Source organism: Pholis gunnellus (genome assembly GCF_910591455.1).
Source record: "Pholis gunnellus genome assembly, chromosome: 8".
NCBI classification, from domain to species: Eukaryota; Metazoa; Chordata; class Actinopteri; order Perciformes; family Pholidae; genus Pholis; species Pholis gunnellus.
This window is the reverse complement of record NC_136534.1, coordinates 9,996,695-10,139,453: the sequence shown is the minus strand read 5'-3', so window position 1 is coordinate 10,139,453 and position 142,759 is coordinate 9,996,695. Positions and strand designations below refer to the sequence as shown.

At 44.0% G+C, this 142,759-nt stretch overlaps 7 protein-coding genes across 9 annotated transcripts in view; 3 read left to right on the top strand and 4 right to left on the bottom strand.

Annotated features, from left to right (window-relative positions):
• LOC306700508 (kelch-like protein 38) overlaps positions 1-3,103 on the bottom strand; it is a 3,682-nt gene extending 579 nt beyond the window's left edge. Inside the window, exons 1-5 of the mRNA XM_079165539.1 lie at positions 2,977-3,103; positions 887-2,107; positions 629-770; positions 365-470; positions 1-146 (exon numbers count right to left, since the gene is read on the bottom strand). The exon at positions 1-146 is cut by the window's left edge and continues 579 nt beyond it. Of these exons, the coding sequence (XP_079021665.1) occupies positions 1-146; positions 365-470; positions 629-770; positions 887-2,106 (1,614 nt within the window). The 5' untranslated portion in view covers position 2,107; positions 2,977-3,103. The remainder of the gene's footprint in view (positions 147-364; positions 471-628; positions 771-886; positions 2,108-2,976) is intronic.
• Positions 3,104-24,964: 21,861 nt separating this feature from the next.
• lratd2b (LRAT domain containing 2b) lies at positions 24,965-27,307 on the bottom strand. Its single transcript, XM_079164178.1, has 2 exons — positions 27,152-27,307; positions 24,965-26,842 (listed from the first exon to the last, which is right to left on the bottom strand). The coding sequence occupies exon 2, from the start codon at positions 26,632-26,634 to the stop codon at positions 25,825-25,827; it is 810 nt and encodes a 269-aa protein (XP_079020304.1). The 5' UTR covers positions 26,635-26,842; positions 27,152-27,307; the 3' UTR covers positions 24,965-25,824.
• Positions 27,308-29,898: 2,591 nt separating this feature from the next.
• nsmce2 (NSE2 (MMS21) homolog, SMC5-SMC6 complex SUMO ligase) lies at positions 29,899-33,796 on the bottom strand. 2 transcript variants are annotated; one of them, XM_079163967.1, is made up of 6 exons: positions 33,430-33,796; positions 32,635-32,747; positions 32,181-32,334; positions 31,092-31,183; positions 30,753-30,859; positions 29,899-30,607 (listed from the first exon to the last, which is right to left on the bottom strand). In XM_079163967.1, the coding sequence occupies exons 1-6, from the start codon at positions 33,542-33,544 to the stop codon at positions 30,544-30,546; spliced, it is 645 nt and encodes a 214-aa protein (XP_079020093.1). In that variant the 5' UTR covers positions 33,545-33,796; the 3' UTR covers positions 29,899-30,543. The 2 variants fall into 2 exon arrangements, with proteins under 2 accessions (XP_079020093.1, XP_079020092.1); XM_079163966.1 differs by having other exon boundaries at positions 29,899-30,283.
• Positions 33,797-33,969: 173 nt separating this feature from the next.
• washc5 (WASH complex subunit 5) lies at positions 33,970-46,204 on the bottom strand. 2 transcript variants are annotated; one of them, XM_079164102.1, is made up of 29 exons: positions 46,169-46,204; positions 44,807-45,083; positions 44,415-44,560; positions 44,107-44,191; positions 43,794-43,894; positions 43,090-43,282; positions 42,745-42,897; positions 42,477-42,590; positions 41,863-42,034; positions 41,542-41,669; positions 40,744-40,873; positions 40,235-40,347; positions 39,490-39,656; positions 39,133-39,208; positions 38,830-38,940; positions 38,210-38,350; positions 37,724-37,804; positions 37,440-37,541; positions 37,166-37,345; positions 36,883-37,007; positions 36,458-36,620; positions 36,188-36,290; positions 36,020-36,099; positions 35,812-35,915; positions 35,544-35,673; positions 35,332-35,428; positions 34,877-35,030; positions 34,637-34,724; positions 33,970-34,335 (listed from the first exon to the last, which is right to left on the bottom strand). In XM_079164102.1, exons 2-29 carry the CDS (start codon positions 44,990-44,992, stop codon positions 34,279-34,281), a joined length of 3,480 nt encoding a protein of 1,159 aa, XP_079020228.1. In that variant the 5' UTR covers positions 44,993-45,083; positions 46,169-46,204; the 3' UTR covers positions 33,970-34,278. The 2 variants fall into 2 exon arrangements, with proteins under 2 accessions (XP_079020228.1, XP_079020229.1); XM_079164103.1 differs by having other exon boundaries at positions 46,064-46,202.
• A 7,953-nt stretch (positions 46,205-54,157) lies between these two features.
• LOC306700553 (exostosin-1a-like) lies at positions 54,158-84,803 on the top strand. Its single transcript, XM_079165593.1, has 11 exons — positions 54,158-55,171; positions 73,267-73,360; positions 75,952-76,059; positions 76,367-76,486; positions 78,179-78,311; positions 78,949-79,067; positions 80,022-80,117; positions 80,545-80,634; positions 80,819-80,979; positions 81,073-81,244; positions 82,013-84,803. The coding sequence occupies exons 1-11, from the start codon at positions 54,219-54,221 to the stop codon at positions 82,196-82,198; spliced, it is 2,232 nt and encodes a 743-aa protein (XP_079021719.1). The 5' UTR covers positions 54,158-54,218; the 3' UTR covers positions 82,199-84,803.
• A 3,147-nt stretch (positions 84,804-87,950) lies between these two features.
• Positions 87,951-95,833, top strand: LOC306700334 (double-strand-break repair protein rad21 homolog A-like). Its single transcript, XM_079165328.1, has 14 exons — positions 87,951-88,079; positions 89,464-89,652; positions 90,074-90,203; positions 90,498-90,597; positions 90,696-90,802; positions 91,015-91,212; positions 91,324-91,449; positions 91,710-91,835; positions 92,041-92,264; positions 93,092-93,245; positions 93,374-93,519; positions 93,822-93,998; positions 94,261-94,344; positions 94,834-95,833. The coding sequence occupies exons 2-14, from the start codon at positions 89,509-89,511 to the stop codon at positions 95,023-95,025; spliced, it is 1,908 nt and encodes a 635-aa protein (XP_079021454.1). The 5' UTR covers positions 87,951-88,079; positions 89,464-89,508; the 3' UTR covers positions 95,026-95,833.
• A 529-nt stretch (positions 95,834-96,362) lies between these two features.
• On the top strand, positions 96,363-142,298 carry LOC306700299 (eukaryotic translation initiation factor 3 subunit H). Its single transcript, XM_079165290.1, has 8 exons — positions 96,363-96,500; positions 103,577-103,733; positions 122,674-122,841; positions 126,333-126,432; positions 129,130-129,279; positions 136,258-136,378; positions 141,385-141,517; positions 141,980-142,298. The coding sequence occupies exons 1-8, from the start codon at positions 96,399-96,401 to the stop codon at positions 142,072-142,074; spliced, it is 1,026 nt and encodes a 341-aa protein (XP_079021416.1). The 5' UTR covers positions 96,363-96,398; the 3' UTR covers positions 142,075-142,298.
• The last annotated feature ends 461 nt before the right edge of the window (positions 142,299-142,759 follow it).

Below are 142,759 nucleotides of genomic sequence, written 5' to 3'. Positions count from 1 at the left end.
ATTGCCGCTGATGTGACGTCCGCCTGTGACGTAGACTTTGTTGTTGAGGACGGTGGCAGAGTGGTGCATCCTCCTCTCCTTCAGGTTGGCACACTTGATGAACCGGTTGGCCTTGGTGTCGTATGCGATCATTCTCCTGGTGTAACCTGTGACAAGGGAGGCATTCATTTGAGAGGGGCGGCCCGTGTGATTCAAGTAGAATGCCCGTGATGCATTCTGATAAATAAATCAATACGGAATTACAGCAGAATGAATATGGTTCTCTTTTTATGGATTCCTTTCTCCTTTTCTTAGCTGAATCAAATGTGTCAAGTGTATGAGCTTTAAACATAAACATTGTTTTGTTAGCCTTCATATTGTCTACCTCCAATGATGTAGATTTTGTCATCCACAATGGCAGCAGGAGCAGACACATTCTTCACCGTTCTGTTCTCCATCTTAGACCACATGTTCCTTGCAATGTGATACACCTACCGAACGGGAGAGGAGGGTCAGGGTGAGGGGAAATAGATTGAGTGAGTGAGTGAATGAATGAATGAATGAATGAGAAAGAATATAGACGAACGAACGAATGGAGCTGCAAATGAAAGAAAACATAAACCGTGATTTAGTGATTGAAGAGCATTACCTGTATTATTCTGACGGGGTTCTGCATGGCGTCCTCTCCTCCAAACACGTAGATCCTCTGGTTAGAAGCAGCCACTGCAGGGTGCAACACAGCCTCAGGCATGGGCGCCATAGCCTCCCATTGGTTGAACATACTGTTGTACCTGATAGCATTATGGAGAGATGTGTTGTTATTTCCCACGTTTGAGTGTTTAGTTCTGTATGCGTTGTGGGCTTTTACCAAGACAGGCTTTTGTTTGATAATTATGGTCCAACTCACCTCTCCGCGCTGTCCTTCAGTCGTCTGTCAGGCCCAAGGCCACCCAGGACAAAGATGAAGTGGAGGTAGGAGACACTTTGGTGGGCAAAGCGTGGCGTCAGCATGGGCTCTACTGTCCGCCACTGGTTGGTCTTGAGGGAGAGGGTGTAGACGGTCGTGCTGACTTGGCAGTTCTTTGTGTTTGTGGTCATGCCTCCGATGACATACAAGACACTGTGAAGGGCGACATAGGAGGCTTTATACAGACGAATGGGCAGCTTGGTGAGCTGCTGCCATGTCTCGCTCCTTTCATCGAAGACGAGGGCCTCCCTCGAGGTCTGCTCGCTGTTCTTCCTCCCTCCTACCACCACCAACATGTCGTGGGAGGAGTAGCGCCTCGGTGCAACCCAGAGAGGTTTGAAGTCAACCGCTGTGTCACCAACGCATTTCGTGCTGACGGAGAACATCAGGCGTCGGACCGATTCTATGAGCTCGGCGCAGAGGGTGGAGGACTGGATCAGGGGGTCGTTGGCTATGAATTGAAAGAGGTATGTGGGATGGATGTGCCGGAGGCGAACTTTCTTGAAAAGGTCACTGATTGCACCACGCCTGGATAAAGGATCATGGTGGATCCAAGCGACCAGTGTCTCAAAGACCTGCTCCTCCTCCGCGTAAAGACCGTCATCCTCCAGGTATCCCATGAGCTCTGGCAAGGAGAGCTCACACAGATCCTCAGACGCTGACACGTCCGAGAAGCTCTTCATGGCCATCTCCTTTGCTTTGCCCCTCAAACTGTTACAATTCAGGATCTCAGAGAGCCGTATCATGCTCAAACAGTTGTCAGGGCTCAGTTGCTCCTGAAGGAAGCTCGAGCAGGCCTCAAAAAGGCGGCCATATTGTAACATGGATGCCGCCTGCATCAGAGGCAGCACGGTGTCCATGCTGATACTGACGAGTCCTGTGTAAACATAGTCAATGACACTGCTCAGAATGGCCGATGTGATGCCCTGTAAATCAATCTTAGTCTGCTGTGTCTCTTTGAAGTTGTTGCAGAACATTGCTCTGAAGTAGGGGCTGCTGGAGACCAGGACGTTGCGATGGCATGGGATCTCTGTGTTATCCGAACACAGTGTCACATCGGTCAGGATGTTCTCCTGTCTCAGTCCGTTGAGCTGCAGGAGCAGGCTGGAGGACTGCTCCTTGTCTTTGTAGTGGAAGATCTTGACCGCTGGTCGGTCCATGCTGAGGAGAGACCATGCTGTTATTGTCAAATCAATTGTTTTGTTTTTTCAAATCAAGATTTGTATTTATTTTTTAATGTAAGCTCTTCCTCCATCAACTTGTTTAATCAGACACATACTCTAATTCTTGTTCAATCATTTTAGCTATAATGTCGCTCACTGAGTGTAAAATAGGGATTAAAAGCCATCACATGAGTGAATAGTTGCTCAACACACTAATGTGGTGTACACTTTACCAAAACTGGATTAGATTTTAGTTTAGCTTAGAGTTTAGTGCAGTAGTATAAGGATTTTGAGAAAAGGTCCCATTTTATAAGACATCTTAGAATTGATTAAAATCCCCAGAATTTACAAAGATCAAGTGAAACGAACACATTACCGCCCAACCATGCTACTGGAATTAGATTCAATACAGTCCTGTGGCATGTATCCAACATTTTGTCCTACAAATATTCTTGGTAAGCTGTTACCAAAACTGTTCAACTCATAACACTCTAACTTTATTATGTGATCATCGCCTTCAAGCCCCAGGCATCCTACATATAGGGCTTATAGACGCCTTATTATGAAGACCAGTTGTCTCAGTAGATTACCCCAGAAACACCTGCACAACTATTCATTGTCATGGAAAAAGTGGTGCATGTGACTGCAGCTCTTGCAATCCACTGCATGCATTACACATCAGTGTAAAATAACGGATACAAATGAACTAGTCTGATTGAAAGCAAGAAAATACAGAATGCCAATTTTAACATAGTGCAAAAAGAAAAAAAAAACTCTTTTGTTTGATTCATATTTGCATTGAATTTATCCAAAGCCATGACAACAACATACATAAGACAACAAGCCTTAGAGGAATACATCTCCTACCTGTTCCTCTTCTCTCTCTTTGTATGTTGTGTGGTTGCCCCACTCTGTTTTCGAAAAGCAAGATCTCAAGAGAAAATCTGATGCGTTGACATTTTCCTGTACTTTCTTCCTCTTAGCTCCTGCGTCGATGCTGTGTGACTGTGACATCCAAAGGGGGCTGTCTCTTTGTAGGAGCGTGCTGCGTACTGTTTGTTTGTTATGGTCTCTTTCCACGAGGCCTCTGTGTACATTCCTCCCCTAAAAATAGAGCGGCTCTTTGGCAAAACGGCTGCAGACTCACATGTGACTCGTCAAAGAGGTTTTCTCAGTATATGTCTGACTCCCCGCCTAATCTTTTTCCTTCTATTTCCCTATGACTTTCTTTCCCTCTTCCTCTTATATAATGTCACTTCAGTTCTCCCTGGTCTGATCTCTCATTTCTTCTCTATAACTTCCACTCCTATTCGCTTCATCATCTCCATCGCTGTCTGCCAGATGATTGTAGCAGTAAAAACAGCACTGATACACCGAACACCCATTTTGTTGGCTGCTCACACTGTCGGCCCGGCTGGTTGAAAACACAGAGATGCAAAAACATGATTAGGTTACTGTAGAAGCAATTCAGAAACAAAGTAAAACAACACATGTGAAACAGTCAAGCCTTGACTACTGGAATCACAGCAAAGTCAACAGACTCAAGCTACTCAGATTTACCAAGAGGCTTGGGTTAATGGAGTAAAATTGTTGCGCTCTAGGCTATGTGACGCACTGCTAAATATCTTTGGCTTCACTTTTACAGACGGCATTCATCCTTTTAGCATAAGGAAACGTGCTGATTTAACTACACATCCACAACAGATGCTTGCGTTTCCTATGCTTGTATTTGTTCAGCTCACTTCAGCCTCATTTGCTTCATTTGCTCCCTGAAACAGATCAATCACCAGCCTTGGTGGAGTGCATCCCACAAGGTTCAGGTTTCGTAAAAGCTGGAGAATCAATGCTTGCTGGTCTGTTTCATAAACGTGGCCACATAAAAACAACAAAATTAGAGTGCATTTTCAGACGTCACAGAAAGCAATGTGACATGTTTTTCTTGTACTCTGGCTTGTTTACAGAGCTCTGCGAATCAGACATAAATAGCTGCTTGAGCTTCGACGACCGCTATTGCAGTTCAATGTGGATTGCGCAACAAAAACACGAGCTTAAACCACAAACCATGCCACCCTTCTTCTGTGGACAGTTTGTCATGTTGTTGTTTGTGTGCTACACTGCAGCAAATACATGCAATTTAACTATGAAACTGCCAAATGACATGTATGTGTATGTATGTCCAGGCAGACTGAAAACTGAGTTCACCATATTCCCACATGTGACGCGATGAAATCAGCCGTCATGTAGGCAGCAGTCAAAACTAAACAGCTCCATCTAGTGTTTGTGTCTATAAAATGACAGTTTGGCAATTGTGAAAAAACGGGTTCCTTTTCCAATTAACTCTGGCATTTTAAGCCTTTTAGAGTGTAGTCATGGGTTTGTTTCCAAGTAAAATGCACAATTAATAGGTCAGCTAAATTGTAAGGGAATACGTTTTCTTTTACCATGCAACAAAATGTCACAAATTAATATCTGCCCTTCTAGCGTGATATTGGCATTAAAACTATCTCATCGATCTGTATAGTCAAGGGCATAAGCTTAACTTGTTTGCCCAGAGGACAGCGGTGTCATTTTATAACTCACACTCTCGTATTCAAAGCTGTGATTGCATTCTTTAAAGTAAAGCACATTGTCTGCTATCTCTGTTCCTTCACCTTGACAGAAAGGACTCATTAATGTCTGCCTCTAGGCAACAACTTATTAAAAGTTAAAGCTGTGGCACACAGTGTGCAGCAGAGCATTTTCATGCAGCAGCATAACTGTTGCCACCCACCGCCCGGTGCTGCATCTTCATATCACCAAATGATTATCTTCTCATAAGCACATGGTCTAATAGAGCCTATACCCGGGGGATTTAGATCTTGCTGATTGGTATGTGTGTGTGTGTGTGTGTGTATGTGTGTGAAGGGCAGACAGCTCTCCTTGGTCAAATACAAGACTATTTGAAAGCAACATGGACAGTGAGTGCAGTTTCTCTTACTTGACTTCATTTGATTGCACTCACTCGGTACAGGGCTGCAGGTTTTTTTGCAAATGGAGCCCTTTTTTTTTACCACTTAAATTTGAGTAGTATTGAAATAATTTTAAATGTTCCATGATACATGCACTAAAATAAGCTCAGAGCATTGGCTTTAAAGAGGAGAAAGGTCCCAGATAATGATTCCCTTTCATCTCAGTTTGCTCAATGAAGGCCTTTTTATATATTTATGAAATCAATGTGAAAGTGAATGAAACGCTTCGTATCAGTGCTGATCAGGGCTATTCCACAGCCCAGAAGGGAAGAGTTAAACAAATTCCACAAAGGTTTCATGTAGACTGCCAAGGTTTTTTTCGCCATCATTTAATCCAGCTCTACAAACACGCGGAAAAACAACAGTGTTTTCTGTTTGACTCAGTGTGGCGGTTGTGAGTTTACTCCAGATTGAATCTCTTTCTCGTTGTTCTGATAAATCTGAGGCTTGGTCTGAACTATAGTAGTTTGTCACTTTGTCATATCTGTTGAGATAACGTGCCTTGGCCCCGGGGCTTCGATTCTCCGCTTGACTAAGCATGCTGAGACGTAGAGTCCAAACAAGCCTCGCTTCTACGGCAGAGTCCAAGAAGACTCGCCAGGACTTGGGATTTTTTATGACTTTTGCATGAAAAATGTTTATTGATTCTAACAATGTCAGCGTAAATGGATTGTTATCCGAGCCACACACGGTCAATGTAAAGCTTCATAAAGACCTGCCCCCATTAGGTCAGGTTCTAGTAAGGCCATTAAAGGTGCAATCCTTACAATTTCAGTTCTGGTTGATTTGGTGACACCTGTGGTTGCTGTTGGTGATGCTAACAATGTCGTAATAAAACAACGCAGAGTTTATTCACCACCAGGAAGTCAGTTTAAAGAGCTTTTATGTCAGAAACAGCGACAACAGAGGAAGACGTGCAACACTCGCAACTTGTGTTTCGCAGTAGTTTTACTCAACGCAAATATGTTTCTCTTCAAAATGACGGGGACTGACTGTTTTGCTCTTCCAGATTATGTCATTACGCGAAACATCATTCCTGTAAATCTCTTGTGTGTTTTCGCACCATTTGAATCCAACACAGGAATGGCGGACTGCGCCACTGACGATGCAAAAAAGTTAACTGAGGAGTGTAAATGTACATAGCAGCCATCAAAAAGTAGTTTGATATGATGAACATCTGAAGGATTACAACTTTAAGTTTAAGATAAATATCCTATTCTCCTGTACAGTTACATTTTTGCTGTTTAAAGATATGTATTTTATGTGTAGGTGCATGGCGACTGTGAGTTGCTGAGTCACAAAGCTGACATGGCTCATCCTAAAGTGTTAAATGACCCGATGGTTGGTCTTAATTTGACTAAACTTGTATATCCCATTAGTGAAATAAACATCAGTTCAAGTCAGGCACCGACTGACTGGTGTGGATTGCACAGACATCTCTTCAAGAAAACTCTTATGCCATGATGTAACTGAATCATGTGTGGGATTGTTATGTGACTTTAAGAAATGAGGAATTCAATCTGAATTTAAGTGTCTCGCTGATACTCCTTTCAGACCAACTTACATTATTGTATCCACTAGGTGTCAGGCCAACGTTATGCAAATTTAAGGAGTGAAAAGTTGTCCCCTGTGACTTCCAGGAGGAAGCTATCAAGGCTAAACTCACAGTCAGTCTGTAAACACAACAGATGCATAAACTGGTGATATATTACTTTAGCTATTTTTAGGCCAGCACAACAGAATATCTTCTAAAGATACACCGACAGAAAAATGAAGCTATTATTGCATCGGTTGTTTTGTTTATTGCTACAAACAATGCACTTGAGGTGTGACATTTATAATGGCCATTCACTCAGCCGCAGATAGCCAAAACAATTGAAACAGACAGTGAGAATCATGTGATAACCTCTTGATCCTTGAGCTGTGGGGTGTTACTCCCAAGTGCAAAGAGATCCATGCCAGGCAGCACGGAGAGCAGCAATCTGGCTTTGATGGAGAGACGTCCACGTTGTAAATCAACAAAGAGCGAGGGGAGGGCGGGGGTGAGGGAGGTTTGAGAGGAGTAGCCCACAGAGACAAAGAAAGAGAGAGAGTTGGGTTCTGTATGTTCACACATGCCCAAGCAGGGATGAGGTCTTAAAGGGCTTACAGTTAGCTGCTTAAAATTCTTCTGATGTAACCAACACATGCAGGACATGTTATTCGGAGAGGGAAAAAAAAAGTGCTTTGTAGCAACAAAAAAATGTGGAGGTGGAGGGGGAAATGCTTTGTGTTTACTCATCGTGCCCTCCACTAGCTCTCCCAAGGTTCCTCTCTTGTTGGTAAGGCGGCCATTCAGTCGTCGCTGCTGTGCAATCTGACAGCCTCCTTTTATGCCGGCTCTAATAGAGTCAGATAGACTGTGGGGGTTAGTGGGTGGTGTGCGAGTGGAGGGGGACCTTTTTGGATAATGCTTGTGCCTTTATGTGCAATATATGTTGCTACATGTGTGGGAGGGAGGCGATGTGTGTGTGTGTGTGTGTGTGTGTGTGTGTGTGTGTGTGTGTGTGTGTGTGTGTGTGTGTGTGTGTGTGTACAGCAGATATTGATATTCCGCTAGCAGCAGAAGCTGAAGCCAATGTCTTTAAAGTGTCAGCCCTCAGCAGCCAGCCAGGTGTACCCGAGGTTCAGAAGAGAGAGGGCGATCGACGAAAGGGAGTAAAGCGAACACCGGAGCAAGAGAGGAGAAGAGAGAGGCCATGAAAGACAGCAGAAATACAAAAGCAGAGGAGACCGACAGAGATAGGAGTGCTACGGGGAGGAAGGGAGAAAATATAGAGAGAGGGGACGAAGAGAAAGAACGCTTTGGCTGGGTTTCTGGAGGTGAAATTACTTGCATGTCTTTGAAGGCCTCTATGGCTGTCTGTACCCTCTGTATTGTGGCCATCGGGCAGTCAGACAGAGACACAGATGAACACGAGGGGAGCGGTGGATCCAGGGACAGACAATCAAAATGTCAGGTTTCAAAACGGAACAAATGAGCGGTTTTCAGGTTCAGCCAGGGTCTGTCATAAAACAAAAGAGTAATTCAAAGCGTGGTTCGCCATTAAACAGACCACCAATCAAAGAGGCTGCTAGAGTTTTGATTGTGGCTCTCTTTACGCCCTACTTTATGGTGTTTTTTTATTTTCATTTTGTTTTGGCCTTTTGTTTCAAACAGCAGCTAAACATAATAATTTCAGTTGTATATTATTTTTGAAAGGTAAATAAAAGGCGTTTGTTAGAGCACCAACAAATAGCACACCTCTCTACAAAGATGGTAAGACGCTTCTTATGGAGGAGAAGGATTTCCTTCCTTATCACTGTTTCAGGTATGCAGGACTACCTTGTTTAAGCTTCCCCAATTAATGATTATATGTTGGCAGTTGATCAAATTACTATGTGTAATGCCAAAGGGGTTAAAGAATCATCACCTGACTCTGCAGTTCCCCTCAGTGGTTTTAGTGTATTTCAGTCCATTGTTTTGGTTTTAAAGTCCCCAACCTTACTTTTCTGATTCAGGCAGTTGTTTTCAGCAAAAAAAAAAGCTCTAACAAACTATTTTCCTTGCACCACATAAAGCTAACAGACAAAGTTAGCAACTAGCAAGTAAACAACGGGAGCACTCAGCAGCTAAAGAGCCAGATATCTTCCACAGGAGTTGGTGGTGACCAAAAACTAAAAGGAGAGTGTATATTGGACTTAAATTTGACGGGACTCCAAATGTGTCTGCCCAACTGTTTTCCATTACATTTGTTGTTTCAACTGTATGAGGTGAAGAAACGGTTATTCTGGTTTAACCTTTATTTATCTGGGGAAGTCTTTTTTTAAAGCTGCAGTAAACACTCACAAAGTGTACATTCACACCTGGAAGCTGCCCAGTGCAACCGCAATCTGACCTGTTGGTCACTGAACTGTTAATGGATTGAGGGACCCGCTCAAGGGCCCCTCAGTGAGGGGAAGCATTACTTGCTAATGTAGAGCTCAAAGAAAAAAAACCTCTTAATGCCGCAAGCTCCCAGCTCAGGCCGACCATTTATGATATTATTGAGCTTCTCTCACTATGCTGAACTTCTCATCCGCATCATCTCATCCATCGTTTCCTTCAGGTTCCTCTTGGAACCACGTTAGCATCATTGCCCGGCGCCCTCGTCTCCTTCTATGCCTCCCCATGTCCTCCTGGGAACCTGTTGCACTGCTCCTCTCCTCCCTCATTCCTCTCGCGCTCCCTACTCTTTCCTCCCACACATTTCTAAACACAGTCCATGTTAATGGAATGTACTTGAGTAGCAGATAATTCAGCTTGTGGATGATGACTGTTCTGACCTTGTCTAAGATGGTGTTTTTTTTTGTCAAGCCACATCCATTCAGTGCCTGTGTATGGATTCACTTAAAAGGAACATCAGGGGCTAATCACCTAAACGCTGATAAGGCTTCTTAGAATAAAAAAAACATTCCAATGAATGAAGCATGCCTCTTTCTTGTGAAAGTACTCTTCAGCCCGAAATCTATTTTGTACACACGTATCTTTTTTCTGGAATTGTCTGAGTGTTGTTAAAGGTAGTTCGATATGAGCATCCAAATACCATCCTTTACATTTGATAACAGCTGAAACTATTACAAAACAATTTAAAGAAAGGCCCCCCCAAATGTTGTTGTGTTCTTTTATGTTCAGTGTCAGAGTCCTTGGCGTCAAGTTTGTTTCATTGAGTGAAGCCAGCTTAGTGTACTACCAGCGGAGTTACATTTGCAGTCTTGTCTCATCTGCACTCTGGTCTAGACTATTTCCTCCCGACCTCCAAGTGTGTAACTGAGGAATGAGTTACTAAGGGAAACAGCACAGATAATTGCTATCTATCGACCTAATTTTTGTTAGAATATCTGAGTGACATTTTCTGCGCTGAGCTGAATGCGAGTTTTCAATAACACGCTTTCATTTTTCCATCAAACATGTTGAGCTAGCCGAGACCTCGACCTCTTGTTGACAGATATGGTTTTCACTAACATGTTTGCATTGCCGTTCAGTTCCTTTTAGCCACTAGACGTGATCTATAGTTTGCATGTGCATTGCAAACAGAAGGAACATTGTTTGAATGGGTTGTTCAGCATCACCGATAAGAGGCTTACAGGTTGAGATTTTCTGGTTTAAACTCTTATACAATGACACAATTCTTTGCCTATTTGTTACTGAGGGAAACATCTTTACTCCTTTTATTCTTAAGAGAAAAATTAGAAGGTCGAAAAATAAAACTTCACTACATGCTCCAGTGGTGTGGCGCTCTCCCTCCTGCGTGGGCGAACCAGCAGTTGTGTCAGTGGTCAGTGAAAGAGGAAGGCCTCCCCCTTGTTGCCACAAATTATCACCATTGTCCGTGTTTTAAGGTTAATAGAAAAACAGAGCAACACCGGTCCACTCTAACATCTCCCCAGTTAAATATGAATAAATGTGAGTACCGGGGCGTCGAGCATTATTAAAAACGATCAGTCAGTCGGATTGCAACTCACACTCTCGCCGCACTGCTGCCAGCCTGAAGCTGGATGTGTCTCTGTGGATCCCCTGATATTGAATAAAGACGTGCCACACTCACAGAAAATAGCTATGCTTTAATATGCAGCAGCAGTAGAAACTTTCCTTCCCCCCTGAAGGCATTAGATTTGAGTGTGCCATATCCCGTTGTTCAATGGCCTGGTCTACATGGCAACAGTCCAACAGAGATGAGAAGAGGCTTGTCACTGGATTTGAGGGAAGGTTGAGCAGACCGTTATGCTGCACAGGTTGTGTCTTTATTCCTACGTCTTCTGCTGTCTTCACACATGTGTTTTCAGTGACACTTCTGCTGTTAACTGTACAGGTTTTAATGCAAATGTGTGTCGTCGTGTCCAAACTCAAAACTATAGGATTTTACTTAATAATGGCAAACCTTTAGTCGGATAGCAACCACGGAGAATGTTGCCAAACACGAAATAGCCCAATCAGAGCCTTGATCTCGACTGTTCGTCATAAAAGCCCCTTTTTGTCCATATAATTTGATCAGAGCCTCCCATGTAGCTGAATACGAGTGAAAGAAAAACAAAAAAACATTGGGTCTTGGGTCACACTTCCTGCTTAATTAGCATACGTTATAACTAACTGAAATGAGATTTCGTTTTTGTCAGCTATCAGCTGTTGCGTGTCGAGCTGAGCATGCAGAACTCATTGCTCTGTCAAATTAAATCATACTACTCAGAAGAGGGGGGAGGGGGGAGGGGGGGGGGGGTGTATTGTCAGGTTTGAAGCAGGCAGGTGGACCCAAAAGCTGAGAGGACAGGTAGGCTGGTGCAGTTTAAAGATGTGTTACATAAAAGGCTCACAGTCAATAAGTCCAAAGACAGGCAGGTAGAATCAGGCAGGGAACTGAAACAGCAATGATGACAAAGACAAACTGACAAAAGACAAGGGGAGCACCTATACAAGGACAGGAGGGAGATGACGAGGGCCAGGTGACAGCAGGGCTAACGAGCAACAGGTGAATCTCATAAGGGCGGGGCCGACAATCACACAGGCAGGAAACAAACCAAGGCAAGAAGTAAAAATGCAAGAGGAGAGAATGAAAACAGAGTAAATGAAAACAAAAAACTAATTTGAACTGCTCACTTTAGTAAAAAAGAAGTTTGAGGCAGAAAACAGTTTAATTTGACAACACTGAATTCTGAAGGAGCCTAACCAGTGAACTGTTGATACAAGATGATGTATAGCAATATAGTTGTTAAACTGTATGAAACTGACTAGAGCTATGCTCAATAAGAAAAGCACCTCGCTGAAAACCTATTTAAACCACTGGTTCCCAATTTCAACCCACATCAGTGCTCCATGGAGCATTTGTTTCCAACCAGCCAGTTAATTGCATTGTCTTTGTGTCCCAGGCCTAAAGCAGTCCGTCATTAGCTGGCCAAAATGAAAAAAACAGCAGGACCAGCATTAAAGACCAGTGATACAAACACTAACTGACTCTCCCTCGCTGACGTCTCTCTTTCTCTCTCCCTTCTCCCGACCTGTGATCCTGTGATCAGTTGTCCGGGCAACAGCACTGGCTACCGTTCCGCCACGTGCACAGTGCTGCCGGGTCAGGATGAAAGTGCCGGGAGGGGGCGATGCAAATCACCTATTGCACCCCACTGGAGCTCTCCATAGAGAGATCCTGGGCGTAAGCCTGGCCCGAGGTTTTTCTCCCAACGCAGGTGCAACACCTTTGTGTGTTATTATCGCTCTGGCATGAAAGATCTCTGCCTTGCACATAAATAAATTAAAGTAATTCCAGACCTGATATGTGTTTCACTTAGATCTTAGATGTGTGTTTACAGTCACGGAGTATCATGTACGTTTTTGCTTTTTTTTTTGTTGCTTTGTCAAATTAATATTTTATCAATACAGGACTTGATTTTATTCCATCCACAAATCAACGCCTTACAAGACACATTGTAACTGTTTCGAAAGCCAACATATTCATGCTATTTATGTATCACAGAGAGCACAGGAGGAGGACGCTTTTGGAATGTGGAAAGTTGAGTGGCAGGGAATGAATATGCGTGTACATGTACTTTACATGAACTGTGACTGCACAATCGTGTGCCACTTCAGGGCAAATACACACACATGTTATCTGCTTTCTTACATGGCATCAATAGCACCCATCGGGCTCACTTTTGTTGAGGAATTAGCTCATAGCCTTGTGCACTGCAGCTCTCTGGCTCCTCCGTAATCTCTCCTGCAAACTTTGTGTGAACTCATGTGCACATAATACCTTCATTCAGGAGTCAATGGCATGTGGAACAACAGCACAAAGGAGAGTTTCTGAAATGTTTTTGTGGCAAAATAAAAAATACAAAAGATGCTCTCCGTATACGATTTCCTGATACTGTGGCAGGGGAGAAGACTCTCTGGGTGAGGACCTTCTCAAGATAGGCGTATTATATCTGGACACATTGTTGAGAATATATGCAGAGAGTTGTTGCTGTAATTACACGTCACATTCCCCTTTTTGAATGTGGATTTTATTTTGAATCAACATAACCATCTGTCTGTCTCTCTGTCTTAATTTTCTGAATCTGAATCCTCTCTGACTGTGATCATATAGACTGCTGCTTTTGGTCGTCAAACACAAACAGATGCATGGTGCCTGATAGAAATTATAAACTCTTGTCAACAAACAGTACGTTCCACTTTCCCCTCGGGGATGGTTAGAGTATATTTTCCTCCAACAAAATGGCACCAATGAAAAAAATACAAAATAAATCTGTCATAGAGTAATGACTGAAATTACATGTCTTGTGGTTTAAATAAAAGTGGATACATAATTTGGCAATTTCTTTTTCAATGAGCTGGTTCCTCAGACGTGGCGCCGTGAGTGGTTTTATCTGTTCGTGCACAGGAATATATTGTGGTGCTTGTGTATCACTTGTACAAACAGAGAGAGTGAACATTTGGAGTATGATGGAGTGTCTGAACCGCCCACAGTACACACAAATTATCAAAACCCTTCAGGGCTTCTTCTCTGTACTCGTATCATTTAAATAGCTTAAACATTACAGGACTGTGAATGCACTTAATGTCACTCTGAAAGGAACTTGATGAGTTCAGCTCCCTCTTCGTCTCCTCTCCCACTGTGGTCTATTCAGCAGAATGTGATATGACACCTGTACTGTACCAGAGTTCCCACTCTTTGCAAACTCGACTCAAGCTGATTTAATTTCTGTGAATACTTTTTTTTCCCTCTCCCGCTGCACTGTCACTGCCAGACCTGTAAATACTCATCCTGACCTCGAATAGCCCGACAGCCCTCCGAGATAATCCCGCAGCCTCGCTGAGGAGTGGAGGAACAGTGTAGAGAAATCCGCTGGGAGAGAGTGACTGTTGGAAAATTCACACTGACTTCTTCTTTTGCTTATTTATCTTTGTGACAGTGGGTCCAGAGAAGGGGATGACAGAGAGAGAGAGAGAGAGAGAGAGAGAGAGAGAGAGCGGTGTGGTGTGTTGGCCCTGCGTGTTAAAGCGAGAGGCTGTGATCATGAGTGGCAGTAGAGAGACAACAGTGAAGGAAAGGGACGGCGGGGCCTGTGACAAGAGCTGTAATGGTAATGCATGTCACATCGATGAGGCCACGCCAAGGGAAGTTGGGAACGGGGGTCATCTCCACATTCCGTCTCCCAGCAACTCTGCTCGGGGCTCTTACTCCAATTTTCACTGCTATCATTTGTTTGGTCCTTCTCTGTCTCTGTATTCATCTTTTCCTTTTACCCTAATCTTTCTCTGTTTCACTGTGACTTTTCTTTCCTCTACTCTTTCTACAATGGACACTATTCATCCGTCACCCCTGTCTTTGTCTCTCTCCTCTCAGTCTCTCCAAACTCCTTAAAATTCATTACTTCGTTCTGGACTCTAAAGTTTTTCAAGTTAAGGAAGTGAAGCCAGGTTTAAACGCAGCCCCTTTATTAAAGCTGGTGTAGGGAATTTTTGGAGAGTAAACTAGTGTTGTATCTAACCCAAAGAAATCCCAGCCCCTCCCCTCGGGCCTCCCTCCAAAGCCACTCCCACAAAAAACATAGAGGAGGCGTCCACAAGAGAGCGTTGAGGAGAGGAGCGCAGCGTACCTTTGTCACCGCTAACTGTATTCAACTATGGCGTGTCTCATTCAAATGCAAGAAAACACCTAATATTATCATAATGAACGTAAACGTGAACATGGCTATTGTTGGGAAATTTTGTCTGTCTAGACTTGTGAAAGACTGCGGTCACGCCCAATGATTGCACTGGCATATAGTGCGCGCAGGTACACAGACATGTGGGCAGAAAGGCAGGGTAGGCCATTCATGGACAGGCTTATTACAGGCATTGGACATGCAATTTTGTTTTCTGCAAATTCTTTGCAAAATGAGAGGTTTTCTAAAGGGAATCTCGTGGTCGGAAACACTATTCCTTTTGCCCACAGGCACCGCCAAAATCAACACACAATGAAAGTTCCTCTTAGCATCTTTACATTTGTTTAAAACGTTTAAAACGAAGGCTCTTTACTTGTAACACAGTGTTCCCTGTATTATGTTATTTCTGCTTTTACTAAAACTTCTCTCACGCTACTGGTGATAATCTACACCCGTGTTGTCTCTCTGCAAGTACCCTCATTTCCACAGAGCGCCAGACGGGGTGGCATTAGTCTGGGTGGGCGACACCAAGGTGTCCAAACTCTCTTTGCGGCCCACTGCTCCATTGAGCTGCACAGAGGAGCTTAGCAAGAAAGGAAAGAGCGCTAATCATTACCCACATCCACACCCACAGCCCTTCCCTTTCCTCTGCCCGTTCCCACCTCTTTCCTCTCATTAAAATAAGTCAGAGAGAGCTAGCCTGCATACTGATGCTTTGTTAAGCACTCTTAATTGAACTTGAGGATTCTTAATGTGCTATCATTCAATTTCTTAGTCTGTGTGCTCTCAGCTGCTTCGGCCTTCTGTCCTGCATTTATCGCCACCTCCTCCACTGCCCGTTCATTCAGCTTTTGGAGGAAGGGCTCTGTGTCAGATTTGTAGTGTGCGGGCATGGAGGAAAAGGGCATTGACTCTTTATACAACAGAGGGAACAAAAGCGCTCACTTGGTGCCAGATGGGAGTTTCATCATCAGCCAGGAAAGAGAGAGAGAGAGAGAGGACGGGAGAGAAAGGAAGCCGTGTGAGAGAGCAAGAGAGCGAAATAAAAAAAAAAAGTTATTGGAATATATTGGGCAAGGTGACATCAATAGCATCGCAAGCAGGGGCACAAATTAGCCGGGCGAGAAGCAGCGCAGCATGGGAGCCGACAGCTGGGGCCCCGCGCAATGCCACCAGGGGATTAGCGGGGTTTCAGGATCTGACACAGAGGGGATGAGCGTCATGGGCAGAATAAAGAGCAACGCGGGGATTAGAGAGCTTCCCGACACTCCACCAACACTCATGAAAGGCTTAAAGGGCTATAGATATCATTAATGAATGGACAGAGAGAGAGACAGGGAGAGGTTGGTGGGGGTCTTTTTGCTTTTATTCAGTCTGACCCCCCTACCTTGCCACTGTGATTTTTAATGATCATACATTCCATGTGCATACATTAAAAGGCAATGAGCGGCTGGCTGAAGAGGCAAACTGCCTGTGTGTTGATCACTCAACATAACACACAGCGCACCAGACAGAGATGGCGGGCGCTGACTGGTGTACGTTCAGTCCATGCCACCCTCTGAAGATTAGACCTGAATTATTCATCTGAAAGTCGTGGTGAAAATGCCGAACATTTATTTGAGTATACGCTTTTGTGTGAGTACACTGGAACAACAAGATAGCGTACATTGTGATGTGCGAGTGTGGGTGTGCTGCCGGGATATGTGCAGGCATCAAATTCTGCATTCAGATGCCGGGCATGGGGTGATTTGAGGGGCCACAAGTCTGTGTCTTGTTTTATAAAAAGGAAATTGCTTAGTTTTTTCTTATAAGCCGACCATGCCTTTGGACAGGCTCAGCCCGTCTACACAACCGCTGCAGGGATTTGACACCGAGATAACCTTTGTTCCAGTTACTCACAACACTCCAAAGACAAACTCGTGGCGTTAGCCTAATGTGATTTTGGAAAATGCCATGCAGAAGTGAAAGTTTGCAGAATATCATCACGATCTGTGAACTTAAAAAAACCCCGCGTGCAGCCTTTTCCATGATAATGTCATTGCCTCTGAGCCAAATGGGATATCCTGGACAGGAAGGCATGGGGAGATAAGGCGGCCCGTTGTTTAGGAACATGGCGTTATCATCTTCCCCCTCGTCGCCGGAGCTCTGTGTGTAGCTCTAATGGAGTCTTTATAGTGACAGAGCTAACCACTTATCAGCGGTTCGCTGCCGCAGATCAAGAGCACAACTGGATTTGCTGAAGGGGCGGAATGCTCTTTGATGAACTTCAGTCAAAGTTTAATGAAAGTAAATCTGCGTCCATAATAAGGCCTTGGCTTGCTCCTTTAGCAGTATCCCAGTCTGTGGGTACAGGATGGGTGTTTGTGGATGGAAGTATTCTGTGTAAAATACAGCCAGAGCTCTGTTTATCTGCTTGTGTTTGTCAATCCACCAGAAATAGATATACAGGGTCGTGGACTTTGTCACGTCTGGGGATAAAACAAAAAGATCCTACAAGGAGCCTTTTATGATTATTTTCTTCTTTGCAGCGTGGACTTGGCGACTCACATCCAAGTTGTTTTGGAAATGAATCCTTTGGTGTGCGGGAGTCCCTGCCTCCCACTGTGGGCACACACACAAAACTGCGTCCTGAGTCCTGCTGCATCAGAGGAGCCACACCTTGTCCTTGTGTGCGGTATCCTACCATTGTCCTTACAGAACCCCTGAGAAGGGTGTGTGTGTGTGTAGGTGTGTGTGTGTGTCGTCTTCCTCTGCCCTCTGAACAAACATATAGTGAATAACCTGTTGTAATATGCCTGAGGAACAAAGAATATAAAGCTCTGTATAAGAAGTTGTTTTAATCTACTGTACTTCTTATATCATGATTGATGTTACACAGAAGAGCCTTGTTGCAATTATTGTTGTTCTGTACTCTTGCTGTGGCGGCACCGCGTAGGAGAAAATAGAGACAACATTAAAAAAAAAGAAACTCCATTGCAATACCAATAAAATAGCCGTCTGTAATTGCAATGATGATAGTGTAGGCGATTTCTTTTTCTCAAACGTTTTGATTAGAAAGCCACCTTAACAAGGTGTGGAAATTTCAACGCTGTCACGATTAGGCTTTGCCTCTGTGTTCTGTGTTTTTCTACCCTCCTCACTCTACCTGTCAGTCACTCCCTCAGCCTATTCCCTTCACCTGCCTCTGATCACTAATCAAGCACTTCCCCCTCATCAGCACAACTCCTCTCACCTGTTCTTCCCCCTACATAAACTCCTGCCCCTCAGTCACTCCTTGCCAGATCCTTGCAATGTCTACCCGCCCGTTTGGCTTGTCCTGTTCCCGGGTTTCCCATCTGTCGTCCCTGTCCTGCTGGAATTTCCTCCCTTGTCTCTTGTCTATTCCGTGGATCTCCTGCCGTGTCCTGTAGGTCTGCTTGGATTGTTTTGTTCATTAAAATTACTTTCTTCACACTACACTGCCTGGTCTGCGCTTGAGTCCTCCACCATGCCCCGTGACAAACGCAGCTTCATTGCTCCTTTGTTGTCAACACACTTTGTTAGAAATGTAATCGGGAGTTTTGTTGACAATAAACCTCAAACTCAGACCTTAAAGTGAAGCATTAGTATTGCTTCGCAGCAGACACTCGGACTCGGGGAGGCAGTGGTGTAGTCATTACCACCTCCCAATTTCACATTGAGATTTTAATCACCGGCTACAGTATTTCTGATTGGTGTGTGCGCGTGTGAATTGTGTGTATACACATATATCCGGGCACACAAGGGGGGTTTGTAATACATCTTCGTAATTAGTCTCATAATTATAAGGCAATAAACTGCAGTACACATGGGAGACTGATCCATCTCTGGGATACCGCAATTACCCTGCGAAGATGTGTTGCTGTGACAAATCTCCAGAAGCAAAGTAGAGCTCTGCACCTTTCCGTCTGAAACAACATGCACAACACAGGCTTAGTTCAGGTTTGTGTTTACAAATGCGTTTGCACGGAGCGTTTGGCCTGGTCATAGAACCAAGTTATTCCCCCCATAAAACATCAGCCTGATTTCATTTTAAATTCCAGTCCTGTTGCCACCTCTCGCTCTCTTTCTGTACATTTTATTTTCTTCCGAAAGGCTGTCTAGACTGCAATCTCTGAAATGCTGATGCACAACAACTCGTCTTCGAGCTCTCGTCAATCTGGTCGATGTGGCGATATCACACGGCCACTGAGTGAGTCTAAATTGGCTTTGCCTCCATTAGCTTCAACAGGGCCTCATTATCAGCAGCTAACATCTAGCCTGCAGGGCCGGACCTCTGCTGCTCTGCCACCCATCACGCACACACTTACACACACATGCACAGACTCACAGGTATGCACGGGCACACACATACAGAGATGTTCTCATTGCCTCTCACGCTCACACCCTGTAATAATTCCATTTCCATGTCTTTGATTAAGCCAGCAGGACGTTTCAGTTTGCTACTGAGCACACCTGCTTTCATAGCAGACACCCACAAAGGATCACGGGAGGCTCCTCAGCTGGAAATAGAATAGGAAATCAGAGCCGGGGTGGTGTGACGTTTCGTGATGACTGCATGACGGTAGACATTATTGTCAATGTGAATGATCGTCCCCTCCTCTGTATTTGCACAGCAGTAAAACAGAAACAGGTTGATTAAACACATGCCCGGTACATGTATGTGCACAGAGCAAAGGTTAAGTTTGCTTAAATTCACACTCAACTACACACAGAAAATGTCACTTGCTGTAACCTTTTCTAAACAGCGTGCAGACCTTTTCCATTCAGCATCAGCGGTCACAGTCTGAACATGGACGTCATGCTTGCAAGTCATCCTGCAAAATAATGGATCAGTGGTCCTAAATCTAGTTTTGTGTTTGCTTGTGGTTGTACTGTAGCATGTCAATGTCTCTGGTCAAAACTAGTCGTGTTTTATCATCAATTAACCAATAGGCACTTTTTAAATCAGCAAGGAATCTTCCATTCATAGATCAATTGTTGACCTTGTTTTCAAGGAATAGTTGAACATTTTGGGGAAATATGAGTATTTGAGTTTGATGAAAAGATTCATATGACTACACTGGTGCCAGTTAGCTCAACTTAGCTTAGCATAAAGACTGGAAACGGGAGGAAACACATGGCATTCGGCTATGTCCGAAGGTTACAAAAAACCGCCTACTAGCACCTCTAAAGTTTACTAGTTAACAATTAGCTGTTTCCCTGTTTTTGTTATGCTACACTACAAGCCGAATGTCTTCTGAATGCATATTTAGCCAAAGTGTTATACCACTCAAGGCTATTGTAGAACAAGCCTGCTTGTGGACTCCTCTAGACGCTTGATAACGATCATGACTCTGTAGTCGGTCAAGTGTTTCGTAGCAGTATTTGCTCCACTGCTTCTCATACTGTGTGGTGCTCAGGAGAACAGGACTTCTCTAAACCACCTGCAGTCCTCTAATATCTGCAATTCATTAGAAAGAATGGGGCACAGTTAGCACAAAAAGCAAATGTCAAAAAGTCTGAGTCATGGACATCATCGGGGGTCAACTGAAACTACTTAAAATAAGAACAGCAGAATAAAAGCAAAAAGGCAAACAAGGAAAGAGTGTGTCCAGGAAGAGCGGTACAGCATGAGGGCATACCTGATTTTGTTAATTATTATTATTGGTGAAGGACATAAGAAAATCCAGCTCTGACCCTGACAATTAAACTCACTGCACAGGAGCAGCAGTGTGGAATTGAAATTAAAGAAGAGCATGAACTGTGATAAGCACTAATTTGATTCCCTGGGATCTGGGAGGAAGTTTTGTAAAGACTGCCGCGAGGGTAGGCTCTATTAATTGCCAAAATCACTGTCGGGGGATTATGACTCTTGCTGCCAGGTGCAGCACACTCCAATCACAAAACTGACACTTTTCCAAAACTGTGGGACTACTTTACGAATGTTTTCATGAGTCTAAAATACTATCAATGTACTGTATGTATGATTTTATATATATATACATTTATAGTCTTTCTATTGATCTCTGAATATTTTAATGTAACTCAAGCTAAACTCTCTGTAAAGTAGTCAGATACTAAGGCAGAACAGAAGAGTTTTTTTGTGAAAGGCCTACAACTGTATAATTGGCATAATTTGACATAGCTTAAAAAGTAATTTTGCAATTAGCCAGCAGAGCTGAAGATGCAGGGCAGGATTCTCTGTGGTGACTCAGGATAAGACGAATGTTGATAACTATTGAATCAGCCATAAATAATTGAAGTGACAAACAGGTCGGAGTGCTTGAAGGCAACAAATCTCGGTTCAAGTATGAGGTTTTAATAACCACTGTGGTCTCTGTTGCCTTTCTCTCGCCCAGGTCTCAAGCCTCCCATCCCTCTCTTTCTTTCTTTTATTCGTTCATTCATCCATCACCATCCAAAGGAACAGGGTCAGTTTATTGAAGCTTCCCGCGGGCTCTTTCTTGCTGTCTGGCTCTGCTTATGTAAACCAGACAGGCCTGGCTGACCGAACATGACAGCTCAAACTGAAAGAGGGCCTGACTCCATTCTGACGAGCACAAATTCTACACTCTTCCTCTCGTCACAATGATCAAATCAAAGATATTCTTAGATTGTCTTACAAAGCTATCCTTACACATGATGTCTTGCAGCTTCACCCGGCCTGACTTGCTACGTTGGTATTCTTGTTTCCTTTGTTATTTCGTCGAAAGCATCATGATGTCTTTAAACTGATCATTCAAAGCTCAGCACTTCCCCCAGTCGTAGCTGTTAACAGAGGCTTTACCTTCACATTCTGCTCAGTCCTACCAAACCACATGTGTCAAGGAAAGTGAAAGAAACCACAAAGGAAGGAAGGGAACATTAGTTCCCGTCTGTCTGCGTGGCAGCATACAAACTAAATTCAATTGTTGTGCAGTTGAAAGGTAGCAAGGGCAGCACAAACAGTGCAAAACTAAGTTATGGGAGTGTTGCTTTGAAAAAGGAGAGCAACGCTACAACTCCATAGAGCTGGGAAGGAATGGACTTTGCCATTGTGCAGCTGAAAAAACAAACGGTCGTCCCACGCCTGGACAAGAAAGAATCACAGTCTGAAACGAAACAGTAAACACAGTTCAGTCCAAGTCAAACGGCGAGTCCCATGCTAATGATTGACCACATGCAAGTGGATGGCGCAAGAAGTAAAGTTTACGGTGAAATGTGGAAGAAGAAGAAAACAAAGTTGCATGAGTTGCAGCACTGTGGATCAATAATTGCTAATGAATGCAGTGCCGTTAATTTTGGAGTTTCATTACACTCGCTCTAATTCACAGGAAATGGAACTGTCTCTCCAAACACAAGCATAAACATGATTCAGGTGAGTGGGCAGTTAAATTGGCCTGACAAACATAAACCCCGCAGCACTCTGCTTCTGTCTATAGTGGATGTTTTTAATCTGAGAAAACAAATTCATATTTTTTTTTTTAAGTGAACTGTTGACATGACTGGAAAGTGGCGAGTATCAGACTCTGCTGTTCATCAGTGCTGGCACAATTTGGATTAAAAAAATAATGGTTCAATCTAAGGGCAATCTGTTTTCCTATCTTATCTTACAAGTTCACTCTCTCTCCCAACAGCCATTCATAAATCCTATTCTTTGCTGCTCAAAGAGGAATCCTATTGGCAAAAACCTTAGCAGCTCATAGATGCTGTTTGAGTAGCAAATAAAACTGGGAATCTATTAAAATCCCTAAAGTGAGATTCATATTCTAAATAGTCGAGCACATAACCTGAGATTGTCAAATGTCCTCACACTATCCATCTCTCAGCTCCACAGTGTTTTTGTCCCACACGGATAACAATCTCACTGTGGCTTAAAGCCACGTCCAAAATACACACTCCCACTTCCTGTAGGCCTGTCAGATAGAATCTCCTCATAAGCACACTCCTCTAAAGTTCAGACATGTTTGCGGGTTGGAAGAAGTTGTTAGATAATGACATTCTGTAAACACAGGGTGGGTTTGATTTGAGCTCTGGCTCGTCCCCAACTTCTGTAAAGTTGCCAGTTGTGCCTGAAGGGTGTGGGCTTTCCTCCAATCCTCCACGGGAAACATGACAGACTCGCTGGCCAAAAGGCTGATATGAATGAGCCAATATGTCAAACCCAAAGCTTCCCCATGGTTTCACACGTTTTTCTGTGTCGCGGTAAAAAGATCTCTCTCTCTCTCTCTCTCTTGCAAGTCGCATCTAATCGAGTTGGGCTGCAGATCACGCTGGTGGCCTTTTTTCTGGAGTCATTAGAGTTTAATCAGGAATGCACTGGCTCAGCTTTCTTGGGCTACTGGACTGAATGAAAGACAAGCTAAATAAAAGATAACCCGTGGAGTTTTCATGATCGGGTCCCTGTTTTGTTTGGTCTGTTTTCACGCGGTTCGGCCGCTCAACAGTTGATGTAGTAACAGCTGTTATCACGTCGCGTCAACAAAGGCGGCGTAGGAGGTGACTGCAAATGTTTTATGAGGAAGAAAATACGTATGCTAGGCCTCAAAGACACACACTTTGTATTTTGGTGAGCAACACTGAAAGTGAACAGAAGCTTTTGTGTACAGGAAACTCCACAGGGCAGCTTTAAGAGTTGACAGAAAAGCGGCACAATAAAACCATACTCCGATTATTATTAATTCAGCTCACAGCTTGGTGCCTTTTTCTTCGCTGAGAGTTATTGTACCACTTTTTTTTTATAGCTTGGGAAATCATAGACAGCACACAAATGTGTGGAGAAAGAACCAAATTGAATAATGCTTTGTCTCACATGATGAAAAATGGGAGTTCATATTCACTATTGTACTCTACTGGAAGCTGCTTTAACATCGTGGGCTGTGACAAATGCTGCTCGGAATCTGTTGCTGCTAAAAAGAAAAAAAATATGACTGATTATCATAAATATACCTCCCATACATACACACACACACACACACACACACACACACACACACACACACACACACACTTTAGATTTCATCACTGGGGTAGACCGTAGAGGATTGAAGAAATGGTAATGTGTCCGGCAGCTTTCCTATTCGGTACTAGTGCTGATGATGATCCTGCTTTGGGTCCAGTGGGACCTTACCTGCAGCAAAATGACTACAGTATTATCTCCATGCAAATATTACCAGAGGAAAACAAACAGGCCAAGTAACTCATGGCTGGCTATGAGCGAGTCATCAGCTTCCTCTGAAACACAGAGCACAGGGGGGGGGGGGGGGGGGGGGGGAGAAAAAAACAAGATGTCTCACGGTTCAAAACAACCTCAGAGCCTGCTGTAATTTCCGTTGCAGCCTCTGTATGTGAAAGTACTGTTAAGTGTTTCACCGGCTTTCATTGTTTGCCACTACTCACACATTGGCATTTAAAATGTCAGAGATATCTACATTTTGACCTGTTGTGAGCTGATAAATAATTGACATTCCTGGCCTGTTTCTCATCACAATTTAAAGCTTATCAAGTTATATAAACTGGAATTTTATAACATCGGATATATATATTATGCTTTTTTTACACAGTGTATAGAAACTGAATGGGGATGTGATTTGGCCGAGTTAAAATTAAGCCCATTTTGACCAAAATGTAATTTAATTCCAGCGGAAGGAGAGAAAGCCAAATACTGTCGAGGAACATTGTGAGCCTGCGGCTAAACTTTGAAAAAATGACTTTATCTTCAGTCAGCAGAGGTGTAAACAAAGCAACATGTCCAGCACGGCTGGAACACAACTTAACACAAGCTCACAAACCTGATGCGTGAGTAGTTTGGGGAGCTGCTTGCTCGGAGGCAAATATTTAGATCAAAACTAGCAGCATTAACCGCTTTAACTGTCGGGCAGCCCACGCTCTCCACCCCAACAAACAAACGGCAAACCTGGGATCTTACTGGTTGAACAGGTAGAGCCGTGGCTCCTCTGGGGTGTGAAGTGATGGTGTTGTTGCTTTCAAAAGAGTCTGTGCAGTGAAACACAATGCTGGTGTTTAGGATGTGGTGAGCTCATATAAAAACCTCTCCTACTTTTCCTGAGATGTATGGTTTGACAGTATTTATTAGCATTGTACCAGAAGTGCCATAAATCATTTAAAATGTTAAAGTTGCAATCCTTTGCCCAAAAAAAAAGAAGAAAAAATAAAACTGTTCAAATATATATTTATTTCCATATTCCTTCATACAAACATCTTTTTTTGCTCCAAAAAATAAACTGTTGACACGGGTGAATCAGTCAAAGTGCAGTCATAGCTGTGTCCACAAAGTGGTCAAAGAGTGGGTAAAGCTGAGTGATGATTGGATAGAAAGCAATAAGAAGGGCACCCCCTCAAGGTTGGCACACAATAACAAAAAACAAGCATTCGTCTCTCGTCCAATCTGTATTGATCGCCATCACCTGAGTCGTACAGGACCGAGGGCTTTCAGCACTCTCGTCAGGTACAAGTACATTGGAGAGGTTTTGCTCCTCTGTGCAAAGATTCATTGGACTAGAAAGATAATTATGGGCAATTCTGACTTCATCCCCAAATGATTAGACTGCAGGTGCAGCTCCGATGCAAATGTATCCATCATAGCAAGTCACTTAATCTTGGGGGTTGAGTGTGTCAAAATCACATTTTTCTTAGGAGGGAGGACATTTGCCACTTCCAATTTCCATTTCGTTCCGCAGCAAATCAACATGTGGGGATTTTGTCTTTAACCCTCGTGATCTGCTTTGCTAGCGCGCTTGAGAGTGAAACAAGTCGGGGCCTTTCCTCTCATTTTGGAGGAAGCAACTGTTCAAATTGTAACTCCCTGTTTGGATTGTGATTTGTTTGCAGTGTGGCACGGTGCAACAAAGCCCACGGGAAAAAAAGCAAAACTGTTATTTGCTCCCTCAAACAACACACGGGTTTTGTTTTTCCAGCATGAAAAGTGTGAATGTGTCTCTCCCCCCCCCCCCCCATTGAACACCTCCTGTAAGCTAAAGCTCCAACCAGCACCAGGTGACCAGAGCATCCGCTGTCAGTTGACAAAACGCTCCTCTTTGTTTTCATGTGTTGCGTTCAAGTGGTTGGCCAGCTCTTGCGTCACAGCATCTTTGCCGATCTGATCGTTCCTCCTCTTCTCCATGATCACGTCCTCCAGGCTTTGAAACTCCAGGACGTGAGTCTTCTTCTCCGAAAAGAGCAATTTCAACCGGTACGGCTGCTTGCCTATCCGTATCTCCCCTCCGATTTTAAACTCCCGTTTGCCAAAGCGGCACCAAGCGGCAAAGCACTCAGAGTTTCTCCAGTACAGCTCTCGGTCCCTCGACCCAACGTGGTCCAGGGCGTTGCGCACGATCATCTCCGGCGGGAGCGCGCGGTACCTGTAGAGGCCGTTCACTATCCTGCCTTTTTTGCCCTGGCTCACATCGGTGAGAAAGTTGTTCTTTATCTCGGCCCTGTGCATGTGGACCACCTGGAAGTCCCCCACGTACACGGCCCAGTGGGGATACTGTCCGGTGGCCACGAACTCCAGCAGGTCTCCCGGTCTGCACTTGTTCAGGAGACTTTCCGCAGAGTGAGTCGCGGCTCCGGCGTTCGTCTCGTAGACGCACTCCTCTCGGTAGTAAATCGCGCACTCCAGCTCGTCCCGGGGGTCGAAGGGCTTCTCCTCGTGGCTCACCGCGTGGCGGTCCAAATTGTCCTCCTGCTCGTCGTCGTCGTTGGAGAAAATGTACGAGACGCCGATCCGCGGTCCGTCGTCGTCTTCCGGGTCGAACCCATTTGGGTCAGACGTTGGCACCTCTGCGTAAGTCAAATGCGTTAGTTTCTCCACCTGGTTCCCCATAAAGGTGACAGGTGGATGCTGGGAGGTGGATTCAGACGAACGCAGAAACAGGATCCACCTGTTCTTTCTTCAACCAGGGGAGGAGAGACGGAGGGTTTAAGGCGCAGCGTTGTGCCGTGTGTCAACTAAATCCAAAGCAGTGAAGACGGACACCAATAATCCATGTCCGGCTGGGCACGTCCTCCAAACGAACGCCAACTGCGCCGACCTGTACACAAATAAACAAGACAGAAGCGTTAACAAAGAACTCAGAGAACTACTCTGCGCTGTTTCTACATTCCCAACAGGTGTGACCTGACACACCTGTTGGCTCACAGTTTCCCACATAGGCTACTACTCACCGGATATAACTACTGCTACATTCACTTCTTACACCGCCTCAGTAGCCTACTGTTTGACATCACCTACACTTCTGCCGTCATGTTAAGTCTCTCTCACCGGTATACCCCACCACCAGTCCGGTTCATCTTCTACAGGTCAGTCCACAGTAAAGTCTCAGGAGAGCAGACGGACTCACCTGCAGTTCGGCTCCTGGCAGCAGCTTTCTCACGCGCCCCTGTCGTCACATCGGTAACAAAAAAAAAAAAAGCAAAACAGGGTTTCAGACGGCGCTGGCGGACGCTCCTTCCTGTGCGCGGAGGAGGCTGTTGTGTGGTTTGCTCTGCTGTACTGTCTGTCTGTTTGTAGTATGAACCACAGTGTTGCAGCGAAACTCACCCAGGACCCAGCGACTGCTGGGAGGTGCATTTAAAGCGACAGTACGCCTTTTATTCCTCTCTCCTCTTTTACATTATTCAGTCTTCACTTTACTTTACATAAGTAGAAACAAATCTACCATATGAGATTATTATGAGGTTATTGAAAGGAGTTTATCACTTCTTTTTTTTTATTAATTAATTTAATCAATATAGTGTAATACATGTTATGTGTTCAGTATACAGTATACTGGATGAAAATACAACAAAAATATGTTTATTTATATAAATATATTTTTTCATTGCAACCCATAATATGGAGATGTGGGATGTTATAGGGATACATAATTTAAAAAACAAACAGAGTTCTCATTACAACACATACACACTGAAGTCAACGTGTGATCAATACAGTGATTTTTTTTGAAGGGGGGAGAATAATCACAAATGGTCCAAAACATACAGCATGGAGCATACAGTATATCTGGATTATACATCAATATCTTTGATAAACACGTTTATAGCCTACGGAAATAAGAAAATAAAAAATGTATTCAGTAACAATGCTCCCTTGAACTTGAGGTTGCGTCATTAACAAAAACAACCCAGATATACAATCAAATACAGACTGACTTTAAAGAGTTAAATGATGCTTTCTATATAACTTTGCACTGGATTTGGACATTTTTCCTCCAAACCTCTTGAGCTATAATGATCTACACATCACTGATGCCAGCGGGGATATCGCAACAGAAATGTTAAGTATCTCTGAGATTCACTCTGCTTGCATTGAACTTCACAGTAGACCTATTTTCTTTCCAGCAGACATTTTGACGTGTCATTGTAGCAAAAGCACAGGTGTTGCTAATTGCCATCAACAATGTCTCTGTCCTTTCTAAATGTCCCAGTAAGTCAACTTGCTCCCTGAAAACCAAGGCAGCTAAGTGAAATTCAGCACTCATTCACTTTATCATTTAGACCTGAGCATTTAACGTGGCGACGCGTCAACATGGCAGTGAAAAAGGAGGATATTCCAAGTTTGCAATTAACAGTACAAGTAGGACCACGGGACTCTGAATGCAGGATTAATCATGAAAGTAGTAGTTACATCAGGTACAGTAGTGTTGAACATTGTTTTGTGTCTGTGCACAATTCACAGTACTTTCTCACTTGCAACCTTAACTGTGGTGTAAAGGAAATAGTTGTATTTACTTTAGAGGGGGAAGTCATGAGGGCAGTGTGTCAGCAGTACAATGAACCAGACTCTTGTTTGGATTTAGCCCCAGAAAGCAGTGGGGACAAAAGCATGACACCTCAAATCAAACCAGAATTTTGGACCACCGACCGGTCTGATCTGAGCCGCGCCGTTCTCCCCCTTCTCCATCCACCCTCTGCGCCAGGACTCCTGAGCCACAAAGTGAGACTACGTTCACTTCCTGCCAAAAAGGGTAAACCCCTCCTTGGACAAGCCAGCTATTGAGGCTTACACAGTGTCTCAGGCAGCCATTACACATACTTCTTGGAGCTTTTGAACAGATGAATGTGAATTCCTGATCAAACATAACCAGAAGAAAGCAAACATCTATGGGGAATTGATTGGGTTTTTTTCCCCCCTCAGTGGTGCATGTCTGTACAATATTGTGATTGAATTTCTGAGGATATTTACAGCTCTGCCTCCCTCCAAAGAAACAGCTCAATGGCTCTGCCGGTGATACGGCGAATGCAGTGCGGATGCTTGTTTGCGTGCACTCTCCACTAATTGAAGTGTTGTTGTTAAATTACCTGTGACTTCACATGTTGTGCAGTAACCACGATTAGCTTCGCAGAATGCTAATTCACAACGAAGTAGAGTGGAGAAATGAATGAAGATCATTTGTTGCCGGTTAATATCTCGATGGGCTAAATGCTCTTAGTGCTGCGTGACGTACTCTTCGGAGGGGCAAGAGCAATTAGAGATTTTTTTGAAAATGCGTGATGCAAGGTTATTAAAAGATTAGCTTCACCTAGTTTCATCTCAACACAGCCTTTTGTTTGTTTCTCTTTTGGAACAAAGGCCCTTTACAAGGAGCGAGAGCAGGCTGGATGGAGAGATTTAATCACATAAGTGCAAAGTGCATTCCTGCAGATGTTTGACAACGGTTTGTTAATGGCTCATTCAAATAACTTTTTTTTTTAAGGAAATGAATTTAGTATCTCCTGAAGCTTAGCTTTTACTTCAGTTAGAAGAAACTGTTATTTTAATAAGGAGGATCACAAGTCACATTAAGATTAACATTTTTAAATATGTAAAGTGCATACACTTCTATATGCTCGATGATGAGCAAAGACTAAAATGAGCACTTCCTGGATTCATAGTTGCCAGTAGAGGTCACAACGCTATTAATAATCCTCCATCACACCTGGAATATACAATTTATAATCCAGAGATGAAAAATGTATTTCTGAACATAGATCCTGTGTCCTCATGCAAACACTGCTCTCTTGTGGTTCTGTCAACGTACTGCATAGTGTTACGATGATACAAACATATCTACAGTCACTCCCAATCACAAATGCAACTTTGGCCGTATTCATTTATCAAAAGGTCTGCCGCTTTTATTTACATAAAAAAAATACTCCAGTTGAAATACAAACAAATCATCACTTATTAAAATCTAATTTGCCGGATGGCAGAGTTTTCCTCAGGTACAAATCTCTGAGTAGAACTAGTTTCAACCGACGACTGATGACAACAAGTGGCTCATAAATACTGCCAACAACATACTCCTTCCTAAAATGCAATTAATTCCCTTGGCACGGGGTATATTATTAAAGATTCTGCCACTAGAAATGCAAAACAGTACTACGTGCGGCTGCTGTGTCTCTTTTGGCTCTGGATCTTTCTCCTCAGCATCTGGTCAGGAATCAGATCCGACTGCCTCACGTCGGTGTTCCCACAGCCCACCACAGGACAGCTAGAGGGCAGACAAAGATCGCTTAAAAGGCCGTCTAAACGCACAAATAGAATATGCAAATTCGCTCCAATGTGAGCAAGCGCGAGTTAAAAACATCTCTGCATTGATACCGACAGGCACTTTGGGGAGGATGAGGATAAAGTGCGGTTACAAGTGCAACAGCATTTCATCAGTCAAGACACCTAATCACAATACGGCCCCTTTGAGCATTGCTGCTATAATTGTGCATGGAAGGCGTGTGCGGTGACCACAGTCGGGACTCAAGACGATAGGACGGTGTCTTTGACGACAACAGAAGCCGGCGCTGGGATTTCATCAGAGTTCCTTTAGGAGCAGCCACATTTAAATTCATTCCGACATCAAAGCAGGATAATAAAGAAAATGTGAATTAAGGCCGACTGCTGGTCTCAAGGCAGCACGCCAAGTTGTTTACTTACAAAACAGTCCTCCAAGGGAGAGTGTGTCTTACCGGCATTTCTTTTTCTGGCCTTGTTTTGCTTTGATCAGGCCCAGTATGGCAGCTTCATCATAGTGGTGGTTACACTTCTTATTCTTCATCGGGTTCACCATTTCCACCTTCAACACAGATTCACAGCGGCGTTATCAAATGTTCAGCTGCTAAAACATCAACATCAAGGTGGTTTCCTATGTCTTTGCGACACTGCAACTAATACTGTATGTTGTTGTCAGAGATCAGGTAGGGTTGTAATAAGATGCAAATGTTTTGAAATAAGAAGAAAAAAAAAAGCATTCAACTGGAATATGTAAACTGGTAGAAATAACACATGAGCAGGCTGCAGCAGTCTACCTGTGTGAGTGGGCAGGTCAAGTTGACTTGGCTCTGTGTAACAGCGACGTCTTCATCGAGCTCCTCCATGTTCTCCACCGACTCTTGGTTGGCTGAAAACACAACATGCAGACGGTGAGCTTCCAAATGTCCGACCACAGTAATAAGTGACGTACTGGATGGATGACACGGTGGCCGGAGGTTCTACAGCGAGAAGGACATGGATATGGCTGAAACTATATTTATGGAATACAGAAACGTGGTAATAAATTCAGAGCTAATTCAGCATGTAATGGAATGCCATAATGATGTAAGAAACACAGCCGTATACATTTACAGTAGCACACATAGCCTAGAGACATTACACCAACAGATACATGTATGTAAGAAGATATGCTCACACAGGCATCCAACACACACACACACACACACACACACACACGAAGCAATCTCCCCTTTTTTTAAAACATGAATAAAGTTCACTTTATACAGTGTGCTCTTCCAAGCGTTGATGCAATGGCCAAGCCAATAAGGTTACATATTCCAATTTTTAGACGTTAAGAGAGCAAAATGTAAGCTTCATAAAGTATCCCTCCGTGCGAAAAATTTGGTGATTTGACACTCTTAAAGTGAACAAGAATGATGGTTGATGAGTTAAGGCTTCACAGAATACATTATGTTGACCGTACATTAAATGATCTCATAGTCTGGGTTTTTTTTCCCCACAATGCAACTGTTGGGAATGAGTCAGACTGGGGAAATAACATTGGAACAGAGAACCTCAACATATGGCCTTGCCCAAGCGTGGCTACGTTTTTAATATGGGGTATAATAAGGACAACAATTAAAAAGCCGAAAATAACAGCTACAGGGTGACAGGCAAAGTTAATTAATCAACAGTGAACAAAGGGAGTTGTGCGTTTTAAAATTCAGCTAATTATTCTAAAAAAAAAAAAAAGGACCCCTCCCAAGACTTCTCTCTGCTCGGCTGAGCAGCCCTCCTGCAAGCACAGCTATGATCAAAGTTTATTAAAAGTCGTGAATACATTGCGTTGAGTCCAGCAGTGCATACATTTTGGATTATTTCTCCCATCTCTCCGGGCCCCTTACCTTGGTTGAGAGAGTTCTTCATGCTGTCCATGAAGGCCATTACCTTGGGGTGACTCTGCAGCTCGGCGTCAGAGAGTCTGGCTATTCTCTCCGCGAACTGCTCCTTCACTTTGGCCGACAGGCTGAACATGGCCTCGGGCTGCTGTGTGTTAACCTACACAAGCGGAAGTAGATTAGGCCGTTTCCTTGACCTTTACAATTAGTCAAATTCAGTGTTTTCCCTGACATTTAAAACCAACACCTTGACATTAAGACTTGCCACTCAAAAAAAAAAATCGGTGTGGACGCAGCGAAGCGAGAGCTCAATGACCTGACAAAGAACCACTCGTCTATACGCACTTTTTGTACATCCAAGCCCTTATCCCGGTGATGCATCTTGAAGCTGACCCGATCCTTTAGTATAAGGGGAAATGTTTTCCACTCATGTGATTAGACGGCGGCGGGTTGCTCTCACCTCTGATGTGACTTGTTGCACAATGTCAACAAAGTGGTTGATTTCTCTGTCCAGCTTGGCACACTCCAGAATCATGGCCTCCATCTCCTTGATGCCCGGATTGTCCCCTTCATCTGTAACATAACCGCACACACACAGAGTGATGGGCGTATTCAGATCATTTACTCGAGTACAAGTAGTAATACCACACTATAAACGTACTACATTGTGTGCAAAAGTCTTGCATTGAACATCTTTATGTTAAAAAAAAAAAAAAAGATGTATTAGCAACAGATGTATCAAAAGTACAAATATATACTCATCATGCAGATTGGCCCCTGCAAGTATATTCATATATTCCAGAATTATTATTATCATTGATGCATTAACATGTATCTTAGCTGGTCACGGTAGAGCTAATTTAAACTACTTATTACTGTTGGGTGGTTTAATCTATTCTAATGCATCACATGTTATAACCCTATGATGGATTTTGCTTGTAAATTATTTATATTTTAAGTACACAAAGCTATAGATGCCACATAAATGTAGTGGGTTAAAAAGTACAATAACTCCCTCTGAAATGTTGTGGAGTAACGTTAGCATTAAATGGAATAGTAAGTAACTTTCCTCAACATTGTAACGTTACTCCAAGTACTGTAACGTCATGTACTTTTCATTACCACTACTGGAAATACACTTGTTCAATCAAAAATAACGTTACTATCATAGCCAGGTACTTTGGGAATGTCCCTGGTGACTGTAACGTTAGCGTTACGGTAGACACAAACAGGCTAATAAACGTGTCCTCTTTACCCTGTGTTTCCGCCAGGTCCATCGCCACATCGGTCACTACGTCCATTCCTGTCCCGATGTCCGCCTGACACGACTTCAGACTCGACAGTGTTCCGTGAACGGCGCTCAGAGACATCACGATCTTATATCTACTGAGACCACCGACTAACTGCAAGCGACCCAAAGTTGAGCTGCGTTAGCCTCGCTTGCTAAAGTTTACGTCCTAGCTTCTGGTCTGGTTAGCCTAGCTAGCTAGCTAACGTGAATTGACGAGCTACTTCCGGTATGAGTGTGAAGTAGCAGTGTCTTTATCTGTGTCCGTTTGTTGTACTAATGCTATTAAGAAGATAAGCAACCGTGAAATGCATTACAAGAAAACACGCAAATCACCCGCGAAAAACTACAACAGTAGCTACTACAGCCAAGATACTTCCAGGTTTGTTTTTGTTCTTTTCAAAATAAAGGCCTTGACCAAAAGATCCACTTATCAACTGAAGAGAAACAACACAAGATATTATGAACAATCGTATTTATTACTAAATATTATTTGAAAATGGCACAAAGTGATAATACATAAAGTAGGCAAATAAGCTATTTAAATTTTATATCTATGTACAATCTATTATTAGTGCATTAAGACATTAATGGTCAATGAAATGTGTAAATGTGTAAGTAAAACAAGCTTTTTCATGGTAGACATTGAAGCACAGTCTGTAAATAATAAAATGAATAAAGTGATTTTTTTTCTAATTTTGCTGCTTCAGTTTAGTTTTTACACACCTATGCTTTTCCTAATGTGACAAGTCAAAATGTAAAACGTATGGCAACAAAAGCATAGTGGTGCATGACGAAGATGCTTCATCCAGATCTTCACAGTATTGTTCTGAACTCATCAAAAATGAAACTGGGCACATGGGCTTCGGCCACCTTAAGAATACAGGAAAAAAGGAGAAATATACATTACTATCCCACAGTACGTAAAAATACAAGACAAAGTGCTCAAAACATGTCTATAGTCTTATTCAGGGCATGGTGCTTTATGATAAACTTTCTCACAGCTGAAAGGTAGTACATACATAATAAAGGTATTACATTACAATACAGCTGCTCAACATATAAGGGTAGAACTGTCAGAAATCAAAGCTACCCGCAGTTTATATCAATTGTTATAATTTACCACATTTGAACAACCTTACTATCAGCAATGCTAAGGTCAAAGTTGGCCTACCTTGCGTGACAGTTTTGTGTACTTCACATAGTCTTCCAGGAACATCAGCGCACCCACCACATCAGAAGGCATGTCAGGGATCTTCTGACTATAATGGGGTCAAATGTAAACTCAAACGTGAGTCCATAAAGCCATAAAAAGGATAGACTTCATAAAAGTATTCGGATCAAGCAAACAGAAACAACATTTTAAACCACACACACACACAAAAAAAAAATGTAGTCAAGTCTGACTTGTTACCTTGTGCACTGCTCCATGATCGAGCGGATGAACTGACCGATGAGAGACAAGAACTGCTGTGTGTATCTTGAGTGAAACTGCTTGAGCAGGGTGAGCACGCCGAGCACTAGCGGAGGCCAGTCAACTGGATCTGTGGCTTTCTTGCAGGTCATTCCTGGGAAAAGTCGAGCGGCCATTTACATGTTTGATGCAGCCTTACGTACCAAGTCCGGCACACTGACTGTAAAATCCACCACATCACTCATCACTATTATAACAAGCATCTGGTGGGCTCACAATCCTTAAACCTTCGGGTTTAAGGATGAAAAACTACATTGAAACTGTAAGAGGTGCCTGTTATACCATGTGGGCACACTGGTTTGACCTGTTGCACTCACGACTGTACAACTTAATAACTCGTGAACCACGGTGCGATAAAAGCTGTAACATAGTAAACTGGAGAAAAAAAAACATGCCTTGGTTTTTGTTGTACTGAAGTTTAGGCAGGTGAGCGATAATAAACAGGAAGTTGATGATGGGGAAGTACGGAAGGCGCTTTGTGGTGATGTAGATCTGTGAGAGACACAAATGCAAGAAAAATGGTCAGACAACGACAGACACGCTTCAGTTTGTGGTGGTTTCTGAAAAACAACTATTATTTGTCAAACAACGCTCATTATCTCCGGACCTTGTTGAGTGGGTTGTGAATGCCGGCGGCCTCCAGGTGGGCAGTGATGTCATACAGAAGAGTGTTGTCCTCTTTAGGGTAGGGCAGCGATGGATCCTGGTAGTGAGCTTCAATGTCGGCCAGCAGAGACCTGGCAAGGGCACAGTAAGAGTTGATTTCAATTTTAATCAGGAAAAATACACACCACATATCTTTTTAACAGTCATTGATATACTACCAGTACTTGGCAAAATAAATGGTCATAATAAAGTGGTGAGACTTGACTGACTTGTTGAGGTTTTCCAGGGCAGCAGCCAGGTGTTTGGAGTCAAACTTGCAGGAGTAGTTCAGCTCATTAGCGATCTGCTGTCTGAGAATCTGCATCTGACCAACCTACAACAAACAGAGTGGCAGGTAAGCACAGGACGAATATCTAAATTAAAGTAATCAATAATCATTTTCTATTCACACCATTAGGGAACATCATGGACCAGTACCTTCATGATGGCCTCCAGGTATGCGCCCCAGATCTTCTGGGTTTTGCCCACAGCGCTCGCGTACACTTTGCTGGCATTACCTGTTGCATAAAAAAAACAAATTAATTCTCCTTCAGGAATAAAAAAAGACGCTGGCAGGTTGAAGGATTTCCGATAATGAATACCTACCCACGATACCCTGGATCGGGTTGACAGCACCCAGCATGGCTTTGAAAACATCCACCGCAGCTTTGTCCTTCAGGATTGTCCTCTGAATCCATATCAGGAAGTTCTGATGGGAGAAACACGTTGCTAACGGTGCAAATATATTCAGGTATGCATAGTGTATGCATTAAAGAAAGCCCTTACACACCTGGATTCATTCATTTTTTTGTCCCCGATAAGAGCCTTAGGGTAGCTTTGTTGCACAGCCTGAGAGCTTTATTGTATGCTAATTACCTGAAGTTCCTTGACAATCATGAAGCAGAGCAGGCGGTCTAGTCCATTGAGGCCAAATGTACCCAGAGTGTTCTGGATCTCAGAGAACAGCCTGTTGTTCGTGACCTCGTGGTGGCTCCTCAGGTCGTACCAGGTGTTCAACTGGTCGATGTAGCACGTTACCCTGTAGAAAGGACCAATGTTTGTCAGGGAGCTGAGGAAGACTGCAACATTCAGTATCTACGCACATGACAAAAGCTTGTTTCTTCATCTAAAACTCAGTTGTTCTGAGAAAGAAAAGCACATGTCCCCACGTACACGGGTTCTCCTTTATCTCTTTTGTGAGGCGACATCTGTGAACAGCAGACGTGGTCAAATAACTTGCCAACAAGACTTTTTAGCACATAAATGTAAGTTACTTAGTTCTTATATTTGAGGAGACATACTTGGGATCCGTGATGCGGAGGATCTCTCTGCAGAGACGGCCGATGAAGGTGGCAGACTCATCCACGGAGGGAAACTTTGGGATGGGGATGTGGGTGGACTGGTGCACGCTCTGCCAGTCCTGGATCTGATTGGAAGCAAGGAAAGAAACCGGACGAATCAACTCCCCCGTTACTGACGAATACGCAAACGACCAGAGCGTTTTCTTATTGATTGTTGGTGCACTGGTCAGGGATGTGACCAGAAACCCGCAAGAAGCGTGCTACTGTGTTGAGCTGGGCTGACCTTGGTCCTGAGGAAGCTGTTGCATTCCTGTTCCACATTGTAGTTGATGATACGGGACACCTCCTCCTGCCAGATTTTAAGGCCGTAAATGCTGACGTAGTCCTGGATGTACTCAAACGACCTGTAGAACCCATCCATGGTGGCCGCCATGTCCTTCAACTTGGGCATCAGCTCACTAGGCTGCGAGAGAGGAAGATTCTTGTTTAGTCTCATCGCTTTCATTTTTCACTGCTGTTATAAAAGTATTCAGCGATCAGCAGATCTGAAGTCTGACTTTAGCCCTGAGGTTGAAGATCAATCCTTTGTGGAGAGCGTAAGCTACCCTCTTCACCAGCTCCTTCCTGATGCCATCCTCCAGAAGCTGCTTGGGATCCACCTAAAGCATCACAGTGTGTTGGAAAAGTAGAATCCAGTTACTTCTTCTTCAGCTGCACTGAGGCAGATGTAGACAACATATCCCTGCCTGCATGTTGTAACAACAACTAAACGTCTTTTAATATTCCATCATAATGCTAAAAGTAGGAAACCAAGTCCAAATAGCTGTGTCACATCGTCTACCTTAATGATCCCAACCAGAGTTGTCTTCATCATCAGGATCCCCTCAGTGAAAATGGAGATGTCATGGGTGAGTTTAGCCACCTGTAATCACAAGAAGCAGAGGGATGTTTAGTATAAAGAGAGATGAACGCCAGCTGACGGTGTACTTAACCTGCGTAAATAGAAATGTTCCATGCTGCTTCGTTTAAAGTTTCAATTTGAAATTCTACTCAAAAGTTCAACTCTATAACGATCACGTTTGAGTGACATTTTTTAATTCTCAATATCAGCCTAATTAATGCAATTCAAGTAAGTCTCTGAGCCTTCTTTTCTAATTTGCATTCACATCAAATGAAAAGTAATTTCAGAAACGCCAGCTTAGTATGATTACTGCAGCACACAAGCTTTATTAGCTAATATCTAAAGATGTTTTCTCACGACTTCAATGACATTCTGAAGCACACTCCAGGAGCTACGTGCACATTGTGAAGTGAACGGTTGTTTTACTTCATAGCGAGCCCCGAGCTGGGAGTAGTCCTTCAGCTTGTCCTTGTCTAGCCGCGTCGGCACCTCCATGATGTCGTGGATCTGAAGCTTGATGATCTTGGCCAGAGAGGTGAACATGCTCTCTGGGATGATCTGTAGCACCTGGAAACAAGAAGATAAAAAACCCAAAACTGAGCACCAACATGAATCCAACACCTTGTACCTTTGAGGGGTTTGTTTTTAAGACAAGAAGAGTCGAGACAAGTCTTCAAAAGCAGATGGTGGACGGTGCTGGAAATGAAAAATCTTGTGTACAGCTAGTAGGAGCCAGTCCTCCAGCATAAAGTAACATAGGATGTGGATGATGACACCAGAAGGCGATAGCATAGACGTCCACTAAATTGCCGTTTTGGGGGTAGATTTGCAAAACAGATGGTTGTAGAAACATTAATCATGACCGCAGGTGTTTCTGCAGCCGCCACAATAATTTACAGCATGCGGAGCTCATTTGTTAAAGTCGTGAAAGAGTTTTGAAACAGTGTTCATTTGTGATTGCCACAGGACATGTCAAAGACTCACGTCCTCTCTGCTATAAATCTTTGTAAGCTCATAGGTGGCAACATGACTTTATTTCACTGTACCTTTCGGACATAAGCCACCAACTCTCCAGAGTAGAACTGTGAAACACTCAGCAGGTCAGCGCTGTTGGCCTGGTTGATCCGCAGCAATGGAAGGTCCAATGCAGATGCCAGCTGGTCACACACACACACACACACACACACACACACACACACACACACACACACACACACACACACACACACACACAATCATTATTTTAACATCACAGGTAGCTCTTCTCCAAATCAAGGCAATCAAGTTTTGGGAAGAATTGAAGTTGTTATTCTTTTGTCTTTGTGTGAGCGTGCGCACATGGTCCTAACCTTCAGAAATGTAGCTCTCAGTTTGGTGACCATGGACGGGTTGACTCGAATGCTCTCCTGCATAATCAATGTGAAGCTGCAGAATAAAAAAACAAACAGTTGAATTCCTCTGTAGAGACGCCTGCAACACTGTGTTCTTCTTGGCGGTTCATATTAAAAAGGTAAGCAGACTGTCTCATTGTCTTTGAGTGACAATGTCAAAGACACATCTGTCCCTATATTTATGTTGTTGAGGAGCTTTTCACTGAACCGTGTGTTCTCAAAGCTTAATTTCCTGCTTATTCGCGTTTGCATTGCCATCTTCTTCTTTCCCGGGATTTCTTGGTATGGCTTTACTGTTTATCAGGATGTACTGACCTGTCAATTATCTGCCATGCGTAGGACAGGTCTCCAACTATCTGCATAGTAATGAGCACTTCTTCTTTGATGTTGATGGTGCGGATCATTTGGTGCAGAAACTTCCTGGTGTCAGCCAGGAACTGACAGATCTGCAGGTTTGACTCCAACTGGTGGAACTCCTGGACCTGAAGACCAAACAACCAGCACTGCAGTCACACATCTGTATCCGATGGGTGGGAGGCACTCGCCTGGCAGTCTTATTTTCTCCATGTCTCCATTGGCCTCTATTCAACTTCTGAGTACATTTTGGTGCTGGCTAAGAAGAAGGACGAGCTTATTGTGTAAACAGTTTTCAATAGCTGTAAAAATAAACACAACCCAGTGTTTATGTGTAAATCATATTTGTTCCATTTCGTATTTTACGAAAAGAAAATGAGGGCATGACAATCCACCGTGACAACAATACAAATCTATTATGTACGTCTCTATTTATATGCATTTCATAGCAGTTTGTTTTGTCTCTTTAATCTGCTACCGTTTGCATACATTGTTATTGGATCCACTTATTAGCTATATGCAGGAAGTCAAGGCTATCAGACTAACTCTGCAATATAGTACCAAATTATTCAAATAATGTTATCAAATTCAAATTATACGGTCAGAAGACTTCAATGAAATTTTAGCAAATCAAATCTGGACGCTCAGCACTGTCGGTCTTATGTGAAAATGTAAAGCCGGGGTGAAATGCCTTCATGTCGCTCACCTCAACGAGAGCCTGTATGAGCTGAACCGTCTTCCTCCCGGCAGCCGTGGAGTCCTCGTAGTTCAGAGACTCGATCTGCTTTGAGATTTCTCTGAACCAGGCCTGCAGGTTTTCTGCGAGGAGCAATACAGGTGTGTGGTGCGGGTGGAGAAAGAGTGTTATCAGTATTTCTCACAAGTGGTGGTTAAAAAAAAAAAAAAAGGGTCTTTACTAGAGCTAGAGTCGCAAAACAACAGAAGTTTGACTGATGTAAATGTAATCCGCCTCTCCCTGCATGCGTGTCCTTGATGCATTTCTCCCTCTATGTGTCCCTGCCTCAACATTTGACTTTGAACAGCTTGAAGCTTAAACTCATTTAAGCATTCTGAGTTCCAACACTGAGATAATCCGCCGCATTCAGAGCATGAAACGCAGCACGGCTGAGGTTCTTTTAGTCGGTACCACTTCTTCGCTGTGTGTGTGTGTGTATGTAATCCTTTCACCTTATCCATCCTGACAGTGCAACTCACCGTTTTTCTCCACTCTGGTAAGAGGCTTGACGCCAGAGAAGACTTCGGCCAGCTCAGTCATTCTCTCTGACCCCTCCTTCTGGAAGCTCTCCCATTTGATCTGCTTCTCTGACAGCATCTGCTTGAACATCTGGAAGAGGGACGGGCACAGACGCTCAGTCGATGTGGAGGGATTAGTCGGACGAGATGTGTAATGAGAACATTAAATTTGCGTCCTCTCCTAATGATAGACCGGCTAGCCATATGTTGTCTATGCTAATAGACGACAGCGGGGACGCACCGAACGAGAAACACAGTTGGCTGGATCAGAGGAATTATTCTGGTATTCATTTCACACTTTCACTCTGGCTGGAAAAAAAGAGAAGCGCTCGGTATGTTTGACAGCAGCTTGAAGGCACGATGAGCAGGATTTGTGGTTGCGGTTTGTAAACACAACTTTCAAAGTTGGCCCATCCTCCCCGGCTCAACGAGGGTCGCGGTGCTCGCCAGTTTGTGAAAGTCAACCCCAGATTCTCTCTCATTTAGGAACGAGCTTTGTCCCCGTGGTGTTTTTTTGGCATTGTGTCCACCTTTTTTCGTAGCTTCCTCTTGGATGCGTTCTTACAATCTAGCACCTGGTGACTACGTTTTTTAATGGATGTCGACAGCGGTTACATTGTTTTTTAAGGAAAATCCTACTCATTGTGTCTTAAACAACACCGTGTCCATCCTCCTTCGTTGAACATCTTCCATAATATTAATGACAATTTGCTCTCGACTCTTTATCTTTCCATGTTTTCCCCGTCGTCGTTCGCTCACCTCTTTGAGTGTGAACTCAAACTGAGCAGTGTCCAGCAGCAGCTGGAACAGGATCTTGGCGTTGTACTTGGAGTCGTTGAGAACTTGGTCTTTGATCTGACGCAGTCGCTTGTTGTTTAGGTCATAGGCTGTGAGAAAAGAATTGGAAATGAAAGACCTATTTTTTAGAAACATAAGAAAAAGTCACAAAGTTGGAAGTCTGCAACAAACATATATGAACTTTCCAGCTCGCACCAACTAGAAAAGGACAAAAGTGAAATTTGCTGCATAAATGAAGTAAAACATACATTTCTTACAATAAATTCTACCCGACGTTCTCACCTGACTCTGCTAAGTGCAGCATCAGCCAGCGGATAGCGACGTTGCAGTCCCTCAGACAGTTGAGTAGTTTGGGAATGTTGTCCAGGATGATCTCCTCCCTGAGGAAACCTTCTTTTAGCAGCTGCTGCACTTGAGGCCTCAGGCTCTCCATGCTCGCTGCATATCGAGAGGCCTAAACACACAGCGATGGTGGAGACATGTGGTTAAAAGTCATTCATTCACGCCCACAAGAGGCCTTTAGGAAGCATGGCAATGTCTGCAGATGACTCACTAAACAAGGATTACTTGGCTCCCTCCTCCTGCTATGGGTGCAGAGTTCTTCATGACTACGATGCATCTTTGTTAGAGCCCGTGCTTCAATTTGAGCTCATCTGCATTCGCCGACTTTTCCCAAACTTTTCAAGATAAGTTTAAAAATGTCTTTTCTAAAGTCACTGATTTGATTAATACCCTCGTGTTTCAATTTAAATTCTGGCGTCGCACTGGATGACTTGCAAATTCTGCAGACGCAGTTATCAGTACCTGCATACAATAGTGTGTCACACTGAAGGACTGTAACTTGGCAAAGCTGAAGGCTGAGCGACATTGAAGCCAATCCAACTTTTTTTTAATACCTGCTCTTTGATGTTGGCAGAGTCAAGGGTGTAGTTGAGCGCGATCTTGGCCGCTTTGTACGGTTCCCAGGCCTCCACCAGGTTCACTGTGATCCCCATGTAAATACTGATAACCTGAGGACACACACAACACATACACTTCAGTTAGAAAAGCCAAAACCCACCACAGTACACGGCATAACATTCTTGTTACGTTGTTTACATTCAGCTCTCGTCTACTGGCATGACATTATTGGTGCAGATTCCCACCGTGTACCAAATGTCTTACCCAGTTGTCAGGGAAGTACTTGTCCACTATCTCCCTCATCTTGGCCTGCTGGGTGTGCAGTATGGAGGGGCTGAAGTAGAGGCAGACATAGAGCATGGCGGCCTGGTTAGCCAGCGCTGTGCTACGATGCTCTGGTAGAGGGTACGCAGACACCTGACGGGACAGGAGGGGAAATGTGCTTTTTAGGTCCCAAACATTTCAAACAGTCTCCTAAAAACCTACAACAGGACATTTTCACAAAAAAAGTGAACTCAAATATTAAATAAACTTAAACTCTAATTTAAAGTTTTAAAATTATTTTTAGCAAAAGTTTAAAGTTATGCTCGGCCAAATGTTGTTTCTCACTTGGTTGTATATGTCGTCCGAGCGCAGCCTCCCAATGACCATGCTAATGAAAGTGGAGCTGATGGGAACTCGTTGGAAGTAGCTCTCCGGGTAGTTGGCCGGCCGCTTGGATCCAGGCTGACTGGAGTAGCCGGTGCTGCGCAGGAGCTTGCAGATGTCATCCAGGTTGGAGTCGGCCGATGAGCGGGCAGCGCTGAAGGAAAGGGGGGGGGGGGGTTTACAGACAGAGGCAAGTGAGGATAAAGGTCGCATGCTGCTTGTTGTTATCACCGGTAAAGCATAATGTGATGATTGAATAATTTTGCCATAAAGAACTAAAATGATCAATTCAGATCAATTCTGTGTGTATCCCGGCATTGCGGAGATGAAAATTTATTCAAGTATGAACATTATAATTATAAAGAAACAAATATTTTGACGTAAGATAATGTCTGAAAACAGTAGAAAGGAGGAAAAATATCCCATTTCAAAAACATAAAGAGTTGATATTGAGAGGCAGAAAGAGAGGGATAAACAGAGATCAGGTACACCAACGATAACGTTCATATTTTAAGCAAATCCACATGAGAGTCACGCAAAGTGACTCAACTTTGCTGTGAGCGAGGCTCACCGGCAAACGAGTGGATTGAGTCCATCGAGCGCGTGAGTCAGCGAGACGGTGTCGTGAATGTGTGTGTGTGTGGGTGTGTGGGTCACAAGCGCACCTGTATCTATAGTAGGAAACAAGCATCCTCTCTCTGACCTCGCCTTCAATCTTTTGGTCAATAACCAGCAACATGACTCCATAGAGGTAGAGAGCCTCACACTGGGGGGGGGGAGAAAGAAAACATACACAATCAGCTCCCTATGTGTCGTTGTCGGTTAGTTTGAATGCGTTTCGGATGGAAGTCAATCATCAAAGCGGCGAAACAGCCAATTCATTCTGATATGACCTCATCACAGATACTTAGAATATGCTAGCTTGTTCGTGTAACGTTAGAAAAATGAAAAAAACGAATTTGCATGTGTGTTACTTACTAAAAGCTGTTTTCCATCCTCATTTAGAAGCACAGTCTCCAGAGTCTGCTGAATATAAACACCCTCATGTAGGTCATCCAAATATCTGGAGAGAGGAGAAAATTCAATAATAACATCTTGTAATACAGTCTTCATCGTGTTTCGTGGTTTAAAAAGGATGAGGAAGGGGGAGGGGCTTTGAATCAAGGTCGGGGACTGTGTTTTTGTTGTTTCTTTCTATAGGACAGCTCAAAACACAATTACTCTTAAATTGACTGAACTGAATGTGAGCTGAAAAAACAAACCGAAATAGCCTGGTCTTGTCTTACCTGTTAAGATCCACTATGTATTTGTGGACACTCTCGAAAGCCAGATAGAACCTCGACAGAATCTCGATGTTGTTCTCTCTGAACTCTTCATCCAGGTCTTGAAGCTCAGGTTTGGCTTCCAGCTTCCCCTCGTAATACTCTGGACCCTGGCGGAGAAGAAACGTCTTGAAACTCAGGAGGAACTCACTGAGGAAACTCAATCGATACTCAAACGATACATGCTGATGGATATACGGTTATTTTAACTGAACAAATATATATATCCACCTCCTTTTAGTCAACCAAATGCACATGGAGTTAGGTTGTCTCTTCAGCACTTGTATATTAAGCTTTAGACACTATAACTAATTGTCCAAGGCCCCAAAAAATGCATGCCCTGATCACATCCATACCTTAAAGTAGCTGAAGTCACAAATAATGTCTCCATATTTCTGCTGGTCGCTCTTGTCCTTGAGCCTGAAAACTGTCGGGATAAAGTCAGAGAGGCGCAGGAGCTCGGCAATGATGGCATTTCCTCTGGAGACTATCCTGAGGACGGCCTGGCCGCACAGGTTGTTCTCCGCCAGGAAGTCCACCATAGCGTCTGGAGGAAGAGGAGGAGGACGGCGCACGAATCAGCCACACCGTGACCCTGTGTTTGGCAGCAGACTGGCTGCTCGAATACTCCAGCTGGGAAAAGAAGAAGGAAAGGCAGGATGTTCGAAAACAGCAGGTAGTTCAATTCAACACCTTTTGATGCAGTTTTTTCATCTGGACAGACTAGTTTCATCCGCCCTGCTCAAGTGTCTTTGAACAAGTCCATAAATGGCATCATCCAGACTGATGCTGGTTCTGACTTCTCCTGACAAATGCAAAGATCAGGTTCAGGAAATAGCTTATTACATTAGTATTACCGTTACTTAGCAAATGTCTAGTAATATCACATACAGGACTGTCTCAGAAAATTAGAATATTGTGATAAAGTTCTTTATTTTGTGTAATGCAATTAAAAAAAAAAAAATGTCATGCATTCTGGATTCATTACAAATCAACTGAAATATTGCAAGCCTTTTATTCTTTTAATATTGCTGATTATGGCTTACAGCTTAAGAAAACTCAAATATCCTATCTCTAAATATTAGAATATCATGAAAAAGTATACTAGTAGGGTATTCAACTAATCACTTGAATCGTCTAATTAACTCGAAACACCAAGGGGTTTCCTGAGCCTTGAAAAACACTCAGCTTGGTTCAGTAAACTAAATCACACGTATGGGGATTATCACAATATTCTAATTTTCTGAGACAGTCCTGTATATCTCTGTGTATGAAAATGGAGGTTTTCTCACTGGGAATATACCGCGACAAGCATTTAAAGTACTTTAATGCATTACAGTTACACTCATTCTGACAGGTTTTAACGTTAATCCTGTAATGTCTGCGTTGGTACCGTTTTAACACGCTGAGGTTTCACAATTCCCAGGTTCCTTGAAGACACATCGACACACATTGAGAATACTCGTTTAGCTTTTAATGTATTTGTTTGGTTAAACGGAAGAATTTGAGGAATGTAGTCATTATATGGTCATGCTAACGTTAGCATAGCCTGCTAGCTACTTTGATTAGCCTTCAATGCTGCAGACGACCCGACGTGAAAAGATGCAACATACCGTGGTAAACAGAACCTTTTTGTCTTTTCTTTTTTTTACACCTGTGTGATTTAATTTAAATATCCGGACATTTTAAAAGCCATAGACTGTTGCAAAAGCACTCGCCTCTTTAGATCTTCTCTTCCCTGTTTACTTCCTCATGACCAACCACATGACTCTGCCGGTGGGTGTGTTTGATTCTGTTCACTCAGCGCGCCGGAGGAGAGCGGGGTGTATGACTTCCACCACCAAAAGTACATTTGCTTTTTTTTAGAAATCAGTGTTTTGCTCTCCATCTTTATTTGCTTTTTTTAAAACGATCATAACCTGATGAACCGTTTGAAATGTCTTGCGGTGATAACACACGCCAATGTAAATCAAAGATATTTATATCAGCCGAATCTAAAAACTCTTTAAATTCCGTTCCTCAAAGACAACATGGGTCTGCTGAGGTGGGTACTCCTTCACTGGACACCCAAGTCATGAAACTCAGCTAGGGGTACATGTTTCTCTAGATGGCGACAGAGATCCACTATAGCATCCCTTTCTCTCTCTCTCGCTGCTGCCTCGCTGCAGTGAGTGTAGTGTGCTGTGAGTGCAGATTTCTGGCTCCACGGGGATGCAGTGATTTACGGGGGTCGAGGAGTGAGAATAAGCTTGAACTGAAATGAAACCAACCTACTGTGGAACACCTTAGAGATAAATCCAAGGCCACGAAACATAACACCCTGTAGCCGTCAGTCCACAAATTTAAATAAAAGTATTTTCCTGGAGGCCTCCGAAGGGACTTTAGTGTCCCCTTAAAAAGCAAGCCCATCATTATTCATCGTCATCTGCACAATGAAAATCAATTTGGCTGGAGGAATAATGAACCTTGCTTGTAAACACCGGAGTCTACCGCCCTGCCGTGTCTGACAGGGCCCGCAGACACTGACAGCCACCTCGTGGTCAACGTGGATGAATAAGCACAAAGCCCTCATGTTTCCTTCAAATTCTGATTGAATTGGACTTTTAGTGCCAATACGTCTAACATGCTGGCAGGCACTTCCTTTAAGCAGTGTGAACCAGAGGTTAATAACAGTCATGTGGAGGGAGCTGTTTGTTTGACCTGCCAGCTTCCATCACAATCCTGAACCAGTTGATGTGTCGGTGTGAGAGATTGTCTGTCCTCACCATTCAACGTTCATGTGGTGAACATCTTTTGATGCAACACTGCTGCGTAGTTTTGATTGCATTTTAGCTTTGATATGCAAATCATTTTTTACAGATTATCTTCATGACACTTTTACTTCATTCATGAGTGCAGCGTGGTGATTGACGGAGCCTTGGAGGCCGAGGGTGCGACATACGGCAAGGTGAGCTGCGTTTTTACGTCCTGAATAACGTGCTTCTTATCTTGCCGAAGCCACCGGAGCGCTATTATTTCTATGCATTTTATAGTGAGGAGGAGGGAGAAAGACGGACAGGTGCACTTTAAATTCTCGCCTCCTCATTGAACCGACAAACTTGTCCACAAACTACACACTGTGTCCCCGTGGCCGCTGGATTTATTACCCGTTTACCATCACACCAAGGTCACATTCTCAGCAGCACCTGGGTCAGCTATATTGGCTTCCTGGGAAGCATCATGATAGGTTTTCACTAATGAGGTCTGATTTGATTAACCTTCTGGTGCCTTAAGGGTTTTCTCGACTTGTTATCTTGATTGGTGTTGTGAGGAATCTCACTTGAGAATGGCTTCTGTTGGGAAATGCTAGATTGTTTGTGATGAATCAAATGCATGTACACTGCAACGGTGCAATCTTATCCCAAAGAGCGATAATCCGAACGCGCCTTGTATTCATTTAGCCATCGACTAAAGAGTGACCAAATGACCCTCATGTCTCTAGCCATTAAGAGCATTGATGGATCTCAGTTCTCACTCCCTGAGTAGCCTGGCGGCCGCTCACTGTTGTCTGGGGTACTTATCGTTTGCCAGTGAAACCCTCGAATTGGCTGACAAATGATGATTGCCTCTTACCTGTGAGCTTCTTAATGTGCTAACAAACTCCCCTTTAGATAACATTTTCAAGTGACTCTGAGGTTTATAAACGGGATGTTATGATCATTATTCAGCAGCTGTAATTGGATGCATTTAAAGTCCCCCGTGTGCATCTACAACACAAGGTGTGTATAGGTGCTTTAGCAAACGTATACACGCCTGCGTACATGTGTCCCCTCAGGCCCCGTGTGCCCTTTATTAGCAGCAAGTTGACTCCATTCAGCTTGGCTAGTGATTAAAGCTTTTCATGGCGGGAACTTTCACACCGCTGTGAACCATGTGAGGTGATTAAAGGCTGCTCAATTTGTAGTCCAGTCCCACTGCTATTCCTCCTCATTGATCTTTTTCAGGCCCTTGAAGTGAGATCCGCTCCTCTCATCGGAACACGACGGGACACACTCTCTGCCTGCCTGTCTCGGCAAATATTTCACAGACGTGTATCAAATCCAATCACCAGCTAAAATTAGCTGCCATGTACGGCTGGTATTTAATAACGCTTATGTGATTAACTTTGTTGTGTTTCTTTTGATTGTGATATGAATTTAATTACGCTCTATTATGTTGAACAGTATATCAAGCAGCGCTCCATAAACGACGTGCTCAGAGTGCTGACATTTATACGATGCATAACTCAAGAGGAACAAATGTTACGGCCACGCGTGATTCTCGTTTTAACAAAGAGCCTGGGACCTCATTATGCTAAAAGCTAACAACAGCATGCAAACCTTGCTGACAATGCCACGGCTAACATGCTGATGTTAAGCAGGTGTACCATGGTCATTCTAGTATAGCGTGTTAGCGTGCCAAAATGTTCCAAATGGCAAGAGGCTGATGAGAATGTCACTAGTGTTGCAGGTATCTGGTCAAAAATGTCCTGAGGGGAAACATGAATGTCTACCAACATCGCCACGTTGTACAGATTTTAAAGCCCTTTAAGATACATTTGTTATTTTAGGCCCATGTAAATTATACCGACTTGACTTGACACCCTAGAAGAATGTGTCCGCTTTCAATTTCCACCCCAGAAAACACAGCTACAACACAGCTACAACACTTTCTCACACTGCGGAGAGACGCAGTAAAGGCCAGGGGAAAGGGTTATTACATCACCGATGCGAGATGCCAAAACACTTCCCACAAGCAGTTTCCAATCTAACAAGTGGTTTCAGGACAAATAGAAAAGACTGATTGTGGTAATGTTCTGATATCAGATTTGATCAAGCAGCAGATGTATTTTTATTGCAGGTCATTACTGCTGCCATACCTATTAGCATACAAATGGTTTCTGGGCCTATGGAGACCTAAAAGTTATTGCATGTGTAATTGAACCAGATCTCTGCTCTGTGATTGAGATGTTCCAGCACACACACAGACACACACACACACACACACACACACACACACACACACCCACACACACACACGTTGCCGTGCACACAAGGTGGTGAGCATATTGTGTGTACGCACAAATGCGCCCACTCACAAGTGCTTTTTTTTCTATTCAAGTACAGAGAAAGTAGAAGATGAAGAAAAATAGGACAGAGGAATATGATCATGTCATTGATCAGCACAACACATTAATCTCCTGTAGACTGTTTGGACACAGTTTGGTTTATGAATAACACCTCAATGATGCAAACAGCTGATTGATAGATGTAACAGATATGATCCTGAAATCCACTGTTGAACGGATGAGTCTGGGGGATTGTGAATGCAAGGAATCCGTATTTTAACAAAACTATTGCATGCAAATGAACAAAAAAGGAAATTAACGAAAGTTCTGTTTCATTTTCTGCTCAAGGATGTCTCTGCCTTCTTTTCATTTCCAAGAAGGATTTAACAGGGTCATAATGGGGTGGGTGCTTTTTAGTGCTGCCGCTCAATTTTATGTGACAGGTCGTTATGACTGCGGCACGTCACAGGAATTATTGCTGGGATCAGTAGCAGACGTTCAAAATCCAATTGAGTCGAGAATTCATTGTGTTTCCCGTATGTCAAATTTCTGTCGTTGCCCAGAGAATTGTTTTGTTGCTGCTGTCTCCCGTCCTCAAGACGCGACTTCGAAAGCTGCACTACATGTATGCATGCGCTTCTGTTTTTTTCGCATTGTTTAGTTGTTTGTCATGTTTTTTTTCTTGTGTGCAACCCTGTGTTGTATAACGACAACACATTTGAATGAGCAAATGTTAGCATGCTTGATCGTACCACTCTCATGTCGTCCGTTAAATGTGAAGCTACGGCCAGAAGCTGGCTAGCTCCACACGACAACTGGAATCAGAGGGAAACAAATAGCCTGGCCCTGTCCAAACTGAACAAAACAATCTAGTTTGTTTGATCCGTAGGCCGCTAATTGGTTTAGCTAAGCTAACCGGCTGCTGCTACTTTATATTTAATGCAAAAACATGAGAGTGGTATTGCTCTTCTCATTTCATATTCAGCATGAAAGTGAATAAGCACATTTTCCCAAATATCAAACTGTTCCTTTACTAAAAACTCTGTTCGGGGCTACAGTAGGTGACTAGAGAAACTATATCATCTCCATGACTCATTCCCACTAGAGGAAAGGTGCCAATCTCCAATTAGAACCTTGAGGGGGATCCTACCGGCCCTCTGCACATCAAGACGCTGGCAATTCCATTTGTCTCGTGCACCTTTCATTTCACTGTTAGTCCTGATGCACTCGGATTTGATTTGTGCATTTCAGCTTCAACAAAGATGGATGAGGCTCCTCACCAAGGCTGTCAGTCTCAGCCAGGACTCAGGAGGAGACATTGAATTACCACATCCAAGGCTGCGCTCTACATGAAAGAGCCACACACATACACAGCATTCACACATACACAAAAACTGTGTGTGTGTGTGTGTGTGTGTGTGTGTGTGTGTGTGTGTGTGTGTGTGTGTGTGTGTGTGTGTGTGTGTGTGTGTGTGCCTGTATGTGTGTACTCACGCATATGTCTGCACGGTTCTTGCAAATATCACAAGTGTATATTTTTGCGAGTGGAATTTTTCAAATCTGCACCGCATTACAGATATTAACAAAAGTTAATGACCTCAAAATGTGCGAATAAATCTCCATTTGGCTGTTTAGTTGCTCGGCTGGCTGACTCGCCGGCTGGCTGGGATAGCTATGCTGACCTGGGTGCATCCAAATTAGATATTGGCATGGTTGCGTGTGCTACACAGTGGGAGTGCTGCTCTGGCTAAGTCACCCTGCTGCTCTAAATCTGGCCAGTGCTCAGCTCAGCAAACACAATGCAACAGCAGGGAGAGCGCATCTCCACAGTCTCATTAAGCTGCAGATAATAGCGAGGCAAAAGCAGAACCCGCACAGATGTTTTTTGTTTTTTTTTCCCTTGGATCCTACATTGTTGTTGATTTGTCATTACACTGTCATTTGTTGGTTTTGAAGTGAGGCATCCAAAAACGCCTACTGGAAGTGCAAAAAATAAATTTCAGTCTGTAAAGTGAAGGACTGTCACAATTACGCATGGGTAGACCACTTTAAAGAGCTTCAATTCAAATTCAGTGACATATAAACAAAGCGCATCTGATGATATAGTGGCAAAAGCTGAGGAACATCCATACTCACATCACTCACCAGTGCCCCCCCCCCCCACACACACACACACACACCCCCACCCCCACACACCCCATCGTAAATTAGTTAAGGGGATGAAAGTGAGAAGAGGTGGAAAGAATGTCAGAGAGGAAAAAGGCAGAAATGGGGTGAGAGAGGGGAGACAAAAGAGAAAAGGAGGAGGTAGAGAACGAGGAGGTGGCCATCATATGCCTCCATGTCTTTGATCAGTGGTCCATGGGGAACTGAGGCAGTGCAGATAGCTGGTCCACAGCTCCTGAGGAACGCAGCTACACATTCCTCCTTGCTCTTTCCCCGCTTCTGCAAAATCACTTCTAGTCTTTCAGACCACAGCAGCTGTGAAAACACATCATGGCTTACTACATGCCAGAAAGGACCTGGCTAATGCACTGTGGTGCCATTGTCCTGCTGGTCCTCATCCACTGGTGCAATTCCTCTCAGGGCAAACTCGTTCTTATTTAATTATAGTCTTTTTCTATTCAGGCAGAACATTTTTCATTTCTCTTGTTGCTAATTTCTCCCAACGGAAGGGTCAGAGGTCATATTCAGCACTGGTATGACTCAGGGGTCCAGCGTTTTGCTCACGTTGATGAAGAACCAGTGCACCTAAATATTGCAGATATCTTGGTTTTTGTTCAAACGATATAGCCAATCTCTCAGCTGCAGAATCCCCCGTTAATCCAGGGACCTGAACCCTAAATCTCTTTGAAGCATGGTCTCAGTCCACCAGCCTCTGCCGGGATAATTTATGGTAACAGTGCAGCAAAGGGTAGTGCTGCCCTCTACAACTGCAACTGCTAATAGTCTTCTGCCTTTAAAGTTAAACAAAACCACAAACAACAAGCATTGGAATACAGTATTTTAAGCTAGACAACATTAATTATGCACTAGGTCAGCCAATAACGCCATGTTAAAAAAGTGCAAATAGAAGCTGTTTTGAATTAGGCTATAGCCATATACCCAGATTTCTTTTTTTTTTTAACAATACACACCTTATATGAACAACAGTAAAAAGCAACCGTAATGCTTCGAAGTGTACCCTAAAAGTGTCCTTATGGGCATTTGCTGAATTTGCGTATAACAATCCAAGAGCAACTGAATTTACACTGAAAATAATGTTGTGATTTATTTCAGAGTTAATTCTTTAATTCAAAACTATGACAGCCATCTTATTAAATGCCAACATGCATGAAAAGTGCTAAAAGAAAACTTAATCTGCTAATGTCGATCTAAAGCCAATAAATGGACCTTGAGGTGACATTTGAATGTATGTTACTGACTGTTGAAGTTATTTAATACTTAAAAAATCGAATAAATTCAAGAACACTCATTTTCTCATATGGTCTAGCAAGGTTCAATAGGCAAACCACAAACCTCCGCTCATATTTCCCTCTGGTAAATCAGTGCGGGGACTATTCTTCCTCTCCCCTCTCTGGATGTGAATGGGTGCGCAGGAAGCCCCGCCCGCCCCGGGTGTGACGCGAGCCAATGGAAACGCACCGTGCGCCGTGGAAGAACGTCACATCATCATCATCAGTCGTTCTGCTGGGACTGCTGTCCGGGCTCTGCTGCTTGGCTTGCAGTCTCCACAGTAGCTCTTGTTTTTGTGTGTGTGAGCCACCACTTGAACACTTCACACGACCGGAGACATTAAGGGACAAATTAGCCTGTCGGCTTCGTGGGAAGAGCGAAGAACACGTTGTGGACGAATGAAGAAACCTTGTTTCAGAGGAAGAAGACAGAGTGGCTCCCTGACTTTACTTCCAACCAGCGTCAACGCTACTTTGATGCAGCCGCTTAGCTAACAGGCTAACTGGGAATGTTTTCAGAAATTAGCCTAGTCTGCTAGCTTGCTAGCTAGCTAAATCGGATGGAGAGATTTGCTGTAGAGATTTAGCAAACTGTAATAATGATATGTTTTTATCTTTCGGTACATTAAGTGAAAGAACCGTGTGGACGTCTCGAGCCGGGTATGTTGAATGTTTAGGGCTCCAGTGCCCGCTTGGTTGCTAATTTCCAGAAGGGACAATAGTTAACTGCCCAGTCAACAAGTCTGGTACACACTACTGCTTTGACATCACTCAGGGAGTTTGTAACGTACTCTTTTTGTGCAGTGTTGTTATCAGTTGTCACATGGTTCTAGTTAGCTAAACATGGACGATGTGGTAACAATTAGCGTTGTGTAGCACAGTGTAGGTGATGTTGTACAAAGGAGAGTGGGGTGCCACTTTAACGTTAGATCCCCATTTCTAAGTGAATCGAGTCACTGCTGCACACGAGGAACCGATGTCACTTAGTCGATACAACTACTGACGAGGAGGCGAGGTTGGGTGAACATTATAAGTCGCCCACATGCTTTGGATCAGGTCCCGGACTTGTGAAAGGCATCTGAAGCAGGAGGTGGGAGAAGTGAGCGCGCGACCCTTGCAGCCCGTGGGAAGATGGCGGAGGAGCGCTCCCGCAGGAGGTGGTGAAACCAAAAACTTGCAGACTTCTCGGATTTATCGCCACACATCTTATCTCAGATCGGAGGACACATGCAGGCCAAAAAACGGTACTTAACTCTGTTCTCCGCCGGCGCGTGTCTCATTCTGTTGTTTTGTTTTGGGGGGATACAAGTCCCGCTGTCCCGGGGGGGTCCCAGCCGGCGCGATGACCGCAGCCTCACCGGCTATCGTCCCGGGGCGCGGTGGCGTCACTTCCCGGGGTCCCTGCGGCCCTTCAGCACCTGGGAGCAAGACCGGAGCGACGATCACGATGAGCACATATCTCCCAGACAGAAGAGGGACGCCAACTCGGGCTTTCTCAGCGGGAAAAGCTGCAGAATGGAGTCCTGCTTTGATTTCTCCCTGTGCCAGAAGAAGGGATTTAAAGTGTACGTCTACCCGCTGCAGAAAGGGGAGAAGATGTCTGAGAGTTATCAGAACATACTGTCCTCTATCGAAGGATCCATGTTCTACACGCCTGACCCGGGACAGGCGTGCCTGTTCGTCCTGAGTTTGGACACTCTGGACCGGGACCAGCTTTCGCCCCAGTATGTGCACAACCTGAAAGTAAAAGTCCAGAGCCTTCATCTGTGGAACGGGGGCAAAAACCACATCATCTTCAACTTGTACTCGGGCACCTGGCCGGACTACACGGAAGACCTGGGCTTCGACATCGGCCTCGCCATGCTGGCCAAGGCCAGCATCAGCACCGAGAACTTCAGGCCCGGCTTTGACGTTTCCATCCCTCTGTTCTCCAAAGAACACCCCAGGACGGGAGGGGAAAGGGGCTACTTGAAACATAACACCATTCCCCCATTTAGGAAGTACATGCTTGTTTTTAAGGGGAAGAGGTACCTAACAGGAATAGGTTCAGACACCAGGAACGCTTTATATCATGTCCATAACTCTGAGGACGTGGTCCTCCTCACCACCTGTAAGCACGGGAAGGACTGGCAGAAGCACAAAGACGCCCGCTGTGATAAAGACAACGCAGAGTATGACAAGTAAGTACTATCCAGTTGATTTCCCAGCAAGAGTGTCTCAGTTCACACCATCCGGTCGCAGTATGGGTCTGTTTCCCTTTGTCGTTATACTTCCCAGAGATGAGGCATTATGATGAGACTATTTACAAACAAACTGTCTGAGGGACCATCTAGGTCCCACCTTTCCCCTCATCTAACCCCTCTTCATTTTGCACATCTGATTTTCTCAACAGCGATTAAAAACGCTTCAGTGGACACGAGTGATTTGTTGCTTTTAAATAGTCCTCATATCACATGACTTTATTTCCCAAATTACACATCACGAGGCCCGGCTGAGTAGATTCCTGTATTAATGTAATTCAATTGATATCTCCCTCTGTCGACAGCCTGCAGCGGTGGATAAATCTGCTTCTCTTGCTCTCAAACGTCGGTGTATTACGAGTCCTCTCTGACAGGAAATGTCAAAACAAAAATGCGCACAGATAATGTCTAATTTGCTACAACTCTTAACAAGCCTGAAAGGTTATACATTCCTCAGTAGTCCCCCGCTCCTCCAGAAGGCAATGTTGCACCGCTCCATTGCCTCAGAAAATTGCTCCGTGGTCACCACCCTGTACTGCAGTTAAGCCACGCTTGTTTTCTGTGCCCAGATCTGACGAGCAAACCGGCGTCTGTCTCCCCCCCCCTGCTCTGGCCAGTGGGATTCATGTCGTGCCCCCCCCCCCCCCCCCCCCCCCAGACTGTGCCGTGTTGTCACTGGTGGCTGTGTGGCGCTGGGTGTTTGACCGTGGCTCTTCGGAGTGGATTAGCGGGGACAAAAGCGCTGGTGCCAGTAAGGGGAAGCCACTCGGGGCCCCTGTTTGCTCAGTCATTTCCCAGACCAACCCAGCCGCATGAGCCAGGAATGCCCCGGCCCCAACCCGTGTCCTCCGTGACCCCTCCGTTGTTTTGGGGGGGGGCCTGTCGTGCTTGACCCCCTTGTCGACCCTTTTATCTAGTGGTCAGTTGTTCAGTTTGGGTAACAGATTTCAATGTATGTTGGAAGGGGTCTGATGTGAAACCTGCGTGCAACATGGATTACAGTGAGAGTGAGGTGTTTTCTTTCCGTCTCCAAATTTATAAACTGGTTCTGCTGCGTGTTAATATCAGCATTGATGCTCGGGGGATTCTCCTCTTTGTGTGGGTAGGTATCGGCTTATGAGGTTCATTCGTTGGCTCAGCAGAATAACATTCTCAGTATCACTCTTAAGACATGAGCTATCTGCTCTCTCTCTCTCTCTCTCTCTCTCTGCCAGGGAGTGATTTCACATTTCACACAGTGAGATGGGTGGCGTCAGAGTCGTATCCCAGAGGAGGAATTAATCCTCCTGTCATTAAGTAGCATACGGGGAGAAAACGGGCTTCGGGTACCTCGCTAGCCCTCGACGGCTTAGCTTCTTTGCATGGCTGCAGTATGTTCGGCGGTTCTCAGTCGGTGCATCCTCAGTAAGCCACATCGCTATCAGTCAACAGGCCTGGGTTTGATCCCCATGACACTGGGGAATTCCTGTTCAATTAAATCAAATGAATATACTGATCCGTGCCCCTAGTGCTGGTAGAGGCCTAACATTCATCAAAGTCAGTGTGGCACTTCAACTAATATGGTTACAGAAAGTTGTGCACTTAAATGGAGAGGAGCGTACACTAGTTTAAGCCCATCTGTGACTTTTATCTTGCTGCAACACATTTCAAATCTTACTGACATTATGATCAAGTTGGCCAAAAATCATGTCTTTTGGACTTTCCATCATTCAGTCAGTAACACAAAATAAGGCTGCACATACAGATAGAATACCGCCGACAGTAGCAGTAAACTATGCTGGTTAGAGTGGATACTCACTACTGAGTCATAATTTAAAGACCAGCGTTTTCACAACACGTATTTTCTAATGGTTTGTGTACATGTAAGAAGTGAAAAGTGCATCTCTGAGCCAGATATTATACATTTTTTATGAGAAGTTTGTTTGGAACGGATCTTGTAAAATATATCTTGCAATGTGCAGTGATTTTACAGAACACAGTTGGGACTCGTGTGCAATAATAGCCCGTTCTAAAATGTTACCACCAGTGGACTTTGCTTTTATACCTCTTGGTGTCCAACCTGTTTTATCCCTTCAGATTTCTTTGTATTGTAGCGGAAGCTCCAGATGCGGTGGCTCCCATAATATCAAGTGCCAATTAATTGCCTTTTTTTGGCTCTAGTCAGCAGCACAGTGGACCAATCAAATCCTATCGTTGCAATGCGGTTTCTATGAAGTCTGTTTGGACTAAAGGTTGGGTTAGGGTTCTCTCTTATTTTAGGGGGGAATCCAAATGGGTAACATTACGTCTGACAGAACTGATTCATCAGTTCCCGACAGCGAAATCATTGTCGGTCAGTAATCGCATCCAGACCCACGCTGGCTCCATGGCCCGGCTTGGAGCTGAACCGGGGGCTGAGACTCAGAGGGTGGGTGGGACAGTAGTCAAGGAAGCCAGTTGTCAAGGAGATCAATATTTGCTTTCGGGTCTCTGACTTGTACTGTGCTGTAGACGACACACTAGTGCGATCAGGCTGGTTGCAGCAAGCTGCAAATTGGGAAAATAGCAAATGAGCTGAGCCCAATATCTTCCTGATTAAGCAGCTGTTTGTTGGACGGACAGGGTTAGACTCAGGTTAAGACATTACCCAATTTTGTATTAAAAAAAAGTCAAATATTTTAGCAGCTGTATGTGCACTACATTTATGCTTACTCCACACTATATCATCTCCCTTACACAAAGCAGAGATTAGAAGTATAGCTTCAGATTTTGCTTAAATGCATATGTACTGTTGGTAGTACTGAGCTCTCCATGCAGGTTAATGTGTATTTGTGAGTGAGTTGTATTGTCCCTGTGGGTCAGACAGTACAGTCTGTGGTCTAACTGGGTGGAAGTAATAGTTTCTGTGCCCGGCTGCGGCCCTTTTGTGCAACAAATCCCTCTTATCCTCTCCCACTGACAACACGGAAGTTGTGACAGACTGAATGCAGCCTCTCGCCATAATTGCCATGTAACGGCCATGTCTTTTTGTGTACCACTGAAGTGTTTATTCTCCAGATGTTGGCTTGGAATGTGTATGGGTTTTTGATATACTTTGTGTGGACATGTGTTGCTTGTTTGAAGGGAACATTTGTACATCTGTTACATTTGGACATGGCATTGCACGGTACACTGTCTGATTGTTCTTGTTTAGTTGTAATTTTAGTGTAAGCCCAATTCTCCAATCTTGAGATAACATGGTCTTTTGACAGCTTAAAGGTCTAGTGTGTGGGATGTGCTTGTTTACCTGTGATGTCACACTGCTTTTTATTTTCTTTCGGCCAGTGGGTAGAGTCAACTTCATTTGCTTCCCTCCCTCTCCACCACACTGCCTCAGACATCTGCACTCAGCCACTGTGTGTACACAGGTCTGTGATACAGCCAAAGGAGAGAAGAACGGTTCCAGCAGGAGGCCGGTCAGATGCAATTTTAAAACCTCCAACTGAAAGCCCTCTCACAGCTTGTTTCCAATTAAGAGGCCCTGCCAAGCGAGAGAGTACAAGATGGATAGAGGGAGGGATGCAGAAGAGTGGGAGACGAACTGAGAGTGAGTTGGGGGGGTGGTATAGGAACACAAGTAGCAAGACGGAGGGACGAAGTAAAAGCAAGAGAGCAGCAGCAGAGCGGAGGAAAACAGCCAGACACCCAGCAGTGCGAGGTGAGTGCAGTAGCTGGCTGGGTGCTGCCGCTGGTCCGCTAGGTGTATTTATAGACTTGCAGGGTTTTAATCCTCAGTATTGGCCAAAGCCCCTGGCACAGGGCTGCCGGCCAACCTGATGCAGGCTTTACAGAGCTTGGGCAAAACGATAATCGGGGTTTTTCTGAGTAACTGAATATTTACTAGTTTGCCACCTTTTCTCAGATTGCTTCTAAACAAAAGTGGCACTTAAACATGCAAATATTACAGCGGTCGTTCAGATGACCGACATGCATGTGCGTCCTGTGCATGTACGAGAGATAGAGGGCTAGGTCCGTGTTTGTCTTCCAGGAAATGTCACAGAAGCATAAACGGCTACAAATGGCACTGCTTGACAAAGGTGTGTGTTGCATTGGAGTCTCGGTAAAGACAACAAGAGAGGGCGAGGCAGCACATAAAATACGATCGCACGAAGTGGGTGAAATGTCTGATTCATAAAAGGCTGAATAGCTAGCCAGAAAGCTCTTTCACCGACTGCCTCCGCTACTTATTTGCTCACCGTACACATTCCTAAAACTGCAGGCCCTGTTTGGCCAGAATCCCATAATGACACACCCGTGGGGCCCAACTGGCTCGGTGCATCAGGGCTCTTTAAAGTCTGTGATGCAGTGGTTAATTCCGTGTCTTCAGTTTGTGAACGGACACCATTTTTTTTTTTTTCTTTTCTGGAAGGCTTCTTCATTCGCCGTCCTTTATGACTCCGCTCGGCCACTAAACCGTTGACAGTTGGCCCTGAATGATGCAGCAGGCAGGGAAGGAGGCTGGTGAACCACAAACCTCTCCACACAGATTATATGTTTGCACTCTGCCGACGCAGGCCGAGAAATTACATTTACACGACCGCACGGTCATTTTGGGAATGGCCAGTGTTTTAAATACTGTTTCATGTGTTGTTGTTGTCCAGTTTCTGTATGAAAGTGAAGACCTTTAGATGCCAACACGCGTTGACTGTACACGAGGGTCCAACAAGTAAACTCAAGTCCCTTTGTCACACAAGCAATACTGAAGTGGCTGTTGTATGTGATATGTGTATCTCCAATACACAGTGTTGTCAGTTTGGTCTGTGACTGGGAACACCTTTTTATATCTTCTGTCTGCTGGTGTTCATCTTTTGTAATGATCCAGACAAAAGAACAGGAACCGTATGTCAGTATTCTTGTTTGCATATGACTTTTAAAGTAGTAATATAATAGTTAAGATTCTTTCACGATAGCAAACTACATATTTCACTTCAGCCTGTGGCTGATGAATACTGTCTAAGAGGGGATTTATTCATCCTACAGGTCTAATGGTCCTGAGTTGAGGGAGTGAAGGGCTAAACTAGATGGATGATGCACAGTTGCCTATAGAGCCGGGGGGGTTAGGGTTAGTGGTAAGTGATACCTATGGAAACAAATGCAGGAAAGCAGATAACAGAGTAGCCAGGCTATCACATGACCGGCGTTGTTGTTCTTCATACCGGCCTCATGTCGTACAAAAATGGCTAAGCTGACTTCTGAGTAAAGACGGGGGCGGGTGGGGCTGACCTATTGATTTAAAGCTCATCCTGTTCACCCTCAACATCATTGGTTCGAGGTAAGCCGATGACTTCTGCAGAATATCGTCACCTTCGGTCTTACTTTCCGTAAAGAAGAGATGCCGTGGATGTCCTCTGAGCTGCAAATATACAAAGATTTAGAGTTTTAGATGCTTCAAATGATCATCAGTAAAGCAAAGTACACCAAGGGAATTTGATTTTGTGTTTGCTCTCCTGTATGAGTTACAGATATCTTCAAAGTTGCCTTCTTATATAGTTGGTGTGTATGTGCTGATAGACGTAGTATTTGACTGTTAAAAGGGAGAAAGACTCACTGTATTATTTTTGGATTACCTGATGTACTGTAAATCACAGCTTTTCCCATTCATCAATCATCTTTTGTTTTCACGTGATGCCACAGACAGACAGACAGACAGATATATATATCTCTGCTTAATCCCGGAAACTAGAACTGTTTTTCCCAGAAGCACGCAGTCGACTCGCCGTCTCATTTTTCACTGCCAGGATTTATAGAGAGGGAGGTCGAGGGTGAACAGAGGGTATTACCATCAAAGTTCCCATCTCATCACTCAATAGTTACGACCGGTGCCTGTGAAGTAGCTAGCTCTACGTCACCTTGACTTCAGCTCTCGGCCAGTCACTTGGTGTGACCTGGTACGACCTAATTCAAGCAATCAAAATCTGGCAACTTGTAGCAATATTATTGCGGTCATTTTAGTCTTGTGTGCTTTAGTGGAACTCTCTTTCACACTCTTTCTCTGATTCAAATGCTTTGCCTTTACCTTTGCTTGAATGGGCTTCAGCCGCACTCTCTCTTTGGAGGCAACTTGTTCATGACAGAGGGCAGCGCCATTTGTTTGCTACGCCTCGTCTCTCTCTCTCTCTCTCACGTCCGGACAGGATGATGTATGCCTCGGCCTTGGCAGACATGTGCAGGTGATGCTGGGAGAGTGGGGACGAGGAAAAAGGGGGACGTCCCAACGTGGGCCAGACGCAGAGTGCGGTCCATTCCAAGGAAGCGCTTTTTTTCTGTCATCGTGTGGAGGCACGTGTCACAGTTTCCGTGCTGCTTGACAGATGTGTTCAAGTCGGGCCGGACGGAACGCTAAGGCAGGGGAGTGGATCTAAGTCGAAAAAGTGAAACGTATAATGAAACACAAGCAGCACTTCATGGTGATTGAGATGATGAGAAGGGTAGTAACAGAGATTGATCTAAAATCCATTTTTATTTTATTGTGTCTTGACACTTTGGCCTGATTAGAGAGGGCATTTCCAGACCTCAGGCAGCTTTTTTTCGTACGTTTGCTTCAGTGTTAAAGCTGCTCTTGTACCTACACCTCAACCCATTGGTCTCGTCCAATGATATGAATAATTTGATCGGTTGAATTGTGTATGGGGAAGAAAAAGTGGACCAGATCTTGAAACTAAGTGTTATAAAATATGATAAAGAATCTAAAAAATGACTAAATAAGTAAATCCCACGTTAATATTTGATGGGTTTCTTTAACAAAGCCATCTGAAGTGCCACCGATGGAGCAACTGAGGACAAAGATGTAACTTTCTGGAAGTGATCCATCACTCAGCACGCCGGTGTTTGCGTGACACACAAGGCACATTTAAAGTGCTTTCAAACACTCCGATAAGTTGCTTGCTCGGCATGACGGGGGTGGGGGGGCTTTCTCAATTATCCCTCATGTACAATTAAGTATGTTGTGAGAGCTACATGCAGAATTAATCGGCACTTTAAAATCAAGGCCACCCAAATCCTATGGGCTTTTAATCCCTCAGTCAGTGTGGAGAATAGACCTGCCAAGCCCACGGACGTCTCTTGACTCAGTGCCACAAAATATTCAGTTTAAATATTGCATGTATAACTTTTTGGTAATGGAGGAGGGGATTACAGGACAATAATACATAGCCCCTATCTCTGAGAGAGGAGCTGACTTCTTCTGATGAGTTGGTTGTCCTCGAGTCTTCTCGAAGGGACTCTGGAGCTGCATCACCGTCACCGTTGGGCACCATGTTGGGCTGTATTCGTGTAACCTCACAGAAATTACCAGCCACCATGTTGTGGGGCTTGGCTGGGTACTGACTTGGATCATCAGATAAAACTGGCACACACACACACCCACCCACCCACACACACTAACAGATATGCTATCTCTTGCTGTCCTCTTTGGACTCCACTTTGTCAGATAAGGGCTTTAATCTGCACGTTGAGTAGACGGGAAGCTCCAGCACACGTGAAGATAACCCTCAGTATGTGATAGTCTCAACTCTTCCATGAAATGAGTGCCTTATTCAACTTCTTTGTTGCAGTCTTTAACTGATTAAGTCATCATTTAGACTCACATTAATGTTAAATTCACCAAATTATGTCGAGAAGAAAAGCAACGTAATAGCTGAATGAGAACAGGTGAATAATGCCAGAGACTCAAAGCTGTTTTATCAAAAGGAAAAGTTCCTGCTGATTCAAACTGAACTGACTTGGACTCTCATTGTGTTGACTAAGCTCAACACAGTTTGGTTCCCTCTCTCACACGGTGAAATCGGCGACTTCCCCTTGTGAGGTCACAGCCTGAGGGCAGGCCAGGAAGTGTTTGTCTTTGATCTTTCCCGCTGTTCAAACTAATTACCTGCCTGCAGCAGCGAGCACTGCTGGCCGTGGAATTCATTAACAGATGGTGAAGCGTTGCTCTGGACCGGTCTGTGTCTGAGAGGATGCAGAGGGAACTCGGCTGCCTCGGAGAGTTATCGTTACGCAGCACGTTCCTCTCTGAGATCAGGGTAACCGGTTCTTCATCGGAACGTTGAGAGGTTCTTGATGATGTGCACCAGGTGGGCTCCCCCCCCCCCCCCCCCCCCCCCCCCCACACTCCTATTAGCAATAATTTGGTCCAAATGCTCATTGTTGTAAACTTTTCTAAAATAAAAACTCCAGAGGTTTTTGGCAGTTTGGTAAAAATGACCTCAGTGGAAGAAGGTTACAGTCTGAAAAATATCAATAATTAATATAGTTGACTGTGGCAGATGTTTGCCACCTCTCGACGATGTTAAACCGTGACTGTACACAAGCAGTTGCAACTCGGCATCCTTTGCATAGGGCTGATATATAGTAGGCGTGGTGTGCATGTCCCGTTGAGTAAAAAGTGACGACTGTGCTTTAACTGGTTTACAGTCATTTACAACCCCTCTGCCCTCACTTTGATCTCACATGCTTTTATAGTGTCACCCATTCAACATCCTGTGTTGTGCAACAGTGTTGGTATTTCCTGTTTTTAAAAGGACAGTTCACACAAAAATTAAATACATATTTATCAATCAGTAATGTTTTGGAGCCGTAGGGACGACGGCCTTCTCTCCGATATAATGGGACTATATAGAACTTCTACCCCGTCCTCTTAATTTCACTTACTTCACCTTGTGAGTGTATGAAAAGTTTTAATGTTGTGAGCTTGTGCACTCAGCAGGGGCTCACTTGTGGTCGGTAACAGCCGGTAGATGGGTCGGTGTCTGTGTGTGGTGTATCATGGCACCAGTATAGGATTAGCTCCTCCCCCATGGTCCTCACACCAGTGAGTGAGGATTTATTAGATGGGTTCAAACCTAAGGGGTGGCAGGCAGGGGCACACGGCAAAGCTGACCCTCCATTCAATGCAAGCCTTCGTGAGAACGACTTCCAGAGATGCCAGTGCAGGTCGTAAACGCCATTCACGCATCGTATAAGTCAAGTGTTTGTATTTAGCTAAGTGTCACACATTTCCGATAGTTCCTGCAATTTTGTGTATCCTCCGGGATAAACTGCAGTATATATTTTTTTCTCCCTTCCCCATCATCATTAGTACCGCCGCCACCCTGTAATCTCTCTTTCACGCACTGAGGCAATGGGGCTTCTCTCCTCTGTGGTCTCTTAATTGTGAGGTAATCATCTTCTGCCTCTTGAGAGTGAAAAGACTGTTTACACTTGGTTTTTTTTGGTGGCTTGACTTGGCGAGACGCTCATTTACTCTCTCGGCAGCAGAATGAAGCCGCTCCTTTCACGACTTCATAGTAGCTTTGGGCCTATAGCCATTCTTCTCCCCGTGCATTTGAGGCTTTCCGTCATCAGGTTGGATGAACTCCCATTTTCTCTCTTTTTCTTATGTTTTGTTTTTTAAAGGGTTGGTTCACCACAAATAAAAGGACCTCCCTTACCTCTAGTGGTGTCTATACATCCACTTTAGTTTAAGTTTCCAGATATCCATTCATCCATTTCTTCCTCCTCCCCTGGTTTTTCACAAACATAATTACATTTTCTAACATTTTGCAGCAACATCTTCTTTCCAAAACTACAAAAATTGGTCTCTTTGGATAACCTACTGATCACCGGTGAGTTCAACCTTCGTTTCCACTGGAACTACTTTCACTTTCTGAGGGAAAAGTTGCTCTTTAAGATGGTTTCAGATGTTTTCCAGTGAGCTTGAACTTTAACATCGTATCTTACCTCTGAGGGTTGTGTGACATTTGGCGGGGACAGTTTTGATGATCCAAGCTGGCTTTGCGGCGCTATCACCTCCACTGACCTCAGCTGACCCCCTTTGGATATTCGGCTTTATATTATCCCTCGTGGTGTCCTTGGTCATAACTGCCATATGGACACACGCTCATGGTCGCACGCCCGCAACCCGTTTATGATGTAAACAGCCAGTACATGTAAAAAAACAACATGAACTCTCTCCTTTTTCCTCCCCCCTTACTACTCACTCTCTACCCCCCCCCCGGTATGCCCTGAATAAAACCTCATGCCTGTACACAGCCACACATGCTCGTACATGGTCCTCCAGTTTGGCTGACGCACCACCGCTCCGATATCGTCCCAAATCACACCCACACACACACACACACACACACACAAATGAACACACACGAAATGCTTCAAAACGGGCCTCTCAGTCCAGGCAGATGCTCTCCTCAGCAGGCAGGCTTTATCTAAATCCCTCTCTCTTTCTCTCTCTCTGCATGATGGATTGCATCAGATCAGACACGGCTCACAAGTCCATTTGATGGTGCATTGATGGCAAATTCAGTTGACAGCATCCCGTATTCTGAACTTAGAGAGACATTACAAAGCCTTCTTCTCCCCGTCGCGGCTGTTGTCACATTGTTCTGCCATTAAAAGCAGGAGGCTGTCTCGGAGCTGACAGGAGTCTTCACCCTAGTAAAAACAAAAATATATATCGGTCCACATGCTGATGCATTCATACATAACCATCTATTTCATCCACAGCTTTGTTCCTCATTTTGCTGATTTCTTCCCCGTCTGTATTCCGTCCTCTTTAGCCTCCGGTATTCTCCCGTTTCCGTCCTTTCGCCCGCCGCTGGTTCGCAATACATTCGTCGCTCGTTTTATGTACCCCCCCCCCCCCCCCTCTGCTTCACTCGCCACCTCTGTGTCATTCAATCCCTCTGTCCTCTTCATCACGATCGGCCTCCTCACATCCTTGTATCTCTTCCCTTCATCCGTCGCTGCTTGGCCCAGATCAGAGACATTCCTGACCCGGACTTATCTCTCATGCAGAACAGCCGGTGCGGCGGCAGCAGCACCAGCGAGGCCCTATCTCTCGAGCTCAGGGACCGCTCCCATTACTCTGCTCAACCTTCACCTTTTTGGTTCTGGATGAGACGCACTTACTGGGACTTTCATTCATCCTTACAGTGGGCCATTTACCAGAGCCATGTTGTTGTTTTTTGACCAAGAAATCTGTGTTTGTCAGCTCTAGACAATTCCTTTGTCGTCCCCCCCCCCCTTTTTTTAGGGTTTGCTACAAAAGCAATGTCCTGGTTGGAAATACACGATACGTTCTAAGTAAATGCATAACACTTCGCATTCATTCACAAGTCTCTCCCTGGCCACTGAAGGCCAACTAGTTTGACCCCGAAGTGCCCGACTGACATCTTTATGTTGCCTGACTTTACAAGTCAGCCTTGACATTCTCGGCGCTAATGGCTGTTCCATTAAAGGGTTTATTTCATTATCTCCAACACTCCCTTGTTGGGTTTTTTTGGCATCCGCAGAGCACTTCAAAGCATCCCTCTCATCAGCCTCATCAAGCCGATGGATAGCTGATTAGAGATGTGGGCCGCTTCCTCCCAACTCGGGGGAATCCAGCAGCAACATTTCTGGATGGATGTTGATGAATCTGCGTGTTTTGGTCAGTATGTTCTGCGCTTACTGGAACTAACTTGAGGGGGGTGTATGACTCCATTTTGAGGGAGGGATGTTTTGTAGAGATTTCTTTTTTTTTTTTTTTTTTGCTTTCTGGTTCTGCTGGTTGAGAGAGGGCTTAAGATGGATGGATACAGAGGAGGGGGGAACAAGAAAAAGAAGCGTGATAGAAGATTCAAACCCGAGTAATTAGGTGAATTAACCTGGGGTCATGTAGAACTATGGCAGAGCTCGAGACCCCCCCCCCTCTGTGCGTCTGTAAATGTTTTATAAAGCCGTCTTGGAACTCATTAAGCAGAGGAAGACGGGTGAGCCAGAGGTGCCTTGAGGAAATGAGCAGATGCTTTGTTTTTCAAAAAGTCGTGTCGGGTGGAGCAGGTAGTGTGCTCCTCAAAGCCCATTAATCAGCGATGATCGCTCTCACACCGTCGTGAAGTGTCTCTAACAACTCTGCACCTTCGTCTGTTATGCGTACTGAAAACAAACGATGTCATTTAAAGGTCAGGTTGGTGATATTCTTCAAAAACATTTTTGTAGTGGTTTGTTGAAATTCTCATTACACCAATGTGAATCAAATGATGAAACAGAAAAAAGAAACATATTCTGTGGCTGTTGCGAGACTGTAATAAGTCATTTTCATTCGGGCCGAATGAAATGATTGGACGAGCTACCAGCCTGTCTTCCCGTCAGTATTCCACAGTCTGCTAGCTTTGTAGCGGTGAGGACGAGTCAATAGTCACGTTTGGTGGTTATGTTCATTATGATCGTTTTTGGGACGAAGGCCTGAAGGCACTTGATTTAGCCATTCATGGAGCTAACGTTGCTAGCTGCTTTCATTGGAAAGAGTTGGCCACACAGGGCTGGGTTTTTGGGTGGGATTGTTTCTAAACACTAGTGTACTCTTGCTAGTTTGTCAAACTTACTAACCCTAGCCTTAAGTGTACTTTTGTCCACTTGTTGCCACTAATAGGGCTCAGAAAAATTAAGCAATTATCCTCGCGTTGAACTGCCTCTGATTTTTCTTATGCCTGTTTGTTTAGACAATTCTATTTTCTCATTAGTCAGAAGTTATAAATAACCATGAGGATGTTTGTACTGCAGTACTTGGGTTCATGCTTCACCACGAAGGGAGACATTTCCTTAATTTGTTCTTTTTCTTTTTAGATGACTTCAGAATGAAACTATGCAATGTGTACTGGATAATCCACCACAGAAACCTTTTTACTTATAAACGCATTACTGGGCAATTTACATTTGGAAAAAAATGATGAAGTTAAAGGATAAAGCAGAATAATTGAATTATGCACCTTCAGCCTCCAGGTGTCATGACACAGCCACGCTTGTGTAATCAAGTCTAGTTGTTGTTCAATAAATACAAATGTTATTTTCCCTTTAAGCGCTGCTGCTATCCACTTCACCCCCCCCCCCCAGTGTTGCATCCCCATTCCTGCTCGAGGCAACGTTATCGAGCTTCATCGCTTAAACAAAAAGTTGCTCATCTATCATGGCTGCAGGTAAAACAGTCCAGATTAACTATGCCATAAAGTACAAGCTCGTGCAGTGAAGCTCATTCATACGGCGCTCCCGTCCTGAGGCCAGTGGAGTATTTTCAGCTCCATAACTTCAGGCAAGTAAGTGTCACACTCCTCATAGTTATTCTGTCCACTCTCTGTCCTCTCTCTTAAAGTTAACTTGTTAACTGTATTGCATTGCTTGAATAGGTATCAGTGACATTTTTATTCACACACACACACACACACACACACACACACACACACACACACACACACACACACACACACACACACACACACATCTAACATTCTCTGGGGGGGGGGGGGTTCTTGCTTATGATGAGTGTACCAGATCCCATAAAACCGCTGCTGACGTCTAATGTGCCCACAATCCTCAGGGATCTCTTTTCTCAGAGGCCTGATGCACTCTTTTTATACCAGTCTGCTTTCTGACATTCATCTTGATGGCTAATGAACCCCGTGGAACACGAGTGTGCGGGCTGCTCATTAACCCCACATCTCCAGCAGCCGTTTGATCGCCTCGGGGAGATCAAAACAGCCATGTGACGATGAAAACGCGGCGTGTGAGTGTCGATCTTTACGAGGCGGCGACCTCCGGCTCTGAAAAGTGAAGCCAAATGCAGAAGTGCCTTAAACTTGCTTTCTCTCTACTGGCCATCAGGGGTCGACTCCTCTGGTTGCCTAACATAAGTCAGATTGTATAGAAGTCCTTTCAAGTCTTCTTCAATACCGCATGATGTTGATTTAGTAGATTATGGTCCCATTTAGAGTCAAATAGACCATATGGCAGGGTGTGCTTTAGGGCGGGTTTTCTTATGATTGACAGGTCGCTACCACAGTGGTATACCGTGTCTCCACGTCACTCGTCCGCAGTCCAAATATGGCCACTTCTGTTCACTGCCTGCAAAAAAAAAAAAACCAAGCTGGCGACAGCCAAAACCCATAATGGCGCTGGCCAAAATGCAGAACTTGAGGCCTCAAACCACTACTTATCTATGATTTTTGCATACGAGGTCTAATGCAAGTCTTGCGGAACGGGAGGTTTATTTGTTTCCATTTGATGCTCGTCTTTGTGCGTGAATAAAGCACGCTAGCTCTCCCTCCTTTGGGCCTGTCACCATGTGTCGCACATGTCCACCTCTCGGTGCGCCGTCCTGTCAGGGGGAAAGAAAGCCGGCCGGTCTGAGAGGGTCCGGCAGCGTCCCGAGCTATTCAAGTCACTCTGGTGTGTGTAGAGATCAAACTGAGGCTTTATGTGTGCGTTTGCGTTGTGTGTGTGTGTGTGTGTGTGTGTGTGTGTGTGTGTGTGTGTGTGTGTGTGTGTGCATGTGACATTCTTGCCATGGGTGGCTCTGGCTGTGTGGGGCTCGGATACAGCAGGCGATTGTCAACCGCTGTTTTGTTTTTTCTCCGTCTTTTCCTTTCTCATCCCACGACAGTCACTTTCACACGGTGCCTTTCAGGCTGGAATTCCTCTGGCTTGAACTCACAGTCCTGGCAACGTCAGCTAGGCTGGAACGTGACAGAGAAGAGGAAGCGGGAGATGAGATGAGACGTCTTTACGGGATGGGAGACGGCTGAGAGAGTACTAGAGTTGCCATCTACATTTTCCCTCCTCTGAAGTTCATCTTTGGGAATTCCCAGTTGTTGAGGATTCTTCCTGTGACCAAGATGAGGGATGGCTGCACAATGAACTGGGGGCAGTATATTTACAAGAATCCAGGCGTTGGCATTTTCTCTGTCTGGAAGTCATTTTGGATTATTCAAAGGAACATTTCTAAGCATTATGTTTCATTCAACTTAACTACTGACGCCCCTCTTTGGACATGTTGTGCATCATGGTACAGATGAAGGAACATATAGTAAATAAAGCCACAGCTGAGCTTTCCAAGAGGTTAAACTGTTGATGCCTGACTGTATGTATGACCGTTTATTTGCACTTTTCTAATTAATTAGTCCAGCTTACTGTATTACAATAACTACCAAAGAGAGATGCGCAGACTCAAATAGCTGGATCTGGTATCGGACACCATATATTTTGATACATAACTCAGCTCACTTATGAAGGAGAAGGCGGTTCGGGGGGAGCCTGCTGTTCATTACTGTGACTGAAGGTCTCCTCTGATTGAGTTGTTGTGTTGTGAATGTGTGTGGTCCACACACATTATGAGAGACAAACACTTGGGCTGTTCTTCTGAGTCTCTTCGGGCTCTTGACAGTGAGACGTGCATTTCTTTTTCACACCATCCATTCTTGTTGCTAGGAGACTGGTTGATCTTTTTTTTTTGACCCAGCTCTCTTCCTGTTATCCTGTTTTCTCTTTCAGTGAATCACACCGGGTTCCTTTTCATGCGATAATAATTGAATGATCCTTGAATTAATGGGTTTATGTAGAGAAAGCATAACAGTACATCTCCCATAGAATTTAAAACAAAAGGTGATGTTTTACTGTTTTTACCGTTAAAATGTATATATGTCCCAGAATAGACTATTATAGATAATAGATTATTGATACGAGATGTGGTGGTGAAGTCAACAGATGTTTATGATTTTGCTGTTGTTAAATTTACTTGAATTCATGAAGGATTTCATCAGTTTTTGGCCATTTTATTGATTGATATTAAAAAACAAAATGGTCATTTGGTGGGTGAAGTATCCGTTTAAGCTTATACACTGGACCAGAACGGCAGAAACCAGAAGTGGACCCAGCTCTACTTGTCTCTTTCTCTCTCACTCACAAACACATTCAGTGTTCATGTAAAAGATCTATCGTCTCTAAATGATGGTAGTTTCTAACCAAGAGCGACTGCGTGGTCAAGAAACACACCCACAGTGTGCTCACACCGAACAGTTGGTTGAGGTTAACTCCTCTCCTATGCACAGCTCTACAGTAGGACACACTGTTTAATTCTCTTCTTTAATTATTTACATAATCTCAATTTAGGATGATCAAGATAACGCACATAAACAGATTTCGATATGCTTGGGGAATACCTGTGTTGTTTGTTCTTTTTCTTTATATGGTGACATTTTTACATGATAATGTGCACGGAAATAATTTCTTCAAGGGTAATTATGATGCTGCATTAGATAATGATGGTGCAGCCTGTTGTTGAACAGTAGTTTATCTCCATATTAGTCCTGCAGTATTGATAATACCCTTAATAGTAATTTAAGTAAGCTTTATTACAGTGTTTATTCTATTATATTTGCACTGTATCACAATAGGGAGGTGGCAAAAATGCCTATTTGAAGCTCAATGGAATCTGCTGCTGTGAGACTGCTCTGCTCACCAGCAGCCATCTGCATGTTGGGGAGGGGGGGGGGGGGGGTCTGGGAAAGAGCATGGATTTACCTCTCATGTAGAGCTGATGACTGACATCGCTGTGACATGCAGGGTGTGACTAACTCCTCCTCACTGACATCTATCCTTTTATTTTTTTTTGCTAATGAGACCAATCTGTGGAACATGCACGGGCAAAAAAAAAACAACAGAGACAGGAGCCGGGTTATGGAGCCGATATTTTTGAACGCTCATCCTTAACGTCTCCAGTGACGTGCGGTAGCATACCGGGGAGGCTGCTCCTCCCCACAGGCAGCCATCTGGAAGACTAGAGGAGAATGGAGGTATGCAGGGAGAGGAACATCTGGTCCCTTCTGACAGTTTGCACTGACAGGAAATGGGATGGATGGGAGATTTACGGCCAGCCAGGGCCCAGATATGGACCTATACTTTAGTTTTAATAGGCCTGGAAAAAAAGGGGGTCAGTTATTCTGTGCATCTGGCTGGATTATTTGTTTGTTATGCTAAATGATAGCCTGTCACGTAGCTCAAACTGGTGAATCACATTGTTGTTTCATAATGGACGCACAGATCGGAGGAGCATCTGTGAGGCTGCCCGGCCTTTAGTGTTCTTTACTTTAGCCGGCTAATATGTGCTGGTGGATAATGGATTTCTGATACATTAAAGTTTATTACTATAGATGGCATCAAGCTTAATTGTAGTTTTTATGCTTTTTTTTTTTATGACTGTTGATCTTCTCTAAACTCACCGTGGTGGCTGTTAACTGTAAATGTGTAGTCTAAGGCGGGATTATCCCGATATAGATATTGCATAATCATACACTGCACTCATTTGCGACCCCCATAAACACGACTTTGTGTTTGGTGATTTGTGTGTAACGGTTAATGTAATTAATGGAGCCTAACAGAACTCCCATCATGTGCTCTCTCTGCCATGCAGAGAATAAGAGCACATGAAAAGATGCTTATACACCCGGAGAAACTTTAGATGTCACACTTCAGGAATTAAAAAATCCTTTGCTCGACATTTTTTTAACACTCATTATCAAAAACTAAACCCAGCAGATTTCAATATGGAACATGACAGCGTGTGGTAAAGAACGATGGGTCTGTAGTTGGATGTATTGGAATTGTTAAGATGGCCCAAAAATGGCGCCCTGGGAATCAACTCTGTCTCGTGTCTTTGTGTATATTCCTTTTATACTAGTATACATTTAGTTTGCTGCCTTGTGTGTCTGCAGCAGTCTCTTCTCTTTATTGCAGTAAAGTATGTACTTGCAGACACCTTCTTGTGATATATTGTACACTACAATGTGTTTCAGATCAATGCACATGAGGCAGAGCATTGAAAAGTGTCAAATAATGAACTGAGAAATAGAACTTTCCGTCCTCTCTAATGAAACCCACCCCAGGCAACACAGAGATCCACTCTCGCATGTAATATTGACACCGAAGGAATTCCAAGCAGCTCCTTAATCCAAGGTAGTGCTGACTGAGGTTTAGATTGGACGGAGGGAGAGCTGTTGAGATGTGCAGGTGAGAGGCCGAGGGGTTTACAGAGGGGAGAGGAGTCGAGATCAAAGTTAAGGGGTTTTTCCTGAAAGTACTCGCGCCGCTTTCCAGGTATTCCGTGGTTAGAGGTGCCTTCTCTGTTCTCTCCTCTGCTGCTTTTAGTACATTGTACATGTGAGTACACATTCCTCTGTTCCTGATGTCTTCTCTTCTTTGCTGTCCTACAGGTATGACTACAGAGAGATGCTGTACAACTCCACCTTCTGTCTGGTACCTCGAGGACGGCGGCTGGGTTCCTTCCGCTTCTTGGAGGCTTTGCAGGTCAGTGACGCGTATGCAGACGTTGCTCCTTATTGCTGAGCTGAGCTGTCAGTCAATCAGAATGTGTTACGGTCGGTTTTTGGGATCCTCAAAAATAGGATTTTTTTTTCAGTGGGTGCAACCATACAGGTACTTATATTAATATGTCATATTTTGAAGGAATCGCTGCAATATTTGGACCCAATTAAACCCCAAATCAAAGGAGGGCCCACATAGATCCTTGTGCTTCAGTTTTGATGGTGTGTCTATATCAGTACGGGTGGTTTTGGCAGCTGAGCATCGTGACCGAACACAAGTTGAGCTGAAATCTTGAAGCTGTGGTGACCGAACAATAAAGCCATTAATCAGCGATTGAAAGTGGAAAAAGTGATGCGTTGCGCTACTTCCAGTAGCTCTCTCACCCACTGCCAGTCATTGTGTTAAAGTGTTGATACAGCTGCCTCTGACTCAGTGTCTTCACTGCTGCTCCGGCCGTATATCTTCTCTCTTTCTCGATGTTTTCTACTTTTCAATTCTGGTCCTGCTTTTTCCATTTCTTTAAGTTTCCTCACCCACACCCTCGAGTCGTCATATCCTCTCCTTTAACGTTACACTTACTCTTTTTAATCCCGGTACCGTCTTCAACCAGTGTGCCTGATCCCCGATGGCGTTGAGCCCGTCTATCTTATTGGCTGATTCACTCAGTCGGCCTATTCACTTAAGGTGGACCGATATGGTAAAGCTTCTTCAGTGACGGTGCTTTAGGCTCAGACCATAGTTATAGGATGGGTTTAATGAACAGCTTCATGTAAGGCAGTTGTGTCGTATTTTCTCTTCTTTGTTGATTTACCGTTGCTGGGGATGGAGGTACAAGGCTTGCCACATTTTAGGGGCATATTAACCTTTAAAACAATATTGATTCTTCAAAACAAAAGTTATTAGTCAGTAAATCCCAATGCAGGTAGGTGAATGATGAAGATGTACGTTAAGTAAATGACTATACCGCGAGTGAGTATTTGCTATTTATGATCAGAACGGGTATCTGAACATAAACCTCTGTTGTTTGGAATGTTCCATCCTCTCATTGAAGCTGCAGGACACTTGGGGGGGGGGGGGGGGGGGGGGGGCATATTTAAACAGTGTTTAGGCAATACTTGTTAACACCAGCGAAGAAGAGTGAAAATCATTGTAAATGCCCTTTTTTTGTCTTCACACAGAAACCAAAGTAATGGCGTCATTTTCCCTCTGTGAGTCATGTTTGTGCCAAGTGCTGTAAGCACCAGTCTTGGGACAATAGCGGCGAAATAGTCCGGGAAGAGAGAGATTTTAGCTTTTGAGAGAATGATGACTTTTGAGTTTACAATAGAAGATGGGCAGTGCCTCTTTATCGACTGGAATGGGGAGATAATTGCACCGCTGGGGAGCCGGCAGCACCGAGGCGAGGTCAGACAGCGGACTGATGGATGAAGCTGTTGAGGTAACATGCAGAAGTTGGCTGGACCACGGCCTGGAGGTGTTATTGTGTCTGTTCACTCAGCCTTATGCTGGAGCGCAGTAGTTGAAGGGGGGGGGGGCAGGCAGGCACACTTTTGGGGAGATTTGGCTGCTGCATTAGTTACATTGGCTCAAGTGAGTATTCCTGCAGGCCAGATAGGAAGCAGTGCAATAAGTCAGGAGTGGAGATTTTCACATGATTAATCTGGCAGCATCAGGTGGTGCAATGCAGATGATGGGACAAGCAGTAGGCTAGAGTCGCGTTGAGATTCTCTTGTTACGCATAATGTAGGAAGCTCACAGCAGTGAGTTGTATTAATGAATGTTTGTTCTCTGTGTAATGTGATGAGCTGGGAGAGGATTGAGCTTTACGGGAGCCTCTCGTCGATTGGTCTGTGAGAGCGGATAGGTAGCGAAAGCACGGCAGCGTTTCAGCAGATTGCTGCCTTCTCTAATGACAGCGAGGAGATTAGACGAGCGCTGCTTGTGCCGGGACGCGCACGTGTATATAGTGAGCAACCGAGGCCAATCGGTGAACGGTGCCCTGCTTAACAGATTATAGGACCGGGCGCCGCAGGCACCACGCTGCACATTTAGGGCACAAACGTTTGCACGTGGACGTTCACAAACATGGACACACACACTTCGGTTTAATTTCATTAATCTTTCAGACAAGGGTGAGGTTGAATGTTCAAGTATGTTGTTTTCTTTTCCAATGAACATAATGATCGTTTTTGTGAAGCAGCACTGCCTAGTCATCAAGGTACCGCAGCAGTTCTGATAATGGAGATATTTTGGGAGATACGTGGCCTCTCTTGGTTAAATTGCCTGATTTGATTGCTTGGGAAACGGTCCCTGTACACTGATGACATGGGCTGGCAGAGCACAGGCCATATGCCATGCATATGTCTTTATACTGTTGCCAGTAGAAATACAAACTATGTTTATTCATTTATTAGTGCATTATTTCTTACCGGTGTATGTTTGCATTTTTACCAACGATACCGGTCACGAGCATCACAGGTTCCGCAGAGCAGCTTTTCTTAGACAATTGATCTCATTAACGAACAGTCTATTTTGTGTGTGTGTGTGTGTGTGTGCGTGCCTTACTCTTACAGGCAGCCTGTGTGCCAGTGATGTTGAGTAATGGCTGGGAGCTGCCCTTCTCAGAGATCATCGACTGGAATACGGCAGCCGTGATTGGAGATGAAAGGCTGCTACTACAGGTAGGTGCACGTACAGCTGCTACAGCTGTAGAAACCTAGAGGTGGAGACTAAAGTCGTTTTACATCAGAGGATTCACAAGTCATCGTTTTCTTCAGGATAACAATGTTTGTGACCAAAGCTCCTCGAGGCTGATTTCCTGCATATGACAGCTGAGTTAGTTATTGAGTCAGAACTTGCACTTTTTCTGCAGACCCTTGCATTTTGTTGGTAAAATGACAATACCCAGTGCATTTCTACAGGACGACTGTCTTTTGTTTTTGTTCGGCAGCGGGTAAATATGCTAACGTGTATTTCTTTCTTTCACAGATCCCGTCAACAGTGCGCTCCATCCACCAGGATAAGATCCTGTCCCTGAGGCACCAGACCCAGTTCCTCTGGGAGGCTTATTTCAACTCTGTGGAGAAGATAGTACTGACCACACTGGAGGTACACACATACATATTAATTGCATGTTTGTAATATATTGCTGTAGAAATTGTTCTACATCCTCTACATCCATCTACATCCTTCAAATCAGGTGACGGTGCACACAATCTGCCAGCTTGTATGAAATGTTACTTATTTGTGTGTGAGATTTCTTTGCACTTGACTCCAGCACCATCTGTTGTGTTTGTGTTGCATCCAGTAATTTGGAAAATATCAGATGTTACTGCTGTGATTCTGTTGTTTTCAGCTGTACGAAAACAACTGTGCTTGATTGCACACAAATACAAATATGGCGTGAATCCATTGTTGATTTTATTTTTCCGAGTCTCTCGGTTCTGTTCATCAGTTATTGACTTTGCACTGACTTTGTATCTTACAAGTGCAGACCGTGTCGTTGCAGACATATTGCCCACAATGAAACCGTTCCAGACTAGATTTTAAAAACCATAGGAATGGTGTATATATACCGTCAAACTCTACCGTAATGTTTTTTTGAGGCTGTTTCTTGCTGCGGCTCGGCTATCAATCATGTCAGTAGTTTGTTCCTGTCAGATTCCATTCATCTGTCTTCCTCCTGCTGAGTAGCAGGTTATCTCACTGCTGTTGGGCTAGAATTACAAACAAGCACAGATGAGAGCAGGGAGGAATGTGAACGGATGAAGGGAGCGAGAGGATGCGTTAAGGCTGGCGGTGAGTAATGCAGAATGTTTCACTGCATTCTAAGTCATGCTTCTGGGCATCCCCAAAATTCACCAGCCACTATCGGCACTGGCCCTGTGAATAAAGGCTGCTGTTTTAGCTTTCGGCTGATGTTTATTTAGTTTAATAAATGTTTGACTCTAACAAACAGGAGAAGTACTGCTGGTTTTCAGTTGTGTTGCATGTCAGCCGTGTTGTTAGCCCATTAGCTGCTGTCCTTCAGATAGTGTTACAGAGGCCTCGTCCCACGAGGTCGGAAGGCAGGGCTGGGATAAAGTTACACCCCGAAGAAGCTGATCTTCGATCTGTTTACACTCTCAGTATTTTAACCCGTCTCCAAAACATGCCGTAGTACGAGGCTGGTGAGATGTCAGTGCCTTGGCTTCGGATTATTACCAACAGCTACCCCCCATGCCTTAGAGAACGCTCCGTGTTTCATTATGGTATCCGCTCACGTTCTAAGAGCTCTGGTGGAGGGGGGAAAAACCGACACATTGTATGTGATATTGAGCTAAACAAACAAACTTCTACATTTGGATCAGGCTTATGGAACAGCTGAAATGATGTTACCGCTGACTTCTAATCTTGAATTTATGTTTTTTCTATGCAAAGGCATGACGGCATAATGAAAACCACTCATTTGTAGTCTGCAGGCTTTTTGTTTTGTTTGCTTGAGAAGTGCCAGAGGATCTGTGTCTGCCTTCGGTTTCCAAACAGCATAGAAGACTGATGTGTGATTATTGTTTAGTTTGAAGGAAAGCGACGTGTAAGATCTGGGCTCAAGCTGACATCTTACCACTGTTAACACTCCTCCGAATACTCAATCTTGGCCTTGTGGTCTTTTGTTTTTTCTTCTACAAGTCACACGGGACGTATTGTGAGCAGTTGAGTGACATTCTACCAATTGCAATCTATTGACCACTCTACAGAAGACATAAATGTGGATCTCCTCCTCCTCCTCCTCCTCCTCCTCCTCCTCCTCTGTTTCTGCAGATCATCCAGGACCGGGTCCTGCAGCACACCTCCAGGAGTAACCTCATGTGGAACAGTCTGCCCGGAGGCCTTTTCACCCTGCCTCAGTACTCGACGTACCTGGGAGACTTCCCCTTCTACTACGCTAAGCTGGGTCAGTTAATCACTTGTGCATATGCTATATGCTGAGAACCACGTTTATGGCCCCCCCCCCCCCCTAAGGTTTAGACTGATTTTTATTAAAGACGGAGCACTGGAACAGCTGGTGCGTGACAGCTGTTGAATACTCGTAAACGTGAATCGGTGACATTGCGACACACGTAATGAAGTACGTCTTTATTAAATCACCATTTATCACAGAGGAACTCTCCAATTAGACCTGCCATGCTGTATGTGTGCTTGGTTAATTGGCCCGACATAGGGCTCGTTGTTGACATTGGGATTTGGTTAACCGGCCCCGTTTCCTCTCCAAGCCTAATTAGACCGGTTCAGTTACACGGTATGTCAAGTCAACTCGACAACTTGAAGTAAACAAGCACCAACTAAGAGATGCTCGACGCTCTCAAAGAAATGCTATTTATAGATAGAATTCAGCTTTGTGCAGTTCAGTTTAAGATTTGTGATAGTAAACCGGTATGACGGTAATGCCAACCAACTATGATGATACTTCAACATATATCCGAAGGGTTGGTGCCGTTTCCATGCTCACGTGATACTACTGTGTGAGTGAACACGATGCAGATAATACTTTGCTCCTTTGCTCACCATCTCCGTGTCCCGGCTGTTCTCAGGTGTTAAGCCGTACACCAAGTTCACCGCGATCGTTCACGTGGTGAGCCCACTGGTCTCCCAGTCCCAGCCGGTCATGAAGCTCCTCGTGGCTGTGGCCAAATCCCAGTACTGCGCTCAGGTAACTAAAAAGAAAAACACCCAACACATCACACCTCATGACTCACTCAGCTGTGATCAGATTGGTGACTGCTTGATTCTGATGGGAGGGTGAGTAGATGCTCCATAAAACTATAACGGAGACCTTTTATCCGATGAGTGTTTTAAGATGTTAAAACGGAAAGAAAAGTGAGCAGAGCTACTTTGGCAGATAAAAAGGTCTGTTTGTCTCCGTGTCGGTGTCATTTCTCAGGTTTGTCACATCACCGGTGTTTGCTGAAAACTGCTTTTGAAACTTTTTCAAACCTTTTCATGCTGGAGATGAAGGGAGCCTGTCTAAATAGTTTCCAAACGTTCCTGCCACAATAGATCCACCCTGCCACTCGTCTACAGATGCTATTATCCTACAGCAATGTGAAACCATTACCTGCAGAATCATTTCAATGCATAGCTGTTCAGCTGTCGGACGATAACTGTCATTTTTCAGTGAATTCACACATATTAGGCCGTTTTAAGACATTAAAAGGGACAGTGTCCTGTGTTCAATAAATATGTACACCCCTGGCATTTTGCAGATTCACCATAAATGTGGCTTCTGTTTTTTTTTTTTTTTTTTTTCCTGGATTTAAAACTGCTTGGCCAGCATGAAGGTGGCAGCACATTTTGTTTTAACATTAACAGCGATGCAGTTTGTCGCTGTCACGTAACTGTAGGCGGTGTGACAGTTTCTGAAAATAGTTCTGCTGTAGAAAGAGGACGTCTTCCACATAAATAGAGACTAAATAAATAAATAAAACAGAGCTTTGAATTGGGACAAAAAGTCCTCATTGTGGGGGTTTTGATCTGTACATATATTTATAAGCCAGACATGGATTGTCAACCATGAACACACTTCTATTTTAACATAGTTCTCATTAGAATGAATATGAACATGTTGGGATGACTAAGCTTTAAACCTATTTATCCCTTTGTGCAGGTGATCGTTCTGTGGAACTGTGACAAACCTCTCCCTGCCAAGCACCGCTGGCCTGTCACCTCGGTTCCTGTCATTGTTATAGAAGGAGAAAGCAAGGTAAAAAAAACAAGCCATTTCACATTCAACACTCAAAGCCTTCAGTTGAAAATAATGAATTCATCTAGATGTAAAATTAATGAAATAACGAAAGTGGTTATAAAACCTTTCTCTGTCATTGTTTCTTCATTTAAACCTACAACCTTCCTGCCCTTATTTTTGATGACTTAGCGATCAGTGAAATGTTGTATTTCTGCTGTCATTGGTCTTATGTCTGCTTGTATATTGAATATGACTTGCTCTGCTGTTAACGCGGCAAGATGCATCAACTCTCGAGCTCATATTGGCCGTGTTTATACGCTGCTTGTTGTTGTTGTTGTTGTTGTTGTTGTTGTTGTTGTTGAGCTGCACGGTAAAACGTTTTACCGTCTTTTAGCAACCAGTCACATGTTGCTTGAGCGTCTGTGTTTTTTGCAAATCACGCCAGGTGATAAGCAGCCGCTTCCTGCCCTACGACACCATCCCCACCGACGCTGTACTCAGTCTGGACGAGGACACCGTGCTCTCCACCACAGAGGTCAGACTAACAGAAAACTTACATTTACGGCCATTTGTATTAAATAAAACATGCTGCAGAAGTTCTTGTTGTACATCTAATTGTATTACCACTATTATGTGTCGCTTGGACACAGTGGATGTGTTTCTGGTTTCCTGGCCTCATGTCGTTCCTGTCTCTTCGTTTCTCTCTGATCTCGGTCCAGGTGGACTTTGCCTTCACGGTGTGGCTAAGTTTCCCAGACCGCATTGTCGGTTACCCGGCCCGCAGCCACTTCTGGGACAGCAACAAGGAGCGCTGGGGCTACACCTCCAAATGGACCAACGACTACTCCATGGTGCTGACCGGGGCTGCCATCTATCACAAGTACGGACACTTTCACTCCTCTCCAGCTGACATTCAGTTTCACTTTAGTGCCGCGCTAACACAATTCACTCTCCTTTTTATGTTCTCCCTTAGATACTACCACTATTTGTACACCACCTACCTTCCAGCCAGTCTGAAGAGCATGGTTGACCAGATGTCAAACTGCGAGGACATTCTGATGAATTTTCTGGTGTCGTCTGTGTCTAAACTACCGCCCATCAAGGTCACCCAGAAGAAACAATACAAGGAGACCATGATGGGACAGGTGAGGCGGAACATTTATCCCGTAAAACTAGTTCATTTTATAGTATGCCTGAAGGTAGAACAGGCACTATTTCTAAGAGAGACAATACAGCACGTGTTACTTGAAGTACCCTGTTGAGATGTAGTGGAGAAAAACACCTGAAGGATGCAGACTGTTGGAGGCAATTTATCTCGTAGATTAGAGGAAGAAGCTATTAAAAAACATGAAGGACATCCTTTACTTTTAGGAGACTGTGGAATCCAGCTAGATGCTTTTTTAAACATGATACACGCCTTTAAACTGTACATTGATGCTCAGTATTGAACAGACAGGGACCCGTGCTTTTCCTGATTATGGTAGAAACGTATGGCCTTTAGACATATCGCACCACTTAAACCCTAATAGTGTTTGCTGTTAACCCAGATCAGCAGTCATTTGTGAATTTAAATTGAAATATGTTGTTTTTTTTGCAATATGGCCTTCAATTTAAATACACTCATGAATATTTACAACAGGCTCTAAAAGGTCAGAATAATTTGTGATGCATTATTCATTTCTTATCTGTTGCTCTTCCTTGCACTGCCTGTGTCTCTCTCACTCACTCTCTCACACTCACTCTCTCTCACACTCTCTCACTCACTCTCTCTCTCTTTCACACTCTCTCACACTCTCTCACTCACTCTCTCACTCACTCACTCACTCTCACACTCACTCACTCACACTCTCTCTCACACTCTCTCTCACTCTCTCTCACACTCTCTCTCTCTCACCCTCCTTCTCACCCTCCAGAGCTCCCGGGCGTCTCGCTGGGCCGACCCGGACCATTTTGCCCAGCGTCAGACCTGCATGAACAAGTTTGCCAGCTGGTTTGGCACCATGCCCCTGGTCCACTCTCAGATGAGGCTGGACCCGGTGCTGTTCAAAGACCAGGTGTCCATACTGCGGAAGAAGTACAGGGACATCGAGAGACTATAACCCCTCCGAAGCTCCCCCCCCCCCCACTAACCCCCCGGCTCTCTGAACACTGGACAAAGACAGAGTGAAGGGGGGCGGTGACGAAGAGAAACACAGAGCCGTTCCATGATTGCATGGCTGGATCAGTGGGAGTGGGCACAGGGGGGGGAGAGGAGGAACAGACCCTGGAACAGATGTGGAGGACACCACATGCATTGGTCTGCTCCGTTGTGTCCATTTCTCCTTTCTACCCTTTCTCTTATGTGTATAGCTGAGCACACACTATGAGGACCACCTACTGAAGGACACCAGAGGACGACTCGTCTTTGAACTTCAGCGGTCAAAGTCATGGAGTCGGCAAACATAGATTGCTGCTTCCGTGTCCCGACTCGTCTGTTCTGCTCTGTGCACACAGGTTGCTGAAAAGTCTTTCATGACAGAATATTATTGATGATTATGATTATGAAGAGGATGACACTAATTTTGGATTGTGTTTAGCTATTTTTTGTTTTTATACAGTGAATGGATGGCCAGCACTTCTCTCTGTATTCTCTTAATTGGAACCAATAGCAGGTGGGCAAAGAGAGGAATGAGTTCTGATCGCTTGATTTGATATTCACAGTGCCTCTAGTTTGTCTAAGGAAAGGTTGTTGTGCAGAAGGAGCACCTTGATATCACTGCTTTGTGTTTTTGTTTGTCATGATCGGCTTTATGATTGATGGAATAATGGATCTCGTAGTAAATTCTTCAGGTCAGCATTTGCATTGCTTCCTTGCTAAAGTTTAAATTTATTTGTATTCAATTGACAAAACAAAACAATCATTACGTGCCATTCTGACATTATTTTTTTTTTTCGTGGTAAAACTACAACAGTGTCTCACAACTCTCTACTTCATTGGAGCTAGAAGTCGTTGGACCAGCTAGAGCTGGTCCTGGAATATGTGCTGGCCTGAAGGACAATAGAAGATCACAAGAGTTGCCTTGGTGTGAAGGGAGGCTGAGCTTGCTAATCAAGCCAACCCGTGGTCTGTCTGAAACACGACCCACTGTGAAAACCTGGGAATGGATCTTTTTGGGGGTTTTGTTAGCAGACGATATTTATATACGGCCATTGTCTTCATGCCATAGACCCAATTCATGTCGTCCAGTGACGAGTACCTGACGTGGGCTTACACTGCGTTCATCTCAGAGCATCAAACAGTGCTCGATGCTTTCAACGTCCGAGTTGGCGTCCTACTAAATAGACTGCTGCGTTTCCCCAACTTGTTATGAACAAATAGGACCAGATTGGCAAGAATTCTCCAAAGTGTATCTCTCACTATCACAGCCATTCATCTCTGAGGTTTGGGTTGGTAATGTGCTCATGGGCTTGGGACAAATTCAAGAGGCAAACCAGGATGTTAAAGTTCCATGATTCGATATTCATAATTAGAAATGTCATTTTCTTTGTTAGTTTTCTCAATCTGATACTTGTATCTAATTTACTGCAACTCTGTACGTGGAATGGGGAGTCAGTGGAACATGAAAGTTATTGTTATTTTTCAGATGGATCACAACGCTTTTTGACTGAAACTATTTCTAAGTGTTTGGTTTCATCAACAATCATGCTTCGTTTTAGTTTTTTTTTTTTTTTTTCCTGTACTCATCCGTCATATCAGGTGATCTGAAGAATGTTGACAGAATTTGATAAATTTAGACTGTGCACCTGCGTTTCTAAATCCCAGTACGTCTGTCCCTGAGGTGTCCCTGTAAAGCCAGCAGCGTTTCTGTAGAAGGCTAACCACACCTGCCCCAAAGAAATGATCATTTCGGTAAGCTCCATCTCTCTGTACCCATCACCACTATATGTGCCAATAGATCACACATGGTTTTGCTTTTTCCAGTTCATACAAGGAATGCTGTGAATTCCCAGAAAACATTTCCTGTCTACATAAGAGAGAAACGTGGGGGGTGGTGGTATGTGTGAAAGGAAGGAGCTGCATGGTATTTTTTTTTTTTCACAGCTTGAGAGCAAATAAACAATCCTAGTATTACTAAACACAGCGCTATCAAACAGCTGAATGTGGTCATAAACAGAATCAATGAACTTGGTGCAATATTTAAGATGACATTTTCTCTTTATCTCCTTCGTGTTGTTTCAGAGGGCTTGAGGGTTTTATATATATATATATATTTATATATATATATATATTAGATTGATGTGCCTTCAGAAGAAATACACTTATTAGATTTTCTTTTTTTCCCCATCTGCCTTGTGCAAGAAACAGGTCCCTGTTTTCATTTCTTAGTAGGTTTATTGTTTTCTTTATCAACATCCAGTAACACATAATGGCTCCCTAAATGATTTTGTTTAACACTGGAATGCTACTAAGACTTATCACCACACACCTGATACTGACATTCCTGCCTTTTTCTGTTGTAGGAACTGTTTTTTTTTCTGGTTATCTTTACACGTACGGCCTTGTATTACTTTACTTCCTGGTTGACACAAGTATAGTAATACATGTAACACACGTAATTCAATCATACACAGTATTTGTCAGACAGGACTGAATCTCTGCCTGCTTCCTTCCCTCTCTTCTGTAACCGCAGACCTAATTTTATAGAGATTAAAATGGAAAGATAGAGGGGGGGGGGGGGGGGGGGGGGGGTCACAATTTTGTAAAAGAATTTTATAAAAACAAAAATAAAATATTTGATATAAATTGCCTGTGTTTTTGTGTATTTATTATCTGATCATTTATATTTCTTTATTGTCATCCTTTGGGAATGTTGTGGTGCGTCTGCTTGTCTTTCAAACAATTATTGAATCCAACGTCGGGTATATTTGTGTGTGTGTGTGTGTGTGTGTGTGTGTGTGTGTGTGTGTGTGTGTGTGTGTGTGTGTGTTGTATAAACACACACACACCTCTACACCTCTACACTGTGCTGCACAAGACATGCATTCCCTCTCTGACCTGCTGGCAACCTATTTTGAGGCTTCCCAAAACATATTTTGCGTGCTGGGTTTATACAGCGCACCCACTGAGGGAGAGCCAAACTAAATAATACCTTTTAGCTTCGTGTGTGTGTGTGAACCTTATCCTATGCCAAGAAACTGCTGTGTTTACATAAATCTGTGTCAGGATGATCGGTTTAGACACGCTGCATAAATAACAGCATCTATCCAGGATGATCCCATGGTGCATGAGAGCTGCCAACTCAGCTGCAGCAACAGCTTCAGGAGAGATACCCCCAAAACACACACACACACACACACACACACACACAGACTGACACCAAACTGGGTAAAACTCTAGAAGCAAAAAGCTGTGCAGTATGTTAAAGCTGGACCAGTGCCTACACCGCAAAAATGATATAGTGACACACCAAAAGGAAAACCATTTGGACATCACACCATGACCACATCCACTCTGAATGGTCTGTGGACCAACTTTTTTTGCATGGAGTGAGAGGAAATAAGTGATTCGCGATAAACCAAAGAGTGAAACTTCACCGCACTGGAGGGCTGTATCCTCTGCCAAAAGTCAGCTTGTATGATTTAACGGTATGCTAATCAATTCCACATCTCTTAATCCTACCGATGCGGCGGAGATGGATCTCAGCACGCATGGGTTCTTCCCAACGGTTGGACTAAATACTGTGACTCCAGGCCAAATTTGACCAAAATGTCCCTCCTTTTTTATCAGCTTTACATCGTGTATTATAGCAGCATGTTTCAAGTTACACTCGGCCATAAATGAAGAAAAAGAAACCCATCCCGTTAGCCCAAGCACTCGATTTCACATGATTAAAGGAATGTGATGCTTCAGATAGCATTTGCTTGGATACAAAGCTGTTGCATCTTTTATCCCATACATATGTGTTCATACAAGAATGCTTCAGCATATCCGAACCGCAGGATGTTATATCTCACACAGCTGTGCAGATAATGATGTGCTTCTGTTTTGGTATGTAGAGAGAATCAGATGTTCAGGCTCTGTGACTCACACCGTGTTTACGTCAACACGGTGGCTCGTGTAATGCAGAGAAGCATCGGTACTGAAGCGGTTGCTTTCTCTGAGGCTGTTTAGATGTCTTTGTCACACGATGACAGCAGCCAGCAATCGGCTATCTGGATAAAAGTATGGTGTTTAGCAGATGGCAGCCCAAAACGGTGTCACCATCTAGACACGGCTGTGCAGCATTGTGTTCAAATGTGTCATGTATACCCATTTCTGTACAGGACATCAGATATTTACAGAAAAATAGCTTGATTTTTTTTTTTTTATATCGTGAATCAGCAACACACTGAAAAGCTCCTTCCAGCTTTATATTAAACACCATTTTTAATTAATTATTGTCTCTCTTGCATTTGTTAGCTTTCAATTCCGGAATCGTGTTCAGTCATTTTTGGCCGAGATTAAATATTAATTGATCTTACAATGAGCCGGTGAGTCTGTGCAATGATGAAAAATGAGTTTGAGAACGACGATGTGATTGATTCTGGAGCATATTTGCACAGATTTGATTACATTTAGTGAATTAATTCTTCCCTTAAAGTAATAAAAATGCTCTCTGCCAGTGTGATCATCCGGTGATTATGACGATTATCACGCAGCTCAATGTACCTTGAGAGTTTACCTTGTTTTCCATCTGTACAGTCGCTGCAGATATCCAGCGATGCGTGAATATGACTTAAAGGATTTGATGAATCGATTCTCAAACCGTGCTGATAATGAGAACTGTATTTAACTATACAGTGACATGGAGCCCTGCTGCTGGTATGTCATGATCATGCTCGACTGGAAAGCAGTTCTACCACGGCAGACACCGCCGCCTATGAGACAAATCAACTTTACCGCATACCAATTTACAATTTGACTGTATGATTCCGTCTCTCGTCTCTGTATCTGTTTGGAAGTTGTTTTTGTTGTGGGCATGAACGTCCAGTTCTTGTACTATTCTGTTCAAAGGACTGAATTTGTTTGGTAGGCTGGTCGGCATGTTTGTGTTTCCTCCTCGTGCTAATATTGTTTAGATTAGAAATTCGTCTTGATAAGTTCACCCATTGAAAGAATAATTTAATAGGCCCTTTTCACAGCAGCTATTTTGACTCATTATAGCAGGATTAGAGTGTAGTACCTTTCCAGTGTTCCGGTAATTCATGTCAGCATTCAGAGCATGCACTATAGTGGGGCCCTGCAAAATGAGGCCCCTGAATGGAACAATGGACTGCGATGACATGTCAAAATGTCTGCTGTGAAAGAGGTGTGTTAGGAGAGCCCAGTTTGTTTTAGGCCACTCTGTTGATGTACCGGATGTGAGAGTCACATTAGGCCCGGGTCATAACCAGTGCTACAACATGGGATCTGCTGTTTTTTTTTTAAAGATTAGCGGCCAGATGGGACAGCTGGCGATGGGAGCAGAGCAGGCAGACAATCATATCCACAAAAATACAATGAGTACAACATGAGTTCAACAGCCATGTGTAACCTCAGTGGGAAGTGAACCCTGAGACAAAAATAAAAGGAATATGTTACAACAACGATAGTTTTGTAACAATAAGCAGATGATTCAGTGTCACTTGCATGTGTACTACGTGTAAAACAGACACACACTGTGCTTTCATAATCATATTGACTTATTTAAGATTTTAAGCCCCTTATATGTCTCTGGTGAGCATTGTGCCATAGCGCCCCCTATCTCCGCTTGGCACCCACAGCGGACTGTCTGTCGGCCTCAGCAGACTCCTCCTCCGCCATTTTTGACTGTAAACATCCTGCCGATTTTAAAAGGACAGCGGTGAGCGGGAGGAAGGCGACTGGCGCCATCTTGGCTGTTTTAATGAGTACAACAGGGGAGAATACGCGGGGAGAAATCACATAATCATTGGAATTTCACTGTAAAGGGGGCACTGTCGGTAAGTGTGTTTGCAGCGGAAATATTTACGCGTGGTTTTGTGTGCTCTACGAGCTGAAATAAGCATGCACGTTTGTGTGGATTCACTGCGGCCTTCACTGTACAAGGAGCCGTTAGCCGCCAGCTAACGATACAGTTGTGCTGAATGAGGGAAAAAAGTATGAGTAACGTTAGTGTTTGATGGGCGCCTCGTTCCGGCGCGCTTTATTCTTTTTTCACGTGTGAACTGTATTTTTTCCCGCTGTTTTGGAAAAGCTATATCACATTTCAATTAACTTAAATCGGTATGAATCGTTTTCCTTGCTCATGTTGTAGTTAGCTGGCGGCTAATTTAGTTCATCCCACTTGATGGCGCCGACTATTTGCTGGCACCAACCCCTTGGCGCTCTTAACGCATTAACGTTACATAACCACGCGCGTTTCTCTTTAAACAAAATAACGATGCATTTGTGCAAATTATGAATTCGTAAGAGAAGAGCACGGGGAAAGTGTTTAGTTACCGCTACCATTGGCAGGCGTGTGCATTTCCAATGTTTTCCTCCCTGACTGGGAAATAGGCGGAACTTGTAAAAAGTCAGCGCTTGTTTTGATTAAAATTGCATTTTTTTAAACTACCGTGCCCTGTCCTGTTTCCGAGTAATGTTAGCGTAAACGTTTAAAGTTAGCGTTGACCAAATTAAGCACGACAAGGGACAAAAGATCTTAGGGTTAACGTCATACGTTAGCTAATGACCCGACACAAGTTTAGCTAATGTTTCAATCAAAACCAGACCCCCGTCCCTGTCAAGTAATTCCTAAGATAATGACGTGACTTACTAATAACCAAAGTTACCTAATGTAACGTTGGCTAAAACCAATTGGCTTAATGTTTCTTATCTTTGCAGTGTTGTTGGCTAACTATAGAAAAAGAGATTCCTGTTTTCCATAGAAATGGATCGTTTTATACATTGTTCAGATTTGTTTGGGTGGCTTTATGACTTCCTTCGTCAGCCAAGATTATCTGCATTTTTTTTTTAGTAATAGTCTGGTTCTTCTGATCGAGCTTTCCCACAGGATTGCCTACAAGGGCGCCCCCCCCCCCCATGGCGTTTGGGGCACAGTAAAGATTATTCTTCATATCAAGTGAAAGCATTCATGTTTTATAATTACTAAATATTGATTCTGTGCAGTAGTCAAGCTTCTGCTTTAACTGATTCCATTTTCATGAACTACCAGAGATATCACTGATAGAATTGCTGACTTTGGCTAAAAGCAACATTGTTTTTCAAAAGCTTGGGATGGTACAGTGCAGCTACCAGCAAGTTTGTGTCTTGCATTTTGATTTTATTTTTAGAAACGCATCTCCTTACACACAAACTAATCACTGATTGTTATTTCTCCTCCAGGTGAACCATACCATAGTGTTTGTGTGAGCCAGGGGAACCGGGGCAATGTTCTACGCCCACTTTGTCCTCAGCAAACGTGGGCCGCTGGCCAAGATCTGGCTAGCGGCCCACTGGGACAAGAAGCTGACCAAGGCCCATGTGTTTGAATGCAACCTTGAGAGCAGTGTGGAGAGCATCATCTCACCTAAGGTAAGGAGATGAAAGTACAGTCTCTGCATTGTGGTGCTCATGTTGCAGGCCTTGTACTTTGCAGCCTTGCCTGTTGCTCGGATCCTCAGTTGTTGCCTTGTTCTGCTATTTTTTTTTTTTGCCTCCCAATTATTAAAAGCAGTAATTTTAAAAATAATTTTCTCCCAAAGAAGAAAAAATAATAATTGGAAACTGATTACAGCAGAGTTCATGCTTGCAGCTGTCTCAGTTAAACACAATGTTTGCTTTATTTAAAACAACAAATTGCATTGCCTTCATAATATTGTTCATGTCTTTGTGCTGACCTCTTGAAAGTAGCTTATTGTTGATGTATGCTGATGATACAGTTCAGTGTTCCTGAACAAAGGAAATGTACCCTCTCAACATGCCGTGACTTTGTTACATTTTTTTTCCCGCTTAGGTGAAGATGGCGTTGCGTACGTCAGGCCACCTGCTCCTTGGGGTGGTGAGAATCTACCACAGGAAGGCCAAGTACCTGCTTGCTGACTGTAATGAAGCCTTCATCAAGATCAAGATGGCTTTTAGGCCAGGTAATGACTGGTGACAAGCCAAATTAGTACTGGAACAAAGTGCTTTCTGTAATTTGTCTTCTGAAGAAAGGAGTTGGTGCATTTTGTTTTGCACCGATACAGACACAAGGCTGAAAGCAAAACAGAAAATCTATAGACACGAGGGCTCCGGGGCTTTTTTCTGCTGCTGACCAGCAGGGTTATAAAAGCCTGTAAAGATGAACCGCTTTTGATGAACATTTTTATGAATTTGTGATCATTTCCCCCCCCCAAAAAGTGTGTTATAACTACATTATTACTTGTATCTATATTCAGGTGTGGTGGATCTCCCCGAGGAAAACAGAGAGGCAGCGTACAACGCCATCACCTTACCGGAGGAGTTCCATGACTTTGACCAGCCGCTTCCTGATTTGGAGTAAGTTAACTTCAGTTACGACTCATTTCATTCCCCAATTTTTTTGTGAGTGCCGGCTGTTGTACTCATCCTAGATGTCTTTTTTTTTTTTGTAACAGTGACATAGATGTGGCCCAGCAGTTCACCCTAAACCAGAGCCGAGTAGAAGAGATCACCATGCGGGAAGATGTGGGCAACCTCAGCCTCCTGCAGGACAATGACTTTGGTAGGACACTATATATAATATATATATAACGTGGTGTACACTTCCATCACCCACTAAATATGTATGAGGAGATAATTGATTAAAGTGTATCGGACTGCAAAATCATTTAGGATGATATCGATTTTAGATCGAGCATTTAATTTTTAGAATAATACAACAAAACAGACTTTCCCTGTTCATACTTTATATCTTCTTTCATCTGTACTGCTCAGCTGACTTTGGTATGGACGACCGAGAAATGATGCGCGAAGCCAGCACATTCGAGGAGGATATCATGCACGGTGCCGCGGCCTCTAACCTGTTGCTGGAGGCTGAGCCTGGCCCGGCCAACCTCCCCGACAAGTCCAACCACATGGAGTATGATGACTTTGGGGATGGCTCCCTGGGCAACAGTGATGGGGGAATGCTGGGTGAGCTGCTCTATAGTGTTCTATATCCTGTATTGAGCTACTGTTGAAGTTGTTCTGCGAGATCTTTTATGATTAAGTTATTAATAGTTAATCCTAATTGTTGTTTCCCAGTGGATAAGCTACTGAGCTCTGAAGACGGAGGAGGTATTTTTGATGACCCTCCAGCCATCACAGAAAGCGTCATGATGCCCCCCGATCATGGCGACGACGAGGACGACTTTGACAACCTGCAGTCACGTAAGTAAAGTTACGCTTTCTGTGAAACAGAATGTACAGATTTTTCTCATGTATTGTCTCCGTTTATCCCTTATAGCGGTGCTATGTTTCAATAAAGTGCATTCACTTGATTGCGGGGCTGCACATCCACACGCACACACACGCATGCATGCCTTCTGGCTTGGCGGCATAGGCACCCACCCACCTTATGCCCTCTGTCCCGCATTGTGAGCATGAGTAGATTCCTGTTGACGGTGAATTTGTCATTTTTCTGTGTGCAGCGGGTCCTGACAGCCCAGACTCCGGCCCAGCAGAGCCACTGCCAGCAATGGCTGACCAGACAGAACAGACCACACTGGTTCACAATGAGGAGGAGGCCTTTGCCCTGGAGCCCATTGACATCACTGGTAAGACCCCCCCCCCCCCCCCCCCCCCATCACCTTTCTGTAGCGATGGCTGTATTTAAAAAAAGCAATGTCGCAAATGACTAAGCAGGAATGAACTTGCAGAATTGACCTACGGAGCCCTTACATTTAGCATTTTTAAGGATGGAGAAATATGAATAAAGCAACGAGGAATTTAGTATTTTATTTCCTTCCACCTCGTCTCCAGTGAAAGAGACCAAGGCGAAGCGTAAGAGGAAGCTGATTGTGGACAGTGTGAAGGAGCTGGACAGTAAGACCATCAGGGCTCAGCTGTCTGACTACTCGGACATCGTCACCACCCTTGACCTGGCCCCTCCCACCAAGAAGCTCATGATGTGGAAGGAGACCGGCGGCGTGGAGAAGCTTTTCTCTCTGCCCGCTCAGCCCCTGTGGAATGCCAGGCTGCTCAAGGTGACGTGTTCTTGTTAGATATGCATGCATTTGTGAATAAACATGTACACATATTACCCACCAGTAAGTATTTGACAACATACCGGTGCGGTTTGAAGCAGTATTACCACTTTGGGGAACGGTACTGAGCAAGCCGGCTGTCTGACTCTCCAAGTAGGTCAAACTCAGGTACTTTTTTAATGGAAGAGGAGAGAGTAGATTTATAATATTGTATCTTTCATTGACATTCTGTGCAGGTTGTGGGATTTAAAATGAGAACATTGAAGGAACAGGAGGTGGAGGAAGTGATTGGTTTTGTCTGTCTCTTTCCCCTATCCTCTCAAACCCACACGGTGCCCCTCCAGAATACTGAATGGAAACCGTGTTGCTGCATAATTTAGCAGACCTCTTTCCCTTTCTCGCATCTTAACACTCCCTGCTAGTGATGTTTGGATTGCCGTTCTAACCGGGCACACGGTTAATCAGCGGATTTCTAATTAAAAGTGAATGGGTTACGGGTGGCTTAGATAGCACATCATTAATGAGGGAAAGCAGTAAAACAATGGCTTAGAAGCGTTCTTCAAAATAATCACGGGCTCTGGGAATGAACCGTGTGTGTGTGTGTGCGCGTGCGAGACTAGAAGAATGTCAGTCCAACACGGTGTGAGCGGAGGGCATGCCACCATGGTGATGGATGATTTATGTGAATTCGGATGACATCAGAGCCGAGATGCGCATATTTTCTTCTCCACGTTTCTTAAATTGTTCTATTGACTTTTTGTACTGCTGTTTTTTGTCTCTTCTTCTTCAATAAAACCAAAGTTTAACTGTTAAACCTCTGATGTCAGATGTTCACACGCTGCTTGACGCCTCTGGTGCCAGACGAGCTGAGGAAGAGGAGGAAGGGCGGCGAAGCCGACAGTCTGGATGAGTTCCTCAAAGAGCTGGAGAACCCAGAGGTGCCGAGAGAGGAGGTCCTGAGTCAGCACAGGGATGTAATTGGTAAGTTGTGCTTTTGAAGAGATGAGAGCAGGTCATATCCCAGACATGTCATCAGTTATTGAATAAGACTGTCATATTTCATATTCCCTTAAATATTTTGTCAACAATCTCCCTCATCTGTCCCTCAGACCAGACTATCATTGAGGAGCCCAGCATGTTGGCAGCGTCTGCGATGGAGGGCAGCAGGACGACCCTGGATGAAACGGTCATGCCTCCTCCGTCGACCCCTCGCGGTGTCAAACGCAAGACCCTCGACAAAGAGGGCACCCTTCCTGTGAGTGCGCGTCGCCTACATTTTTATTTTTCTCTGTCAAAACACTGGTGTTGAGTTTCCTCAGCACTTCATGTGGCAAAGTGTTTAATGGCCTCTAATGATTGGCCATAATCCATGACAAATCCCACCCCTTGATTCAACCAGATTTGATTATTTCATTTAAATCAGGTCACACTGATCTTATGTTATCTAATTTTAAATATTACACCAGATGGTGATTTTGCAGTAATCTTGGGAAATGCTTGAAACATAATTAAGTCAGTGGACTGAACAGTGTGTCCTAACCTGCTCTCCGTTTTCAGATGACTCCCTTGGAGCCTCAGCATGTGGCTGACCGCTCAGTGTTGTCTCAGAGGTTAGACATGCATCAGGTGGATCTGCCCCCAGAGGAGAGCAGCCTCAACCTCACCCAGCTGATCCCCGAGCTTGACCTGCTCAGTGACAAGAAGGACAAGAAGGATGATAGTGATGAAGAGGAGGTGAGGTGGAAATAACTGCTTTCACTAATACGCTGACAGGATGTGGCAGTATCAAATGACTACTACCAACTACACTTTGTTTAATAACTAACCAAACTGATGTAAAAGAAACTACTAACTAATGGAAATACATTTTAAAAAAACACAACAAAGTTAAGCAGTTTACAGAACATGCCTTTCTGTAGCGACTTTGATTTGATTGTATGAGTGTTGTGATTTGAGTGTGAGCCGGTTGATGCTGATGATTGTCTATTGTCCTCAGGATGAGGACGGTCAGACCGGAGACCAGGATCAGGAGGAGAAGAGATGGAACAAGAGAACCCAGCAGATGCTGCACGGTCTCCAGGTACAAAAAAAAACAACTAACTTTTAAAATTATTTAGAAAAATGACTTTAAACTGAAACAGTTGTCATTTTTTTTTGTGTAAAAATCTGATTGTGTGCAGATAAAACTTAAAATGTAGCTTTATTTTCTGATAAACGCATTATCTCCCGTAAAGCCTGTGGGAAGGTGTCGGATTTTGAATGAATGTAGGCTTCACCCTGCTGTATCAGACCTGTGAGGTCTGTGAGCCTCGGTACGCAGAGGGGCGGGACTAGGGTGTTAGGTGGCTGCTGGTTACACAATCATGTGGGGTCCAAAAACAAACACACAGCAAAATATGAATATAGAATACAGGCAGAGGGGAGGGTCTCTGCAGATACAGCCAAGTAACACACTTCTAGTGGGTCATAAGTGATGATTCAGAGGGAATATTTTTGTATCAATATATATATACATTGGTGCATATTCTATCTTTTTTTTTTTTTTACACTTGTGCTTCTGTCTCTATAGCGCGTCATGGCCAAGACTGGCGCAGACTCGGTTAGCCTGCTTGAATTGTGCCGGAACAACAACAAGAAGCAGGCAGCTGCCAAGTTTTACAGTTTCCTCGTCCTCAAGAAGCAGCAAGCCATCGAGGTCACCCAGACTGAGCCCTACAGCGACATCGTTGCCACTGCCGGACCAAGATTCCAACTTATTTAGACATCAGAGGAACAGACAAACACTCTGCTTGCAACAGACATACTTTTTTAATTACTCAACTCAACCTTTTGCCTTTTTATTTTGTGAGTTCCTGTCCCTTTTTTTTTTTTTTTTTTTTTTTTTTTTCCTTTTGGGTAAGGGGGGGAAGGGAAGCGGGTTGGAAACTTAAAAAAAACAAAAGGATTTTACTGTACTTCAGGTGGAATCATGCAGTATTTCATTCGGTTGAGACGAAGTGAGGAAGAATGTTTTAACAAGTATATTTATAAAGCAACCCTTTTTCAGTCACTGATTTGTAAGCTTTTCTTCCTTTTTTGTTTTTTTAAATTAAATTTTCATTGTCTGCTTATTTCATAAGTCTTCATACCATTGGCCCTCGCACCTGAATCATTGCAGATTTTAGATAAAGAGCCCTGTATTTTCACATGGAATCCTGTATTGACTCTGTACATGTTCTGGAAAGGTACTGTTTTATTGCTCAGAAGTGTAACCTCCCATCTTCTCCTCGTTGCACTTGTTCTTTCATGATAAACAAAATGATTAATCTGTCGAAACATTGGGAACTTATACCCGGCATTAAATATCATGTGTCAGATGTATAATTGAGGCAGTTTGTCAAATCAGTTTTAGGTGAATTTCTTTTTTTTTTGTACCTTACGTTTATGCTTATTCATATTTTTGCATTATGTAACTAGGTAATGTACTTGTTACAGTTAAGTTCAGTATCCCACCTTTTTAGTCTTCGGGTAACCTCTAGTTGTGATACATCTGTAAAGATTTGAAATAAAGTGTTTTAAGTACTTGGTAACTGGATATTATTCATTCACAGTGCCCCTTATTATAGTATACATTTAAAGTGCCATTTACTGATATGGTCTTAATGAAAGCAGGAAATAATAAATATTAATATAGAAACTTATCCTAGTTTTAACTCACCTGTTGACGGACTAACCCGTCATTTAGAGTCCTTACCTTTTCATTGCAGGTCTTAATGTAACGGGGGCAACTTTGGTAATGATAGTCCAGATAGTATTTGGTTCGCTTTCACAGCAGCGTTACTTCAGAACGGGGCCTCCATCCTCTCCTTCTGTGGTTATACAAAGAATTGCCAGTAGAATACACTGTGTGTGTATATGTATATATATATATATATAAATATATTTATCGTGATATTATGTAAATTGGCAAATTAATACAATTTTTTCTTATTCAGCCACCAAATAGCTGAGTTATTGCAATCCACTGGTTGCAACTAAAGAGGCAAACTCAACTTAGCCCTCGTTTCTCTACGGACAGGAGAGCAGACGCATCTTTACCGGAAACGTCCGTCACGGAACTCTTTCCTCCCCTTTTCCGCGTGTGGCTGCTTACAGATGGCTTCACGTAAAGAGTCTACTTCAGCATCTACCGCCGTGATGGCTTCTACAAGCGGCACTTTGGACTCTCCCGTCAAACAGATCCAAATTGAGGGATTGGTAAGTGTTACTGCAGCGCTACGTGTTTAATGTCGGCAGAGAGACCGGGTCCTCAAGTGTTACCAGAGGTGGATGCTAGCTAGCTACAGTGTGAGCATCATCATGGCGGACAGATCATGCGAAGCGGTATTTTGTAACGAATATTGCGGTTTATAACCTTAGCTGATGCCTGCGGTGTATATTGCGTTACTTAAACGCACTTTATTGACAAACAGATACTATTTTGCTGTTTAAAACTTCTCAACCGGCTAAAAGGCTAATAATAGGCTAACCGTTTTAAGTTAGCGTTAGCGGCTGCTGCTGCGGGGAAACCAAAGAGGCGTTTAATGCTAAAACAAGGACCTCACTAGTTGTTTCATAGGAGCATAATAGGGAAACGATGCTTGCTTCACACTCGCATAAGTCTGGTTTCTTACCCAATTTCGTGCTCACAATCTGATGCATACTCGTTACGTTTACAGTCAGTCTACAGTCATGTAACTGTAGTAACTATAATCATAATTAATCATGCCATCGTCGCCTTTCCAAATGGTCCACGTGCCCTCTTTGAGACCGGATCTATTAAGTTTGAGTTGGGCCTTTCGACTAATTCCACTTTTTAATTAATCATAGGAATTACTTTCCTGGTCCCACAACGGAAACACCGATTCGAGTAACATTCAAACGGTCTTAATACAACAATGTAAATAATAATAATAATAAATAGCCGAGGTACGTGTTCCCCACTCTACAGTTTGGACTGATATCTCCTCTCAGCTCACTGCTGATGTTCTCAAACTTCAGATAATGAACCATTTCGGGCAAAGAGGCACTGTTAAGTTTAGAAACGTTGTGGAATTTGCTGGCACAGTTGCATATCTTGGGTTTTTTAATTGCTCATTGGTTCTGTGTGTCCTTTTTAACAAGTACATTATGATACCATTTTCGGATTAAATTTCTCCCAACCTGAATGTGTTAGTATTCTTCTTCTGTAGTACCTCAGTACATACAGTAGAGGACAAACTTGCTTCGCTGCCAGGCACCGATGTTCTCCCTCCTCCTGCCCGATGCTCTGGACACAAAGCAGCTCATTTGCTCTGTGTTTCTGAAAGCAGTTGCAGGACTCAAAGTTGCCAGCTGCTGCCTTCCTTTTATCTTGCTCATTAAAGCTGCCCTAGAGTCTCAGGCCCTAATTTCAAATCTAAATATTTCACCTCAATGTGTATTATTTAGCTCTCTAATGAGTTTTTTTTTTTTTTACTCAACCAAACCTTTTTTTTTCAATTCGCAGCAGTTTGAAAGTAACAAAACAGCGTGTGTGTGTGTGTGTGTGTGTGTGTGTGTGTGTGTGTGTGTGTGTGTGTGTGTGTGTGTGTGTGTGTGTGTGTGTGTGTGTGTGTGTGTGTGTGTGTGTGTGTCCGACCGACCTCATTTGGCTGCAGACTGTTGACGGAAAGGTGTCTCTTTCAGGCAGAGTTATGAAACGCGCTTCACCTGGACGCCATTGATATGTGGCTGCTGTGTTGTGTCACGGCCTGCCTGTCAGAGGTTTAGCTGGAGGGTTGCCCGCAGCGTCGCCACAGCTGTGTGGTGGAATTGGATTGTTTGTTTCCTCGCTTTTTTTTTTTTGAAGAGGCTGCAGTGGATGCTGTTGCCACAGGAGTGGAGTGCTGCGCAGCGACGGCTTCCATTAAACTCCTACTGAGATCACACAGCTCACTGTATGTTTGAAAATAACTTACTTTAATTTAGTGTGACGCACGTCAGACCCAGGCCGGATTCACAGACAACATTTTACAGGACATCTAGGCTTTGTGGTTTGAAAGCTTTTGGGTGATGAAAAATGGCAGAAAATGTGTCAAAATGAGGTACATAAAAAAAAAAAATCTTTTAGCAGTGTCAGACGTTTTTCTTTTGATTGTTCAACACTTTGCCAGAACAGTCCTTCTCCCCCCCCCCCCCCCCGAGGCGTTTCCTCTCGCCTCCGGTGCTTTAAGCCCGGGCTCATCAGGACGTTGTTCACGCGGGCACGAGAGATAACTTACTACCCAGTAGGGAGACATATGTTCCCATCTGTTCAGTACAGTTACTAACTACTGTGGTGTTGTTTTCAGAAACTACAGTTTATGTTTACTTGCAGAAGTTGGAATCCTTAAGAGACACCTGTCAACGCTGAGGGTATCAATCAGCAGAGTGTTTACAGCAGCCAAACAAACTTGTTTGGTTTCAAAAAAATATGTAATTCAGAAATGATTGTTGCCGCAATCTGATTTCATGCGGGCCGCTGTTCCATGCAACAACGGGTGAAGATGCGTGAGTAATGTTTGCTGCAAATTCAATTGAGTAGCAGCTAATAAAGAGTAGAGCAAGCAGAGTTTTAAATCTTTCTTCTTCTTTTTTTTAGCTGAACATCTGTGAGCAGCAAGCGCTGTAGATCAAACCCTCTGTTCTCTAGATTATTGCAATAATCTAGAGAACAAAAGTGTTGCCAGGGGTGGCTCTTGGTAGTCTTGGACTACTTCACACAACAAGTCTGACACGGCCCAACAAAATCAAGACACTCTGGGAAATTAGTGTGCGAGTGTGTGAAAAAAATGATTTGGGGGCACCGGTGCGAGTTCTGACACCTTTTTAGCGCCAAAATAGACGGAGTCACTGAGCTCCCACGCTAACAAATCCATTGATAAATCTCGTATATCGCTCCTCTCTCTCTCTCTTGCTCATTGGCAAAGGGCAAGACAGTCAGGAGCTGACCGTTGCTCTCACCGGGTAAATTGACAAAGCGACGGTGGCAGCAGCAGGTCTGATCAACTCAACTCTACCCGCGAACGTGACCGGATGGCAAGCGAAGACGAAACTTGGCTGACGCTGTGTATGTGTGCTCAGCTAATGCTCATTTGTGAGGAAAACGCATCTGTACAGTTGGGAGTGTAGCGGGTAGTTCAAACAGACTGAAACGTCTTCTCTCTAGTAAAACACGTCCGTTTCAGGAGTCAAGTCCTCTCCAGTTAAACTTTTATTCAGTAACTTAAGCATCAGCTTCTGAATCAGGACTTCCAGCATATGGACAAAAGTGAAAAACAAGCGGGGACCTTCTGCCTACTGTTGGTGTTATTTCAATGTCCCAGATACATACTTAATCACCATTTCATATCGTCTGTTACTATGAACATCGATTTTTACTTCAAGCATTGGCACAAAAATGTCTTCTGCGACAAATTGAGTTGCAGCGTATCTAATTGAAGATATCTAATGAAGTTGTAGCTATAGGTTCTGAACCTTTTTTATAAGGCCACTAAAAACTGCGGTTGCAACAAAAGTGATATCAGATATCGGTGCGACAGTGACTCTCATAGCTGGACCGGGTATCTGGGACAATGAGCTGTCGCTATTGTATGGGCCCGTGCAGGTATCGGGACTGCGAGAGTTGGATCGGTGCATCTCTACCCCAAACTGTTTGTGTCCTCTCAGCCGTACGGATTTCAGCTGAATCTTTTGAGTCCCATTCATTTGTGACTTAAGTTTTCTCTAAAATGTTGAACACCAAACTTTTATTTTTTTTCCAGTATGGAATTTGAAGATTCGATGCTGGTTTCAGATTTGATAAAATGCAATCAAACCCAGACTCCAACGATTAACAGCCTCTAAGGTGGGACTCCGCGGTGGTCTTCGTCCGTGCTCTAATCCAACTGAAGCCGCACTGTCAAGTATATTCCAGCCAACGTTGAGTGTAGAGTTCGTCTACACATCAGTGGCGCTGAAAGAAAAGTCATTACGGGATCGTGTCTCTCTCCCTCTCTCATACTTTCTCATAAGATGAGCCCCGTTGTGGCGGGAATATGAGCCATTTAGTGAGCGAGAGAGAAGATTTATGATGAGAATTATGTGCAGCCAACAGGGGATTTGGGCCACAATTGATTTTGCACAATTCAATTTTAAGCCTGTTGATTTATAACACGCTGTCCACGTATCAATCTTGGGCCTCTCCATGTGAGGTGAGCTCACTGGGCTAGCTTCTGGTGCGCTAGATCAATAACATTGTATGCGTTTGGTTGTGTGTGTGTAAGAGAGAGAGAGAGAGAGAGAGAGAGAGAGAGAGAGAGAGAGAGGGTAGCAGGCAAAGAGATTGCTGGGGAGAGTGAGCCTGTGTGCATGTATGTGTGAGTGTGTGTGCACATCCAGGTTTGTACAAAGTCGGAGCTTTCCAGGCTTTGCTTACAATACCGTATGGCATTTACTCAGCACCAGGAAGCCAGCACAACAAATCCACTGAAACCTTCCTTCCCTTTTTTAGTGCAGACGCCTCTTCACACTACCCCTTTAAAGCTATTCTCTCGATTCAGGACTTTTTTTTTTTCAAGCTCTCCTGGAATATAGCTTTATTTATTTGTCTTTCTTCAAGTTGTTTTTGTCCATCTCTCACCCCCTCCTTTTCCTGACACGAGTTCATGTCACACACACACGCACGCACGCACGCACGCACGCACACGCGCGCGCATGTATTTCCAAGAGTTAGATGTGCTATCTGCTCTCACTGATGGAGGAAGACGAGAGAAGCTATTTGCTGGCAGCAAAAGGAGGAGGGGGGGCCGGGGGGCTGCCACAGTCCACTCTGAGGACTTCCAGTAACCCTCTTCTCCCTATTCCTCCCTCGCTGCCATCGGCTCACCTGGCTGCTCTCCTAGTACTCACCTGGTCCCCTTCTGCTCTCTTTTTTGTCATCATCACTCCCTTTATCCTTCAGGTTTCTCACCCTTACATTTACTCTCGCTCTCCCCCACCCCACCCTTCCGACCTATTGTTCAGACCTTCCTCCCCTCTCAGTCAGAGCAGGCAGGCAGGCAGGGAATGAGATTTGTTTTTCTACCCACTCCACCCCATATCCCCACCCCACCCCCAGCTCTTTTACTTGTTGCATGACAGGTCCAGCACTCCGCTGAAATAAATCATCTCCCGCGACAGATGCATGTGTGCGTATGCCGCCGTGTGTGTGTGTGAGCTAGTGAGACGAGTAAGGGCTCCATCATGGTGATGATGTGTGTTTTGTTGCGAGCATGGCCCCAGGACTGCGTGCGTGCGTGCGTGCGTGCGTGCGTGCGTGCGTGCGTGCGTGCGTGCGTGCGTGCGTGCGTGCGTGCGTGCGTGCGTGCGTGCGTGCGTGCGTGCGTGCGTGCGTGCGTGCGTGCGTGCGTGCGTGCGTGCGTGCGTGCGTGCGTGCGTGCGTGCGTGCGTGCGTGCGTGCGTGCGTGCGTGCGTGCGTGCGTGCGTGCGTGCGTGCGTGTGTGTTATTAATGCCTCTGGCTGTGACCTGCCCACACTGTTATCGGTGTGATTTATGCTCTCCCGCTCCACATAGTGGCTTCAGCTTCTCGTCCTGTTCATTTAAGACGCTTTGCCTTATTCTCTACTCCTTGCCTGTTTTTGCTGGTCAAGGTTTCCCATGATTGGTAGGTGTGCGTTTGAGTGTGTGTGTGTGTGTGTGTGTGTGTGTGTGTGTGTGTGTGTGTGTGTGTGTGTGTGTGTGTGTGTGTGTGTGTGTGTGTGTGTGTGTGTGTGTGTGTGTGTGTGTGTGTGTGTGTGTGTGTGTGTGTGTGTGTGTGTGGAAGTAAGCCATAGTCCTTACCTGCTGTCCTTGGTGTCGGTGACGCAGCATTGGAGCTTAAACCAGCTCTTCAATCATGTGGAGACTTGTCCTATTGGCCCATTTATATCCAGCATTAAATATTAAGCGCATATGATGATGCATGAACACCCTGTCCAGATGAGGCGCGGCAATGTGGGATATGAGACTACAGGTCCAAATATACCCTCCTACTGTACGTGGACTTTCACTAGATTCAGGTTTTTACTCCTCCTTACTTTTTGTGTCAGGACACATGTAGGTTATAGATATGCTGCAGCCATTGTAGTTCAACATAATTGAACAAAAGGAGATGAAGTCCGATTTGACATTTGTGGAAACGGCCTCAAAGCTTCATGCCTCGGTGGGCAGGTCTCTTGGCAGCGGTTGACTGACATCCGAGGGCCGGTTCTGCTAAGAGACGCTGTCAGTCCTGGTTGGCTTCTGACAGAAGCTACTGTCATATCAAATGTGTACAGTACGGACTTTTTACATTAGATTTGATGTGATTTTAGAAGTGGTATTAAGGGATCCGTATCAAGATTGTTTATGTACGTTTTGTTATGTTGAAAATCAAAGATTGTGTTTTTCCCGGGCTACAGTAGAGCTCGCTAATGTCAGTGCTGACAAATACAACTTGCATTTCTTTGTTTTGGTTTGTACAATTTTAACACAAGTCGGAACAAACATGAAGGACACACACACACACACACACACACACACACACTCACTGGCCACTTTATGAGGTAATCCTTGCCATCACCGGGTTGGACCCCTTTGCCTTCAAAACTGGCTGAAATCTATTAATATTTAAAATTCAATTCTGTCACAGGGTTTATAATGACAATGGCCTGAAGTCACTCTTAAGCTGTGTAATGGGCTGAGCAAAGTAAACTCATAATGAAAATATTTGTAATAACAATGTTTCCTTATTGAATAGACTTTTTTTTTTTTTTTTTAATCAAGTTCTAAATCAACATTATCTCGTAATATTTTTTATTCATTAGAATATTGTTTGAATGCGTTCTGGAATAAATGCCATGGTTTTGCCACTATTCCCATTGGTATTAATTTCAATAGTTTAATATTCTCTCTATGTATTGTGATAAAATACAATGTGTAAAAGGCCACAGAAAGAAATACGGCGATTCAGAAGCTGGAGGGATGAAACACCCAAGCGACTGTAAGAAAAGCAACAAAAAAACGCGTCTCAACTAAACTAACCTGAAAACAAACTAATGACCACAAATCAACATGACGAGCAGACACACAATTGGGAAAACATGAATCAAAGGACGAGAAAACACAATAACAAGCGGCGCTGTAACAGGCGCAGAATGCATAAACGACAGCCGTGATAAATAAATTGGCCCCGGATCAGAAAATGAAATCCTTTCCTTTTTAGAAACTGTGATTGAAAGGAGCGTCTTCACCCCTTCTTCTGGTGCGGTAAGTTTGATTCTTGCTGTCTTCACAGGTACTGCTGAAGATTATCAAGCACTACCAGGAGGAGGGCCAGGGCAGCGAGGTGGTGCAGGGCGTCCTGCTGGGCCTGGTGGTCGAGGACCGACTGGAGATCACCAACTGCTTCCCCTTCCCCCAGCACACCGAGGATGACGCGGACTTCGACGAAGGTAAACCAGAGCCGTGTTCCCTTTCCCTCTGTATTCTAAATGACACCACAACCACACAGTCTGAAGTGAATACCCGCTGAGCACCCGTAGAACTTGTCTGTAGTGGTTGAAGTGATGCGGTCTGCGAAGGCTGCTGCATTTTAGGAGATGATGATATCTGAACGCTTCAGTAACAAAGAGGCTTTGGTCTTCGCTTGATGAAACCTCTAAAGATTGCTTTTTTTTTTTAAGTCATTCATTATTTACTGAATGACAGGAAAAATTGCAAATCTGGATGAACACGTTTTTAATTGGAGTTCTTGAGTTGACGTACCGAATGTCACTGACTATATAAGGATGGAACATTTCTGTGAAAATGGTTAGTTGCTATTTCATTTGACCACGTCCTTGACGGGTGAGCTGAAAACATTCCGACATTGAGTCAACTAATTCATTAAAAAAATGCTCACAGAAGCAACTTGGTCATGAAATGCAGCCAAGCTGTGCCTCGGAACCGAACTTTTCTCCAAAGCCCAAACCAAAAGTCTGATAGGAAGCGCTATAATGACGACCTGTGTTCACACAACGCGTTTGTGGGTGATAGATCACCATTCTTAGCCCATTAAATTGCCACAAACCGGTAAAGAAAGAACAGACCATCGAGGCCAGCAGCCGTGATCATATCATTTGAATGTCTGCGTGCGGGTAAGATGTCCCCGGGGCACGGCGTTGGAGGACAATGCCGACTTTTAACTAAGCTAATTTGGTGCCGGGCGTCCTACGCTGTCAGTGTCGGGGTTGATGTGCGAGGGCAGTGGTGCAGGGAGGGAACGGCTCCATTGTTTGCTTTACAGGTGGGTGGTACGAACTGCACAGGGTTTGATTCAGGGTTGTTGTTATTCTCGCACATGTGCTTTTTTTTCTTCTTTCCCTCCTCCGCCTCCCGTCAGCTCTCGTATCAAAGAATGCCATGTCCTCTGACCTCAACCCTTCCCGTGTCAAGCCTTGTTGTTACCTGCTCCTTGTTAGCGCAACAATATCTGCTACAAGCCAGACCGCAGGATGGGAAGGTGAGCATGTGCGGAGAAGATCCCGCTCCAACAGGCCTCCGCGGCTAACGAGCAACTGTCAAAAAATTCGGCACAAGCGCCGATGGTGGCTTAAGGTCGTTAGTGTCAGGAACAGCTCACTCTGTGTGTGTGTCTGTCTGTCTGTCTGTCTGTCTGTCTGTCTGTCTGTCTGTCTGTCTGTCTGTCTGTGTTGGTGAGTGTCCTGGCTTGTTGTGGTGTTGACTTTTGATGCTTTGGATTTTCCCATCTGTCACTCCCTTTTAGTTAACAAGGGCTTCCTACCTTGCCAGGAACGCTTGGAAAGCTCACAGAACTACAACAGCATTCCTCTTCAGCTGGCTTTCTTTTTTGCAAAATTCTGTCACTACGCAACCCGAGTTCCAAAGGGAAACGTCGCGTGTGCCGTTTGTCGAGGAAATGGTTTTGCAAGAAGTGACTACAGAATGCTCCTGTCTCTGTCTACAAAGGGTGTTTTTAGAAAGGATTCATGACTTTATCTACGAAATCTCTCTCTCTCTCTCTCTCTCCTCCCCCTCACATTCTTCCCTGTTGCAACTAGTTACAAGAGGGCAACAGTCTGTGCTGATGTTCTGGCAGAAGACAACAATAGTGTTTTCTTGAAGTGAGAATAGGACTCTGCATGTGAACTCTATTTAGTATCATTGATATTCTACTAAAGATCCAGAGCCCAACTGTGATAAATGATGGGAGGCCTCGAGAGTGTAACTATCCCACATTCAGACGTTGGGATGCATATGTAGATAAATTGACTTGATCGATTCAAACCTAACATTGGCTGAAAACCAGACGCCTCTAAAATAGTCTTTATTGCCACATCAAGCATGACAAACGATGGGAAGCAACACTCTGGGTAGTGCGTTGCAGTAATATACTGCAGACCGGCAACACCTGGGTCAGTATCATCTGCCTAAATCCAGTGTTTTCACTCACCCGAACACTGGACAGCTGTGTTTTTATTATTGTCTTAAACCAGGAGGCGTTATCGTCGAGGCCAGTGTGCTTCGGAAGTTGCCGCTCGCACTTGCGATGTTGTCACTAGTGTCTACAACGGCTGTCGGTAAAGTTTCAATCAGCACTTCATTATTCTGCACCACACTAGCTTTCTTTCTTCCTGGAAGTGAATGGCCTGAAGTGGGTATATGATTGGGAAACTTTGCGGGAGAGTGGACGGAAAAACACTCTTGTACTCTCTCCAGGCACAGGAGGATATTTGGCCAAATAGTTTTAGACGGTTGCATCGTTTCTTTTGATGAATGTCTCATAGAATGTGGTCTGAATCTCGCCCTATCGCCGACGATCGTATTGACTGTCTGATACATACCGGTGAATCGCTGCACCTCCTACATGAAGCTGTAGTGAGATTCAGCAGAGCGGGATGCACCGTCTTTACCTCCAATCAGGCACCGTGGACACGTTTAGCTTACAAGCTGTGCGTGTATACCTGCATCATCTCACACTGACTCATTGCCTGCTGGAGACCCCTCAGAGCAAAATTCCTCCTATCTATCTCTAACGGAAGGATGGGCAGGTGTGTGTGTTTGAAAGTACGCATGTCTCGACTGTGTCTGCTATGCTGCCATTTCATCAACAGGTGCCAGTGTGGAGCTGCGCTTGTAGGGCAGTCCGAGGCGACGAATGTGCCCGACACGAGGGAGAGAAAGATGGAGAAAGAGAGTAATCGAGCGCGCACAGCAGAATCCGCCTCAGATAAAAAATTTAAAAAAAAACTACACTGAACCCCAGCCCTCCTATTTCCCATGTCCTTGCATACTTTGTCCTTGTATCATTAACACAATGTATGGAGGGAGATGTGTGGAACTGCAGGCACTTATTCTCTCGGCATTTTGTGCAGTAGAGGCAACGCAAGCCGCATCTTAATAATGTGCTCTGGCCCTCTTCTTTTGTTGTGATATGAGCGATAACATAAAGCAGAGGTACAGAGACCGGGGACGGCTGCATACGGAATATTTACATCAGACCTGGCAAGCTAGTAATTGTGACCCTCTCACTGTCGTGGAGAGGTGTTATGTTTATGAGCTGTGACAAGGATTCGTTACATAAGGGAAGAAATTGCAGCAACATGCACAACATTACACCCATTGTTATGGTTATGGTTGCATTAAGCAGTAGGTTGGTATTAACATTAAATCATATGGTACTGCTGAGAATCACCACCGTACTCTGCAGCCTCTCGGCTCATTATTTTAGTGCGGTCGACTCTCTATGGCTCTCACCAACCGCTGCAGTCTGTCAACACATGGTTTATGTCTGTTGTCACTTCAGGTTTTGTGTGTGTGTGTGTGTGTGTGTGTGTGTGTGTGTGTGTGTGTGTGTGTGTGTGTGTGTGTGCGTGTGCGTGTGCGCGTGCGTGCGCGTGCGAGATAATGTACAAAGCAATTGGGGAAGCATTGGGGTCAGCCATAGTTTGTTCCAAATTGATTGGTGGTTAGGTTTGACCATATGGCTTCAGTGTGGCCCCCCCCCCCCCCCACAGACTTGATAGTGTGTAGCCTTTCCTTTTAATAGAAGTTTAAAAAATGTAAATGACGGTTGTTGTTGGGGCATAAAACCAATGATCTGTTGATTTTTACGAATCAAGACCCGATAGTTTAACAATGTAATAGTGCTGAACTTAAAAAAAAAAAACAAGTGTTAAAAAGAATCGCGCCACCCTTATTGGTTGAACAACTGATGAAGCGCGGCTCGGTGCAATTATCAGGCTTATAAAGCATGATTGGGCGGCCCGTTTGACTCGTAACGAGTGATTATATCAAACTAACGGTTGCTCAGGACCACCTTTTTGGAAAAAATCCCTTTGATATTCAACCCGCGTCACTAGCATTCAGCAGCAGGACGAGGTATCCTAAAGGTAGAACAAAATTAGCCGGCTCTTTCCGGCTCTTTCCCTCCCTTCACCCTCCACTACCCCCCCTCCCCCAGTCCTCCGCCTCCCCCTTTTCCCTCCCCCCCTTTTCTGTAACTCACTGCAGGTTAGAAAGCTGCCTACGCCATCCTCTCTGACCATTTCCCCATCCTCCTCCTCTGCTACCGCTCACGATGCTTACTTCCTTCCATACTTTTCTTCATCCTGTCTTTTTTTCCCTTCTTGTTCTTCCTTCTTTTGGCACCCCTTCCTGGGCTTCAGCGAGGCTTCACATTGGCTCAGTCAACAGTTGTCACACTGGCAGAACAAACACATTTTTAATGGAACTTGTTAATGCAATGTGTGGTGATTTCAGTAATTAGATGTGTTTTCGCGGGTAGGCCCCCTTGACGGCACACGATGCTCTTTTTCTTGACCGCGGAGCGTTTCATTTGGACATTTGATTTGACAACATATTTCAACGCTGTAGCTATTCCGGCCCTAACACGACGCTTAATTAAAAACGAGCATGGGAAGTTGCTCTTGATGTATAAACAACCTGTAGTCCTTAATGAGGTTGATTTTGCTGATTGGCACCCTCTTTTCACTTTATTTGTTTGTTTGTGTCACTCTCGCTGCCACTGTTTTGAATTACTCGGCAAACCAATTAGCCGCACAACTTCAGATTGAAGTGAAATTGATTGGGCTGCGAGATAGCGAAAAATGTCTGCGGCCGCTAAAGCACTAAAAGGAAGAACTAGAGCAAGTCCTTCAAAAGTTCCCAAAGGTGCTTGTTTTTTTCCTCATGGACATTTTTCAGGATTATTAGGGACACGGAGCATGTTAATAAGATGTCAGTATGTTTGGGGAGAGGTTGCCAAGCAGCATCGGCAATACCTTGTGTGTGCATCAGGCGGCAACTTTTGGGTCTAAAAAGTGAATCTAAGTGCCGTAAACTTGCATTCAATCTAAAGACGGGCAGGGAGCGACTCCACTGGTTACAGAAACAAGCTCCGATTTATTACCTCAGTAAACATGAATTTATGGTCTCAATCGCTAGTTCAACACAGCATGGTGTTTTCATGCTACCTTTGGGGTGGGACAAATTGCATTTGCACCATTTATCTCACCATACGATGAAATCACAATAGTCCCAACAAAGCTCGAGCCAACATCAACCGTAGCAGGGGCCTAATGACCAGAATAAGTGCCATAGGTGGTTGTGAGGAGAGAATTATATTATCTGTCCAATTGTATGCAAAACCCTTTGCATTCTTCTTTATTACTAATAATCTGTTTTAGTAACGCCCAATAAAACACAACCTCATGAAGATAACTAATTTATGCAAATCTTTCCCCACTACTCTTCATTAGCTTATTCCACAAAGGTGGGGAAAAACAGTATGTATGAAGGAGCCTCCGCTCCCTGTAAAGTCTTTTTGTTCTGGAAGAAAGTGTGCAGTTTGAGAGCAAAATATAGAAGCTGGATCGATGAACGTTGTGCTCTTGTTCAAGCAGTGGTGGAATGTAACTAATTAACTAGACATCAAACTAACTAATAACATTCCTTTTGGCCACATTCCATTTTCAGGTTTACTGGAAGCTGAAAAGAGCAGTCATCAATGATCTTGGTTACACCTGTGACTTTCATGCTGTTATTACTGAGAAAAGTACCCTTTATGCCTCTGGCTGCCACATAACTCCACAGCATAGTTAATCCACTGCAATGTTGAACAGTGTGCAGGTTTTTTTTCCTTTTTTTTCTCTTCCTCAAATGCCTCTGTCAGACATACATTTTGTGGCCAAAGAGTTCAATTTTTGTTTCATCAGTCTGCAGCACTTTGTTCCAACAGGCCTCTGCTTCATCCGAGTGTTGTGTGGCATACTAAAGGCAAGGGTGCCCTTTGATGGCGCTACAATGTAGATCATTGTAGTGCGAGCAACATAGTACGAGGAGTGCGCCATCTAAGATGCTTACATTGACATAACATGCAATAACAATTTATACCATTTATTATTTACGTGGATGTAGTGCAGGGGCTCAAACCAAGTGTCGTCTTATAAATGAGATAGACTGTGGCGCATTCAACGATTGTTAGTTTAAAGAGAATACTGTGGCTGTGCATTTATCTCAGTAAAGCGAAGGCTACATCCACACCAATACTTTCTCGTTCTAAAGGAAAGCGTTCAGACACCGTTTCAGACATTTCTTTCTCAAATTTACTTTGGACAGTTTCAAAGTAAAGTTTTACGACGGTATGGGTCAAGAAATTTGGTCTCCCTCGTTCCCCCTCGGCTTCCTCAGGGGTTCTAAAACACCACAATAGTGTGGACGTAGCAAAAGTTATGCGTTTAGAAACAAAAAACGTGTTTGTGTTCGCTGTATCGCGCTAAAATGTGCGACAGTATAGTGAGTGTTTGGTCGGGTGGCGCAGTCCTCTTCAAGCCATTGACAGACAAAATAACACCCCAAGTCTTAATAGTTGTCATACTAGTACTTGTGTTGGGTGATCTATTTAAATAAGTACTTGGCATTAGCTCTGTGAAAGTGACATTGGTGCACCACAAAAGCAAATGACGCAGCAAATTCTGGGATCAACCGCCAAGTGCACTGAAAAGAGTGCCTGCCTGAATTACTGATGCATTTGCCCTCGTCATTCTAAAGCCTGTTCTTGGTGTTAGCATTCAGCACAAAAAGCAACTTTCTGTGGAGAATTTCCCTTCAAAACTGTACAAATGACACTTTTATTTGATTTGATTATTTTTCTCAGATAGGAGTTTATCATGCAGTGTTCAGCAGACACAGGCAATTCCCATCAGCCTGGCTATGCTAGTTGGATAACGTTGTGCTATCTAGCTGCGTTGCTCAAATGTCTTCCTCTTTTCCCATCCCACCTGTTTTCCAGACATACACACTTTTAAATATCTTTGCCTAGTGTTCTCCTTGTCGGAAATACTAAAATGTGATGGGCAATTTAGGATGAGACCATTAATTATTATTCATTTTTCGGCGGCTAACTAGGGAGCTTACAATATGACGGAGGAGAGCCGGGCCCCCGGTGGAGGGAGCTCGTGCTTAACTCTGCTTTGGCCGTGGCTGGCAGGAAAGCTGCAGCATCTGCTTCAGATTCCTTTGGCTCTTCATCCGTCATTGTCCATCCAATGGTCCTTGACACCTCCTCTGAATATTCTCCTCCTCTTGAGATTGTAGATGATTGCAGTCTCCTTACCTTTCATCCTTTTTCTTCCCTTTTTATTATTCATGAGCTACCTAACTTGCCCCTTGTGATATCACAGAAACCCAATTGCAAACGGACGAAGCCAGTCTGAACTATTCTTGGCCAAGAGTTGGCTTGTTTTTTCCATCTGTATGCGGAGTTCACAGATACTCCTCATTGTTGGGAACCAACATACTGCCCGTTTGTTTGAAGTGTGTGAGAAGTGCGTTTGCTTCAACTGAATACAAAGGCATTACTTTTAGATGTGGAGCACCACCATCATAAAGCTTGGTTTGTTTTTTGTTTCAATCCCAAAAACGACCGAACAGAGTTTCTCTCTCGATGGTGATAGTGAAGTGGTCCCAAAAACTAAATCGTGTGCTTCGGTTCTGAAGGACTTAAGATTGAACACGAGGAAAACAATGCAGGTTGAAACTCCTCGCATGTATTTTGTTCCTACTTCTGCCAGAATGTTTTGCTGAAAAACAATATCGATATTAGCTGGACAAGGAAACGAACATGCTGAAAAGTAAGTGTTTTGAAAAAAAAAAAAAAAAAAAAAAAAAAAATCTTAATCTTCTTAAACCGAGGCAAAGCAAAGGAAGTGAAAACACAAACGGAACTAATTAAGGCCAATTACATCAGCTTTCTCCTCCAGTGGGGTCTGCGAGGTTAGTCTGTGGCTTTTTTCTAAACTTTAATTGCAGTCCGTGGCAGACATTTTCACAGTGGATTAATTGAAGTCAGGGGGATTTTAAACGCCTCTGCCATGATCTATTCGCTGTACATACACTATTCGGTATGCAGTAAGGCGTGTACCCCTGTGTGTGTTTTCTAAATAAAAAAAACGTGTCCAGATAAGGTCTTCCTCAGGGTTAGACCTTCAATAGATCACTCCACCTGCCCCAAATGGGAAATTGATTTCCTCCGTTTTTCCCGTACTCTCCCTCAGTGAGGCTAATTAGAAATCACTTTGCAGCCCACCTTTTAGGGGGACACATATAAACATTGAAGATATCATGTGCACTGTATCTGTATCATGATCTTGGGGTACTTTACTTTCTCCCAAGCGCTTAAAGATTCTTACACTCTGTCTTTTGCTCCTTGCCCGCCTGTCTGTCACCTCTCCTCTCTCTATCTGTCTCTGTCACTGTAGTGCAGATCTGAGACCAGCTGTTAGCAGCGAGCTGGGGCGGTATCTGCTTTTGAATGCTCACCCGGCGTAATAAATCAAGAGTGTGGGTCCCCTGGGGCCCGTCACCATCGCCATCAGTTCCACTGTTTTATTCATCCGCTCCTTTGTCTCATCACGATTCTGCCCCACATTAAATTTTGTGTGTGGACTGTGGAAGGGGGGGGGCGGGCTGCTGCTAATCCAGGTGGGCTGTAGGGAGGAGGGGGGGAGGATGAAAGGTAAGGAGGAGTGAACGATGTGACAAGGGTGGGAGAATTGGAGAAAAGGGCTGAGGTCTGAAGTGTTGGGGTCGGGAGATGAACAAAGAGAGAGAGAGAGAGAACGTTATGAGGGGAAATTTAGAGCAACACAGCAAAAGGGTGAGAGATGGCGCAGGGGGGAGGAAACGGAAGAAAGATGGACGGCAATCGTAAACGGCTCCGAGAGAGATGCCGGGCCAAAGAAACGGTCGAAAAAATGTCGAGGAAGAAGAAAAATGGCGATGATGAGTAAATGGGAGAGCTGAAGAGTAAAGGGAGAAGGTAACCATTTTCATGACATGTGATCAAAGTGGAGGAATGAACAAATGGGAACTCAGCCACTGTGGGAGACAACTGAACACCAGTCAGACTTGTAGGGGCTTAGTTCCTCCTTTAACCTCTATCTTGGAAATGAATTGTGTGTTCTTTTGACTTTTTATCAAATAACCAGATGTTATTTAACCCGGTTGCTCATATTTTATACGTGTGATTCAACGGCTTATTCAAACTTTTAAAAGTGCTCAAACTGGCTAAGACTGCCAATGCAGAAAATGAACACGTTTTCCAGAAGCCCAGATGTCCAAAATACCACTTTGCTACTATGTTGGGCGGTGTTGCTGTCCTATGTTTACTCATGTGAGTCTGACGCTTGTAGAGTTTGTTTTTGATCAGCTGAGGCCACACAAATGATGGGGTGATACTGAAGCGTGTACGGGAGAGGCTAAAGGACCGACTCCTGCATGCATGGAGTGTAGTTGCTGGGTTGTAGTTGTCTTTTATGCCAGTCCCAATGCACCAATTGTTGTAACTTTTATTAAAACGGATTCATCACGTGACATGGTATTATCTACGGCTGTGGGCTGCTTTAATTCAATAAACTCAACAATATAACCATGCTATTTTCAGCAATTTGTTGTTCTGGATTAATCGTCCTAATTGTAACTGTGTTCATAATGTTACTTTGTGAAACAGAACGGACCCAGTTTGCGTCCCTCGGGCCCAATGCAATCCGTTAAGCAGCTTGCCCGTTAATGAAACCAAAGGCCATTCATTTTGAGAGCGGCCGATTGGCGTTGCGCTATCGCTCACTTCGACCAATTGTGTAACTTTATCACTCGTGCACTCTGGGACATACTTCAGCGTTTTAGGGCTATATATTGATATGCCATAAAAAGTCAAAATACCTCCCAGCCCCCTATGTTGAACGTGTATTGGCAAGTCAATCAAGTGACTTTGTCTCCCATTTTAAAAAGATGAACTCTGATACGTGCTCATGTGGAGCAAACAGTCACACCTTAGTTCCCCATCCACACAATCTCCACATTCCAACTGTAAGAACAAAGCCCCGTGACAAGCGGCGCTGTCAAATGTGCACATGGTGAACCCGTCCGCGTGACATGCACATAAAGCAGCTGCTTCTCTGCACTATCGTGCGTGTGCGTGTGCGCGTGCGCGTGCGCGTGCGCACAAAGGCAGGCAGCTCTCCGCAGGGCTTGCTTAACAAAGATTAATTGCACCTAATCCACTGTGCCAGGTGGAACATGGGCCGCGCTGGGTTCGCACACACAGACGCAGTCACAACCAGGCACACACACATCCCATTATAGCCTCGCTGCTGAGAATTAGCCTCGTACCTCTCCCGACACCCCGGACCAGACCACAACTCGATACCACCATTTACTTCTCGACAACTGGCGCATTTATCACTGTTCCCTCCTGCTGACGGATGAACACGTGGACGGACGAAATGCCACGACAGAAGGACAAGCTGTCTGCTCTCTCACATCAGCAGCAGCTGACCTTGACAATGCGGAGATAGAAAGTGTTTGTTCTCTTTTCGAGGTAGAAGGGAAAGAGCGTGCTTGAATGTAATGTCTTTGACTGTGCTACCCAAGAAGCAGCATGTCTGTAGGAACACGTTTCACCGAATATGCGGAAGTGAGACGAGATCAGAAACCTGTTTTGTGAGGTGATGTTAATAATTAGCAACAGAAATGAACAGTCATGATGTTCATTTTATTTATTTATTTATTTATTTATTTATTTAGTCAGCTGTACAATAAGAATCTTTAAATGAAAACCTGTTCATTAAAACCATAGCTAGCTACTAATATGATATTATAATCCTTTTATAATTATCACTAATGATTGATATTACATGTTGTCAGATATTTGTCATCGGTCTGCTTTCCCTTGTGCCGTCTTTCCCACACGCGCACGCACACAGTTGTGTGCTCAATTAGCAAATAGCATTCACAGATGAAAGACAGGCGGACGCCTTCCAAGTACCTTTCGCACTTTCTCCTTTCTCCCCCCAGCGTCTCCTCCTTTCACCTCTCCTCTCTATTTCTGTCTCTTGTGTATGTCATAATGATGTTGAGTGGTAGACCTCATTAATCTTGTGACTGTGTTGTCATGCAGATAATGCATCTACATCAATGCTTCCCTGCCTTGTTTTTCCCCCTTATGTAACCACTCAGTCCTGTTAGATGAACTCGAGGGCCCCTTCAACAGCACCGCTGGTCTGTTCGTTGTTTGTCTAAAATGGGGTCACTGTGAGATGCCTTTGAACTGGGTAATGCAACACTACTGATCTACATGTATCCAATCTATAGAATCTTCTTTCAAATGATATGAGTACCCTTGTTTGAGAACCCCTGGTCTGCACAATAAGAACCTCTGAACATGGGTGGTTCTATTGTCTGGTCATTTTATTTTCTTTAGGATTTAGCTTACCTTGCATGGCAGCTGGACTCTCGCGATGGATTCTACCAGATGTGTGTTTTTTTAGCCAGTGACCGGACCAATCAGCGTTGTGTGTGTGTGTGTGTGTGTGTGTGAGACGACACAGAGGGCAAATATCGGCACTGAAGGCTTTTTCTCACTGTGTTTCCGCTCTTCTCCTGACTCGCTTCGGCAATAGTTTTGTTGACAGATGGTTCATCCGGTCACCTGCCAAATATATTTTGAAAGTGCACACTCTTTTTTTTTTTTTTTTTTTTTTTTTCTTTTTCTTTTTTTCCAAAACAGATTCCAGTGACTGCCTCTCAGATGGTTCTGTGTAACAAACCATCTGGTGGGTCAGGTCAGGGCTTAGTGTGAGTTTGAGAATCTATAATCTCAATAATTTTCTGTCAGCTGTGCGCTTTTTCTGTAACGGTTCACTTCATGGCTGCAGGGTACCGACGCTGCTGTGTGCATTCGGTGAGTTCAGATCGTCGGTGTCCTTGAGAGAAAAAAAACGTAATTTCCCCTTTCTGTTCATTGTGGAGATATTGTTTTCACTCTCTAGCCTGATGACATTTCAGTCCACAAGGATGGAGCGTTCCCCTCAAAAATGTATTATATTGACCCCAAAAATGCACAGGGCTTCAATGAACCAGCGTGTGTTCAGAGGGTTGAGGACATTACAGTTCACCAGTGATGTGATGAACTCGGTAGAGCAGAAAAAATGCAATAATATCTTCAGGTGTCCTCCGCTCCTGTTTAGGGACTTCCGAGGAGTAGCACGGTCGAAGGAGGCTGAGGAAAAAGCAAAGCAGCAGTGGAACAACAAGGCAGAACAGGCAGCTGGTCTCAAGGCCTTCAAACGTCAAGATTTACTTTGTTCTCCAAACTAGAATATACCAGAGGTGGTGTGTTGTTTTGTTGTATAAGCGGTAATGTCAAGCTAGGTGTGTTTTCTTTGTAGAATGCTTAACAGGATTGTCACGGAGACTTTTCAAGCAAACTGAGGAATCAAAATAAATGTGTAAACACAGAGACGGTAAGAACCACTCTCTGTTTATATCTTTTACGAAACAGCTTGGGGTTTGTGTCGAGGTTGTCGGCAGTGGGTCAAGAATGCGGACTCCTTTAACTTACGGCCTGGTGTGCCGAGTCCTGAGGGTTTTTAGACTGTAATGCACCTAAACATTTGTTTTGTTTTGTTTTCCCTCTCGGGCTCTGAAGTATTTATGACATGCCAAGATGAGCACGCTTTGCTGTCACCACTGAGCACCACTGGCAAAATGTGAGGAATTAGTCATTTAGAGCAGCCTGTAAGGCCAGCAGTCCGATCAATCATCCGAAAATGGCCGTTGTTTTTGTGTTTTTCAGTGTCGACTTTGAGAGGATATTGATGGGTCAACGCAAAGTCTAAATGTATTTTGTATGTGCAGGGTAAGCGAGGGAGGAAAGCCAAGCCTTCTTCTTGACTTTTACCATGCTGAACACAACCACTACTCCGTAGAGTGCACTTCAATCACCGCTGTACGTTTCTGTTCTGAAACCAAGCCTTGAAAAAAATATATATTTTGCCATTTCTCTTAAATTATCCTTTTTATCCGTGATGGATTTAAAGCTCTTCATTCTACCTTTTTTATTACCTAAGAGAGCATTTTCAAGAAAATGTAATCAGGTTATTTTTGGATAGAGGTCTAACCTCATTTTAAGCTATTCAAAATTTCTATTCACCAAACGGAGGAAGTAGAGGAGGGAAATGAAGGGTAACGGTAATCTAGCTCACCAATTTCCGACCTCTGACGTCATTTTATATTATTATTTCATATTATTCATGTGCTCAACTTGACATTAGTGGATATAAACGTTGGCCCGTGCTTACTTTGTGTGTGTAAAAACTGCAGCAGTCGAGGCCCAGTCAGCCAGTCAAGGTGGTGATTAGAATGGGTTGTGACTCACTGATACGTGCATCCTCACACTCAGAGACACGTACACACTCACACACATCTTGCTGCCTGCGCTGAGATGTTGTGGCCTGCAGCAGCATGCGAGTTCTGATGCAGTTCACCTCTTGTGTCATTGAGTATTAGAGTATGGACTATCTATCTGGTTCATTGCAGAGACACACACACATGCGCACACTGGTAGTGCCGCGTTGATTATGACTCTTAACCTCATTGCCCACGGTGAGGAGTTTAGCTCCCAGCTGATAAATACCTCCACTCTACCATACAGAGAGGCACACGCTCGCTTTAGATGTACAGCTTGCAGTACGCGGCGTCCTCGGGCTTCACGCATCTCACACTTTCTCTTTCCCGTTGCGCTTTCCAGACACATAAGAACACACACACACACACACACACACCCCTGCTCACTAACGCACACCTGCTCTCGCACATTTTGCACCTTCACTCAGAATCATGTCCTGTTTCACCATTCTCTCTTGCCCATACTATTTTAAATGCACTTTTATTTTGTCTTAGTCTTACAGCCCCTGTCCTCTCCCTGAGAGAGAGAGAGAGAGAGAGAGAGAGAGAGAGAGAGAGAGAGACACACACACACACACACACACACACACTCTCAAGCAGCGCGAAGGGAATGGGCAGACTCATTCCCTGTCTGGCCTCGGGACCCAGATTGATAGATGGGAGCGGAGGCAGGGCAGCATAAATGAATGAGGAATAGCAAACGGTGGCGCATGCTCCCACCTCTGCGCCTTGATGATATTGTGAAATTGGCTATTCTCTGGCTTATGCTGTCGTTAATGTCCACACAATGTTAACGGCTGTCTTTGTAATGCGACAACGGGGAGCAAGAAGGGGTTTTTCTTTTTTTTCTTTTTCCCAGCAGAAAATAGAGAGGGCTTGTCATGCTGGGACCTACGTTTTTTTAGGATGGTTGAGTCTGACCCTGGACAGGACATTGACAGAATCCAGATGTCTAAGGTATTGTCGTAATGTGATGGAAACGCACAGATATCAAAGCTGATTTGCTTGTATTGCAGATGAACATCCTTCATTGTACTAAAATATTTGCTAATATGATTCATTTATTTGTCAGAGCGTGCGCTCTGATCATCAGTGCACGGCTTTCTTTAAGTCGCACATCTGTGAGCTACCCTGTCAGCAGCTGGATTCCTCTGTAGTTGGACAGAGGCTCTGAAGCTTCACTTTTAGGTCACCTCCCCCTCAATGGGAGCTGAAATAGCAGAGACCTTCATTCACGTCCCGCCGTTCAGATTACCTTCCTCCCATCACACTCTTTGGCCTTAAGAAGACAAAAGAGGCGGACACCTTTGTCTTCTCTCTCTCTTTGTCATGTATATGTGTTTGATTCTTGAGGTCATAGTTACTTTCTTCAATGTCTTTTATCGTTTACAGCACAAAACAATAAGTCAGCCAAGAGCATATACTGCTATAAATACAATTGTTTTATTCACACCTACCCTTTTTATACACCAAATATCCTGAGAGATCTCCGGAGGCTTGTATTGTGGAGCATGCCTACACATGTATACCCACCTACGTCACGGGGGTCGTTTGTTTTGCCATCTTCTTTCACAGCGGTTGTTCTTTGTTTTTTGAAACAAACAAGGTAGTGATCCCGTGGCACTCTCGAGGCTCTGTGTTCTGTATTAGATCTGCGCTGGATGAGCTGGCTGGCTTGCCACCGGCTTGTAGTCTCACTCAGCCGAATCTTGGTTCAGCCGCCGGGCCGCACGCCGGGCCGGTTGTCTGTGTCTCCCGTCTTATCTCCTCCTGACCCGAGTACAGCGCGTAGTAGTTTGTTTGCAAGTCTGCCTGCCTGCTGGAGTATGGAAGCGGAGTGTCATCCAGATAGTAAGAATACAAAGAAACATTCAATCTCCTATTTTATTTCATATATTTTGTGTGCTGTAGGATTTCATGCAAATTAGTTACAGAAGTGTACAATGTGTACAAGTGTTTTAGCCAATATTTTGAGTGGTCTGCATACAGTACGGGATGATAATTCCTTACAATACATATTTGGCGCTTTCATTTTTCAGCATAGTTTTTAAAAATGTCTATTTTAGTTCAAATGAAATCGAAGTGTAACGATTAATCGTACATTTACAAGTTTACAATATTAATTTAAAGCCTTGAAATTATTTGCATAAGCTGCATGCTGACGGACATTTTATTTAGTCGAGTTAATGCAGTTAAATGCAGATATCCAAATACAGTTGAACCTCAATTATTAGCCGAACCATTTGGCTCAATCAGCTGGTTCTCTAACAAATTGGAAAATGATCAGCGGAGAGCTACACGTTTTGGTTTCCCTGCAGAATAATCACTCATTTCAGCCAACAGTCTCTTTGTGTGGGCACTTGGTAGCTTTCGGCGGCTCGGGGAAACACTCGCGTAGTCCCATGTTCTTTGAATTTCTTTGGAACCTACTCTGCGCTTTTTGAAATAATCAGCACTTGAGAAGTGACATCATAAACTCTGCTAAGACACATGCCTGTTCACAGTCGAGTCAGAATGACCCAAAAGGCAGCTTCTCATTTATAATACAAAAAAACATCTTCAAAGTCCTTCTGAAATCAGATAAGCAGGTTTATAGAGAAGCAAATCAAAAGATTGCAAGTTGTGTAAACTACCACTTACCAAGAAACTGTCACTGGTTAAGTGGTTGATTTAATCTCAGTAACACAGTTATTCATTAATGTCTTTTGATGTGTTGTCGTACAACTTCAGTATCACAACTGTACTCTCCTCACTGCCTCAAAGGGAACAGTTAATGTGGATTTCACACATCAGTGTTGATGGTAAATATCTTCGATTGAAGCGATAAATTCTTCAGTGCGTGATATGTTGAACGAGTTTGCAGTTGCAAAATCAGTTTTTCTTCCTCCATCCGGCGCCGCCATTTGATGTGAGTGACGTAGTTCAAAGCGAGGAAGAACTACAGAGATTTTTCTGCTTGGATTTCTAATCTGGGGAGCGCATGCTGTAGACGCCGCTTACAAACGGAACTTCCTAAACCTGTTGTAAGGTCCATTGTGTACATACAGTTCAAAAACTAAACGGTTCTCTTAGTTTGTATTGCAAATAAGCTACCTTTCCCATCGTGAACATTGCATCCCAAAAGGTGCAGAGGATGTATTTCACGGTGTTTTCACTAACTCAGATGTTCATATGTATTCGAGCTGAAGTATACAGCAAAGGAAAAGCACCCCCATAATGGCTGCGGGTGCTTTGTCCGTGCAGAAGGTTATGACCAGAGAGGACCCTGGCCGCTAGAAGCACTCACGTGTTGCATGCTGGTAAATGGAGGCTCTGCCGATGCGGCTCCGCGAGCAGGAGAGCTACATTTCAACGCTGATTGGACACCCACATAAAAGTTTTTACTTTTAACTGCAACGACCACAAATTCTGCTGAATATAGATATGAGTATGATGATGGTGATGATGTAAACACCATGCAAAGTAAATACTGTTAAATTAAACAAATTAAAGAAAAAAAAAATAGAAAAAAAGACCAACAGCACTATAAAACGGGAGTTGGAAAGAGTTATGAAACCAACTGACTTGGCATATAAAGATGTCGTACTCTCATTCAATTTATAAAGAGCTAAGAAGGGCGTTAGCGGTCGGATTAGACATGAGAGATAGCTGATTGGTTTTTCCTGCCTCCGTTGTCAGTCCTCCAGCTTTCACTTCAGAGACGGATCACTTTGTGCACAATTTCCCAGCTAATGACGGGGTGTTGGGGCATGTATACGCATGGGTGCAGCTTGAGATGCAAGCACTCGTACTGATTGGCATCGGAGTGCAGAGACCGATACAGTCGTACGGTGGCAGGAGGCAGTCACTCTCCGCTGAGCTCTGTGTGTCTTGAAGCCTGCTGCTCGCCTTCCCCCTGGGCAGAGCCGCTCTCTCCGACAGACAGACTCTGCCCGTGACAAACACTTGCACAGTTCCAATCCGGCCCCCTTCACTCTCCTGCTCTGTGACGGGGTGAACGAAATGAAGCGCCCCTCTTTGATGTGTAGGCTATGGATACCAACTACCCTCTCACCCGCTCCCATGTTTCTATTCTCACCTACTTCTCATTTGTCACAGTAGACTCAGAATTACAAAGAAGTATGCTCTACACACATACCTCTAGTGGGTTTGCTATTGCGCTTAAAAAACACGTGCAACACACACACAGTGTTAGACACCGCCTGACACCCTTCCCTCTGTGGTTTGTCACAGAGTTGCTACACGGTCCGCAATCTCGCTCTTCCCCCTGATAACACCCAATCTTCCTGAATTCCTTTCCTTGCTTCCCATCTCCTCCCCCCTATATTATCCCGTTAATCTACTCTGCTCTGCTTTTATCTCTCTGACAACGTCAATCACTAAATACAAAAAAGGCCAGATAAGGCTAGATTGGTGCAGCCACTCCATCCCGGCATGGACAGGCCGTGAATAGGGCCTCTTTGTCCGTCTGTCCCCCATCCAGTGTTCCGGTCCAGATGTTCTGTGTTTAATTTTCGGGAGGAAGAGGCACCTCAGCGCTGCCCTTCGTCTCCTGCACTCCTGCAGGGGATCAATGTGTAATTGTGGGCAGACCATTGCCATTTGTTTTCAGCGTGGAATACAGCAGAGGCAGTGGAATAAAATGACAGCGAGCGAAAAGAAAGTGTGGGTGTGCTTGTGGGAGGTTGGTTAATGACTGGATAAGTCAAAGCAAATAAACCCGACGATGTCGCATGCGTGACTCCTCTCTTTGTGAGTGCCGCGTGTACTGTGACGAAATGAAATGTTCACGTGTTTTTGACTGAACTCACTCCCTGCTTTACATAACATCACCACCAGGGGTCAAATTCAGGACCCCCCCCCCCCTTCCTCGTCCGTTTCCCCCTTTATTCCTTTCTCTTCTCCCTCCCTCTCTTTCACTTTAACTTCTTCCTCTCTCTTCGCCATCCTCCACCTCTCCATCGTCTTTGCCCTGTGTCTTTTTCGTCTGCTTTCCGCCTCTCCAGTTTGTTCTCGTTAACAGCCCCAGCAGGAGAAGGATGTGCTCTACAGGCTGGGGTCTAGGGGGCCACAGCTGCCCGATAATACCTGATTTATCAACCTCCTCCAGCCAGCCTGCATGGAGATGCTGTTTTGCTTTCTTGCTTTGGTTGTTTCTTACAGCCGACGCGGCAGGTTGTTTGTATTTCTGGCTGCCCGTCCTCAGGATGTGTCTGATGTAATGAAATGGCTCTCCTTGTGATGTATCTAGCCTTCTCTCCAGTAGCTGAATCCTGTCTGTGTATCTATCTCGCTATCAGTTTCTTTTTTTCCTCTCTGCCAGGATATATTTTCTGACATAAGGAATGAAAGGGTGACTGGTGGTCCCGGTTGATGTTTGTTTTTGGAATATCTACCGCACCCACTTGATAACGGAAGATGAAGCTTTTGTTTTTCTCCGTTTCATTGCATTTCTTTGTTGCTTGTTTACTTTTTTCTCACCACCTTCTGTTCGTACACCATGTCCAGTTACAGATGGAGAACAGATACTCAGACCCCCCCCCCCCCCCACAATAAATCCCCAAGCTGATTTTCATGAAGTTCATTCTGAATTAAATGTTTTCTCTCTCCCCTTCTCTCTATTTGTACTTCTCTCTCTGCCTCTAGTCCAGTACCAGATGGAGATGATGCGTTCCCTGCGTCACGTCAACATTGACCATCTGCATGTGGGCTGGTACCAGTCCACCTACTATGGCTCCTTTGTCAGCCGCGCGCTGCTCGACTCCCAGTTCAGCTATCAGCACGCCATCGAAGAGTCCGTCGTACTCATCTATGGTAAGTAGACTGGAAGAATATGCAGAACACTGGAGAATAACTGGATTCATTTTCCCTCACCACGATATCCTACTCGAATAAATGAATAACTGTTTATGTAATTGTTAGGATACAAGATAACTCCTCGAAAATGTCCATAGATGCGTCCTGTCGCACATCTTGTGGTCTCCCAAGTCTTTTTTGGGAAAGGGCAAAACATTAAGATAAACAAATGTAGTTGAATTGTCAAGTGAAGCCAATGCAGAAGTGCCTGAAACTTACTCCTCTGGTTACAAAAACAAGTCGGGTTGAATGGAAGTCTATGAGAAAATGACCCAAGATGGCGTCGGCCAAAATGCCAAAAGTCGAGGCTTGAACTACCTAAACAAAAACACAAAAACATTAGTAGGGTATGCAGTTGTCTGTTTCAATGTTAACTAGGTAGGACGAAGTTCAGTCCAGGGGTCCACCAACAGAAGGCAGGAAAACATAGACCGGATTAACAAGGTAGCCGCTAACATGACGCGTGTTGGCATTGTGTGCCTGCACCTGCTTCACAGTAAAGACCTTAAAGAGCGGCCCATAATTCCATCCCAGATGGTGTAAGCCTTCTTTCAAATTACATCAAAATAAAACCTGTCACTATTAAAACCTGTGCATTTAACTCCTCGGTGTCTAAATACACGATCACTCGCACTACATAACTACTCCAAGTGCTCATTGACTACAGAGGCGGTATAGTAGTACATTGGACATGGATTGGTACACATTTAAGTAAATTACAAAAGTCTTTAATTTGTGGCTGGTTTCATTAGACTTTTACACAATCAAATATAGACGTGGTAGCTCCTGCCGAGGTTGCATACTTCATAATGTGCTGCGTTTACCTCCTTCAGGTTCGTGAACTGAAAAGTAAGCACGGCCAGAGTGACACAAAAAGTCTGAGAAGCTCACTGACCTGAAATCTCAGTCTTTTTAACAGCTTAGTGTTTATCCGCTCACTTGTAGTCACGAATGAGGCAGCAACCCAAATTTTCATTTTTCTTTTTTTTTATAAAAATGATGAAAACGGCTTTGAATTTCATCAATGTTTCAGTGCCGGTGAGTGTAAAGGAACTCCCCTCGGCCCTGTTCTTTCTCTCCAGAATCACTTCAGGGTTGTCATGTTCTCTGATCGTACAAATCCGCGACAGGCAAAGATTAATTTTAACCAGCTGACATATGAACCCCTCTGATCTCGTCCTGCCAGCCAGCTGGCCCGTAAGACAGACAGACGGGCAGTCAGTGCTTTCTCTTCCTAAAGGAGGGCTCCTGTTAATGTCAGTCAATAACGCTGCTCTTAATGGATCAAAGCACCTCAAAGGAATTGACATTATCTCTCTTTAAAGACAAAGGGAAGGCACATTGATTTCTTTTTTCCTCTCTTGGTCATTAGCTCGCCCGCCATTTTATGCCGATTGATGAATCAATCGGGTGCCTAGCTGGCGAGTTAATGCCTTCCGTCCCATGACGGCGTAGTATTGTAGTGGGTTGTCAAAACCAAATTAGTTGAACGTGTTCACCATGACGGCAGCTTTTTCTCGCATGAGGTGAACAGTTGAAGAGGTGGACGGGCCAGTTCAGGAGGCTCCTAAGAGCTGCATTTTGATATAGTCAGCAAGGAGAACGTTGGCTGTCACCAACCAGTCTCAATGGAGATTGGCCAGCATGGATTGAAATTGGTTGCATCTTGTTTGGGAGTGGCTGTGCTGTTGGAACATGGCTCTTCACAGTTGGCTCCTGGGAATGGTATAAGTCACACAAACAATTCTGGCAGTTTGGTGTCTGTCAGCCAGTCTGAGCCACTATTATCTCTCTCTCTCTCTCTCTCTCAGCATGAAAGTGGAACAGAATTGGACGACTGAGCCATTCCTCTGAGCCGCTTGAGATACTTTTACATTTTCCTGTCTTTTTAAGTGTTCCTTTAGCTTGACTCTTCAGATGGTTGAATTGGTTTAATATAACAGCGAGCCTGCTGTGTAAATGTCATTTTGCAATGGACAGACCACTAGCTCCTCCACTCCCCCTCCTATACAGACCCGAGTGTTTTCCATCCCTCAAATGGATAGGAACAGAATTCCTGTTGAGTGACAAAATCAATCAAGTGAGCGCTCTAATGGGGAAGGACTGGATGGTTTTAATGGTAGCTCCTCTCCAGCGAGCACCTTTTCAACAGGACTTCTTTCTATGTTTGTAATAATTAGTAACGTGACACTTTTGAGATGTGTGAGAGTAAAGTGTAGTTCTGTATACATACTCTTAACCGCTGGACACTGCTTTCATATTTAAAAAGGACAACAGACATTCTGGATTAGAGACAACATTGTAACTTTGGCCTGTGATGGTGTGCAAAATGCAAACACACACCACTGCATTCCACGAATAGAAAGCACACTTTAGTGTTGCTGTTGTCATATTATATAGATTCCCTTTGTAGATCTAGTTAAGTTTAATTTATAGGAATTTGTTAAACTTTTGTTAGACCTCTGTCTGTAACGTCCTCACCAGGCTCTTGGTTAAACAACATATTAAGCAAATGATTGAGTCTTAGTGCACCATATCACTGAACCATATCGTGGTATAATCCAGGTATACAGGGATCCTCTACTACCACATACACTACCCTACTATGTTCATTCATCGTCTAAGGATGCTTTGGGTTGTGATTGTGTGTGTCTGAAGCAACTCTCACTCCAGACCTGTGTAAACAATATTGAATAATGAATGGATGTCAGCAGGTGATTGTCTAGGGTACCTTGGAAGCCGGAGGAAATCAGATTAGATGTTTGTTTGCTGAAGTCGGAGAATCTGATTTGAAGGAATACTTGATCATGTGTATATCAGTTACTAACCCCGTGTTACCTTTTTAAATTCTCACAAGCCTCCACGCTGAACGGAGAATACGAAAATAGAAAATGATGAAATGGAGTAAATGGAGACCAGATTTAACAACAAAACTATATCAAAGCATCAGCTTACAAACTCTCTCACAACTTGTCGAGGATAATTCAAGGCTCATTTATCTTGTTGTATGCTCACTACTTCCCAAACATTTTCTTCCGAAACACGCATGCATTCTAGATAACACCGTACTACGCTTGAGTCTCACGCCTGCACAGGTGTGCTACTCGTCTGGACGGATATGGACAACTAGCATGCCTGCATGTTTTGGCAAAACTGTTGGTGAAGTACTGAGCATACAACTGGATAAATGAGACTTGGGATTGTGCTGCACTGAGTTGTGTGAGAGTTTGTGAACAGATGTTTTGATGTAGTTTTGCTGCTGTGAAACGCCGCCCCATTTACTTCAATTCATCAAGACCTCTCCCTGTTTTCGGGAGTCTTCATTCACCGTGGAAAATTCAGGGTAACACATGGCGAGTAATTTGTGTACAGATGGTCATTTTGGAGGTGAAAAAGTGCCGTTTTACATATATTTTTTCAACTGTCGTAACTCTCTCTTGTCATTGTAGACCCCATAAAGACGGCACAAGGCTCCCTGTCCCTCAAGGCCTACAGGCTTACCCCCAAACTCATGGAGATCTGCAAAGAGAAGGATTTCACACCTGAGGCGTGAGTAGCTCATAGCGGAACACACAACATGCACACAGAAATAAATCTGGTTTTGGTCATAGACTCGTAGGCTAACGTAGCCGTTGCTCGTTTGGCTGTTCACTCGTTCGACTCTGCTTATTCATTGGAAGCAAACATAGGCTTGTGCGTCCACAGGGGAGGCATTTAGTAGCAGTTGCAGATTGATGCTGATGATGATGATTTATCAGTTCGCCCTTGCCTGTCAAACAAATGTACCATGTTTACGCCTTTTCTGACCGCAAGGCTTATGGTAATTGCTTTTAAATTGCAGCTAAAAGTGAATGTAATGAGGGGACTATTTTCCAGGCAGCTTTGGGTAGTCCGAGTGCTCAAACTCACACATGCATAAACGAGCGCATGAAGAGACTCACGCGTCTCTGCACTGACAAATGCAAGTAAACAGCTCCATGAAGAAGTCCCAGAGGTATCAAATTGCTGTCCATTCAGGACCTCCCGATATACACTTTTAAATTCACTAAAAGCGTATTTGCACGGAGAAGAGACAATTTAACCGCATCATTTCCTTTCCTTTCCTTTCATATTTCCTCTGTACTTCTCCACCTGCGTGTCTCTATTGCCAGCAACTCCGTTATTGACCCAGTGTGTTTGACTCCGACTCGGGATCCTTCTCATTTCTTCAGCTTTTCATTAGTTCTTATGATTTATTACGGCTCCGATCTGTAGCTATCGTTGTTCCCAATAAGCTCATGATTGAGAGTGGGCAGCGCAGCGCTGGGCAGGAAAGGACAATATCTCCACATAACGAAAATCTTGCCTCGATGCTATTATCTTTCAGAAAAGACTGGAAATCTGAATATCAATAATATTTTTTTTCCCCCTCCGAAGATTCAAAACTTCAAAAGCGTTTAATTGTGTGTCAAAAGCGGTCTCTTTCATGTTGGTGTATTTGATGTTATATAAGCTTGCATATATTGTGCACCTCTCTTGAAATGAAAGGCAGGGATGGATGAGTGCTGAATAGCCCGATCCCTTTGAACTGCCCTCCAAGTCCGCTGGGCTATGGAGGCAGTGGTCAATAGCCTCCACTTCAGCACACAATATGAAGCATCAAATTAGTGGGCCTGTGGAGGCGACCTTTGGCTTTGTCCAGTGGGGCCCAACTTGGAAAGAGCGTGGCATTAAGTGCGCCCAAGTCCAGTAGGGTTGAGCATTCTGTCCTGCCCGGAATGTGCCGTCTCTTCTTTTTCCTCGTGGACAACTTTTTATATCGCTCTGCAGGCATTTGAAAAGGTCATAATTTTCAGGAAATATTGTTAAAGCGCTGCAGATGGAGAACTGTGCCGATATGTAAAACAAACAGTATTTATGGAATATCATTATAGATTTTTACTTGTGGACTGCTGCTATCCATATTCATTTTTTTTGTACTTCCCACTCAGAGCCCGAGGCAGGACTGTCCACTTCCGCTGCCTCAGAGTCTCCTCTTAAAGGTCGCCTGAGGTGATGCTCATTTTTCAAAATGACCTTATCAAAATCAGATGATGCTCCAAACACACCTATATTTATCACATGGACAATCGCAATATATATATATATATATATATATACGTCTCTGGTTCTGGGACAGTGCGCATAGGGAATTAATGCAGCCGGCGTATTGATTCCATAGCGAGCGGGACACCTCTAACAAGTCAACATTAGACATATACAGACATTAGTCTGTACCTCATGCACTGTGCACAAGTGACAGGCTGAACCAAGGCAGTCAGTCAATGCTATTGGATTTATGTGAGACATTAAGCAAAGTTTGAAGTTCCATTTCGTGTTAACAGGCCCATGTCAGAGAAAGAGAGAGCGATGCAGCCTTTTCTCCCGAGGAACAAGAAGAGGTGTTTAAAAGCCGGTGCTTTGCACGCTTATCGGTAGAGCCCATAAAAAAGTCATTTAGGCGACTGGGTCTGACATTTGTCGCGGCGTGTAATGTGGACATCCTCTCGTGTCACAACTTTTTCAGATATCAAAATGCAACATGTATAACATTACTATTTATTTGGCTCGGGTCCAATTTACTGCAAGCTACAAGCCGAGCGGTAACGGTACAATGCTCTATTGTAAGCACATTGTGCGAACGACAGCTGACCTCAGAAGATCTCTGCCCTCCACTAAACAGATGTTCAAAGCACGGAGCTGCATTCGAGCTCGAGGTTGAACAACCGTTAACCCCAACCAACTCTCTGTTCATTTACAATGACTTCAAAATGGCTTTACATCAGCTGAGAGCATAGTCTTCTTAAGCATAGGTTTTGTTTGTTACAGGCTCATTTCCTCCACGGATGTGTGTTGTGTCATGTGTGTAGTTTTTGCATAAAAGGACAAGTTATCCCTTTTTTAAAAAGTATTTGTTGTCTCCGACAGAAAACTATGTTCTGCTGCTTTTAGTATAAAAGTATGGGTACTTGTCAGCACAATAAAAAAAAATATATATATATTCCACTTTGGGCTGCATGATATGGTTGAAATATGAATGAGATATGCAAAGAAATACACGGTAATACTCTTTTGGGTCTGTCATGTGTTAACTGTATGTAGTGTGTGTGTGTAACTGTATTCTAAAATAGATGATGATGATGAAATGTTCTTTGTTGGTGACAAATTGTAACTCCAGCTCTCTTCTCCTTCCTCTGTGTCTCCCGTCCTGTCCTTCACTCTCTTCAGCTTGAAGAAGGCTAACATTGGCTTTGAGCATATGTTCGAAGAGGTGCCCATCATCATCAAGAACTCCCACCTCATCAACGCCCTGATGTGGGATCTGGAGGACAAGTCCACGGTCGCCGACAAGCATGAACTGCTCAACCTCTCAAGCAGGTCAGACGTGAGCTCATGCAGCCATATTGCAAGAAGGCCTGAGGCCAGACACCTTGATTGTTAAAAAAACGTTGTAAAAGAGTGAATGCAGGTACATTTGCGATCTAAATCAACTATTTCCAACATGTTTTTCTCTGGACACCCAACATTTACAAGATGTTTCTGCGTGGTCTTGTGGGGCATTGTGTGGGTTTATCAACATCTGTCCTCCATAAAACAGCACGACCGTCGATCTCGCTGTCAATTTTGTGGGGAGCATGTCGGTGATCTCACGGATTTAACTGCTGTAGAGGCTCATGAGTGATTTTTAGTTTCTCCCTCAATTATAATTCCCATATTCTCTTTGTTTTGTTTATTTCTGAGTTTCAACGCTCCTGTTTACAGAACATGCAAATTAATAATCTTGTATTGCACTCGGAGAGACACGTTTGAGATCATAATGGTAGGAAGCGTGTCAATCTCGGGACCTAAGAGTCCAATTTACCGTTCATGTTTCATGCCGTATGAATACATTACAATATCATCTATTTATATGACACTGCCTGCATCAAGGTGTTTTGTACGCCCATGAGCAATTTAGGTAAAATACTGTCAGGTTCATCAACAGACCTCAGTGCGTCTTATTAGCCTCTCTGTAAAATCACTCCACAATTCAATCCTGGAAAACGGCTTATTTATGGAAATTCCATCTCCCCAAACCATCAAACACGATGCAAAGTGTCACCTAAATCTAGTTTATTTGCACATGGTTACCGTAGAACTGGGCATACATAGAACTATTTAAGAATAATGTCTTCCTAGAAACATCTTACAAGCTTTACAACCATGACGTGGTATCTCTTTAAATCGGCATGCCTTCACAGACATGAGTTAAAGCTACTTCTAAATTAAAATTGATTTGAGATTAGGGAACGCCTGGGCATTAGTCTGCGTCTCCTGCACTGTTCTAACGTGTACCACATTGGTGGAAGGAATACAAAGTCTATTGATGTGTCTGGCTTATTGTTATCCACCGAGGTTTCATTGCCGTTTTCACACACTTCTAAAGAAGGCTAGTTTACATTTTTATCTTTTTATTAATATCACAGAAATCCCATGAAAAGACCAAATCTCACAATGCGTTTATCTTACTAAAGAGGAATAGTTTGTGTAGCCAAAGCTGACGTCTCCGTGCCACTGTCTTCCAAAACCTATTAAAAATGCATAAAAGAGCCATATCATTATGATTGCATCGGGTTGACGTATTACTTCATTACAATAAACACGGCCAGTGTAGTTCATTCTGAAACAACCCCGTAATGATGACCTCGGCTGCACTTCTGATCTCTGGAAAGCAGATACTCGCGCGCGCTTTGTTCGTTTGCTTTACCATTAGTCATTCGCATCATAGCTTTTTATTAGAGATGTACAGTGTGTGGGTCAGATTCGGATCAGTTTCACACAGCCGACGACACTAATGAAGAACGGGTCAGATTTGGTGGACCTGCGATGTCATAAACTAGCTGAATAACACAAACTCCACTGGTGTTTGCTGCACTGAAGGAATACGTCACTCAGTGCAAGGCTACGGCTCCTTTTTTGTGTGGTTTTAATCATTTTTAGAGAATAATGGGCGTCTATGGCTCGTAGACGTAAACTGCATGTGGCTTCTCAGAAGCTCCTTGTTAGTGGGAATGACTCTTGATTGGCTTTCTTGATGATAATGAAAAGATTAAAGATAACACCAGCCTAATCCTTTTTTTAAAGCCTATGTTAACCTGCTTGGACTACAGTACCAGATGGGTGAGGCATCTCAAAATGTGTTACTTGCCAGTCATGGAAATGTTTTACTTCCACAGTCGGAACAATTCAGTTTGTATTGTGCATGTTGCCGGTATGAACCCCCCCCCCCCCCCCAACATGTATTTGTTGTTTGGATCACATCTGTAACGCATCACGCCAACACTGCAGTTCACATTCTGGTTCTTAAACATACTTGACCACTTATCTTATTCCAGGAACTTATTGGTGCACCCTTGGGTTAGCATCAGACGTTTGATTGCATTATCCGGTCCAAAACTAGGTACAGTAAATGCCACGTCTAAATGTCAGCTATATATTTATTCAGAAACGGCTCCAAAAACAGCAACCTGCCATCAAACTTTGTCTTCCATCACTAATGAGCACAATGTGACCGAATATCACCCCACCATATCAACTCACAGACTGGCACTTAAAAGTCTCGCATTCAGATCTCGGAGGCTCTCAGCATCAGTCTCGGGAGAATTCATCAGCAATCATTTATGGAGATAAACCGCTGCAATTGGAGCAACAGCTGTGAAGCTTCCCAGGGGCAGGTGTGACAAATTAGCACTATAATGACTCAAAGTGCTGATTTACACTCTGTTAGCTCGCAGAGCACTCTGCGCTTACTTATACACCGCATCAGGAGCTGTTGTGATTCTTCTCATCTGTGTCCTGTAACACATGAGTCATGAATTAAATGAACATTCCTATGTACAGAGCGCCGTAGGATGCGTGTGCCCGGCCAAGTAAGTGCGGCAACAGCACAGTCATCTGTCAGAATTGTCAAAGAGACAGAAGGAGAATACCTCACTTTCCTTGCATATTGTTCCATTTTCCCCACGACAACTCGGAAGTTGAAGCGTAGTGTTTGATATGACCCGAAATGGGGCAGAAGCAGCCTGGCTCTCCCCATGGGTTTCCCGGCATGACTGCCGATGGGATGTCTGGCAAGATGAAATTGTTTCCTGAAGTTGTCAGATTGCGGCGCAGCTCCGTCCTTGTATTGGATTGCGGCGTCCGTCTCTCTACATCTTCCACTGACAGCCCCGCCCTCTTTCTCCTCATTTCCACCCCTTCAAAAAGGACAACGATAATGGGTTTTATTTAATGTTTTTCCTTTTTGTCTCATTTTCCAATCTGCAGACCCATTTGTCAATGTCATCTACGTCTAAGGCTGAGTGAATGCAGTTTCACTCCAGCACACAGGGTTGTTCTTACCACAGATGATGATGTTGATCGTGGTGATGGATTGCATGAATGTAAATTCATTTATGTAGCTATTCCCCCCCCTCCCCAAAAAACAGACTTGAAATGCATCCAGTATTTGCAATGTTACAAAGCAGCCTATATTCATGTCAGGCTAAGCTTTTCGCGTGTGGGCCGTTTAACATTGTCTTCATCCGTATTAAAGTTTGCCCACTGTGTAGTGACGGACATTGTTCATTATAAGTCATCCGTTGCACCCCATATTTGCTTTTTGTTCGGTGTGAACGAGCAACTCCTCAGACCATCACCTCCCGTCTGCTTAGTGTAATTGGCCTTCCTGGACAATGGACGCATAGGTAAACAGCTTTCTGCTCTACAGTACTGCCCTGATATGTATTCAGTAAGGGAAAAGGTATTGTTGAGTGCAGGGAGAAAAGATGAGAAATGTAAGGCATTGTTGGAGCTGCAGCAGCTGTAAGAGGAATGAGAAATGTTAAGAGGCATAACTCCAAGTCTGGCCACAAAGACAGAAATGTTGCCTTGAAATACTCTGTGGAAAATGTTTTCCTTGGCAGACAAACTTCATCCATTGAGATGGACATATATTTGTTATGCTCATACAGTTCTTTGTTGCAATGAAATAATGATAATGGGCAATAAGCATGATGAATTTGTGTCAAACCCACTATGAATATTAATGTCATGCGTACTTTTTATCCTACATTTTCAGCGAGGTAATACTATAAACTTATGTTGGGACACTGTTGGATCTGGGCTCTTTCATGTCCTCTTTAAAACCCAATTCCTGCTCCAGGTGCAAACCGGAGATCCATATTGTGCCTCAGTCCATCAGTTAAAAAGGCTCCATCAGAGTAAAACACTCCTTCTAAAAATGGAAGTCACTTCCTTGGCAGCTTTGTTAAAGAACTCCCATCTGAACTCTCAATTTACTGAATGTCAGCTCATTTTTTGCTCGCACATCAATACAGCTTTAGAATTTGTCCTCTGTTGTCCTGTGCGACTATGAGCATGTAGGCCCGAGCGCACACACGCAGCACACTGCATGGGCTGCCATTGAACCTGACCTTAAAACGGAATCGGTGATGATAGGCAGTCCCTCCGTAGACTTTGATTTCTAATTCAGGATTGATCGGCGGGCTCGCTGACCCGTCTGAATAATTCAACCCTTTCGGAGCCTATGACCAGACACTGTGTAGTGTAGAATGCATTATCCGCCGTGCAGTTTCTCCATCCACATGTAACTGTGTTTTTATCATTTTGTGCACAATTCTGAGCAGCAGTGTGTTTTCTTTGCATATTCAGCCTTTTTTAAACGTACAGCAACAACTGAGCATGCGCAAAAGAAACGGTAAAGAACAGAACAAACTCTATGCAATTGAAAGTAGCAGCAGTAGTAGCAGCAACCACTAATCGCCAAGCATGTGTCAAGGACACAGAAAGACACTCCGAAATTCTAAAATACAAACTGGTAAACAAAATCCAATACACTGAATAACACACACACACAGACGCACATTTCTGTCCAGCTCAAACACTTGACGCATGCATAAACGACAGATGTTTTGAAGGATCCTGCTCTGACTAAATGTGTTCCTCTGCATATATTATGAATGCACACCACACAAATTAGCTACCATATTGCTCGATGGAATAGCTTTAAATGGGCTTTTCGTCAGGGAGAATCAATTTTGACACAGTGAGAGGGACTCGGCGGGGAAGTGCTGGGGCGAGCTTTGGTCCTGGGCCATCGGTTTTCATGTTTACAGCTGACACTGCAGTGGAGGGTTGACAAACTGATCACACAACAGCCAAATACAATGGGACCGCGAATGGTTCGGCACTCTAAACTAAGGGAATGACGATCTGAGCGTCTGAAGATCATACATACACACACACACATACACACACACACACACGCCTCATACAGGGGCCAAGCCATGATCTGGTGTTACAGGTTGTCATGTATGTGACAATAACATAACGCTGTAAGTCATCAGAAGCAGTGTTCATAAAATGATCTGCATGCGTGTGGTTACATTAGTTTTATCTCTCTGTGTAAGTCAGCTTGATGGACTTCATCTGTATGTGTGTTTGCATGTAAATGTAATTAAGGTGTTGTCAGCTGAAGGCGGTTGATGGCAGCCGGATGCTGAGAGGATCTTGATGAGTGGCTTCAAGGTGTGCATATGTTTTGCATATGTATGGGTGCTTAAATTTATGCATATGGCTGTTCTACAATGTCCACAAACTTTATACTTCCTGGCATTTCTCTAATACGTTCCGACAATAATACTAAACATTGGAATGCATTAGTACACTGTTCTTCAATGCTTGCTGTTTTTTTATAGTTATTAATAGCAAAAGGTGCAAAACTACGGTACCTTTTGTAAGATTGTAATTTGATGTCATCAGTCGGGTATGTCTGAGAATTATATCACTCCATAACAATTCCCTTTTTAATTCATTTCTTATCACCTTTATAGCACCGAGAACACTAAATTTGTAGCCGGTGAAATTAATGTCATGAATGTCATTCATACTTTAATATTGTGGACCCCCTAAGGCACCTGTAAAGGTGTTCTTACATTGTTCCAAATGACACATGAGGACCTTCAGTTGAGTTCTGCCTGCAGCGGCATAGTGACAAAATTAAAAAACTATGACGGTACGCTTTTCGCTACGCCTCCCTCAAACAGCAAGAGACTCATTTTAAATAGTAAAGAACAAAGTTGGCACAAATGAAAAGGGCGTATGTGTTTTTCTCAGGTTAATTCTGGTTACATTGGAGCTTGTTTTTCAGTGGCACAGATGGTTCGTGGCAATTAATTTTAAGTTCAAGACTTTGCACAGTCTAAGAAATTGAGGGTTGGTAAATTATGTCTTGATGAGATGATTTTTGCAACAGATGAGTGTGAGGAGCCGGGAGGGAGGGAGGGAGAGAGAGAGTGAGGTAGAGAGAGAGAGAGAGAGAGGGAGGGAGAGAGAGATTTATATATTTGGTCATTGAAAAATCTTGCAGCAACTAAAATCACCCAACACTTTCCACTCGTCCTCCACATATTCACACAAAACAGTTGCATCAGCGCAAGTGTACACACAGCCAAAACATACACAGTGCTGGCAGTCCTTGCGGGGTACACTTGCCATTTAAATAAACATTCAAAATCTGTTTTCCTACAGTACATGCTGCATTATGTAGCACCCAAACACTCATACAAAACAATATAATTCCACAGAGGAAAGTAAGGGGGGGGGGGGGGGGTGGCTGAGAGCACTGCAGCCCTGTCAAGGTTAAACTTAAGGCAGTCGTGAGACATTGTGTTAAAAACGTGGCTCATGGGAGGACAGAGAAGGGGAATGCTGCGGTAGAGTTGTGTTGAGAGTTGTCAGCAGGGCAGTGTTTTGGGGGGGGGGGGGGGGGGTTCATGTCAAAGGATCTGTCTGGGCTCTTAAAAGTTTCCCTTCACACTGGAACGGTCCGTTCGTGGCTCTCGCCAGATAAGCTGGAGATAAAAGATGAAGCGGGTGGGACACCTCCAACTTGTTTGCTGTACAGGAGAAGGTGGTCGAACTGTACAGATTGACACCTGGCTAAAGATTTGCATCACGGTGAAAGCCCAGACCGCCTGCGGATATGATCCGGCTGATCGGAGAGCCTTCGGACTGCACGGCATTCTGTGTGCGTTTGTGCTCGGCATCGAGATGGATGCAGAGCACAAGTTCACACCAGCAAGCGCACCGTATACAGCCAGATATCAGGGAAGAGTTGATGATCAGATGGTAGTTTGCTGCCGCCGGCGTGTGTGTGTGTGTGTGTGTGTGTGTGTGTGTGTGTGTGTGTGTGAATGCTTTGTGGTATGAATGCAGCATAACTTAGGCTAAGGGTTGAATGAACATCACGGCTGATCACGAGTGCTGACGGCAGCACAAAACCGTGTGATTGACTTTCTGCCGTTTCTCTTCCAGCAACCATCTGGAGAAGAGCCTTCAGCTTCTGATGGACAGGGTGGATGACATGAGCCAAGACATTGTCAAGTACAACACCTACAGCCGCAACCTGAGCAAGCAACAGCAGCAGAAGCACCAGGTAACTCTCGAAGCCACGTACACACAAGCATCCGTGAACTGAAGCGCACACACCACCTACAGACACAATGAGCAAGCAGCAGCAGTAACATCAGCTTGCCAGCATGTGTATAAGGGGAAAAGGCGCACACACATACACACCCACACACAGGAGTATTCACACAGATGCACCTGCAGACACAAAGTCAGCAGGAAAACAGCAGGTATATTCCTCTCAGCTATGGACACAACCAATTGTAGCTATAATCACAGCAGGCAAGCAGCAAGCTCTGGGTAGCACAAACACACACACATACACTCTCTCTCACACACAAACACACAAACACACACACACACACACACATACAGACTCTCTCTCTTACACACACACACACAGAGAGAAATATGGTACTTAAGGCCAACAGATAAATGTACATGCACCTACTGAGGACCAGCCAAAGTAACTACAGTAAACAGCAACGGTTATAATTATATAAACATCTACTGACATCTGTAACTATACCCACATTAATACACAGGCATGCTACTCGGCAAGTAACGCTGTGTTCATAAACGGTGTAAAAAGAAATCCAAAACTTGAGATCATCAAATGCACATTATTATCATTTTTTTAACCATCTGATAAGGCTCATGATAGTGATTTGAATGGCACGTATTTTTGGACATGTATTACTTTGCGTTTTTGGCTCCGGTGGGTTTTCCGTGGATCTGTTTTGGATCCAAACGACTCAAAAGATCACTTGCTTATTTAATATATATACTGTCAAAAAAAACATGGACTACAAAATGACTGCTTTGATTTAAAAATAGAAGCTATGTTAACCTCAAAATATAAATTAGTGGACAACAAGCAAATCAACACGGACACAGGTTCAAAGGTACTTGTTGTTGTTGTGAGCTGATGGGATAAGCTTGACTCATGCTAACCCTCAAATATCTGTCATATTGTTCATCCCTCACCTCACTGCACGAGCTGGCATGCGCCCACTGAATATCAGCATCACTAACATTTCTGACACGTTTCTCCGTCATCTGCTGCTTTATTTGTCCTCTCAATGAAATGGTCGTTTTCATCACTAGAAGGGCTACTTCTGTGGTGCAGTAATTTATTTATCCTTATGTGAAGAAGGCTAGGTTCAGGAGGTTAAATACCTTTGAGTCGCGCTCAGACGCCACCAATCTTCAAATAGCACCCAGGGAGAGCTGTTCCATATGAACTAAAAGCTATTATTAATAAACAGTCTGTTTATTTTAATGAGTAAGTGAAAGTCCTCTGTTTTTATCCTTTTGCGGTACCAGCGAGACACGTCACAAACTCCAACTTCATTTAAAAGCAGCAGCAGTAGCACTTTGTGAAACACAAACACAGTCACGCACATACTGTGCACAAGGACTCTCAACACACACACACACACACACCACCTACACACACAAACGCGGCCAGAAGCCCCGAACAGACCAGAACAATCGTACACACAGAGGAAGTCAGCCACGTACCAGCTGCAACTGTAACCTCAGCCAGATGCATCATAAATATTTGGCAACACATGCAAAGGCAACGAGTCGCATACATCACTCAGGAAAATGGAAGCGCTGAAGCGAAAGGTTCACTCACTGATCTTCGTGCGCACACACACACACACGTACACCTACGTTCAAACAGCTACATTATTCCAACGTCACTCTCTGTGAGAGGAAATGAGTCTGAAGTGATAATCCGGGCTGACTCACCGCGGCCTCTGCTGACAACCGCGGCTAAATTCACACTCAATAGCCGAATTTATGACAAACGTGCATCTGTGATCACAAGTAGTCTGCCGCATGCACACAAGGCATTCACGACCCGGGCCACGGAAAAAAAGCCAACACCTACGTAGACACACAACCCGGGGCCAAAAATCACCCACACTCCAGCCATTATGATCCATCATCCTCTCCTACCGACCTTCTCATCAGCACAGCCCGCAAGCCTCACACACACACACACACACACTTTAATGGTGTCTACCGTTTCCATGTTTCACTTTATTCCCTACAATGAACAAACAGCGCACACGGAGACAAAGAAAGTGGGCCTCTATTACACCTTTCAGACATCTACAGTACTTGCTCCATGTAATCTTCTGTTATTGACCCAGCTGCTTCCCGGACAAATGGAACCTTATTAATCATCATAGAAAAGTTGCAAAAAGGCTGCGTGTTCAGAGGGCTCCATTTTTCATTTATAGCTCTCTAAGTTTGGTAAATAGCAGGTTCCCAGGCACAATCTGTGGCCAAGTTAGTCTTTGTACCACGGAATTTATGTCTCACTCCTCGTGATTTATTCATTTTTCAATTTTCTTTTTCTTATCTTTACCAATCGATGGAAACGGGCAACACTTTGCAGAAGATTAGATATGGAGCAATGTGTTAATCCTACGAACCGAGGAGACATGATTCACGGTTAATGATACAATTCAGCTACTATTGGATGACTCTGCAATATTTTGCCACATCATTTTTTCGGGGCCACATCATTATTTTGATGTATACAAGTAATGGCTGAGAGTGTATTTGGTTATAGTAGGCGCTAAATGGACACAAAGCCCCCAAGACGTCTATGGCAACCCAGAAAAAGGTTCAAGCTTCATTGCTTTTCAAGCAAACTGTGTAAAGGTTCAGTGTTCTGATGTGGAGACCAGTGGAAGTGCTACCTGAAGCGGACATGCATAAAGTAAGTGTTTAAAAGAGACCTGATCAGACGATGGCCCGAGGATTATCAGACCAGGTCGCTGGACCAAAAGTCTAAAAAAAGCAACCGTATAACGATAACCATCATAACCATCATCATGATAATAATATACAGCCCCAGACATAAAATAATACTTTTCCAACTATAATGTATATCATTCAATAAAATACTTTTTTTTTTACATATCAGTACATACTGATTTCCTAAATATATTTACTCCCATGTACCTCATGACCAGAGCTGATACTGCTCTGTATTAGACTGATTTAGACCAGGGCTCAACAGTAAGTGTTGCCAGTTAGCCATTGGCAAATAGTTATTGACTTGTTGTCAGTGGCAACCTGTTTTGAACGTACAACAAAAGTAAGGACAGCAAACCGATGCTTTCTGATGCTACATAGCGTGTCGGCGGCTCTCCCAGTCTCTTCAGCCGTCTGCTTAGAATCACCACAGATCGGAGGACATCTCTGAAAGTAGAGATAGTTGATGGACACACTGATTAGGTGTTACTAAAGAGAGCGACACAAATCAAGACTTCAATGCTAAAGGGCCAGTGGATCTGTGGTGAGAGTCGGCACCGAGGTCCAGAAAACCCAAACTTGAAAGGGAGAGACCTGATGAAAAAGCAACCAGTGACTTTACTTCTGTAAAGAACATGATCAAAGCTAAACTACAAAGAATTCTGTATGGTTATTATAATAAAGCTTTCATTCTTTTACGTCACAATTTCTTTATTAAAAATAACTTTTAGCTGCATCAAAATATAAGCTGACTAGAAATGGCCACTGATGTCTGGTTGCACATCTGGCCCTTTTTTTAAAAAGGTAATGTTGAGCCCTGTCGACTAAGAGCAGTCCGACGCTGGTCCCAACAAAGTCCTCAGAACAAAGTGGCCCTCTAGTCCTGATGCCAAAATGTATATTTTGAACCGTCATACTAAAGCCAAACACAGCACACATTGCCAAAGAACACACCATCCCCAGCAGGAGTCGCGGTGTTTCCAGCAGCGCGCGGTGGGGATGCTTCTCTGCAGCAGCACCTGGAAGGCTTGTGGAGGTGGAGGGTAAAATAAATACGGAGAAATCTTGCTGCAGTCTGTAAGAGAACTGTGACGTGGGACCGGATTATGTTCCACCAAGACAACGGACCTCAAACATAAAGCCAAAGCTACATAGGAGTCCAGACCTCAATCCAATTCAGACTTTGCAGCAGGACTTGAAAACACTCGGTCCCCACGCAACTCGACAGATCCGGAGCAGTCTGTAAAGAAATAACAGCGAAAGGTGCCTCTGCTTAATGCTGACTTGAAAGAGTATTTTTTTATTTGCATTAATTTAGATCCATTTACATTTTTTTGTTTACTTTGACTTCTAATGAAGAAAGGTAAATATGTTTTAGGCATTGTATGTCTATTTATTCGTGGAAGGTGGAAGTGCAAAACTGTTTTGTTTGCTTGCTTCTAAAATTTGCATATATTAGCTTTTTGATTATGCACAGTCACGCTGAGACACGTTGGCAGGCAAAAAAAAAAAAACCCCACTGGAGGAGTAACGTGTCATTTGAACAAATAGTGGTCTCTTCTATTTATCGCTTATCTTTAGACACCCGTACAGGTGCGTAGCGGGGCGCGTGGTTGAAAGTACGAACGTTGCTCCCACGTTCGTTTTTTCCCTCATCTGCCGCAACCTCCTCTTCCACTGGCCTGTGTCAGTCTCTCCTCCATCTTGCCAAATTAACAAGGCTTTTAGGATCTCCAGAGACCCGGCACCTCGCTGATTTACCGACTGTCAGCCCTCTACAAATCACTCCATCCCTGTCAGCACTTATAACTCTTCACTCTCCGTCTGTCTCCTCTCTCTCCTTTCATCGCCACGCTTCTTTACAGCTCACTTCCTTCCCGTTAATGTTTCCATTGTCTTCTTTCTTCTTATTTTTTCTCCTCACTATCTGCTGCCACTTTGTGCTCTATGCATCTCTCTTACTATATTTATCGACCTGAAGTTCCTCACTTTCTTACTTAATACCGTCTTTTTTTTTTCTTCTCACTTTCTCTTTACTCCCAACGTAAATGTTTCACTCTTTCTTCTCCTCATATTCTCACCCTGTCCTCGCTCGCCTCACCCATCTCCGTTTCTGTCAAATTTTTTTCCATCTATCCGTCTATTCCATTTTACATTTCTCTCTCTCAATGTGCTGTTTAGTTTTTTGCCTTCCTTTCTTCTCCTCCCCCCCTCTTCTAATGCCCCCCATCTTTGTCTCTGTGTCCCGCCCTCCAGTACCTGCAGAGACGTCAGCAGGAGAACGCCCAGCGACAGAGCAGAGCCGAGCCCCCGCTGCCTGAGGAGGACATCAGCAAAATGTTCAAGCCCCCTCAGCCTCCACCGCGCATGGAAACGCTGCTTATTGCAGGTACGCACGCACGCACACACACACACACGCGATACAAACACACAACCACTACGCACGGCCAACTCTCGTCGTCTCATAGACCTCCCTCTCTCCAAACTCCATCAGCCGCCTCTGCTCCCCTCACAGGAGCTCAGGTTCTGTTTTGTAATTATCTCCGCCATTATCTTGAAATTACATTAATTTAAAGTTTATTGACTCAATCTCCAACTCGACCGCCCCTTTCCCTGCTGTTTCACGCTGTTCAGCTCTCCCCCGCCGCCTGACAACATTCTGATCCTTCCGTTTACTCTGTTCCCCACTAATTTGATGTTTTGCTGTGCTGCTCTCTCTCCCCCCCTCTCTCTCTCTCTCCCCCCTCCTCTGTCTGTTTGTGTGCATGTCTGTGTACAAATGTATGTATGTATTTCTGTGGGTGTGTTTTTGTGTGGGGGCGCGTGGATGCATGTGGCTACCATCCAACAGGGCAAATTAACAACTACTGCCAGAACGTGAAGGAATTCACCTCGCAGAACCTCGGGAAGCTGTTCATGGCGGAGGCTCTCCAAGGCCACAACTAGAGAGAAACAAAGGAAGAAAAGAGTGCGCAGGGGGGGGGGGGGGGGTAGAGAAAAGTAACGGAGATGCAAAAACACCTTGAAGATGACTGGAAGACCGCAGCGCCTTTATTTGTTTTCTAAGAATTTATTCATTGTTTTTATGCCCAGCTCCGGCTTGAAAACAAAATTGTCTTTGAAGAACATTTGATTTTGATTTGAATAAAAGTCTGGCGTCTCCACATCTTGCCTGTGTCTGTATGTTTTCACAGTTGAACTGTATACAGATCTTGATGGTAATTGCAGCATATTTTAATTTTGTTTGTGGACTCGGGCGTCATTTAGTGTTTTTGCTGTAGTTTTTGTGCACAATATTAATGTGAAAACGGGGGCTTGTGCACCCAATTCTAAATAATTACACAATACGATGGTACTTACACAATTTTATTGCTACACGCTTTTCATCTTGCAGTTCAAACATCAAGCAGGTGGAAGCAATTACTCGTGAATTTGCCGAAGTGTCGGTTTGCACGGTGGGAACAATGATATCCTTGTGAGCGGAACTGCAGCAGAAGTATCAGTGAGAGCTGAGCGTCAAATGAAATGCCAGTTACATGACTCAGCTCCCACTGTCTCACTGCACCAAATAGTTTTTTCCTGGAATGAAATTACACGATACATCAGAATCTGCCTTTCTTCCACAAAGATA

Bases quoted from the DNA above. Each gene is read 5' to 3' on its own strand.
- nsmce2 (XM_079163966.1), bottom strand. From the start codon at position 33,544: ATGTCTCTGAGCGCCGTTCACGGAACACTGTCGAGTCTGAAGTCGTGT. The intron at 32,335-32,634 runs GTGAGAGCAACC...CCGCTTGTGTAG, and splicing joins TGCAACAAGTCACATCAGAG to GTTAACACACAGCAGCCCGA. The intron at 31,184-32,180 runs GTAAGGGGCCCG...TTGTGTTTTCAG, and splicing joins GAAGAACTCTCTCAACCAAG to CCAACCAAGAGTCGGTGGAG.
- LOC306700334 (XM_079165328.1), top strand. From the start codon at position 89,509: ATGTTCTACGCCCACTTTGTCCTCAGCAAACGTGGGCCGCTGGCCAAG. The intron at 89,653-90,073 runs GTAAGGAGATGA...TTTCCCGCTTAG, and splicing joins AGAGCATCATCTCACCTAAG to GTGAAGATGGCGTTGCGTAC. The intron at 91,836-92,040 runs GTAAGACCCCCC...CCTCGTCTCCAG, and splicing joins GGAGCCCATTGACATCACTG to TGAAAGAGACCAAGGCGAAG.
- LOC306700553 (XM_079165593.1), top strand. From the start codon at position 54,219: ATGCAGGCCAAAAAACGGTACTTAACTCTGTTCTCCGCCGGCGCGTGT. The intron at 55,172-73,266 runs GTAAGTACTATC...GCTGTCCTACAG, and splicing joins GACAACGCAGAGTATGACAA to GTATGACTACAGAGAGATGC. The intron at 76,487-78,178 runs GTACACACATAC...CTGTTTCTGCAG, and splicing joins TAGTACTGACCACACTGGAG to ATCATCCAGGACCGGGTCCT.
- LOC306700299 (XM_079165290.1), top strand. From the start codon at position 96,399: ATGGCTTCACGTAAAGAGTCTACTTCAGCATCTACCGCCGTGATGGCT. The intron at 122,842-126,332 runs GTAAGTAGACTG...TTGTCATTGTAG, and splicing joins GTCCGTCGTACTCATCTATG to ACCCCATAAAGACGGCACAA. The intron at 141,518-141,979 runs GTACGCACGCAC...ACCATCCAACAG, and splicing joins GGAAACGCTGCTTATTGCAG to GGCAAATTAACAACTACTGC.
- lratd2b (XM_079164178.1), bottom strand. From the start codon at position 26,634: ATGGGGAACCAGGTGGAGAAACTAACGCATTTGACTTACGCAGAGGTG.
- washc5 (XM_079164102.1), bottom strand. From the start codon at position 44,992: ATGGTGGACTTCCTGGCGGAGAACAACCTGTGCGGCCAGGCCGTCCTC. The intron at 44,192-44,414 runs GTAAGACAAGAC...TCCTCTCTCCAG, and splicing joins TACATAGTGGATCTTAACAG to ATATTTGGATGACCTACATG. The intron at 40,348-40,743 runs GTGAGTTGCACT...TGCTCCTCGCAG, and splicing joins TACCAGAGTGGAGAAAAACG to AAAACCTGCAGGCCTGGTTC.